The sequence below is a fragment of the Parasteatoda tepidariorum genome, chromosome 5 (genome assembly GCF_982258835.1).
Source record: "Parasteatoda tepidariorum strain Cologne lab strain chromosome 5, Ptep-v5.0, whole genome shotgun sequence".
NCBI lineage: Eukaryota > Metazoa > Arthropoda > Arachnida > Araneae > Theridiidae > Parasteatoda > Parasteatoda tepidariorum.
The window spans coordinates 25,652,333-25,754,247 of NC_141759.1; the positions used below are offsets into that span (position 1 = coordinate 25,652,333).

General features: G+C 28.1%; 3 protein-coding genes across 6 annotated transcripts; 1 reads left to right on the top strand and 2 right to left on the bottom strand.

Moving 5' to 3' along the window:
* Positions 1 to 1,713: 1,713 nt before the first annotated feature.
* On the bottom strand, positions 1,714 to 17,490 carry Dhdds (Dehydrodolichyl diphosphate synthase subunit). 4 transcript variants are annotated; one of them, XM_087163550.1, is made up of 7 exons: positions 17,370 to 17,490; positions 12,097 to 12,286; positions 9,889 to 10,031; positions 6,395 to 6,511; positions 5,500 to 5,601; positions 4,670 to 4,892; positions 1,714 to 2,994 (listed from the first exon to the last, which is right to left on the bottom strand). In XM_087163550.1, the coding sequence occupies exons 1-7, from the start codon at positions 17,402 to 17,404 to the stop codon at positions 2,725 to 2,727; spliced, it is 1,080 nt and encodes a 359-aa protein (XP_087019676.1). In that variant the 5' UTR covers positions 17,405 to 17,490; the 3' UTR covers positions 1,714 to 2,724. The 4 variants fall into 4 exon arrangements, with proteins under 4 accessions (XP_087019676.1, XP_087019678.1, XP_087019677.1 ...); XM_087163552.1 differs by lacking the exon at positions 17,370 to 17,490 and adding an exon at positions 16,689 to 16,818; XM_087163551.1 differs by lacking the exon at positions 17,370 to 17,490 and adding an exon at positions 16,549 to 16,569.
* BRWD3 (bromodomain and WD repeat-containing protein) lies at positions 16,814 to 67,755 on the top strand. The gene is made up of 34 exons (XM_087163549.1): positions 16,814 to 17,156; positions 17,240 to 17,298; positions 17,378 to 17,407; positions 17,554 to 17,613; positions 21,788 to 21,938; positions 23,614 to 23,718; positions 23,799 to 23,959; positions 24,889 to 25,110; positions 27,368 to 27,468; positions 27,558 to 27,628; positions 28,649 to 28,752; positions 28,880 to 29,019; positions 30,896 to 31,049; positions 32,165 to 32,299; positions 33,262 to 33,390; positions 35,144 to 35,369; positions 36,387 to 36,632; positions 38,444 to 38,682; positions 39,431 to 39,547; positions 40,567 to 40,661; positions 42,297 to 42,582; positions 43,359 to 43,565; positions 44,362 to 44,563; positions 45,775 to 45,948; positions 46,970 to 47,243; positions 48,942 to 49,067; positions 51,098 to 51,248; positions 52,495 to 52,650; positions 53,692 to 53,844; positions 53,978 to 54,102; positions 59,355 to 59,536; positions 60,168 to 60,254; positions 61,987 to 62,982; positions 65,809 to 67,755. Exons 1-34 carry the CDS (start codon positions 17,108 to 17,110, stop codon positions 67,314 to 67,316), a joined length of 7,221 nt encoding a protein of 2,406 aa, XP_087019675.1. The 5' UTR covers positions 16,814 to 17,107; the 3' UTR covers positions 67,317 to 67,755.
* A 1,317-nt stretch (positions 67,756 to 69,072) lies between these two features.
* Positions 69,073 to 73,048, bottom strand: LOC107449525 (transmembrane protein 267). The gene is made up of 2 exons (XM_016065080.4): positions 72,620 to 73,048; positions 69,073 to 69,567 (listed from the first exon to the last, which is right to left on the bottom strand). Exons 1-2 carry the CDS (start codon positions 72,905 to 72,907, stop codon positions 69,247 to 69,249), a joined length of 609 nt encoding a protein of 202 aa, XP_015920566.3. The 5' UTR covers positions 72,908 to 73,048; the 3' UTR covers positions 69,073 to 69,246.
* Between the last annotated feature and the right edge of the window lie 28,867 nt (positions 73,049 to 101,915).

Below are 101,915 nucleotides of genomic sequence, written 5' to 3' on the forward strand. Positions count from 1 at the left end.
CGTTTATCGCCATATCTCGAGATTTTTTAAGCCAGTTGAAAAATTTTTGCACACAATTATAAAATTCGTTTTTTTTTAAAGATAATTCCATAACAGAAATAAATTTTAATAAATATTTATTATTTTATTTAATAATAGTTAAAAAAAATTCTGAATTGTAAGGCATACAATTTTTTACACCATTTTAAAGTATGTATTTTTACGTAGTGTAAAATACATAATTTGGGTGAAATCGGTTGAATAGTTCCTGGGAAATAGAATTTTAAAGAAGTCAAAATATTTAAAACCGATTTCTCAGGAAATATTCAGCCGATTTAGCGTAAATTTTATATTTTGTCATGTAAAATTACATACTTTTAAATGGAATAAAAATCTGTATATCTTACAATTCAAAATTTTTTTTCTACTATTAATTAATAAAATAATAAGCATATACTAACACTTATTTCTTTCACGGATTTATCTTTGTAAAAACAAATTTTATAACTGTGGGCAAAAATTGTTCAATTCGCTTCAAATCTTCTCGATATATGGCGAAATACGCTAAAAGTAAAACTAACATTAAGGGGACCAAACTATGGGTATCATATTTCCCTGATTGCAACTACCCTCTTTATTTTGGGAGTCAGAAATCCGTAACTGTTGAGAAAAAAAAGGTATGTTTATTCATAGAAAGTACGTTTCTGTGTCTGATTTCGTAACTTAAAATATCGTCTGCACTAATTAAATAGTATATTTGAGGTCACACCCACAAACCATTAAGATTGAGTCCTAAAATGTGAAGATCAGATCATTAAATCAAAAGTTATACAGGGAGGTCCGTTTTTTTTTTAATCGCACTGTATACATTGAAAATGAAATACTCCTGGTCCCGTGAGCGTCTGATAATCAGAATTCGATTGCATATTATTCATCAATATTAACTTAAGGATCAAATTTAGGTATTGAAAAAGCAGAAATTGCTTTGGACTAAATAAATTAGTGAAAATTTTTCCTTTCTGCCAAATAGAATGCTAACACGTTTACATTGTGTGAAATTTAAAATCTGAGAGTATAAATAGAGAATGGCAATGCGCAAGATATAAAACAGTTCTGGCATGATTCATAGGCATGCAGAACAAAATAGACCAAACAATAATCCCCCCTCCCTTTTTAAATTTTACTTTTGCGCACATAATTTTTATTGCAAAATTGCTATTATTGCAAAATTGCTGGAAAATGGCCAAAAATTCGAATATTTTGAAGAATATAACATTTTTAAGTCTGAAACACTTCAATTTGTTTGGAGGCTGCTTTAAGTTGAAAACTTCTCATTGGGCTCTAAATACACAAATTACTAATTTGGGAGTACAGTTTGGATGAATTGAAGAAATTTTATGCCCAAATATGTATTCTAGAGAATTACACCATTAGTGTTTTGACCTTAGGTACCCACCATTTTACTTCGCTTTTAAAAAATGATAATAATTAACACTGTCACACATATAAAATAAAGTGTAAATAGCCACTATCTATTTTTTCCTTTCTTTGTAGTAAATTTCCAAATCATGATTTTTTTCTCCATTTAAATAGGCTTATATTAAAAAGTGTATTTCAAAAATATTTCGCAGTCATTAATATTTTTCATACTTAAAGTAATCAAATAAAACACTATTTATAAGCTGATCAGGATCCATGTCTTCCTTAAATTACAGCTAAGTAATTAATAATGAATAACAAGAATAAAAATTTATTTGTAACAGTATGAATAATTATTTACAATATTTTCAAAACACATTTTCTTAATACAAATTTACTAAACAGAATAAGTCCATATATATATTTTTTCTATCAAGAAATTAAACAAAACAATAATAATTATTATATTAATTAAAACCATCACATAAAAACCTGTAACAGAATGAACACAACAAAATTTTCGTTTTAATAAAAACTGATTGAATGTGGAGTTTCATGTCATAAAATACGAAAGACTATACAATGCATAATAAAAGGGAAAAGAAATATTACTAAATGTAAATAAAATTATTAAATGTAATTAAAAAGATGCTTATAAAGAGAAACCTCCAGAAAAGATCACTTTGTTTCGATATACCCATCTGGTGAGGCATTAAAATTTTGCCTTTATCTGACATGTATCTCAATTAAATATTTGTTTCTCTATTATTTTATTAATATTGAAGGTAATTACTGATTCGTTTAATGAAAAAAGGTATAAAAATAAGTAACTTTAGCCTTTCTGGAAAAAAGAAATTGCATTTAATTAAGTAAAAGCTAATTTAAATATGTATAAATAATGCCTCATAAAATAATCTGATCAAAGATTCAATTACTTTAACGTTTGATAATCATTCAATAATTAATTTTAGGAAAAATAATCTTATTTTTTTACACTTTGCAAACAAAATTGTCTGAAGAAACATACAAAATACAAGAATTAATCTACATTAACAAATTACATTATTATTATTTTAAGAAAAAATAATAGTTTGACATGACATTCTATGTTAACTTAGAAAAAAATATAAATGATAAAGATAAATATTGGAAAATGTTTTGCTATTAATAACAACTAAATCAGGTAACAACAGTGGAAGAAATCTGAAGTGAAACAATATAAATTAAAAAATAAATTAATTGGTTTTTAATAGTTAGTTGATAATCATTTTTTAATATATATATATATACTTTAGTCAATATCAATTAAAAATAACTTTTTTCTGGTTAAGAAAAATCTGGTACTCTTTGTTTAGTATTGCCCTTTTTTATTTCTATTAATGAATTATAGTGTTCATTTTCTAAATTAAGTAAGAAGTTTGTTTTTCGAATTTTAATTTCCTCGTGTAAAGCGTCAATATCAGAATCTGGTATATTGCTATGATTAGAACTTCCTTCAGATAGATTATGTATTTTTTCATATTGCTGTATGATGGCTCTCATTTCTTTCTCTCCTTCAACCTGTTTAGTTTTTAGATCTTGATTCTTTTCAATTTCCTAAAATGGTAAAAAAAAAAATCAATATTATATTAACTAAGTTATTTACGAAATGATATAAAACTTTATAACATTAGTTAAAATGATATGTATAACCAAAACTATTATACTCTGCATTTTTATATTTATTGATTTTAAATTTAAACAACAGAGTAAAGAAAGAGTTGAAGCAATAAAATAGCTGAGCAAATAATTTTTTCTTCTTTCTTTCAGCAGAATTATATTCTAAAGATACTTTTCTTGTTCATCAGAAAGGAAAGAAATATTCCTTATTTTTCTGCTCTCATTTCGGAATAAAAAAAAAAATTGCCAATGATTGGCTTGCTTCAGCTAGAATTCTAAATTGATAAAATAAAAATAAATAAATAATAATAATAATTCTGAAATCACAGAAGTTTAAAAGATACTTTGCTCTAAAAACAATCTTTTTTCTTTCATTTTTTGAAAGAACATCATAATTTTTAAAGAACACGATAAAAACTTTTGATATTTTTATAAAATATGACTCCGATTGGAGATTTTGTTACAAGTTCAGATATTCGGAACTCCATGTATTTGGGGGGGGGGGGGGAGAGATCCATTTTAAAAATAAAAATTTTCGGCTACCTTAATCCATGACTTTTTTTTAAAAAAATAGTTAAAATCATGACAAATTTTGTTCAATACCGAAATTCACGACTTCCCAGGTGCGCGGATACCATGTATTTTAAAATTAAATTTCAATAGACTTGCATAAATAAGAATAACAGGGTGGGGAGAAAAGGCGAAAAATCTAATATCTTGTAGTGATTGCATGGAGAAGTTGGCAACCAGAATCCATAAAAATGCTTACAACCCTGAATTGATATCTTCTGCCACATCATATAATTTTAACGTTGTGAAAATTAGACTAAAAATGCTTAAAATTCCAAAAAGTTATAGACATATCAAAACTGGAAGAAAATAGTATTGCAATACTATATCCTGAATAATAAAGTTTGATGAGAAATACTGATGCAATCATTTGTATATATTTATTTATTTGAGAAGTTTATTCAATATATTGTTATTGGAAAAAAATATTTTTTAAAATTCCTTTATTTATTTCTCATTGCAATTGTACATAAACAATTTCATAAAAATTACACTAATATTAATTAAATAATGGATTATTGGTTGGACTCAGCCCTATTAGAGGTTCCAAAAATCATTACTTGTTTAAAAAAAAAAATCCTCACAGAACCCAAGGGTTTCACAGAACACCATTTAGAAACCCCTGATCTAGTGCCTTAAAAAATGTAATGAAGATTTAGTTAAAAATCTAATAACATGAACTAATTTACTTTAAAAAAACTATCCGTTAAAAAAATCTGAGATTTAATTAATTTTTATAGCGGTTGTAATTTTAATATCAACTTTCATGGCTAAGTTACTGAGTGGAAAGATAAAATATACAAGAATGTTCATGTTACTAAATCAATGCAAAGTATTCAAAAGATGCAGTAAATATGTATAGAATCCTTAATTAAGTAACTTCAATTAAAAGTTAATGTTTGTAAACAAATACAAGAAAAATATAAAACAGCTTTAAATGAGCTGTAAAATTGGGTGTAGTGAACTAAAATATAAATTGCAATACATAGTTCAAAATTAAATATCTGTAAATAAAACTCATTCAAGAATACAAGATACTTACATGAAGTTTTTTGTAATTATATTGATAAGCCAATACAGCCAAGAAAAGATGCCAAATTCTGAAGTCTGGCCACAAAACTTTTAGAAATGATATAACTGAGTAAGAACTTTGCCACAAGAGAAAATCACTGAGACGCACTTCTCCAGAAGTCCTGATTACAACATCAGGGTTTGTACTGCGACCAGAATATAAAGTTTTGCTCAACAGATCTTCGGTCAAGTCACTAAATAAATATAGACACAAGTTTTATATACAATTTGAATGTTAGGTGAATAAAAGACTTAAAAATAATGTCAAACTTGTCAACTTAAAATTAACTAGCAGGAGATACATGCGTGACACTAGAATTACTTAAGTAAATAATTGGTAAGGATATTACTATTGTCTTGCAGCAAAAAATACATAAGTACATTACAAGTTTAGCTTTAGATACACAGGCTTATAAAACTAAAATAAAATTTAAATGTAGGCAAAATATGTCAAACATTAAATAATATGTAACAATTAAAGTTTTGTTAACAACTTCTAAAAACTCCCATATTTTTTGTTATTAAAATCACTTTTTTTACAAACATATTTTATAATAACAAAGAAATTTTTTAAATGCATTATAATAACATAATGGACAAATGTACAATATATATGCATATATAATTTTTAACATAATAATTAGTTAACATTTTAAGAAATATAAGAGATAAAGCATAAAATAAAAAATAAAATTATAATTAAAATTATTAATTATAATTCATAAAATAATTAATTTCAAAATTTTTATAAAAAGTCAAAATTAAAGTAATTTTGCCCTTAAAAAAAATGAAGATATTAACCTTTCTTCCAGTTGATTATTTGCAACAGCATGAGCTAAATCTTTTACAGCTGCAGTTATTTCTTGACGGGATGTATACGCTAAACACACATTCAAATAAAGACTAAAAGAAAAATTTATTATTAAAAAATTACATTTTTTTCACTACACATTAGTACATTATCATACGTGAAGTAATAAATAAAATTTAAAAGAATGGATAATGCTAGTAATTAAATACAAAAGTTTGAAAGCAAATCTAAAACAGGATTTCATATTCAAATGAAGAGAAGAAAATAATGAAGCAAAAAAAAAAAAATTTAAAAAAATACATATTTCAAGTAGTCTAAATAAAAAGAAAATAATTCTATTTTTTTCAGTTTAAATTGGAACACTCCAGTCACATGCAAAGTGTTCAAAATTTTGATTGTTGGGGTCTTATTTGACAGTAAAATGGTTCTTAAAAGTTTCTTATTTCTGATCTGATCATAGTGATAAGGAAAATATTGAAACTAATTTTGTAATTCAATACTGTCAAAAAGTTGACAGGCAGTAACAAATCAATGAATTTTGATTATTGTTGTTTGGAAACAATTGAAATTAGTAGTGTTACCTAGCACAAAACTTTAGTTAAACTTTGATCACTAGTTGGAAAGAGGCCAGAATTTTGCTTGACAATAAGTTCAATTTGGCTATATTAAAGATAAATTTTCATTGTAAAGGGCAGGAATGTTCCTAAAATCTGAATGCTGCCGTTATGAAGTTTAGAATTTCCTTTGAAAGGGTCACGGTGCTTAACTATTATTTCGAGTGACTGTTGTTATTCAAATGATTCCTTCAAACCTTTTTAAATAAAAAAAAAAGCTACAAAGTATTTACCCAGCATTATAAAACTATTAGTATTTAAACATGTTTACTTTGTGTTTTCATAAGTGAGCAAGACAGCCTCAGCAACTAGTTTTTGTAATTCAACAGGCAGCAATTTTATGTCACCAAATATCCTTACACATACTCCATGTTTCACAAGCTTTTCTCTGAAAAAGTAAACAAATTTTGAATGCATGCAATATTTAAGCACTATAATTTGCTTCATACTAATGAATTACATAGACTATCTTGACAAACATAATTAAATGCAGAAAAATTATAATTGCATTACCAGCCCATAGATAAGAAAATTACACATCGACAACAATGCTTGCCATAAGATATAGCACATTAATTTAATAGCTAACATGCACAGTAGGGAACCGATTATCCAGAACGATAGGGACCATCGCTATTCCGGATAACTGATTTTTCCGGTTTTCTGAATCGTTACAAAATGCCGTTTTTTTTATTGTAAAATCCAACTAAAAAAAAAAAATATTTGGAAATAATCTTAAAAAGAAGAAAAAAAGATGAAGTAATACACTAATGATTATTTCCAAAATGATGGTAAGGTAAACATCTTTCAAAAAAGAAAAAAAAATCATAAAATCTCATGAGGAAAAAAAAAAAAAAAATGGCGGGAAAATGTATCGAATTTCATTCCGGTTTTTTGGTTTTCCGGATAACGGGTTCTGTACTGTAATTTAAAGAACTAATACTTTAAGGAAGTATGATTTTCTAAAAAAGTATCTCTTTTCAAAGAATGGCAATATACTTTCATATAAACATATACTCTTTTCAGCTAACTGAATATACAGTTAAATTTTGAATATTTTTTTTTCTGTGATAATTTACGGTAGTGAAAATAAAGATATGTAATGGTGAAAAGTAATAAGTATCATAACACAACATAAAAAACACCTGAAGACAAATTTTAATAGATTCAGAAATTTAACGTGTATTATGTCACAGATAACTATAGATACATAGAGCCCTCAATATTCAAGGAAAACCTTTCAAAAGCAATTTTGTGTTAATTTGACACCAATAAGTCTTCTTTCTTGTTGATACTTTTGAAAATTGTTTAGGTAGCCAGACCACCACACAGAAAACATCGGAGATGAAGTACTAACCATTTTTCTGATGAAATGTAAAGTTCTTCTTGGCCATTGAGGGGGCAATTTTCAACAAACTCTTTAAATAGCAGGTGAGTGTTTTACTAAACGATGTAAAGGATGGGGAATAGAAGAGCTTTATAGCATAGAAGAGTTTTAGTATTAGACTAATTTATACAATATAAATAAATTCAAACAGTTTTACATAATTTAGTATTAAAAATGATAAGGGACATTTTGAGAACACAGAAATTTCTTTTCATTTAAGAGCCCTGTATAGTCTTTAAATGTAGAAGTATAGTCTTCAAATGTAAAAAACATTGCTCTGTCAAGTCTCCAAATGAGGTGATTTCTAATGAGAGATGACATGCGTGAATAGTGATTAGATGTGTAAATAGTTCCCCAAAATTATTGGAATATTCTACAGCATAGTTTCACAAATTAACTAAAATATCATTTAACATCTTTTCCTCTAAGCTCTTCCTGTAAGACTCCTTATAATTATCCTCCCATAATTATTTTCCACTAACTTCACTTTTGTTTTTCGCTTGCAATGTTTTGTTTTTTGTTCTTGCAATTATAAATCATTATATATTACAGACAAATTTGATAACATAAGCACTGTATTTAAATTAGTAACACATGATACAATGAATTTTATTTTTCAAGTAAAATATTTATAAAATAACTTAATATTTATTTTAAAAAACAGTTAAAGCTTTAAAAAGCATTTCAACTCTAAAAAAATATTAAAATCTAGTTCCACAATTTTTTTTTAACTAGTGTTTAATAGTTGTTGGCTGTAATTTCTGAATATTGGATTTTGATTATTGGATGCATTTCATTCGTGATCCTTCATTCACATTCTTTGAGAACATTAACCTTTTCCTTCTATTCAACTGATTTCCTTCTATTACTAATAGATGGAAATAAATTGCATTAATACTACAATTCAGCCGAGTATGAGGATAAGGATTACAACAATAGGACTATAATTGTTTGAAAGTTTTAAACATATCATGCATTAAACACCTTGATGAAATTTCTTAAATGTTTGAAATGTAATCTTTGTAACATGAATAGTCTAGTAGTAAAATTTATAACCTAGATGCATGCATATTATAAATATATAATCTAGACAATAATTTATTTCAATTTTAACCTAAATTTAGCTTTTAATTAATTTTGTTTTTGATTCAAACTAATTTTTGAAGAATTTATGTAATATTGCTTCGTACGTTTAAAAAAACAAAACAACAACTATTATATATTTCTGAATATAAGTTGTGTATAAACCACAGAGAACGATTTTTATTTGTAAATTTTCTCAAAATTCAAAACTCTTATACAAGCAGATATAAAAAAACAAACAAACTAAGGCTTGGAAATAAAAATTTATCCCGTCTCTTGTAGTAACGATTGTAAGAGGGTAAAAGAAGCATGGGCCTTCAACATTGTAATTAGATCTTTCAAAAAAAGGTTGCATTAATAACAGTATAGATGAGAGTGAAGACTTAGTCTAAGACACAAGAGAAGATGAAGGCATCACACATAAGTGAGAAATTTACATATTTATATTCAGTCATTCTGTTTTCAGATATTATTTGATATATTTTTATGTTTGGTATGCATGTTTTGCAATATTTACAAACAATTGTTAATGCTTTACAAAAGGAGAAGTATTTTTATTAGCAATGTTCGTCTGAAATTATGAAATTTTCTGAAGTTAGTGGATCTGAATATAAGTAAATTCTCACTTTAGTTTTTGAAATTTTTCGAAAAATTCTCAGCTTATATTGAGAAATATATCGTAATTAGTTGACAGAACATTATTAACCTTCCAAGTTATTGTATAAGCTATTGCATAATTCTAGACGATAGTCTTAGCATGTGTCAGAGAGGCACATAGTTCATTTAACATGTGGTCGTCAAATAAAATCTTATCATGAATTATACTAATTTAGATTTTAAAGATACAAAACATTTTGTTATTATTAAAAAATCCAACCACAATCATAACAATTAAATTTCCCGACACACTTTTAGATATCTATTAAGAATAATTCTGTGAACTTGAAGTAAAATAATTAACTAAATGATTAAAGTTAGGTAGGTACTTTACATATGCCGCAGAATGGGCAAAACATACCACCGCAGTTTTGATCCTCTGCAGAGGGGATGGCTTCCCTGCAGGGTGCGCAGCCAGATTTTTCAAGCACCTTTAAGCACTCAAAAAATACTTTTAATCACTTTCCAAAAAAAAAAAAAAAATCATAATTAGGATCGGTACAGTAAAAATTTTTTTTCTTCTTCTCTATCGTAAAAATTTCTTAATTTATAGACATAAAATCAATAAAATTCTTGTTTCAGTTTGATACATGACATGGAGTATATTGAACAAGACCATTTCAAAAGCGTATGCTTACTTTTCCTTGACAAGTTCTGTAAATTTCTCTATAGCTAAATTCATTAAACAATTTACTTCTTCTTTAGGACGCTTGAAATTTTCAATGCTAAAAACATAGATTGTAATTTCAGTAATACCCAATTCCAAGCACCATGAAAGGGTCTGTAATAAAATAAGGCTTATCATTAACATATTTATACACCACAACCTGAAACTTTCTTTAACCTGAAAAGTCAAAAACTAACAACATTTTCGGACATAAATCTTTTTACTCACAAATTTGAGTCTTTACATATTTTATACCTATATTTCTATGGTAATGCTATGAAGATATCATACAAGGTATTTGGATAAAACATTAAAAGTTATAAGCATTGAGATTTCAGATAGTTTGAAGACAAATGTGCAATTTTTAAATTCTGAAGTTTTATATAAAGGTATTTGCTTACAGCTGGTACAACATAAGTATATATTAAAAAAGAAAAAACAAACAAACATTGTATTTAAAAGGAAAATGGGTCAAATAAAGGATAATTTAGTCAATGTGTAAGGCTGAATTTAAAAAAAGATAACTTTACATTTGACTAAAAAAACTAAAAAAAGTTTGTAAAAAGGACACTCATCCAAACCTTAAAAATTTTTATTGAAGTAAAAAATTATAAATTACATGCACAATAAATATTTTCTGTATAAAAAAAGCTTAAAGCTCCTAGAAATATCGTATAAAAAAAGCTTAAAGGTCCCAAAAATATATTGAAAAAAAAAAAAAAACCTGTTTAAAAATAGTATGAAACAATAAAAAAAAAAGTTTTGTAAAAAACAGTTTGAAGTGTTGCTTTATTTAAAAAGTTTTTTGGTACTCAAACTACCAGCCTTTTGAAAACTTAAATATCATAATTAAAACGTCTATAAAAACATAACTTTTTTGAAAAAGAAAAAATTAGATAACATTGAGATTCTCACTTTCCTATGTTATTAGTTATCCGTCTTATCGTACAAGGAAAAAGTGACAATAAAAGAATTAAGTGCTATTAGAAAGGCTCCGTTAACATAAAAACCTGATTACATCAACAACGTAAGAAAAACGATGAAATTGACTTGCCTGAAAGTAATTTTTTTTTTTAAAAAAAGGAAAAAAAATTAGCATTACAAAACTCATGGTTCAGTTGTAATTCTTCAAATTTCGCTTTTCCATGTGTCTTTCAGGACACATGGAAAACAAATGTGAGTAAAAACTGTTTCAGATTGGGTATATTAAAAATATGATTTTAGACCATTCTTTATTAAATCTTTTAAAATTTCCTCGGAAAAAAACTTTGTTGACTATTTGGCCAACTGAATATTTGGCAAAAAGGTTGACACATTTGGCACATAGTGGTTGAATATTTGGTACATCACTACTACATATTAAGGATATTTTGGGAGTTTTCCGGAGGGAGAAATAAATACGAAATCTGAAAAAAAAGTCTTCTACAACCAATGAATGGTAAAAAATAAATAAATAATAATAATAAACCAATATTTAAAATGACAGGACAAATTTTCTTTATTAATAGCTTTCTTTTCAATGGGTACATGCCTGAACCAAGGGAAGCTAGAATTTTAAGGATAGAATCATGTATATTCCTTTTTCAATTACGTAAGTGAGAAGTGAGCAGAATTTTTAATATATCATTAATTTTTTGCTAAAGTAGTGCATTAAAAAAAATTCAAAATTTTCAAAAAAAAAATTTTTTTTTTAAAAAATAATTTGTAATTAAACTAAATAATTCTACTTTCTTCTCCAATGAAAGCGGCTTTAAATATAAAGAATTTGTGCACATTTAGTAAATTTAAAATCAAAAGATTAAAGTCAGTGAAGACATGTTCAGTTTTAAGTTCAACTATGGAAAATGGAGTTTTGAAAGACACACTTTTGACCATTTTTGTTAATCATTACAAGTTAAACAAAAATTCGATTATTTAAAAAATTTTCTTGGTCTTATTTTATGTTGTTAACGGTTAATCTTTTATAGAACAAAAATTACTACAAATCAGAGAAAGGCCTAACTTCAAAATAATTTCTTAGAAAATAATTTATGTTTTAATTCTGAAAGAAATTTATTAAAGTCATAAATAATGGAGCTAAAAATAACATATTAGCACCATAAATATTTTATATTTCAGATAATTAATTGCACTAGAATTTAAAAAAAAAATGTTTAACCAACCAAATAAAAAGTATAACCTCGGATAATTTAGAAAATCCCATTGAATGTCCTTCCAGCTTCTGCAGTCCATTTCTAGTAGCATATCTTCTATTTCCATCCATAATCAAAGCAATATGTTTTGGTATTGGCCCAGCTTTGAGAACACTAATACAAAATCTTTCTAGCCATGATAATTTCAATTCCTGAATCCAGGACATTTTAAAGAAACTAAAATTTAAGAGAAAAAAGATTAATATAAATAAATAATATTCAACATCAGAGGCATGTTTAGAATCGTAACACAGAAAACAATACTAAAAAAAAAAGCCTTGATACCCGTTTATTGAAGGGGCATTATCTGGACATTCAGAGAGAAAAATGCATACATTAACAGGGTGCGTAACCAGATTTTTTTTTTTTTTTTTAAAAAAAAAGCACTTTTTAAGCACCAAAAAAATATATTTAATCACTCCCCCCCCAAAAAAAAATCAGAATTAGGATATGTGCCGTAATAAAATGATTTTTTTCTATCGTTAAAAGTTCCTAAGCTAGGAACATAAAATCAATAAAATTCAAATAAAAGATTGCAGAGAAAATTGTGAAAATCAAGCATTTTTTATAATTTAGAACGACAATCGACACGACAAAGAAAAAATCTCTTTTTAAAAGATAGAAAATTAAGCACTTTTTACGAACCCCAAATAAAAAAAAAAAAACACCTTTAAGGGCTTTCAAAAAATGTAAATCAAAAATAAGCACCTTTAAGCACTTTTTTAAAAATGCCCAGATTAATGTAATAATATATTAGACACTCTTGTTCAATGATGACAGTCTGCACATGCTTGGAGAGACAGAATTTTTAAACCAGTTTCTGATAAGTGGCCATCGGAATTAATTTCCAGGCACTGATCAGTTAAATTGAGTGAAGGCAGTAATGATGGTTGATTTGGCTCACTACATTCTTATTCAACCAAAAAGTGTTCAATAAGATTCAGATTATGGCTATGTAAAGACCACCCCAGTTTTTGAACACCCAATTCTTTAAATCCTAGCTGCGAAAATGTCAACATGTGCATGGAACAATTATCCTGCTGGAACAGAAATGCATGAACCCTGAAATATTGGCACCATAAGTAGAATAAAAAATTGGGAGTGCAGAATTGTCCACTTATTTCTCAAAGTTCATGCTTCCAATCACAGGAACTAAGGAGCAGAGGTCAAACCATGAAAAACACCCCCACGTCATTACAATCACTGACCAGACCTACTTCTCCAGACGAGTGCCCGGCTAATTTTGGCCAGATTTCAAAATTATATCTGTTTAGTCTTTGAGAAATTGTCAGATATAGTTCAGTAACACACAAGTGGTTTATAACACAAAAAGTATGGTAAACCAAAGTCGCTCTCATTTTATTATGAAGTATTATTTTTATTTAAAATCAGTTTACTGAAATGATAAAAAAAAAAGAGCTATTCCTTCTTTGTACAGTACAGAACCCGTTAACGGAAATCAGAAAACCAAAAAACCGGAACAAAATTCGATAAATTTTCCCGCCATTTTCAAAATTTTTTTTTGTTTTTTCCTCATAAGATTTTTCTTTCTATTTTGAAAGATGTTTACCTTACCATCATTTTAGAAATATTCATTAGTGTATTACTTCATCGTTTTAAAATTATTTAAAATTTGTTCTTTTAGTTGGGTTTAACAATAAAAAAACGGCTTTTTGTAGCGATTCAGAAAACCGGAAAAATCAGTTCTCTGGAATAGCGATGGTCCCGATCGTTCCAGATAATCGGTTCCCTACTGTATATACTATTCTAAATCAGGACTTTCACTGCTGCACGTTAGTTCAGGACCACTTAAATCAGACTCAGACGATCATAAAATAATTAGGTGGTTCACTGAAATCGTAAGTACCATCAAAAGAGTATTAAAGGGATGGCAGGGGCTTTTGCTTTGTATTTCTGCCACAAAATAGCATATACTTCATCATAATTGTAAAAATTATACTTAATCTGTAATTTTTCACCGAAATTCACTCAAATAAATATTCTATTAAAACAGAATAAAATTGCGATTTATATAAAGTTTTAATTACAATGTACATTAACAATAACAAAAATAGCAATTTTATTGTGATATAAAATTGTTACAATAAAAATTTTATAATCGAACAATGAAAGTGTGTACAAACTATTGAAATTATTTAGTTACTAGCAGTCTTTGGCAACCAGCTTGGTCAACTATCAAAATTATTTTGTAGAAAATATCAACTTTAATTGTAACCAAGTTCAATACATAAAACTGTATTTAAATATTCCAATTCTTCAACTTCTCCTCCAAACTTAATACCTTAATTAGTGTTAAATAATATATTAAAAACCAAATTTTTTCAATGACAAAATTTTTCAATTTTTAACTATTCATTGATTTATTAATTTAAATAAATTTAAGCTATTTTCAATAGGTATCCGTGATACTGCCACAGTTCTTTATGTATTCAATTTTATTAATAATTTAAAATTTGTCTGGGAGCCATTAAATCACACAAACAATCAGAAGTATGAGTTTTTACATTTCAGCATAGTAGGCAGCAGATATGATCTCCTCTGCCATGAGAAAGGATGGAAAATTTATCCCACAGCTCTATTAAGTGCTGTACTACTTCCTCAAGCACCTCTCTAGCCATAACTTAAGTATTATATTAAGTTAAATACATATGTATACATATAGCACAATAAAGACAAAAAGGATAAAAAGAAAAAAAAGAGAATAACGAAAAAAATTAAGAAAAATAATAAGTTTTATTAACTGCGCATAAGCTGCAAGTATATAGAACTTATAAAATAAATTAAAAATATAATAAAGATTAAAGGAAAAAAGAAGAAAAAATATCAGTAAAATAAAATATTTTTAAAATTTTTCTTCTTTTTTTCAATTTATAGGATATATATATATATGGGGTAGTTGCGTTCAAGGTATGCAGATCGAGAACTAATTTTATTGACGGATTTTATGAAAATAACAAAATCCTTGAAAGGAATTGTATGTCGTGTTTCGAAATTTTTAAAAAATTGTGGGAAAGAATGGTAGATAAAATTACATACTTTTAATCATTTAGTTTTATTTAATAAGTTATTCCGGTTTCATTTCTAAGTAGCATAAATGGATAAAAATGTCTTCTGTTATCAATATTTTTTGCGATTATTTTTACTTTTAAAATTTAAAAAAAAAACATTCAAGGGGTATAATTTGTCACCTCTTGAAGATGATTTTTTTATTAATAACTGTGCCAAAATAAACTATTTTGGCAACTTCCAGGTAGAAGCAGGTGAAAAATTAAAAAAAAAAAAAAATCACATAGGGGAAAGAAGTTGTAGCTAGCCTTAAGCAAACCAGGGGACGTTTCCGTATCCTGATCTGTTGTGCTAACTACAATCGCCGGGGAGATTTCCGCATCGTGATCTGTGGCAGAAAAATTGCCAAGTCTAGGCAACTTCCGGGCAGCAGCCCGCGAAAAACTAAAAAAAAAAACATCATAGAAAGGGACCAACTTGAAAGGTATAACTCGTAACCACCCCTGGGCAAAACATCTAATTCAGAAATTTTTTTTTAAAAATTCGCAAGTTTAAAATCTATTTGGAACCTTGGCGATAGTAGTTGGCTAACAGATCACGATACGGAAATATGCCCCAATCGCGAAGGTGCCAAATAGATTTTAACTTTGCAAATTTAAAAAAAAAAAAAACCATATAGATGTTTGCTACGAGTTATACAGTACAAGGTGGCTACGAGTTATACAGTTCGAGTCGGTCCCTTTCTGTGATGTTTTTTTAGTTTCCCGCGTGCCGCTGCAGGAAGTTGCTAAGACTTGGTGATTATTCTCCCACAGATCAGGAAACGGAAACCACAACACACAATTTCAAAAAATAAAAAAAACTTTTACAAGTTAAAAAATATTTTGCAATTTCAGTTGATGCAAATAGACTATTATGGAAATACCTTCACTACATTTGTAGTTGAAAATCACCATAGACATTTTCTTTAACAGATAAATTATTTTCAATCACCTTACAAATTTTATAGAAATTTATAAGAGAGAAAATATCATCAAGTGAAAATTCCAACAGTAAAATATATTATGCATAAATTTCAATAAACATATAGTTCCAAGAAAATTGGTACCTATTTTCATTCGATTATAGAGAAAGTATTTAATTTTATTATAGAGAAAGTATAAATTAACTTAAAAGAAGTTCTGTGATTGAATATAAACATTGACGAACAGTCAATGTACATTTACTGAATGTAAGCAAAACAGAGTTTTTCGTATTTATACGTAAATAATTGTTTTTAATATGCAAAAATAAATTTAAAAAATGTAGCAATCGAATAATTAATTTAAATAATCACAATTGTGACAACCTATTAACATTTTCTATTGCGTAAAATATATGATAACAAATAAAAAAAATAAATTAAGACACACGTCATTGTTAATTTTTCTTTTTCATGCTTTGTTAGAAATTTAGGTAATATGACTTTTTAAAAATATTGATAAGCTAGAAAACACAACATTTATATTTTTACAATTTTAATTACAATAACTTGAGCATTAAAATATAATACCTTCAATATCTGAGATATTTTCATAAACAGAAGAAAAGCTCTTTATTCACCGGTCTCGCCAAATGTTAACGATGGCGCGCATGCGCAGTGAACTTTGATCGTCATTTCCAACTACGAGAGGTGGTGGAATCTGCACGTAAAAATAGGATCTGAATTTAGATATTTGATAGTAATTATGGCTTTTTATGTGTAATGAATCATTTATTAATGTGTTTTGTATAGTATAAACATGTGTTTTGACTTCGGCTGATTGAAATTATGTCATTTGTTGCTACACTACTGTACACAAAGGCTACGATTCAATGTCGTTGGAGGAAAACGCTAAGTATGATCTTAACAGTGTTTGTAATTGAAGCAACAAACAAATTTAATGGTGCTATTTAATTTAATTATCTAAGAAAGTGATTTTAGTGTTCACAATGCCTGCGGAAACTGAAAATAGTAGAAGAATTACGACATTAGAGTCGGGTAAGTGTTATTTACATGTGAAGCCTAAATCTGATTTGTCATATCAATACTTGATTTTGAGAAATATACCATGTTTGTTTCAGAACTTTACTTATTGATTGCTAAATTTCTAAAGACTGGGCCTTGTCAAGAGAGTGCTAAGGTATGTAAATTAACGAATTATGAGTTATATGTCGTTGGTATTTGAAAAAAAATTCAAGTAATTTTTCTTACCTTTGTAGATTTTGAGGGAAGAAATCGAGAAACATGAGGTAAGTTTCTGCATTAGTTTTATCGTTAAATAAACCTCGTGTGAAACCCACGTGGTGTTTAGTTTGACAGTTGGTTGTTTGTTTACGTTAATTTACATGTTTAGAATGACTAATTACTAAATTATGTAATTTTTTTGAAATTTCAGCTTTTACCAAAGCGCATCGATTGGCTTGGAAATGAGCATAATAGGACTTTTAATGAGTTCGTAAGTAATAATAATTAGTTTTTTACGAAATTAATTAAATTTTTTAATTAAGGGCTTAATTATCTTTTTTCTTAATGGATGTTTGTTACCTAGGCATTAATTATTCATTTATCAAATTTTGTGCCTAAAATCGTAAATATTTGCAAAATATTGTATTTTTTTTTACTTTTTGATATTGAATGCTATATTTTAATGCCCATTGTTGCGAGGGGGGAGAAAGTGGACCCACCTTATGACGTAAGCGATCGTTTTTATCCCGACCAATGAAATATCGTATCTTCTGGGCGTGTGACGTCATTTCGCCATAGGCTCCGTTTCCTCTTTTACGCGGAAACGGTGCAGTTGCTTTCAAGGTACGCAGATCGAGAACTCATTTTATTGACTGATTTTGTAAAAACAACAAAAACGTTAAAAGGAATTGTATGTCGTGTTTCGAAATTCTCTTAAAAATTGTGGGGGAAAAATAAAACAAATAAAATGACCCACTTTTAATCATTTAGTTTTATTTAATAAATTATTACGGTTTCTTTTCTAAGTTGCATAAATGTTAAATGTATAAAAATGCGTTCCATTATCAATATTTTTTTCGATTATCTTTGTTTTTAAAATTTAAAAAAAACTCTCTTCTATATATATATATATATATATATATATATATATATATATATATATATATATATATAAATCTTCACACTTATGCATATGAAACAAAAAGACACAAGGGGAAAAGAAAAAATTAGAAAGTGTTAATTATTAAAGAAAATGAACCAGAGTTATTATTTTTATTTTAGCCACCTGTAGCTAATAATTTTTTAATAGTTCATGAACTATTAATATAATACTATTATTAAACAATAAGATTTTATAGTTTTGTAATTGTCTTGTGTAAATGCAACAAATTAAAATGCATGGTATTAGAAGCTGTAATCTCCTTTTAAAAAAAGTAATGAAAATAGAAAAATAATAAGATAGTGCAAAGTTTGGGGAAAGTTTGAGTTTTGGGGAAAATTCAGGCAGTACTGCGGAACTTTTTTGGTTTAATTAAATAAAAAAAGGGAGATTTCTGTATCATAATCTGTGGCAGAATAATCGCTAAGTCTTGGCAACTTCCAGGCAATGGCCCATGAGAAACTAAAGTAAAAAACGTAACAGAAAGCGAACAACTTGAAAGATAACTTGTAGCCACCCCCTGGCAAACATCTGCTTTATTATTTTTTTATTAAAGTCTGATTGGTGTTTTGGCGTTTGTAGTTGGCACGCCAGATCCCAATACGGAAATTTCCCCTAATTCTTTGTCTTATCAAATTTCTTTCTGAAAAGATAAGAAAAATATTTTCTGTTGTATAACATGTCCAATTGTTTTTGTTTATTGGTTTGAATTCCTTAAGTCAGGGATGGCGAACTAATGGCATGCGACACAATATTCTAGGCACGCCACCGTTCACAAAGTTCACTATGAGGCATATTAATTAAATTAAAATTCGCAAAAAACAAAAAAAAATTTATTAACAAAAAAATTAACAATTAATGCTGAAAAAACAATTAATAACCATAAAAACCAAGCTAACAATAAATAATGAGCAAAAAAATTAATAGTCCTGCTTAAACTAACATCTTATAACCCAATATAAGTTATTTGCTAATCTGCAACAATAGAAGTCACACTGATGTTACTTTAAGTTGAATTATGCGTATAACAGACATTGAAATTTTTTTTTATAGTAAATAAAGAGCTTTGCGTTGATAGTATTTGGTATTGTTACTTTCTCAATAATTACGAAATCAAAATTATTTGACGGCATGTCTATGACCTCATTAAACAATTTTTTGAAAAAATGGCAATTAGGTGCATAAAGGTTCGCCACCCCTGCCCTAATTTTATGAGTGGGACCTTAAATTTATGTTTGTAAACTATTACTATTTCATTACATTTAGATTTTGTATTTTCAGCATATATTTCACTATTTTTAACATATATACTTTATTTGTAACATTATTTAAAGAATGCGTTAAATCAAATAATTTATTTTCAGTGTTAGAACAAAATTTATCAAAAGATTTTAACAATAAAAAACTTTACTATGTAAAAACATTATGAAAAAGTTATTGTAATTAAAAGGGAATAGTGGGCTACTAAGTTTTGGCGATGACAGTGGCCTGTGAGAAACTAAAAACACATCACAGAAAAGGGCCTACTCCAAGAATGTAGTAACACATCTCCACTGGGCAAAAACCACTGCCTGTTTTTTTATTTTATTTTTTTAAATTGTAAGTTTAGAATCTATTTGGTGGGACATATCAAATTACAGAAATATTCCTTTATAATTTTATTTTTTGTAGCCTTGCCATATTTTTTCAATGCACCAAGATCTCTATTTTATCTTTCATTTTCTATTTTATCAGAGAGAAAAGTTATTAAGAACTAATGAACTGTTTAGTATATTAAAAATAAAGTCTAAAGTGTATTAAGTTAGAGCAGAGCTCATTCTAGGCAGAAAAAAGGGCACAGTGCAGAAGTTTAAAAAAAGGGTATTATTATTCTAAAAAGGCAAAAATTTCTTTCTATGGGCTTTACACGTTCTATTAAAAAACATTGTCAATTAGTAAAAGCATTTTTTTTTTCACTTTACTAAAAGTATCAAAGCAATCATATTAATTACTAATTTTTATTAATAAATTAACATATATTGAGTTAATGAGCTAATTAGCTTAGTAATTTATCTAAAATGTATGTTTTTAAGTGTCTGTAGCTATGATTTAATAATTGAAGTGATAAATAATTATGATTTAATGATAGTGGAAGCAACTGCAAACTTTCAAAGACAAGTGCAACAAGGGGGTGTGATGGCTATTTTTCCTTTCCCATATAAATCTATGTATTGACAGCAATGACAAACTTAATAAAAAGAGTTGAAAATAACAAAAGTTTAAGAAATCCATAGTAGAGTTTGGGGAAAAAACAAAGAAGGGTTGAGGAAAGAAAGCGTAGAAAGGGTATGGAGTCTATTATATCAGGGCACTAATTTAATCCAGGGGCAACAGGGTGGATTCTTTTGACTAAAAGGGCAGCAGGGTGCTGCGCCCTGTTTACCCTACCTAGAATGAGCTCTGAGTTAGAGTATATTATTAGTAGTAGTATATTAAGACTATTGGTATTTTAAGTTTTTATCTTTTTGCATTTAAACTTTTTTTAAAATTTTTTCTTATGCATACATATAAAATTATGTAACTGGTTTGCTGTTTACAATTTAAGTTGTTAGGTTCTGTTTAAGCTGTTAGTTATTGAAAGTGCTGAAGATTCACTTTGCTTTTGTAAGTTTTTAGTTTAAAAAAAAAAAAAAAAGGAAAAAAGATGCGCTTCACCTTTTTTTGCCTATGCTTAATTTTTAAAATGCGAGAAAAAAATGTGAAGAATCAAAACTAGCTGGGGATATTTCCATATTGGCCCTTGTTTTTGTCAATTATCAACAAAATGTGACGTTTTTGTTCGTTCGAAAATTAAAAAAAGTATTTGTTTTCCTGGGAAAAGCAACATGTTGCACCCTTCAAGTTAGTTTCCTATGTAATGTTTTTGTTAGTTTCTCACTTGTCACTACAAGATAGTCGCCAAAATATTTACATTTTTTATACTAATCACCAAAATGAAAATTTTCCAAACTGAAATTCAAACTGAAATAGACGGTAATTATTATAATATAGCTGTAGGATTCATAATTTAATTGAATTTTTAATACTTAAGAAAGTATAAATAGTAATATTTAGTTAAAACTTAAATTTTAAACTGAACAATATAACTTTCTTGAATAATGAATCTATTTACTTTTTCCTCAGAATTCAAGATGATGAAAGGAATGTAGTAAAAGTTCAATAAATATGGTTTGATTTTAGCTTATTATTTACTCTCAGTTTTCTTTCTGTAACAGGGAAGATTTCAGTATCGGTCAACAAGTTAATTCTTAACCACATCTGGCTAAGGCCACAACATATTTTATTCCAATTTTTTGCTGTTACAACAACGTTTTGATGATTGTAGTAAACTTAAACTGGTTCTAATTTTGAAATTCTACCTGAGCATGAAAAAGAAAGATTTTAATTTTAAAAGTAATTATGAAGGACTTGATTATACATAGGTGGATTTTGTTATTGATTACTAATTTTTTAACATTGCTTGCAGGATAACATACTGTCAAGAATAGCTGATGACCATCTTTTGAAAATTTGTGAACGAATTGGACCAATTTTAGACAAAGAAATACCTCCCACTGTTCCTGGATTAACTTCTTTATTGGGAGTTGGAAGACAGTCATTTTTAAGAACCAAAGAAGGTATTTTTGATTTTCTAAATTATCTGTATTTTATTTTCCAGTAGACTACTGGATTTTGCCAGTTTCTCCTAGTCTACGGGTTTAATTTAAATTTTCCTGTTTTTTGTGCAATTAAAAAAATTTTCTAAAATTGAGTGAGTTTCCTAAAAAAAATCCTATCGAAATAGACTTTTTGTACAGATTATTGCTTGCTTGCTAGAATATTTAAATAAGTACAGTACGGAACCCGTTATCCGGAAAACCAAAAAACCGGAATGAAATTTGATAAATTTTCCCGCCATTTAAAAAAAAATTTTTTTTTTTCCCTCTTAAGATTTTAGGATTTTTCTTTCTTTTTTGAAAGATGTTCACCCTACCATCATTTTGGAAATAATCATTAGTGTATTACTTCATCGTTTTTTCTTCTTTTTAAGATTATTTCCAAAAAAAAATTTTTTTTTAGTTGGATTTAACAATAATAAAACGGCTTTCTGTAGCGATTCAGAAAACCGGAAGAATCAGCTATCCAGAATAGCGATGGTCTCGAACGTTCCGGATAATCGGTTCCCTACTGTATTACTAATACGTAATGAAGTTAACCTCATTTATAGAAATCAGTTCAAAACTTTAATTTTTGTTATAAAATGTTTAGTTTATTTTTATTCAGAACTCTCTTTTTAAATTAATAAAAAACATTTTTTAACTGTCTTTGATGAATTAAATGCCTATTAATATTCAAAATTATGAGTAAACATGATACATAAAATTTTAAGTTATGTTTAATATCAATTCATAACTGGAAAATGTTGCAGTTTTTTTATTTTGATGACTATTAAAATCCCTAAAAATATTTAGTACATTATGCAACAATTATCATGAAATAAATATTATTTCATAAAATCTACTGGATTTTTTTCTATCCATAATGGCAGCTATGAATTGGTATATATGTGTGTATTTTTGTGTGATTAAGATTAAGTTTCTATGTTAAATACCCTTTATTGATATTTTTTAAATTATGGCAGTGTTGATTAAAGTAACTTTTATGTTTGTGTCGAATTATATGTAGGGTTATAGTAAATATATGCGCATCCTTAGTAAAATTAAAGCACTTTAATTTAAGCAATATTTTTGCTTTAACTATTATGGTTAATTTATTTAAATTTTTTTTTTTTTTTTACATTAAAATATTACATGTATATCTGATTTCTGCTTATTAGAAATTGCTTTTATCTATCTATGCTGAAGAAAACATATAATACCAGTTACTTAAATAATCCAACTTTGAGGAAATTTATTAATGGTAGCTATCTTTCCATCTTACCTATAAAAATTAAATTTGGCAATAACAGAACCCTAATAGGGATATTTGTGTTTTGTGAATCAAATTGAATGTGCTAGATTATAAGAGATTTCTTATTTATTTTGATATAAACCATAATTTTTATCAATTGCATTGTAGTGTATGAAATTAATTCGAATGCACTTAGTATATTAAATTAATTTTAAATCACTTAGTACATTAAATTAATTCTAAATCACTTAGTATATTAAATTAATTACTAATGCACTTAGTATATTAAATTAATTCTAAATTACTTAGTATATTAAATTAATTCTAATGCACTTAGTATATTAAATTAATTCTAATACAGTTAGTATCTACTAGAAATATAATTAACTTTGTTTCTTTCAGATTTGCAGAAACCAAGATGTCAATCAAGCAATTTAATTGCTCGAAAAAATGGTATGCCTTTGCTTCCGTCGCAGGCAGCTCAGTCTACTTATCCACCCAACATTGGTAAAAAAATTAATAAATAGAAAACTATGTAAAACTTAGTTTTCTTTAAGTTACAAAACTTTATTATTCTTTTTTTACAGCTCAAGTTCTTATGTCGAGGGAATTAAGTGGCTCATTATCATGTGCTCATACATTTACACCAAAAGTATATGCTCGTCAACAAAATTATCGCAGATTGCTTGGCCATTTGTCTTCAGTATATTGTGTACTCTTTGATAGAACAGGAAAATATATATTTACGGTAGCTATTTTTTACGTATATTTTGCTTTAAATTCTTGTGAAGTTAGCATTCATTGCATAGTATCTGTTAATCAATAATGTATTAATTTTTGTATGATATCTAAATTTTATTATAAATAACCTGATTGCTTTTATGTATAACAAAGATTGCTCTTTTCATGATAAACCTTTGCTTATGGTGCTTAGCATGCTAAAGCCTGTTTTTTGGTTCTTGTGTTGAACTAGCTTTAAGAAAATGGTTTATGAATCAAAAGTAATACATCAAAAGTTTTCTTTAAACCGGAAAAGATACTTTAACTTTTGAGGAATTAAAAAGAAGAAAGCTGTATATATATTTTTTAAAATAATTATATTTTGCATAAATTGTAATTAAATACTATAAAACTTTTGTTAAAAGAAGTTGAACAATTTGCAAAAACTTTCTGAAGTAGTTATGTAATATTAGTTTTACTCATCACATCCCATGTTGTTCATTTTCTGACATGTTAATACTTCTTTCACTGCTTTTTGCTATTATTTTTTCACTACTGATGTGTTATTAATCTAAAATATGATTTTCACTCATATTTTTATTATAATTAATTCTTGAAGTTCCCTGTTTTTTTCATAATAAATTATTCTTCATTAATATTTTATATCATTGTTATAATTATATATTACATATCATTAATACACTACAATTTATATTCTTAATGTTTTTACTTATTACACTGTTGATGCACAACTTCCTTGTGTTAATGGTCTGAAAGAGGTCTTAAACTTTTTTCAAATGTTTATTTATTTTTACTCAAGTTAAAACTAATTTCAAAGTTAAAAGAACATTCCTTGATGAACGCTGAATGTTTCTGTAAGCTAAGTTTTCTATACCTTTTAAAAAAAAATTCTGTACTCTTTAGAAATGTTAAACTTCTGTTTCCTTATAATTCCAGGGTGCTGATGATCTTCTAGTGAAAATATGGTGTGCCACGGATGGTCGCTTATTAGCTACTTTACGTGGACATTCTGCAGAAATCACAGATATGGCAGTTAATTATGAAAATACATTACTTGCTGCTGGCAGCTGTGATAAAACCATAAGAGTATGGTGTCTTCGTACTACAGCTCCTGTAGCTGTATTGAATGCGCACACAGGAATGGTTACCTCACTACAGGTAAATATCAGTAGCGTTTTGTCACCTGTTTGTTGTGTGAATTGTAAATAATATTTATTAAGAGATAAAAAGGTTTTTCTATCAAAATTATAATGTCACTGCTATTATTTTACTTTTTTTTTTATCATAATGCAATTTTGGGAATTATAAAAACAACTGCAATAGGATTGGTTACCTCACTACAGCAGAGATGATTGTGCACCTGAAAAAATCTGGATTTTTCGGTAAATGCGATCAGGAAGTTTCCGGAAATCCGAGGTCCAAAAATTTCAAGAAATTATTGATCACATTTATGTATTAAAATTTTTTTTTTTTTTTTTTTTTTTTTTTTTAGAAATATTAGAACTCGAATTTATACTTGGCATCTCTTTCATATGCAGGGCTGATTGTGTTCCGGAAAAAGTTCAGATTTCTGGATTTTTCGCTAACTGTGATCAGGAAGTTTCCGGAGATCGGAGGTTCAGACGTTTAAAAAATTCATTGATCACAAAAGTTTCCGAAATCAAATTTTTATTTCGGTGGAACTTAAAAACACAGTTTATTTTATTTGTTTGTGAGGGAGAGCCTACTTTATAAGCTTATATTCAAGATTAATATTCATTTTTTATCAGTAAATATTTATTATAATCATAAACTCAAGAAAGAAAGACATGTTTGTAAATTTCAATTACTTCTCCAGGTCATCATAGGTATGTGTAAAATATTAAATATATTTTAAGTAAACTAAGAAATAGTGAGAAAAAGGAAAAAACCTTGTTCAAATTTTATTCTAATTTTAAACTTTTTTTTATTTTTTACTCAAGAAATTTTCTGGAATTTTGACTAGGGCTCACAATCACCCCTGCATATGTAAATATTTTTTCTAGTAGAATAATAAATGTGATTAGAGATAAAAGTAAACTTATGCATAATTATTCATTTAAATTATGCTGCATATAATTTATTTAGAATTTCATGTTTTGAAAATATCAATGATTTTAATTTATAAAGACGTTAATTTTTTGCAATATGTAATTAATGATTTTATTGGAGAAATTTTCAAGATTTTTGAGTTGGGGCTCGCAATCACCCCTGCTACAGGTAAATATCTGTAGCGTTTTGTCACCTGTTTGTTGTTTGAATTGTAGATAATATTTATTAAGATATCAAAAGGTTTTTCTATCAAAATTATAGTGTCAATGCTATTATTTTTCTTTTTCTTTTCTTAATATAATACAAATTTGGGAATTATAAAAACAACTGCAAAGGAAAGTTCATTCCATTGTAGAAAAACTTTTCTGCTACTGAATTTAATTTTTTTCTTCGCAGTTTGAAACTTTTTTAAAATTATTTATATCTTAAAATTATCTTTTACATCTATATTAATTGTTTTTTAATTATTTTTTTATTTTTATTTGCATATAAAGGCCTTCTGGTGTTAGTGTATTTATCGGTTTTAATGAATTATAAATGGTTGGGAGGTAATACAGTGCAGAACCTCTTATCCGGAAATCAGAAAACCGGAAAACCATATAACCGGAATGAAATTCGGAACCGGAAATTAATTTTCTTTCATTAAAAATATTTTTTTTTCCTGCAAGATTTTGAGCCCATTTTGTTATTTAGAGCGTACAGTGTATTGAGTTGACGAAAGAACTGATTTAGAGGACGGATCAAAAGCAGTTTGTAGACGAATCTCACATAAGCACAAATAGCTTACATATGTTATTAATGTTAATAATAACATTAATAACATATATAAGCCTGTATATAATTTTTATTTCATAATTTCTTTCCTTATTTAAACTTAAGTGTATTATTATTTATAATTTTTTATTATTTCTAAAACTGTTTCAAAATAATTTTTTAGTTTCGTTTTATAAACATTAAAAAAACGGCATTTTGTAGCGATTCAGAAAACCGGAAAAATCAGTTATCCGGAATCGCGATGGTCCCGATCGTTCCAGATAATCGGTTCTCTACTGTATAATATTCTGGGAGATAATGAAGCAGTCCTTGTCGCTCAATGATTACGAGCAAAAGAATGACAAATTTGTGAGTGAAAATAATATTAACTCAAAGCTTTTTTTAAATTTTTATTTTTTGATATATTTTACTAATTTATTTTATACTTGTGATGATGCTATCACAATACCCTCACTTTTACCACAATACCACCACCATACCTTTACTTTTAAAATATCTGCAATAATTTGAACCTTTAAATCTGTTACTTTTTGATTTAATTTATATTAATTTAGAGCATTTTTTTTTATAGTTTTGTCCTTACCCTAAGAAGGAAGATCATCTTTTGATATCAACTGGAAATGATGGCTGTGTGTGCTTTTGGCAATGGAATCCAAAAAATAACACATTCAAGTAATTATATATTTATATTTTCTTTCTATTTTTTAAAAAATCTTATTTTTTATTATTTAGGTAACTAAATAATTCATGTACTTTTCCAGCCCAAAGCCATTGAAATTTACTGAACGTAATAAACCTAATGCTCAAATGTTGTGTACCGCATTTAGCAAAGGTAAGCTTTTTTTAAAATCTATTTTATATTTATTGATATTGAAGTGTAGTATGAATAATGCTAATTTATCCAAGTAAATTAATTTAACATAAATAAGTTTTACTTTACTTCAATAATTGATAAATTTAAGTATTGTTTAAATGGCTTTTTATTGTGAAAAAATGCAAATGTTTTACAGTTGAATGCAAAAAGTAAATTTTTATGATTTTTGAAACAGCTTTTTTTTTTCCCCCTTTTAAATACCTAATTTATTTTTTTGAAGAAAAAAAATTATTAATCATTGCAATCTGAAAACATTTGTTTTTTAAAACTGTTCAAACAATCTTGTTCTTGTCACCTTTAATTTTTTTCAATCAAAGGAGACAGATTAAAATTGTATTTCAGTTATTAAGAAGTCTACTTGAAGTTTGTAAAATTTGACAACTTTTTTACCAAAGTATTCATTTATGTTATCTACTCCATTTTTTGTTATTGTATTTTATTTATCATCATTATTATTAGATAAAACAAATGTTTTAGTGAGCAGGCGATGAAGATTTAGCTCTGAGTGGAAAATTTTTATTTGTTAAATAAGTGTTCCATTAGCTGTTTTTCTTACATATGCTTTGTTATTAGTATTCTTATCACACTATGCAACTGATAATTATTTAATCCGTTAACTGGGTATAATTAGATATTTTGTCATGGACATATTTAATCGAATAATATTTTGAACTATTAGGTCTTATTCCCGGCTCTGCATTGTGCATGATGAAATTTTTTTGTCATGGAAATTACTTGAGGTGTGATGATATTACTTACAATTACGAAGAAAAAAAATTCCCCATTGTGATACGAGCTGAACAAAAGTTTGTTTGGTTAGCTGGCTAATAGCTTAGTTCATAATCTTGTAAAATGTAGTTTTATTAGAGTTAATTTTTGAAAGGAACTTTTGAATAATGCCAAGGTTGTGAATTATATAAATATACCTAATTTAGTATTTGAATAACTTATAAGATGTGGCTTGTTTTTCCTGCTTAGGTGGTTTATTTTTGGCAACTGGTAGTACTGATCATAATGTTAGAGTTTATAATATTGCTGGTTCCAATGGGCCTGAAAAGATTTTAGAAAGAGAAGCTCATACAGTGAGTATATATCTGAATGAAATTTATTTTCAGTTACTTCTTACAATTATGCATGTTAATGTGTGCTGTATGTAGTGCCAATAAGAATTACTTTATTATAATTCTTAAACGATTCCCTTTATTTTAGGATCGAGTTGATAGCTTGCAGTTTAGCAATTCTGATTGTCGGTTTATCACTGGCAGCAAAGATGGAACTGCATCTATATGGCAATATAAAAAACAGAACTGGACTAGTATTCAATTGAAAATGACCACTAAACTTCCTGGGTAAGCTTTAATATTTACTCAATTGAATTTTATTTTAATAAAGAATATTTGATTGCAATTGTTGCAAAACATGAAGATTTTTTTCACAATAGAAACATGAAGTAAATATGATTTTTTATAAAAATGAATCTCAATATTTTAAGTTTTTAAAAATAAGTTAGCTTTTACCTGTGTATCATTAGATAACTTTTATATGTTTATATTTACTTATATACCAATTAGTGCTTGTGTTATGCTCTGAAAATGTAGATAATGCCAAACCAGTTGATGAAATTAAAAATAAAAGTTACATTTTTGATGAAAATTTAAAACTCATAGAATCATTTTATTAAAAAAAAAAGAAGCTTATGAAAGAAATCATTTTACAAGCATGTGACAGATCAAGAAATTTAAAAAAAAAATAAACTTATCTTAACAACCTATAGTTATCTAAATTAAGCAGTTAAATGAAGTTATAAAGATATGAATTGGCTAATTTGATTTTCTTTTTATTTAAAATATTACAAATTAATTTTTATATGATGAAAAAGTTTGATTTTTTTATTAAATTTGTATGTACCTCTGATTAGGTAAATAAAATGTTTAAATTACAAATAATGGATTTATTAAAAACTAGATGTGTTTCGGTGCCATAGGGACCATTATCATCAATAGGATAAAACAGAAGAAATAGTAGAAAAAAGATTATACACATAGACAGATTAGGCTAATTTGTGACGCAACCTGTCAATTTGTATCATTTCTGTTTTTCATTATTCCTTCTGTTTTATGTAGCGTGCTACGTGGTGGCATCTAAACATGTCGAGGTTTTAATAAATACAGGGTATCTGCGCATCTGAAAAGTCATGAAAAATCATGGAAAGTCACGAATTTCGGTATTGAACAAAATTTGTCATGAAATGTCATGATTTTAACTATTTTTTAAAATGGAAACCCCCCCCCCCCAATTACATGGTGTTCTGAATATCTGAATTGTAACAAAATCCCCACTCAAAATCATATTTTACTAAAATATAAAATGTTTTTATCATGTTCTTTAAGAATTATGGTGTTCTTTCAAAGAATGAAAGATAAACCACCATTTCTAGAGTGAATTATCTTTTAAACTTCTGTGATTTCAGAATTACTATTATTTATTTTTTTTGTTTTATCAATTTAAAATTCTAGCTGAAGCAAGCCAGTCATTGGCAAATTTTTTATATTCCGAAATAAAAACAGTAAAAGCAGGAGTATTTCTTTCCTTTCTGATGAACAATAAGAAAAGTATCTTTAGAATATAATTCTGCAGAAAATTTTTTTTTTGCTCAGTTATTATTTTTCCAGCTATTTCATTGCTTCAACTCTTTCTTTACTCTGTTTTTTAAATTTAAAATCAATAAATATGAAGATGCAGAGTAAAACAGTTTTGGTTATACCTATCATTTAAATTAATGCTATTATAATGCTTTTTAAATTTATTATTCTGTAACTTCGTTAAGTCATGGAAAGTTCTTGGAATTTGTCATGGAAAGTCATGAATTTGAAAATCTAAAATGTAGCAGATACCCTGTAAAAATACTTTTTCTAATTTGAAATATTTTTGCATGATAATGTTATTACAAAAGATTTCTACTGTCATTTTCTTATTAAACTATGTTTGCCGAAAATCAGCATCTATTAAAGAAGTGTTCGAACTGCCACTTTCAAATTGACTTTTTTCTTTCACAAAAAAACAGAAAAACAGCTCTTAGTTAATGGGTTGAACTTCATTCCATTTATTTTGAGTTTCATTTTAGAAACAGAATTGGAACATATTTTTTAATAATTTTTGTGTATTTTTAATGTCCTAATACTTTGTATTCCAACTGTTTGAAATAATTGTATTTTTATGGTGCAGCACACAGTCGGATGAACCTGAAGATACTAAAGTTAAATTGAGAGTTACAATGGTCGGTTGGACACTTGATGATAGCAGAGTCATAACGGCCGTTAGTGACTTTACAATAAAAATCTGGGATTCTAATTCTGGAAATCTACGTTTTATTTTAAAAGTATGTTTATATGATTTTTACTTTTATAAATATGCTCATATAGATTACCAATTTACCATAACTAAGTATATTCCTGAGTTGAGAGCTTTTAAAAGGCTTTCAATAGATTTGTAGCAATATATATAAATAGTATTAATATTTATTTGTATATTGTGTGATAGTTTATTCAAGGCACTAAGATGAACAGTTAATTTTCTTAATTTTTTGTTCCTTCCCTCATTTTTAAATGTGTATCATTGATTTCACCAGGACTCCAAAATAATGTAAACTTAAAGTTTTGTTTGTTTTATATGAGTGATGAGAAATTTGTAATACTAATGAATAATTTGTAATTGAACTTGGGAATCCAAACACAAGGAATGGTTGTTTTTAAGTACTTTTAATTAGAGAATTAAGATAAAGCAAAAATGCTGATTAAAGGGAATTTTTCTGTTATCAAAGTAATGAATTAATATTAAAATTCGAACTAAATCATTTAAATAGTCATCTTTGAGGTATTTTGCTTTAATTTATGGATGTGATCATCTCATACAGGGCCCCCACAGGTCAGGGAGAACAGGGAAAACCTGGAATTGTCCGGAAATTTTATTTTGCCTCTTAAAAGTAGGGAATAGTCAAGGAAAATTGAAATTTTTAAAAAAAGCAGCAACTTGGAAAGCTCCTGCATCATACCTAGAAAATAACCAGTCTCAGAATTGTCAGTAACAGTAATCAGTTATTAAGATTTGAGAACTTTAAATAAATCCAACATTTATTAAAATTTTTTATAGTAAAAATTTCACATTTTAGTCAAACTTCCATGCTTCTATCCTCATTCAGTGATGTTTCTTTGCTCACAAAATCTAATATTTGATATTACAAATAAAAAATCAAAGTTGTCTGAAGAAAAATTATGTAGTATAGATAAAATATAGTTTTTCATTGAAATTATCCTGATAAAATAAGGAATTTTTTTCTTGGGAACCATGTCATGCTTACCTTAGTTTTCTAAATTCTAGTCCATTCCTAGTATCAACTCCTCAAAGAAAGAAAAATTAACTATGCTCCTATTAAATAAGTAACTTTTTATATTAAATATCAAAAATAGTATAACAATAAAATTCTTTATTTTAAAGGGACATGAAGATGAAGTATTTGTATTGGAACCTCATCCAATTGATCCAAGAATATTTTTGAGTAGCGGACACGATGGCCGAATCATACTGTGGGATCTAGTCACCGGCACAGTCATAAAAAATCATTTTAATTTAGTAAGTTACTTTTTATGATCTAATATTTTATTGCTGATAATCAAATTCTTTGAAATTCCAGTCCTTTTGCAAAGTTTTAATTCTCACCGATTAAAACATCAAAGATCGTTTAAAAATTTAAATTATAGAATCTAATGATTCGGAGTTTAAGTGATATTGTTAAGTTCTTTAGTGACTTATAACTTTGTATTAAGTAAAATAAAGTCAGTTATTCATGATTACAGGGTTACCACAAATGACTAAAATGCAACTATTTTTGGCATGAGGCGACTATGTCAACTTTTTTTGCTTGAAAAGGCTAAAAAAGCAACTATTTTCGGGAAAAGGAGACTATTGGGGGACTTTTCTGAACTCCTAGCGATGTTTTTATTTTTTTTTATTATTTTTTTTTTTTTTTTTTTTTTTTTTTTTTTTTTTTTAAAGTATAAATTGGGTGGAAAATCTGCACCCATAAGATAGTTTCTGAACATACTAAACTTTTTTCTTCTTAAAAAATAAAAAATTTTGAATTGCAAATTTGAGTTATCACTTTTTAATTTGTTCAATCGGCTCAAACTCCATTGTAAATCTATTTCATTTCTCGATCGCCTTTTCAATGATTATTGCTACGAAATTCTGCATAATTAAAAATAAATAAATAAATAAAATATATATACGATATTACGATGTGTGAATTTCAAATTTTAGTAAACACTTTTCATAAACATTTACGTTTATATAAAAATTATCATATTTGCCACCAACCTGACTGAATATCACTTGACTGAATATCATAGTATATGACAATTAAGTCATTAACAAAATTTTAGTCATATTTTTGTTCTTTTTTAGGCAACTATTTTCCTAGTTTTTGGCTACTGAAAGCAGCTATTTTGTTCATTTTTTTTTCTGTGGCAACCCTGTTATTATAATACTTCATACTATATTTTATGAAGAAAAAATAATTAAATTTTCATTTGTAGATTGAAGGACAGGGTCATGGAGCAGTTTTTGATTGTAAGTTTTCCCCTGATGGATTAATGTTTGCATCTACAGATTCACATGGTCATTTGAGTATTTTTGGATTTGGCTCAGCTGATCGTTACAAAAAAGTAAGTTTTTTTTCTGAAATTTTTCTCATTTTTCAATTTGTAGGAAAAAGAAATTTACTGAGTTGAAATCTATTTGATTTGATTTGATTTTAAATATGTAGCTTTAAGTTTGATTTAAATTTTATAAAGTATTCATTAAAATTCGTATTTTCAGTTCCCCTCCATATATTTCTTATGCTTATTGTAAAGTTATTTTTAACTCTTAATAAAGTTATATTCATAAATATGAATTAAAAAGATTAATTAGCTTCTTTTCTCATGGCAGAATTATATTAGAAATTAAAAAAAAGGAAAATAATTGTAAATGGCTACATTTTATCTTTATTTTCTTTGAATGTAGCCTTAAAAAAATAAATGTTTTTTGAAATATTTTTTGCTTTTAAATAATTCAGTACCATTTACTTCACAATACAGTTAAATATTAATTTGATTTTATTTCTTTATTCATATATTTTTTTTGCATGACAATATCTTTAATTAATTTTAAGTTAATTTTTTGGCTGTAAATTTTTATTTTTAACTCACTTTTTTTTTTCTTTTTTAAAAATTAATCTTTCATAGCTGGGGAGTGGAAAACAAATCCACAGCTAAGCATGTGACAATATCTTACTCTTTGACTCGCAATTTAAGCGCAAATTACTTTCCTATCAAATTTTATCAGGATTTCAAATAGCTAGTTAAATTTTCTTGAAAAATTTTTCTTTTCCAAAAACATTATTAAAAAAGATAGTGTCTAAAATTTCAAATACCATATTTTTATTTAAAAAAAATGCCGATATCAGGCAGTGATTGTGTTGAGGGGGTATCCTTGAATTCTGGGTTTTTCATATTGTCCTTCGGCATCTAAATATTAGGTGCAGGACATGTGATTTTTCTGCAAATGTCGCGGAATTCTGTGTTTTTCGAGACCGTTGGTTCTCAGATTTTAAGTAATCAAAAACTTATAATGCGAGATCATTTTCCCGGGATTCCGCAATTTAAAATTCAAATTTTGAATCTTTCGCTAATTCCCATTAAAGCAAGCTCTACGTACACATAAATCTTCCACCAATGGGTAGACATCCAATTTGATTCTTCTGGTTTGGTACATTTTCCCCATTTTGAATATTTCAAACTGCTGGAATACGCCAATTTCACGAATCGAATATCAAATGTGGATTTTGGTATTTACCTAATTTAAAAGCTATATGTTGCGATTCATATTCACGTGATATAAAAATCTAACTTCGCAATTTGTATTTACACGTTTTTCAGATCCAGTTGCTTGATTCGTACTCACGCGAATTTCTGGAACACAACTCGTATTCATGTGATTTCAAAGCCCGAAAGCGCGATTCATATTCTCACAATTAAAATCACGGTTTAAGATATTTCTAAAATTATTTACTTATTATAAAGTTGTGGTATTCTTCATTGGTAGGTGTTTTAATTAGAAATCTTACTTCAAAATGTTATGTTAAATACAAAACATGTATGTTATGTAAATTGATATCTTTATGTCGATTTTTTGCACATAAAAATTACCAGGGTTTGTGTTTCTATCTCCCCTGCTATATACTTTGTTTTTAATTTGTATGACATTGATATTGTTCCAATAACATGAAGGAATAATTTAATTATTATCTATGGATATAAATATTGAACTCATTATAGTAGCAAAATATTTCTTATGAAAAAGAATGTGCATGATATTTGAAATAATATCTTTCAGATCTATGTAGTTTCATAAGCATAATTTTAAATTTTTTTCTAGGTTCCTGAGGAACAGTTTTTTCATACAGACTATCGGCCTCTCATACGAGATATCCATCACCATGTTCTGGATGAGCAGACTCAAACAGCACCTCATTTGCTTCCACCTCCATTTTTAGTTGATATAGATGGAAACCCATACCCACCTCAATTTCAGCGTCTTGTTCCTGGTCGTGAATATTGTAATGATTCTCAACTTGTCCCTTATGTTGCTGTCTCTGCAAATGGTTTGTTAATATCAGTTTTATTAATTTAATTAATGATTATTTTCATAATTATATTAATAATAGTAATGCATAATTTCCTTTTTAAATAAATTTAATTATCTAGGAAAAGCTTATTGATTACTAAAATATAAACTTTTTAAGGAACTATGTTGTTAGCTGATTTCAGTTAAGGTGGTTCTAGCTTTGCAAAATTGCTGTTTGCCATGTTATTTTCATGGCAAAGAATTATAATTTTCAAAGATCATAATTTTGCTGTGGAAGTTTTGTTTCTTTAGTTATTCATTTCAATTACAAATTTATGAAAGAGAAGTTTTTTTTCTTAATTTTAATGATCTTTTAAAGAAATCTTTTTAATAAAAAATTAGAAATATCCTCATTAGTTTGTTGAGGTGAGGTTTTGCTATTATTGAATTTTGTAACTGTATTATTGCATTTATTTAAAGTTAAGTGTTTATAAATATTGCATGAAATGTTTCTTAAATGCATAAAGGAACAGTTTGAAAAAAAGGTGGAAAAAACTCTTTTGATCACATTCATCTATGTTTAGAGCAAAGAATTTGGGAGTACTACATTTGATGTTTAATTTTGAGGTTTAAGTGAACTGAAAGAATGATGTTTGATTGTCTGGGTTATGTGATAGGTAATAGTTCAAAAATGGTTTAAAGGGGTAATTTTCCTCTTTACTCAATCCTCCTAATTTATGTTTATCGCACTTAAAATCTTTCAGAAATCTGCTTTTTTTCAAAAAAAAAGTCAATTAAAAATATTAAAAGCAGGAATTTGTACAGCTATTAATTGTTATGATAAACTTCGATAAAACTTTTACTAGAATCTTTATAGTAGTTTTATTTGTTTCCCATTTTAAACTGTCAATTGCTCGATACAATTGTGACTTTTTTTCTATATTTTTAATTTTTAGCATTTTTAAATTTTTTTTATCACTTGGTTTATATTAGTTATTAAATATTTTCTATCTTAAGCATAGTTCTTAAAATCATGATTAATTTTCATTTATAGGTGAGGCTGAAATTCTAGAACCTGTTCGTTCTGCTAATGATATTCCTTCTAATAGACCAACAATTGATGATATGATTGAGCGACTCCAGCAAGAGCAGAATCAGAATAATCGAGATAATAGTAGTGAAAGTGGATCCAGGAGAGGCCCACCCGATTCACCTAATTCCAGTCGACGAGGACACAGCGAGAGTGAGCAAAATGGTGTTCCTGATCCATTTTCTCCACGTACACCTCGTTCTCAAGCAGGTAACTCTTTTGCAAATTAATTATCTTCTTATTACTGTTCTCTAAGATGTTTTTTCTTATGATGCTGCTTTGTTATTTTGGTTGATTTAAAAACTATTCATAGGCATCTTTAAAAATATCCTTTAGCCAATATCAGAATCCCCGAAAAATAATATAGAAACAAATATAAATCCGCGAAATTTTTTTTGATCTTTTCAAATGTAAGAATTACTAAGTTTTTATTTAATGAGTAGTGTTTTATTAAAAAATATATCTTTAGAAAAGTGATTCTGATATTTCATTGAATGATATTTGATAATTTTATTGTTAAGAATTTATAATTTTTTTTATTGAACTTATAATTTTATTGGTCTATGGATGCAGATTATTCTTAGTCTAATATTTCCCTAGAACATAGTTTTTACTTTGAAATTCCTCTTAATATTTTTTTTTTTGAAACACAAGAATTTTTTGAATTATTTTAGAAAGTAAATTTAGTATTTTGTTCAAATTTTCTGATAAAAATTTTTGAGAACAATATACATTGAAAAAATTTTGTGTCTTAAACATATATCTCAATACAGCAGAATAGTCGGCCTAACTTGGCCTTAAGAGCTAGAACTTGGCCTTAAGAGCTTAAGGCCATTAGACTTCAGACATTCTAAGCATATTCATACCAAAATCAAGTTTCTATAAAACTAATGCTTTGTGACTTTATTAGTTTAATTTTACATGCATACTAAATAAGGTAGTGAGAAATTAAAAAAATCCATGAAGAATACCTTGTTTTATGAAAGAAATAGTTCAGCGTGTTGCAGTGCAGAATTCTGATTTTGCATCTGTTATTACTCTGTTAATAACAAGCTCGCATTTATGCCAGTTAAATGAAAATATGCTGAAATTATTAAAAAAAGTTAGATTCAAAACATAATGAAAAAATGTTTTTGTGATACATAATGAAAAAATGTTTTCAGAAAGTACACTGTGGCAGAATTTTTTCAGAATTTCTGCGGCAAATTTCCCGAGCATTAATATTTATTTAACTTTGAATAAATTAATATTTATTTTAGCATTAATATTTATTTAACTATTAATAATTAAGATACTTTTAATTATAACAATTACTAATTTAAAGTAACAGAAACATTGTGTTTACGGAAGAAAGTATAGAATAAAACGTTTGAAAAATTTAATTGTAAGAGTAATATTTTAATTCTAATGTTATCGGCACTTTATCGCATTTTGTATTTGGAATTTTCTCGAATTTTGTAAATCATTACAAAAATTAAAATTCGTACAATCATAAAATCTGAGCAGTAACTAAAGATCGGCAACGAAATCGCACGAATAAAACTCTTTAAAAAAGAGATATTCAAATTAGAAAGAGAAAAAAAAAACGAAAGAAAAAACATTTTTAGAGCAAACTGTCTTTTAAACTTTTGCGATTTCTGAATTTTTTATTTTGAAATTCTAGCTGAAGCCAGTCATTTCAGACTTTTTTCAATCCAAAATGAGAATAGAAAAACTACGCTTATTTCTTTTCTCCTTTTTAATGCACAAGAAATAAATCTATGAAGAAAAAAAATTCTGCAGAAAAAAAAACATTTTTCGAGAAATTATGCAGAAAAGAAAACCAAAAATTTTCCCTCCCCAAATGAAAAATCTTTCTACAAAAACTCAGTAACTTTCAGCTACATTGTTGGCGTGTAGCCTCAATTTTGCCACAGGGTTGAAGTACATCTAATCTCTTGTCCTATGCCATTTGAAAAATATTTTTTAATGAAACTAGTTTTCAACAGTTATTGGTCTTATTGAGAAATTTTCTTTTGTAGCTCATAGCCGCGTCGGTTTGAGAAGAACCGGAGATGTTGAAGGTGTTCAGTCTGTGGGGAATTGGCAGTCTAGAGGAAACCAACCTGACATGCAGTGCACATCAAAGCGTTATGTTGTGAGACCAATAAAACAATCTATGGCTAATTCTCTAATGAAAACAAGAGTCACCCTTGCTGAGCATGAAATGAATCTTTACAACCAGGAACGGAAGTGGCGTCCACAGCCAGAGTCTAGCAGAGTACGTATTCGCTAATAAAATTGACATGTGGACTAGGATGGGGTTTAATTTATTTAGAGATTTCTTTTTAAGTGAGAATGGAAATATTTCACAAAATTTTCTAATTTTTAGACAAAAATATCCATTTTCTTTGCATGATTTCATTACATGAAAAGATAAAACAAAATGCATGCTGTGAAAAGTATTTTTTTGATTAAATAAATTTGAATTAAAATAATTTTTAATCACAGGTGCATATGACATATAGATTTTTTAATCTACAAAAAAATCCTATTATTTATATAGTCTTTTATTGATGTAAAATTAAAATGGAATGGAAATAATTGATACAATTGTCAAAAAATTTGTTTTCTTTTCTAAGATAACAAAAAAAAAAAAAAAAAAATTTAAACATTTGTAACCATGTGATAAATTTTCGCCTTCAAAAAGTTACTAATTTTACATAAGATTTATCTAATTTTTTGAAAACTTTTTTAAATTTGGATTTTTATCATTTTATTTTAACATTAAAAAAGACCAAGAAAAAAAAAAGCAAATGACTTGGAATTAAAAAATTAATTCATCACAACAATTGAAAATCTGTGTATTTACAACGTGTTGGAAATGTTTTTTACTTATTATTGTGGGCTATCAAAATTTTTTTTACCTTATTGAAAATAGTATAATAAAAATCTTATTTCTGTTTTTTTTTTTTTTATTATTTGCAAGCAATTTTCAGGAATTTAATCAGGCTGATTTATTGTTTTAGAAATCTCAAATGGAAGCTGACAATCTTTCCTGGTTGAAGCGCCCAGGCTTACGTGCTGGAACAAGAGCTCGAACTCAAGAGGATGCAATTAACAATGCCTTTGGAGAAGAATTTGAGGTAAGATTACTTCTTTTAACATTTAGCTGTGCTATTGCATACAAGAAAGAAAAGTATTTATATTTTTCTTTTTTTTTTTTTACCAATTTTAGTTTTATATGATAACCTCTGAATGTAGAGATGCCACCTCAATTTATTTTAAATAAGAAAGTCAGCTCAGTTCATTTTTTCTATTGTGTGTGCTTCCTAATTGCTAATTATTTTTAATGAAATAAAGATTATTTTACACTGTATCAAATCTAATAAAAATGTATACTTAAATAAAATAATTTAATGAATATATATTTTTTTTCTTAGAAAAAAAATCTTTTTTAAATTAAATAAAAAAAATTAAATTTTTTTTTTTAAAAATAAAATTTTTTTAAAAATATTTTTATAAATCGTTTGATAATTTTTCTTCTCTTTTCATTAATTTTTATTACATTATTTTCCATGTTTTATCTATATTTTTAACTTATATATAATTTTGTTAACTAATTTCAAGTGTTAATGCTAAAATAAAATGAAATGCAGGATAAGAACAAATGCTCTCAAAATTTAATTTTATGTATAGTAAAATGAGGAAACGTTTGGATGTTGTTAAGATTGCAAAGCATGTTACATTAGAAGGTTCTAAATGAATAACTTCTTTTTATGTTTTAGAAAAACAAATGTGGTTAAAAATAAAATGCTTTTAAATTGAGAAATATAGTGTTCAATTATGAGATTAAAAAAATGTTTCAAATTAAAAAAAAAAAGGTTTTAAATAAAAAAAAAAATTTAAACAATTTTTTTTAATGTATAAAAAAGTTTTTTTTCCAATCCAGTTTTCCACAATACTAATACAATAATGCACATAAATTCAACATCATATTTGCTACTAGCAGCTTGCTTTTATTTAAAAAATAAATAAATAAAAGCTTTTTTACTGTATTTATTCTGTAGTCTATTAAATCATGAAAAATTTTAAGAATTTTATATTTATAAATTTAAATTAAAATGTTTTTTTTTTGAGTAAATATATTTCTATTTGTTGGTAGAATCCAGAAAATGTACCCAGTTCTCCAGCAACAGAAACTGAGCAAGAGGAGGAGGAAGAAAAAGAAGACACTTTTACTGATAGTTCTAACGATAGGTAGGTATCTCTTAAATACTTTGTTTATAGATGATATTTGTTGCTATAAACTAATTTTAATTTGTGTAGTCTGTTATGTAAATTAACACTATGTAAAGCTTGTAGAAGATTTAAATATTTTATTGGGAGAACAAATAAATTTTCGTAAATTTCTTTCAAAAAACTGTTCAAAGTATTCTCCATTACTAGACACTACTTTTCCCCATCTTTCTGGGAGCATTCGGATACCACGTTGGATGAACTCTTCTTTCGAGGATGTTCATGAATCGACACATTGCTTGATTTCTTCTAATGATAATTTCTGCTCACCATGTGCCATAATCTGAAGGGGCAAGGTCTGACGATTGCGGCGGGTGTGTTAGCCTTCCCATTGAAGTGTTGCCAAATAGCAAAATCGACTTTCAATGTTTCTTAAGTTCAGTTTTGTATGGAACCCAACTTCCCTGTTTTTGGATCATTCCCAACGATTTTAAACAATGTGAAATTGCTTGCTGAGTCACTTGTAATGTAAGAGCAAGTTCATTTTGCGTTTGGTACAAATCTTCTTCCAATTCCTTGTCTTCGTACAATTTCGGCCTTCCACTGCATTCTTTATCATTGTGCTTCTCCAAACAATTGATGCGCCTCAGCTGCAGATTTCTTCAAATTGGAAGAGTAATTTAAAAGTTCCTTCAAATGAGGCTTATTTGGCATAAAACTTGACATATTTGCACAAAAACAATTACGTAATGCTAATACGGAATCACTAATACTTTAAGGTTATGTTGTTGCCAGAAGAACAAACTTACAATAAGACGTTTAACACCAGTCGATTTCTGCATAACCTTCTGGTAGTGCTATCTTGTGACGAACGGTCTATAACTTATTTGTACACCCAATAGCTGAATTAATTAGCTTTATGCAAAAAATTATAACAGTAAAAAATAAGACTTTGTTGCAAAATTTGAACAAAGGACAACAATACTTAAAGGAAGACAAAGGTTAAGTGATGTTATGCTAACATAAACTTACTCAAAAATGGTAACGGAAAAAAATAACCAACTTTATTTCTGAGTGGTATATTCCTAATTACAGTATATTACAAGTGATGTAGCATAAGGTCAAATTCTATTTGTAGTCAAACTGACATGTTCCCATCCTTATTCAATGATATAATTTTTTCGCATAATCTAATATATGGAATTACAAATAAAAAAAGATAAAAGTTTTCTGAAGAAAAATTGTATATTATCGATAAAATATGGTCTGAATTTTTATTAAAATTTATCTATCAATTCTGGAAAAGTTAGGGAATTTTTTTCTGAAATTGAGTGGGAACCCTGAAAAAGCGTAAAAGATAATAAAATTATACAAACCTGTAGTTTGACCTACAATATCTGTTAATCGATGTAATGTTGCAAAAGATGCATCTGATGGTAAGTGATTTCTTTCTGTTCGGTGAAGTAAAAAAAAAAGGGAAGTCATTGTAGTTTTTTTTAAAATTTCTATATGAAGTTTTCAGTAGGTGTTTGTATCAACTCTTAGAAAAGATTGATGAAGACTCATAGAAAGATCTCAATAATTATTTTGTAATTTGAATCCTCTCCCTTAAAATTAGTACATATTTATATATTTTTTGTGTAATTTTTCGTGCAGTGGATCAGGTGAATATTCAGATTGGGAAGCTGAATCATCAAAGAAGACAAAAAAATATGAAAGAACAGAACCTTCTGAAAATGAGCCTTCTTCTTCTGGGCTTTCTAGTAGAGCTAGATCTGCAAGAAGAAGGCGACGCCGTGCTCTTTCTGATGAAGAACATGGTGAATCTGAAGAGAATGATGATGATGACGACGATATGGATGATGATGAATCGTCAAAATCACCTCCCAAAACTCCTAGGAAAACCAAATCCAAAGTTTCTCATAAAGGAAAAATGCCAGCTGTAAGTTTGTTAATATTGTAAACTTATTAAAAATTTAAGCATTTTCTTGATTTAAATAATCTTTAACTGATTAGTAAATTTTTGGGTTATAATAAAAATGTCTTCTAAATAGTTTCTATTTTTTCAAACTAATATTAAATTATCTTCTTTATTGATTTGAGGGCTCGTTAGGCTTTCTTTAGGATCTTTTTTGTCTATTCTGTTATCTTTCCTACCATGTTTTTCCAGTTGTTCACTCTCAGTGTTTTAAAATCCTCATCAACGTTGTCTACCAAATTTAGCCTGAGATTGGTTTGGGTTCCTATCATTTTTAAAGTAAAGATTTTGAATGTTAAGGAGAAAGGGTTCCTTCAGCAGACGTGTTCATCAAATTTGATGTGGTTTACATTAATGTGTTAGATAATATCTACCTCTTTATACAATCTATAAATCTCATTATTGATTTTATGCCTCCATATACCATTGATATTCATCACACTTAAAAAATCCTTTTCAAAGCCTTTGTTTCATAGATAGTCTATTTTCATGTCATTTTGTCATAGCCCAGGACTCTAAACCGTGTGAGCACAGCTCTAATGGCGGTGTTATGTAACACGATTTTTGATTTCTTTTATACTAAGTTTGATTGTTGAAAGATATTAAATTATACTCTTGTTTAAAAATTTGAGGTCATTTTTTATTTGTTTAAGAGTTTTGAATTATTTGATACATGCTAAACTTAATTCATGTTATGATTTCTATTGTTTAAATAATTGCTTATTTTACTTATTTTTCAGACAAAAGGCAAGAAGCTTCCTGAACGTTTCCGCCCGCCTGAATGGTTAACAGATGTGATGCCACATAAAGCACCATACGTTCCTCAAATTGGAGATGAAATTATGTACTTTAGGCAAGGACATGAGTTGTATGTTCAGGCTGTAAAAAGAAATAGAGCTTATGACATATATATGCGCGATCAGCCTTGGAGAAAATATAACATAAGGGTAGGTAATCTGTACAATTTTTTAAATTTATTTTATCGTTTGTGCAGTTATGTAGTTATTCAGGGTGCGTAGCGTTGTTAAAAAGTGCTTAAAGGTGCTTATTTTCGATTTTAGTTTTTTAAAAATCCTTAAAGGTGCTTTTTTCCATGGGTGTTTTTAAAAGGTGCTTAATTTTCCCTTTTCCGAAATGTGATATTTTTCTTTTGTCACAAATTATGCAAAAAGGCATTGTCCTATTCAGCGTTTTCACTATTAATTCAACCCCAAACTATTTCGGCATACCGCCGGTCTTTAGTGTATGAAAACTCCAAATGGAAATGTTAATTTTCCTTGAAGCTGTTCATCAAGTTTCCTCTGTTTGAAAGTGAGGGAATAATTTATGGAAAAAAAGTAATTTAAAATAAAGACCAGAGAAATTACTTATAATAAAAGAGCACTATAATTAAAAATACCCAGGAAAATACTATTAACCCCTTAATGCACAAAGTTTTTGAAAAAAAACAGCCCCCCCCTCCAATTTTTTTTTTTTTAGATGTAAGAAAACTCACTTTATATTAAAAAACACATTGTTATTTTCAATTCTCGATTATATTCGCGCATGAAAAATTATAGCAGTATAAAATACAACGCTGCTCGAATTATCTAGAGTGTGTACAGTTTGGCCTGTTTAGCGCGCTCGACTTAACTCGAGCACACAAGTTAAGGGGTGCTTATCAAACTGTGAACATGCTTATCAAGATTTTAAAAAAAATGCAGAAAAGTTGATTCCTGGTTAACATTTTGTTTTTCTTTTTAGGACCAAGAAGTTGCTATAATTGAAGACATAACATTTGAAAACCACCCTCCTCGTCTTTGTTGCTTGAAATTGGCTTTGTCTAATCCTGCCACCAAATTAGCTGAAACATTTACTGTGAAGTATCATGATATGGAAGATGTTATAGAATTTATAATATTAAAACAAAACTATGATACAGCCATGTATTATGATTGGAAACCAGGTAAATATATGGAACCTCTCTTTAATGAGTTAACAGAAATGATAAAACTTTTTAAATTTAATTTTTTGGTATTTTTTTAAACTTTGTATAATATACTCAGTAAGTTTCATAAAATAGTGGGTTAAAAAAATATTCTTAAAAATTTTAATGTTCTCTTTACAAGTGACTGACAAAATTGAAAATTTAATAAAGTTCTTCAAAATTACAATAGTATAAAATTGTGAATCAAAGAAAATTATTAGTAAAATTGATAAGGAAAGGTTCATTCTGCCATATTTTTCAAAAATGGTACATCTGCATCCACGAATAATACAAAAGTGATTGATGTATATTACCTATTCTCACTCATTTGTTTCGGAATTTTTATGGCTCTTTGGTAATATTTTATTGAAAAATAAACTTGATAAGAAAAATGAGCTTGATTTTTCCTAATTTTCTTAAGGATAAATTATGGATCATACACTTATTTACTAATTTTAGAAGATGAAAGCAAATTTTGTTTGATTGGTATTGGTTGTTAAAAAATTTAAATTTATCACTTTGTAGAATTTATTTAAAATGATTCTAATCCTATTAACAATTCAATAAGCACAAAATTCTTAAAAATGATAATCTGAGGGGTCATTTGCATATTAAATTTTTAAATAAATGCTTTGCTGTGTTAAAAATTCAAAAAATATCCTTTTTCAAAACCTCATACTTTTAAATAAAAGAAAAAACTTTATACATAATATTAAATCTCTTCAGTAAGAAATGATACCTTTTGAGAGTTAAGTAATGATGTTTAGAAACAACTAGTAAGAGAGTCATTAAACTAAATTGAAATTACTGATTATGATTAAAAATCTGTTTAATTTAATTAAAAAAATAATTTATCTTACAGTTCTTTAAATTATCCTTATCTTTCAAGCATTACTTTATGTTACAGTTTAGTTTGTAATTTAAAAAATCTTGTTTCTAAAGTTCTAAATTACAGCTCTAATTTCAGCTTTTTTTTTCCAAAAATTTCTGTGGCATGAATAAAAATATTTTCTATTTGCTTTGAACAGTAATTTGCCTGAAGTATATTGTTTGCGTGTATTTATACTACATTAAAAAAAAGTTTGATCTTCTGAAAGAAATTTTCAAGCATTTGATGTATTGTATTCTGCCAGTGTTTTGAGTTTTAAAATTTTTACATATATTTAAAATTATATTTTTGTTGTTTTCAGGTGACAGGTTTCGTTCAGCTATAGACAAAGCTTGGTGGTTGGGAACTATCAAGGCTCAGAAACCCTTAAACCCACTGTTTCCTGATTCTATGTTTCAGTGTTTTCTTGTTAAATGGGACAATGGTGAAAGGGAACAAATGAGTCCATGGGATTTTGAAAGAATTGATGCTGAGCGTAAGTAGTGAAAACAATTCATGATAATTTTATTTGCATTGTAGAGTTGCAATAAGCTATTTATATTAGGGTTAGTTTTTGAAGATTATAAACGTAGGTGTTTAAGCGCGTGTATTAGTTTGCATTGTAGAGAGTTGTAATCAGTTATTTATGTTCATTGTTAGTTCTTGAATGTTACCAAAGTTGGTGTTTTTAGGCTCATCTGAGTTTTTTTGCATTGTAGTGTTGCGATAAGTTATATATATATATTCGAGTTAGTTTTTGAAGATAACAAGCATAAGCGTTTAGACACATCTGCTATTTGCATTGTAGAGTTGCAATAAGCTATTTATATTTGGGGTAATTCTTGAAGATAATACACATAAGTGTTTAGGCACATGTGTCAGTTATTTGCACCTATGCCCCACAAGAGGCATCTCAAAAACATCAGTTATTTGCTATTTAGAATTGTAATAAGTTATTTATATTAGGGTTAGTTTTTGAAGATAAGAAACATGTTTTAGGCACATGTATCAGTTATTTACATTGTAGAGTTGCAATAAGTTATTTATATTAGACTATGAACAGTTAACAAACATAAACATTTTAGGCAAATGTATAAATTAATCTTGAGCAAAATTTATTCATAATAAAAAAACATATGTTTACAAACAAATCTTGGTTGATTCTTACAACATCTTACAGTCTTATTAATAGAAGAAATTCGTTTGCCAAATAAATGTGATATGACACCTATAATATTTGACTGTAGAACTTTGAAAAATTACTCGCGGGCATGAATTTCAAAATTCAAATACATTTTGGATTGCTTGAAAATGTAATAAGGATTTTCAGTATAGTACAATGCTGTAGGTCAATAATTTTGATTTGGATTTCTGATGGCTAACACTCAGTAATTATTTGAGTAATTAAAGAGAATATTGTTTTTTTCCCAATTTTTTATGTTTTTCAATTAATTTCTGTTTTTATACAATTAAAAGTCTGTTGTCAATAATTTATATATTATTTTTGGTTGTTGTAGGTCTACCTGCTGTTGAAGGGGGAAGTGTTGACATAACTCCAGAGGAGAGACTTAATATGATGTATATAGCGGAGCCTCACGAGTGGTCAGCGTTTGGACGTGATTATGATAATGACAGACTTGCCAGTGGCTTCACACGCATAATGGAGCTTTCTATTGCTGAACCTTTTACGACTCCAGTAGACCTCAATGTTTATCCTGCCTATGCAATTGTTGTGGAATATCCTATGGATCTGGGTACAATCAAAGCTAGGCTACAAAATCGTTTTTACAGGTACATTTTGCATAATTTTTTTAAATTTAAATCTTTGGTTTAGGATGGTATTCTGTTATCTTTAATAAATATAGGGTTAAATTATGCAAATAGTTAAATTATATTTGGTGAAAATATTATATATGTTACCAGCTAAGTTTGAAATCCGGCATTCTATAGAATGCTTAAAACTAGCCGGCAATGTATGAAACGATGCCAAGTGAGAAACTGGCAAAGTATAAAATCTTCTGTGGCCATGTTAGTAAATGTGATGAAATGAGTATTTTGTGCAATATTTGTTTCTAAACTGAAAATAATTGTGACATAAATGTGAATTTTTTATATGAACATTTTGTTTCCCATAATAAGAAAGACATAAATTATGTTTTGTACAACTTTCATTTTTCTTTACGCATTTTGAATAAATTTTTTAAAGGCACTCTAATTATTTTTTCGGAATAACTTTTTTATTTTTGAGAAATGCACATTATTTACATAATAACCTCATCAGTATGTTTTTTTCATACTTTGCCTAAATAGCGTTTGTCATTCTATAGAATGCCTAGGTATTTTATGCAATGCCTAGGGAAAGTATGTAATACTTCTCACATTTCATACTTTGCCTAAAAACATCCGACATTATATACAATTCCTAGGCATTCTATACAATGCCGACATTTCATACTTTGCCGGTAACATATATGTTACAAAGATGTTTATAGTTTTATTTTTGGATATTTTGAATTAAATAAAATGAAATAATAAAATATCCTAAAATAACATGGTGTTGGGAGATCAGATAAGACTTTTATTTGTTAATACCTCAGTTTTGAGTATGTAAGATGTTTAACTTTAAATATGAAGATTTTGTGGTAACTATTTTCAAAATATCTTTCTATTTTGTGTTTTAAGCATTCTTATTTTATAATCACTTTTACTTATTTATTATCAATACTGTATGACTATTTAGGTAAGATAAATTTTGGAAACTGTGGACTCTGAGGATTCTCATCTTTTATTTATTTTATTTAAAGCATGTCCCATTTAAAAATAGTTCCTTCCTTCCTTTGTTTTAAGATTGGTATGAAGAATGAATGTTTTATTTTCTGATTTTTTATGTATTATTTTTACTTCAAATTAGATTTGAAAACCCCTAAATTTTTCATAAAATGCAATTTTATTTGAGAAAAGTGAATTTGCAATTTAAACAATGTTTTAAACATAAAGAAATGGGTGGAGATAGTCTCCAAGATTTTTTTAAATAAAAGATGCTCATGCTCTTGCAGACAGTAAATTTCCCACCTCTTTATTTATTTTATCAATGGCATATTTATAGGCATTATGACAATGAAAGAAAAAGTCTATAGGAAACACTCCATTAAAATGCTGCACTATAATTATACCCGTTGATTGACAAAAACAAAGTTATATTTGAAGAATCAAGACTTCACTAATCAACACTTGCTATAAATATATGCAAAAATTTATTTTTTCTCTTTGATGTTAATACGGAAATAATTTTTTATTTATTTTTACAATTAAAGAATTTTTTTTTTTCTCCTTGGAGCACAGAAAAAACAAACATTTAAGGTGTTTTTGAATTTTGTATGGTATTAGATAAAGGCTGTAATAGAGTATATTCTGGTTAAAATTTTTTTTTTAAATTTTAAAGTACTTGTTTATTTCTATAAATATTCTGATTTTGTTTGTTTTTGTTAGGAGGCTTGCTGCTCTCAAGTTTGATGTTCAGTATATTGGGATTAATGCGCTCAAATTTAATGAACCCACTAGTCGCATTGTGAAACAAGCAAAATGTGTTGTTGAACTATGCCTTAAATTTATTGGGTATGTTTTTTGAATATCTGATATGTATTTATTGTATATGAAATTTGTGTTATTAAAACAATATGCCATTACTTTTAAGAAAGCCAATTTAGCTGAATTTATAAATAATTAGAAAATAAGTTTTACATTTATTTTAAAGTTAAAACTGTTGGGGAGTGCCAGGTACCCCCGCCCACTGTCAATTTCATATGTATAGAATATTTTTTCAAGTCAATGGGCCATCGGACATTAATTGTTATATTAAAAAAAGATTATTTTCAAAGTTTCAAGTATTTATGCAGCTGGTAACATGGTAAACAATAGTTTACCATGTTATATAAATATAAATATGTAATAAATAAAATAATTTTGTGATAAAAATGATAAATGAGGTTTATCTATTGTCAATACATTAGTCATTTTCATTTCCACCTGAAAAAACAGTCAAAAAACATAATTTTTGTAACTGGGCGGGGCTACCCCTTGTTTTGAAAAGAGCTGAAAAACCTGTTTTTTTTTAAATTTTTTAAATTTCTATTTTTTTAAAATTAAGCTATTCTTTTTTTGGTTTATTCTTTTTGCATTAGTTAATTAGATGATAAAACAATAGAAACATACAAAAATATTGATTATTACTCAATATTATACAGAAATATAAGCAATACTCCGTAAGTTGGCGGGGCTACCCGATTCTCCCCTACTGTATTTGTTATTTTGAAAAGTAGATATAAAGAGTACGATATTAAATAATTGCTTCTGCAGATAAATTTATATCATTTGAAGACTCTATCCCTGAATGCTCTGCTCACCAACCCCCATAGTTAATTCTCATTCATCGTTATTTTTTCAATATTTTCCACGAAAACACTGAACATTTTGTTTTCCAAATACACAGTTGTTTTAGCTTTATGTACAAACATTTTGTTAATATTTTAATCGTAATGAAATGAATGAATAGCTAGATATAAAAAATAATAATCTATACTTCAATAAAAAATAACCTAAAGAATACAGATTGTGTGACTCAATAATGAAAAGTAATTTTATTCATTTCCAAGACTTATAACTTCAAATAGGAAACTGTTTTGAACACTCTTTATTTAAGTTTTTTTATTTCTAAAATTTTCAATATTTATGTAAAATTTACATCTATATGCATGTTATCCATCTTATTTTTGCTACGTTTGATCAACATCTACTTGAGTGCTAACTTATAAATTAAATAACTTAAGATTTTGTGAGGAAAAAGTGAATTTTCTACAACAATGGATTAATAGTCTCCATTGTTTTTAAAAAAGATTGTTGTTTTGTTTCGACTTGTGAACAAATTAGAATTTTGAAACTAAATTCGTGCTAAGATCACATATGAAAATGTTTTTTTTTTTTCCAGACTTTAAATTTTTACTCCATAGTTGCATTTATCAGGTTAATGATCAATCAAACATAGTATTTTTCCTACAAGTTTAAAATTTGATAGTTTTGGAGCAACAAAACAAAGTGTAATTTTTTAAAAAAAAAGTGAGGAAAAATTTGTAAAAAAAGCCTTAAAATTGCCAATTTGAATTTTTATAAAAGTTCATGTTCAAAAAGAAGGAAAAAAAAATTCCTTTTTTCGGCAAAGCATTTGAAATTCCAACTAAATAGTTATTCTTATGGTCCAACTAAATAGTTATTCATGTTCCAACTAATAGTTATTCCTACAGAGCAGCCTGTTTGGTATTTCTTACATCAAGTTTAGTTAATAATTCTCATACTAATTATGGAATAGTGATATTTTTTATTTCATCATACTCTTCGAGCATTTTTCTGCATTCCTTCTTAATTTCATTTTTCTGAGTCCTATAGTTTTTGCGCACTGTGAGGTTAAATAAATACCGAAAGCGTTAGTGGCTCTTATTTTTTAACATAGAGAGAAAATGTATAAAAACCAACTAAGTTAAATTTTAGATCTTTCAATTTGTATAATGACTTCTATATCTTTCTTGCTGTAAAAACAGAAGACTTGAAAACACTTTTTTTCTGCTGTTTTTTAAATATTTAATGTATTTCAGACTGCCAAACTGTCATGATCCAATGATTATTTATCATGAGATGATGGAAGCCAAACAATCACGGTCTCAAGATTCACAGAGTGAATTAGATGTTTTGTGTAGTGAATCCGATAGTGATGGAGAGCATAATGCTAAAATCAAAAGAAGGAAAGTAAGTGAACTCTTCTTTTTAGGGTGGTATTATTTTGTTTTATACTTATTTCTTCTGATTTTAAGGTGATAAGTCTTTTTTTTTTTCCCTTGAAAAAAGCTATTAATTTTAATATATCCATCCTGGGAAACAAATACATGCGTGCAAAATTTTTGTAAGTATTCAATGTAATGTTGGTTGAGTACATGCAATGTTTTGGCAATAAATTTAAAGTACTGAGGATAAATGACGTAACCTATATCAGCAGATATATGTGTTTAACAAATGAGGTAATAAATTTGTTAATAAAAATTTTTTGCATTTATCTTGTTAAAATATATATTAAAAAAAGAAATTTTAGCACTAATGTGAATCAAATTTACCTTATAAAAAAAAGAAGTTTTTCTGCACCATTAAAGTGGATTTTCATTAGTTTAAACAAAAACTAAAATACATTTTGAAACATCAAAATACAGGCAAACATATCAATATTTAAAATACTAGTTGCAAAATTTTATTGCTTTTTATTTTATATTAAGATGATTGTCTGAAAATTCTAAAAGTTCTCATGTGCAATTTTGCCTATCAAATATCATTATTTCGTACAATTTCTTAAAAAATATACATTCTCTCTCTTTTTCTTTTTGGAAAAAAAAACAAAGTTTAAAGTTAAAACTGAAAGTTTAAAGTTAAAACTGAAAGTTTAAAGTTAAAACTGAAAGTTAAGTTAAAACTGAAAGTTAAGTTAAAACTGAAAGTTAAGTTAAAACTGAAAGTTAAGTTAAAACTGAAAGTTAAGTTAAACCTGAGAGTTTAAAGTTAAAACTGAAAGTTTAAAGTTAAAACTGAAAGCTTAAAGTTAAAACTGAAAGCTTAAAGTTAAAACTGAAAGCTTAAAGTTAAAACTGAAAGCTTAAAGTTAAAACTGAAAGTTAAGTTAAAACTGAAAGTTAAGTTAAAACTGAAAGTTTAAAGTTAAAACTGAAAGTTTAAAGTTAAAACTGAAAGTTTAAAGTTAAAACTGAAAGTTTAAAGTTAAAACTGAAAGCTTAAAGTTAAAACTGAAAGCTTAAAGTTAAAACTGAAAGCTTAAAGTTAAAAACTGAAGTGAATCTTTAAGTGGGAGGGAAAGGGTTTTAAAAAGAAGAAAAATTGTATTTTCAGTAGGATTTTCATTTAATCCTGTTAAATAAAGACGATTGTGTTAGTTTAGGAAGATTACTTTTCGATCTCAATAATTGCAATAACATATTAATTGTGTTTTTAGCGGAATGCCATGCAATCAAGCACACAGATGCATAAAAGTAATCAAAAGTATACCTCTAGTAGCTGGAGAGAGCAGTGCATGTCTTTATTGAACACTATGTTTGAATGGAATGATTCTACACCATTTCGATATCCTGTGAATTTGAACGATTATCCGGTAAGTTTTTATTTTATTTTCATTGCTATCTAATTCTTTCAAATGTTAGAGTGCTTCTTTAAAGAATGATTAATTTTATAATGGTTATAAAGCTTCTACTTAATTACTCTGAACTCCATATTAATTTACTCTCAACTACTACTATATCTTGTTTGTCCCCTCAATCTACAGGTGGATCAATTGGACCTCGAAACAGCATTATTATAATGGCAAAAACTTTTGATTTTTTATAAAATTATTAAAGAAGAAAAAGCTTGTTTATTCCTAAAAGGGGGAGAGTAACTTTAACTTGGACTGATCATTAATATAAAAAAACAAAAACTTTTGTATCTTGAAAATGAACTATTTTTCTTTCAATGTCATATATTGCCCAATATAATGGTTTCTTAAATTGCAAAAAAGACATAAATTGTTTAACATTTTCCACTACGCTGAAATTTGGAACATGCGGTGTCTAACTTATGCACTCAAATCTTTGCGAAAAGAGCCTAATACAAGGGAAACAGACAGAGGATTAGATATTAGTAGACAAAATATAAAATACCTGTTCATATAAAGAAGAGATAAGAGTCCATTCAGACGCTCTTGTTTAGTCCGAGATTAATACCACGAGTATGGCTCGTGATATTCATGTTTGGCCTGGAAAGCCAATTACGAGCCAGATTCGTGATGTTCACATTTGACATGAAATTAAACAAGGAGCCTGACTCGGGATATTCAAGTTTAGCCTAAAATTTTCATCACGAATCAGACTGGTGAAAATAGTGCAAGGGGTTAAAATATTATAAAAAAATCTAAATAGATATTTTATATTGCATATTAAAAAGAAATGTTATAATGACTAAATCCTTCGCACCATATGTTCAATTTTATTTAGTGTAAGTGTGTTGTAAATGGTGATTGAGATGAGGAAATTAATTATTTCTTTATGGAAAAGAAACTATATGTTATAATTTAAATCCTATACATTTTATTTTTTCAGTTGGGTTTATTTGTTTATATATTTTTATTCATTTACTAATAAGGTATTCATTTTTGCAGAATTATAGGGATATAATAGACTGTCCAATGGATTTATCTACTGTAAGAGATAGACTGAGTAACAACTATTATAGCAGTCCTACTGGTCTGTGTAAAGATGTGAGGCTTATATTCCAGAATTCACGTACTTACAACATCAATAAAAAATCTAGAGTGAGTATAAAAGTTCTAAAAACTAAAATTTTATATCTGCTTATTTTAGATTTTCTTGATAGTGTTTTTTCTTAAAATTGCTGGATAATGAATTGTGGAGTTTATTTAAAATGCATTTAAAATTTTATTTTAGATTTATTCAATGACTATTCGATTATCAGCTATGTTTGAAGAACATATTAGAGGTATTGTAAGTGATTGGAAATCTGCTGTTAAATATGAAGAAAAAATTCGTAACAACCAATATGTTAGCAGTCGGTAAGTTTTTTTTTTTATGAAGATAATTGTGCTTTATTAAGAATAATAATTTTTTAATATGATTTAAGTGTATTTTTGCCTTAGGAAGATAATTTTTTTCCCTCCAGATATAATTTCCCTCAGTTTAGATCAAGTTTATTTCTCCTATAGCTGTATTTTATCTTTTAGTAGCTTGAATCACTGTTTTGATATCTTACTAGGTACAACGAACACACTAATTTTGGTTTACATCTGTATATGATAGGGTATCTGCTCACCTGGAAAGTTATGAGAAATCATGGAAAGTCATGAATTTCAGTATTGAGCAAAATTAGTCATGAAATGTCATGATTTTTACTATTTTTAAAAAAAATCATGGAAAATCATGGATTTAGGTTTCCGAAAAATGTAATTTTTAAAATGGAATCCCCCCCCCCCCAATTTCAGCCTGTTCTAAATATCTGAATTCCTAACAAAATCACTACTCAGTCATATTTTAATAGAATATAAAATGATTTTATCATGTTGTTTAAAAAATTATGGTGTTCTTTCAAAAAATGAAAGAAAAGCCATCATTTCTAGAGTGAATCTTTTAAACTCTCTCTCCTGTGATTTAAGAATTTTTATTATCAATTTTTTTTAATTATATAAATTTAAAATTCTAGTTGAAGCAAACCAGTCAGTGAAAAATTTTTTAAATTCCGAAATGAGAACAGAAAAATCGCAAGTATTTCTTTCCTTTCTGATGAACAAGAAAAGTATCTTTGGAATATAATTCTGCAGAAAAAAAATTAGTTGCTTTTGTATTTTTTCAGCTATTTTATTGTTTCAACTCTTTCTTTACTCTGTTTTTTTAAATTTAAAATCTATAAATATGAAGATGCAGAGTATAACAGTTTTGATTATACCTATCATTTCGAATAATGTTATTATATTGCTTTTTAAAATTTATTGTTGCATTTTTGTTCGAGAAGATAGTAACTTCGTTAAGTCATGAAAAATTCTTGGAAAATCATGAAAAGTCATGAATTTGAAAATCTAAAATGTAGCAGATACCCTGTATGAGGTTATGTTTGTTTCATTATTTTATTAATGTTAGATTTTTTTAAAATTAAAATTCAGTAATCTATACCTTAAGGTTGCTTTATAAACAGATACTGTGTAATTTTTTTAAGAGTCTGTTTTAACATGGAGTGCAAAAGTAAGCATTTTTTACTCATTTTCATAAAGACGAAAAAGCGGCTGAGGCTCACAAAGAAATATGTGAAGCTTATGTTGTTGATTGTTTAACAGAATATTTATGCCAGAATTGGCTTAAAAAATTTTGTTCTATGGATTATTCTCTGTAACATGAGAGATGTTTTGGTCGACCTTTTGAAGTTGTTGTTGACAGTATCAGGGATGCTACGCCTGCGCCATTTGCGACAAACTGAGACAAAACGGCATAACTGCGCCATTTTGCGACATTCAGCTCAGTTTCTGCCAAAGCTGCGCCATTCTGAGACAAAACGTCCAAAATTTGGCAAACCTGAATTCAGTTTCAAATATTAATCCGCATTGCCGTGAGTCATTGGAGATCATTTTGCCGTTCACGTCTCCAAGGGATGAAAGACTTCCACGAAAAAGCGGAAATCCGCTTTTTTCTCCCAATTTTTAAAATTTTCGACCATGTTCCAAAAACAAAAATTTTTAGGGAGTCCAATTAGAGAAACCCAAGCCGCCGGAACGATAGTCGGATTCCCGCGACTTCCGCTATAGAGTGGAAAGGAGTCTAAGTGTTTCGTTTCGACCACCGATATATGATTTTTTTTTTTTGTTTGGCTGATTTTCGGAATTTTAAATATTAGGAATTGCGCTGGAATATGCTAAAATCGCGATTTTTAATCAGACGATTTTAATATCAATCATCGATTTTCGTATTTAACTTATTTAAAACTTATGTGTTGCGACTTTTTTTACGCCGTTTAAAAATCGTACTAGCAATTCCTATTCACTCAATTTAAAAATTCAATATCGCGATCTGTATTCCCGCGAGTTTAAAATCCAACGTCGCGATTCGTATTCACGCATTTTTAAATCCAATATTGCGATTCGTTATCACGCAGTTGTAATATCAGATCCCGTTTTTCGTATTTGTACGCTATTTAAAAATTACTCATTGCGATTCGTATTCACGTGATCTAAAAATTATTCATCGTGATTCTTATTTACGCAATTTAAAAATTCAATATCGCTATTTGTATTTTCGCGTTTTTAAAATCCAACAGCGCTATTCTTATTCACGTGATTTTAAAATTCAATATCGTGATTCATATTCACGCGATTTTAAAATCCGAAATAGTGATTCATATTGACGCGATTTTAAAATCCAATATCGTGATTTGTGTTTTTTAAATCCAGCTGCGCGATTTATATTCACGTGATTCATATTCACGCGATTTTAAAATCCAATATCGTGATTTGTATTTTCGTGTTTTTAAAATCCGACAGCGTGATTCATATTCACATGATTTTATAATCCAAAATCGCGATTCATATTCACGCGATTTTAAAATCCAACCGCACGATTCATATTCACGTGATTTTAAAATCAAAAATCGCGATTCATGTTCACTCGATTTTAAAATCCAATATCGTGATTCATATTCACACGATTTTGAAATCCAATATCGCGATTCATATTCACACGATTTTGTAATTCAATATCGCGATTCATATTCACGCGATTTTAAAACCCAAAATCGCAATTCATATTCACGCAATTTTAAAATCCAGTTTCACGATTCTAGAAAGAAGTAGAATTAAGTTTTTTCTTGAATTAGTTACTGTAAAGATGTGATATATTTTTCTACAGTTGTTGCATTTAAACAATTACTAAGTGCATTCATAATCACATTTTATGATTGTATATTTAGCTATACAAATTAAAAGAACATAGTCAACTAACTAATCTTGTGAATGCAAGAAAGTACAATCTACTAGTCAATGCCAATAAACTAAAAAGTTTACTTTTATACTCAATAAAGGATGCAAGTCATTTTAGAAAGAAAATTATATTTATATGTGTCTTTTTAAATTGTTTATAATAGTTTTTAAATATTTCTGTTTTGATATAAAAATGTATATATGCTAATTTTTGGCTATTAAGTGCTCCCTAAAATTTTCTTGAAAAATTCCGACTTAAAATATTTCAAAATTTCACTGCACCTCCTGAATTCTATCAAAGAGTGTTTTTTTTGTGTTATTTGCATTTTCTTAAACTCTCATTATTTAATTGCTGAATTTCTCTTTTAATTATTGAAATCTGTAGACATTTCATTGTAACTGAATAGTTATATATTTTGAGATGAAATTTGAGCTCAAAATGAAATGGGTATTTTCCCTTTTGAATTACTGAAACTAAATAGATATTTCTTTTTAGAAAGTTAACACCATTATATTTTAAAAAATAAGAAAGTTAAAATTTACTTTGTAAAATTCTGGAACAGATACTATTCATTGGCATAAATGATAAATGCAATATATATGAAAACAACAGAGTCCATAAAACAATTTTGTGGACTCTTATAATCAATCATATGCAGGTTTTTTAAAATCCTAGCAATAGTGTATAATTGTAGTACTCCTAGTATGCTATTAATGGTTTTATGGATCCTGAAAATTATCTTTATATTGTTATCAAACTGATTAATAATCATTTTAGCTGAGATAAACTGAGTGAAAAAAATAATTTTAGCTGAGACAAACTGAGCCAAAAAGAGATTTTAACTGAGACGAAATGCAATTTCTGGTGAGACAATTTGATATTTTGCGAGTAGCATCCCTGCAGTATGGAAGCCATAATTGAATTGAATCGATCGTTTAACTGTGCGAGAGACTGTAAACCACCTAAATGTATCACCTGCAATAATTGAGAATCATTTAAGACATCTTGGACTTATTAAGAAACTGGGTAATTGGGCTCAGTACAAACATGAAGGAAAATCACCTATATTGATTCACCACAATGAATCACTATAATTTGGCCCTGTTTATGAAATAAATTATTACAGTCAATGAAAAATAGATTGTCTACAATAATGTTAATATGAAAAGATCGTGGTTTAAACCTCCTGATGAACCAGCACAAATCATATTGAAAGCTGAATTGCATTAGAAAAAGATCATACTGTAAATTTCGGGGTGTTGCGTATTTTTAGCTGCTTCCAAACAATTGAGCGATCGACTATGCAATTAGAGGAAGTAATCAGAGAAAAGAGCAGCTTTGGCAATAGAATCTTGTTTCACTATGGCAACGAAAGAGCTCTCACATCTTTAGTTGCATGAGTGAAATTATCTGAGCTTGTTTAAGACGAGAGTTTGCATCCACCATATCGTCCCTGTCTTACATTATCTGGGAATTTCTCCCACCTCATTTAGGGCATCCATATTCGAGCTCTATGGCAAAATTGCCCATAAGCAATGGTGCGCTGCTGACAGTCAGAGACAAGCTAGGGAGCTAAATCGTGACTGTCCTAGTGTACGTCAAAAAGAGCTTTTAAAGCTTAATAGAAACAGTTTAAGGAAAATCATTGGTCTTCTTACTGGACACTGCATCCTCAGGAGACACCTATACATATTGGGAATAGAATCCAATTCTCTTTGTAGGGGTTGTCATCTTGAAGAAGAGACATCACAACACATACTCTGTGATTGTGAGGTCTATTCTGCTCAAAGATTTGAGCATTTAGGGCAGCATTGCGTCAATGCCTGAGAACTGCAAGATGTTCCTGTAAGGTGTCTGCTGAATTTTATTTCAGCTATAGGGCTTTCATGTTAATCATGATTTAGGGTTTGGGTACAATAGACCTCTGGTCGATGTGCCCTGCTCCTTAGAGCTGCCCAATCTCTAAGTCTAATCTTACATTATTATTTATTTCAAATCTTACAAATCTTTTTAAGTGGTCAAAGTTTCAGTATAACGATGACTGTAACCAGAAAGATGACAAAAGGTCATTAATGGTATATATTTAACTGATAAAAGTTCAGTTTTTTTTAGTTTCTGGTGTTTTTTTTTCCAATTTTCTAATAAACCAGTAGCATGTAACCAGTAACCAGCAAGATTTCAATAGATTCAAATTAACTTTTCAATTTGACGTGAACTAACTAGTAAATCTAGTATGGACTAATTAAATCTTTTGGTTTCTGGTCCAAGGGCAGAAAATGTTCTTAATTTTTTACATTTGTAATGTATTTATAGCAAGTAACCTTATTTTTTATCTAATTTTTTTTAGACGAAAACCTCTGCCTGTTCAAGATGCTAATGTTAATGTAGGGGCTTCTACATCGAGAGGTTTTACATCAAATTTACCATCTACCTCTAGAGCAGATAACTACAAGACATCAATTAACCGCATTTTGAATGCAGCTTATTCTGAGCCCAGTAGTTCTAGGAGTAAAATGAAAAATGGAATAGGTTAGCATTTTTGATCATTTTTGCACATAATAAATTCATTTTTTTTGTTAAGAGTTTATGAAATTTTGCTATGCATCTTGTTGCTGCTTATTCAGTTTATTTCTGATAAAGACATATCGCGCATTTTAAAACGCTTGATGGTTCATTTGGTTTGGCACAATTTTAAAGCAATTGAAAGGTCTTCAAATGTTTTAACAGGTGAATATAAAGTTTTTATTTTGTTTGCCTGAGCAGGATCGGAAAATGATAAAAATACCCTTTAAAAACAATTAATAAATATCAATTATAAAAATTATGTAATTTCAGTAATTACATGGCATTCATATAATTTTATCAGAACATATAGCTTATGTTTCTGAACTATTTTTTTTGCTCTTCAATATAAAGCTTGACAATTTAAAAGTTATCTTTTTGCACCGTTGTTATCATTAAAATTCTTTAAAGACTAGGCATTTTAAATTATATGTATTAGGATAAAAGATCACCATATAGAGTAAACAAAATGTTTTTTTTTATTTATTCCAATGTTTAGCTTGCTTTACTTGCCATGAAATTGCAAACAATTTTTTGCACTCTTAACATAAACTTATTTTATTTGCCCTACTAATATCAAATTTCAATAAATTTGTAGGCCTCAAAAAGAAAAGCAGTCCAGAAGTTACACCTACTAAACAATCAACTGCAGGTGTGAAAAAGAAAGTTTTGAAAACTTCATTAGGTAATTTGATAATTACTTTCAAGCTACTTAGTTAAGAATTATTTTTATTTTCAAATTCTTTTGTACAATTTTCATATATATTATTACCTATATTATTGTTCTCTTTTCCTTGATTTTTGTGCTTTTTTAATAATTGCTTGTTCCCTCTTATAAAAATGGTAAAAATAAATAAAGGTACATATTAGTTAACACTACCATAATTATAAATTTTGTAAAAACTTTTTGAGTTCACTGAAAAGTAATGAAAAGCTAATTTGAAATATATATTAATATTTCAAATGCACAAAATTTTTTAATAAAATGCATAAAAAACAACCGTAAAATCTCAATGCAACAAATACAGTGTATTTCGAGAAGCCCATTGTTACAAGTTCCCGAGTCATCTTCAAAATACTAATGTTTAAAAGTGCAAAATATGTGTTTATAATAAGTTAAAAACTACTAGCCTTCTGCTATTATGAAAATTTTTTGTGACAAAAATTTTTTTTTTTTGCTGCTAAAGTGCGCATTATTATAAACACTATGGACCAAATGGAATTTTTATTTTATTTATTTCTAATAGCATTAAAAGTAAAGTGAAAAACTAACATCTGACTTTTCCTTCTTAAACTTTAACCCTTTATGTTTATAAATGCAGGGTATCCGCACGCCTGGAAAGTCATGAATTTCGTTATTGAACAAAACTTGTCATGAATGTCATGATTTTAACTATTTTTTAAAAGAAAAAATCACGAAAGTCATGGATTTAGACAGCCGGAAAATTTTATTTTTAAAATGGATTCCCCCCCCCCCCCAATTTCATGGTGTTCCAAATATCTGAATTTGTAACAAAATCCCTTCTCAGAGTAATTTTTTATTAAAATATAAAATGTTTTTATCATGTTCTTTAAAAATTATGGTGTTCTTTCATAAAATGAAAGAAAAAACATTTCTAGAGCTAAGTATCACTTAAACTGATTTCAGAATTTTTTTTATTTTATAAATTTAAAATTCTAGCTGAAGCAAGCCAGTCATTGGCAAATTTTTTTAAATTCCGAAATGAGAACAGAAAAATCCGGAGTATTTCTTTTCTTTCTGATAAACAAGAAAAGTATCTTTTGGATATAATTCTGCAAAAAAAAGAAAAAAAATTATTTGCTCAGCTGTTATTTTTTCAACTATTTTATTGCTTTAACTCTTTCTTTACTGTTTTTTAATTTTAAAATCAGTAAATAAGAAGATGCCGAGTGTAACAGTTTCGGATTTACCTATCATTTCAATTAATGTTATTATAATGCTTTTTAAATTTATTATTCTGTTTTTGTCAGAGAAAATAGTAACTTCGTTAAGTCATGAAAAGTTCTTGGAATTAGTCACGGAAAGTCATGAATTTGAAAATCTAAAATGTAGCAGATGTTAGTAAATGTTTTTTACATTTATGAATGAGATTGTATGAGAAAGTCAATTATAAATTTTTCTATTTGTTTTTGTGAATAAGAAATTATTATTGGTTTAAAGTCTCAGAAATCACACACAGGGAACAGGTGGAAGGTTTTTTTTTTTCAATTTAGTTTCTATAGCTAATCCATTGCTCCACCTACATGCACATCAATGTGATATAAGTTGTTTATTAACTGTGTATGTTGTAAATTTTTGTGACAAACCTTTAAAAAATTGTTTTTTTTTTTAAATATCTGTTAAAAGCATAAAAGATTCATATGATAAAAATAATGTATTTTTTATTAAAATTTAGGCACTTTAACAAATGGAGTTGCAAAGAAAAAATTTACTCATACCTCAAAACGAACTTTTGTAAATAAATCTTTAAGAAGACGCACAGAGAATGTTCACAAAAAAGAACATTCATCCTTTGAAGGAAGTCGTTCAGATTCTGAAGCCGGTAACGAGTCAAACAAATCTTCAGACAGTGATAGTGATGATTCTGAATGGGGCAACAATCGCTCTAAAAAACGTCCAAAAGATAATAGTGAGAGTGAAGAATCTGTCTTCAGGAACAGGTCTAAGAGGCCACGTAAAGCTCAGATTCTTCACACTAAAAGAACATTTAGAAACAGAATTATCAAGAAGCATCTGCGTCACACTCGATCTACTAGGTCCTCTGCTCATCTCAAATCCCCCGTTTTCTCATCTCGTATTTCTAAAACTCTCAATTCTGCTCCCGATTCATCGAGGTCCATAACTCCAGAAAGAACTAAAAAATCATTCGTAAAATCCAAACGTAGGGACATCCCATGTCCTTTGCAGTCACCTCTCGCATCGAAACGGTTGCAGTTGCGATCTAAAAACAACAGTCCTCCATCGAAACGTGCTCACCTGAGGAGGGTAACGGTCCAGCCCAGACGCTACGTTAATTCCGGCACCACTTCGGAAAGTGACGCATCAGAATTGCAAAGCAACAAAGACGATAGTACCTCAAACAGTCAAACTGCGTCAAATAGCAGGGACAGTTCAAGTAAATTATCATCAGCACGCAATACTTCGACTAACAGTGCAGCTGTTGATGAGATGCATTATTCTTCGAGTTCCGAAACTGAAGAGCAAACTAAAACTGCACGGCAGTTACCAAAGAGAATTAGTCGGCGTGCCTTACTTTTACCTAGCCCGAGGCAGACGAGAAACCGAGGCCAAAGAACTGTACAGTATGGGGAAGATAGTAATGATGATAATGTCAGTGATGATTCTGGAAATTCACAGCCACTGCTGTCTCTAAGCAGCAGAGGCCGTCTACGTAAGTTAACTCATCACGTTCGGGCCTTTTTTCGTGAATAATGGTGTTTATTTCTTTAACTAATCATTTTTTAAAAATAAATTTGTGTTAATTTATTTTCATCTTTTTGTGGCTCATTAATGCAGGGTTATATTTTTATTCATCTCTGCAATTTTGTTAAATAAAAAAACATCAAATTACATTTCCACTGTATATAAATATTAAAATCACCAGTTGCATTGAAATTGTTTTTACAGTGATACATGTAAATAGTTTGTTATCGAGAGGTTAAAGCATTTATTAATGTTCATTTTTAAACTTCATCCTACATATTTCATGCTGTAAATATATTAAGTCTTTTTCTATCTGAATTGTGAAAATGACAAATGAGGTCAAATTTACAAGTACAAAAATTATAAACTCTTTTCACTTCTTTTATTATCAAACACCATTGTTCACTCATTTAATATTTAATGCCAAAAGAATAGTTTTTTATATTCAAATGTTTTAGTGTCTGTGTTGTTTATCTACTTCTTTATTTTTTTTTGTATAGTTCAAATTTATCCAATCAAATACTCAAGATTAGAAAATGATAATAAGTTCCTGTTTATTTTTTGAATTATTATTTTTGAACCTGATGCAGGTTAATTGTATTTTAAATGTTATGTGATATCTGGAAGGTACTTTAAAACTCTAAGTAAACTAAAATTAATGTGATATTGATGTTAGTTAATCATAACTTTTTAAAAAATATGTTGTAGTTATTAATTTTAAACGCCCTTTTTTATAAAATATTAAGTGAAATAAAATCAAGCTATTTTAGTTCAATGATTTTAATTCCACTTTATACTACATAAATTTTTTTTTAAAACCATGTTTTTACAAAAAAACAAAAATACATCTAAATTTGTGCTATAATTATAATTTTTTTAAATTTTATAGGGTAGTAGATAGTATATTGTGAATAAATATGATGTAAAAATTTATTGATAGTTTGTCGCACACTCCGCAATTAAAACATTTTACATTTATATTACTATTTATAAAAATCTAAAATAGTTTATATAAAGTAATAGTAAAAACAAAACATTTTCTAAACACAGTTTATCCATTATTTTTATAAATAATTACTATTAATTCATAATTGAAAACTCAATAAAGAAAGTATATTTTCTACCTCTGGTCTAGTGTTATTAAATATGATTCTTATTTACAAAACTTCTTAAATGCTTATTAATTATATACTTCTAATTAATTATTTACATCTACATTATTTATAGATTTTCATTTAGAAACTTTTATTTTATTGTTTTTTGGTAAAAATTAAATTTGTAGTTGATGTATTTTTAATATTTTTTTTTTTTAATTTAAAGGGAAATAGAAAACATATTTTAGTATTTTGATTATCATGCTAGTTTACAGCTAAATATATTAAGTGTTTTAATTAAGAAATCATCTAACACATTCTGTACCAAACTTAACAAATGAAATTATTTTTTCCACATAGCAGCTATATTAAAAAGAATTAAATGCAAGGACTAAGTGCTATTTTATTATTAAGTCCAAACACTCTTATCATAAAGAAAATCAAATCCTTAATTTGTTTGAATTATTTTTAATTGTTCAAAAATTTTAAAATTATGTTTCTTCACAAAGTTCATTTAAATTACAAAACAGACCTGAAATTTATTTAAAAAAAAAAATGTTTTTGATCTTATAGAATTATTTGTACTTTTTCCCTTTTTTAATTTTATGAATATTTGCATCTAGATTTTGGTTTATGATGAAATGTTTGTATGTTTAACCAAAATATCTAAATTCCAGTGATGACATGTATTAACTTTATTTTTAAAACTTCAATTTATTTTTAAAAATTAAAGTAATTGTTGAATAAAAAGTTTTATTTTTGGTACCAGCTAAGGTGTTGTGTATTTTTTTGTTTAAAAATCGAAGTAATTAATTCTTTACTTGTATTGGAATTTTAATACCAGCACACATAATATATAGCTTCGGAGAAAAACGCGAAAGGAGCTTCTGATGCTTATATTATAATATAGCACATTTTCCCTGATTGTGATGAGTTGCTGATAAGGTATATTATTTATTTTTAATTTAATATGTTTACAATTTAGTTTATTACTTTGTGCCATTATAATACAATATACAAAAATTATTATTTATCTCATATTTTAAGCTCATTTTTTTATTATTATTAAGATATCAATTATTTATTGGTTAAGATGAAATAGGTTTTAGAATTTTAAATATGTGTGCAAATGGCAGCTATTTATTATACATGTATATATTATTATATATGTATAACATTAAGGAAAGACTGTTAAAATCTGTATTTAAGCAAAAAATGTTATTTCACTTTAATTTAATAATTTATTATGCAGTAGAAGTAATTCGGTTTTCAACGTTTTCTTCGGTTATGTAAGTTATAAACTGAAAAAAATAATGGTAAAGGTATTAAAATAATTAGTATTTTGTGAAAGATTATTTACGAACATCTTTCTAAACTTATTATATTGAATAACTTGATAGATCCATTTAGCATGCTTAAATTAAAATTAAGGTAAAGTATAACTACCATCCATAAAGTTTTAACATTTTCAATTCAGTCCAAAGTAAAATAAAACAACTTTGCATGAAATTTATTTCTGTGTGAAAAGATAGATTAATAATCTTACAATATTTAAAAAATAAAATATTCTGACAAATATACTGTCATTTTGAGAAGAAGAAAAAATAAGGATCGTTTATAAAATGTAATACACAGATATTGAATACTTAAAATTTTGGTTCTGTAATCTTTGAATGTAACAATTTACCCCTTTGTTTTAGGTTCAGATCTTACAAAAGACAAAAATATAGCTAAACCTGTGATGACAAAGAAAGTACATGAAAAAACACCAGTAAAGGAATGCACAAAGAGAAGTATTTTAATAACTCAAAAGCAATGCAAGGATTCCGAACTAAGTTCCAAATTGAGGACTCAAAATGTTAGTAAATTGAAATCTCGTGTTACAAACACATTTCAAAAACGGAGAAGTTCTGCATTGCTAAGTCATAAATTTGATTCACATTCCTCATTGCGTTCCAGATCTTCTACCTCTCTAGATGTGAATAAAATATATAAAGCTAAGTCTACTCCTACGTCTTCAAAAACTATAGTTCAGCCCGTTGAATCCAAGCTGTATCAGAAAGCTTTAAAAATCTGTGATAAAAGAAAAATTAGTAAAAGTCTGAATGCCAATAATGGAGAACAGTTTGCATTTAATGGACCAATACAGAAGAAAATATCTAATGCTAGCACTATTTTGAGAAAAAGTAGTAACATTAAAATCGATCGTGATAAAAGATTGACTCGTTCGTCTTTATCTTCCAATAATACAGACAAGTCAGATACAGCATCTAAAGTACGTTTGAAAAATAATGAAGCATCTTTCAATGCCATAAATAACTTAAACAAAAATAGTAAAACTAGTGAAGATAAGCCTAGTTCTACTGAGGAAGGTGCTAATAAGATTGGTGATATTCCGGGTAAAATAAATAATCCAAAGAAAGTTCAACTTGTTATTAAAAGGAAACCTCCCTTATTGAAACATAGAAAAAGTGGTTTAATTGCTAAAAAGCTTTCTAAAACCTTAGCATCTGAATCAATATCTTCATATACTAGATCTGCTGTACATAAAGAGGCATCGCCTGCATCAAAAAGCGAGACTAGTAGTTCAACTTCTGACTTAAGAAAAACCAAAGATGAAGATGTTGTTTACCCTAGCACTTCTAAAAAAATAGACGAATCTGAATGTAGTAACCAAAGCAAAGAAAATTCCAGCTCAGCAGCTACCAAGCGCAAATGGTATCAGAAAAAAATTCGCTCAGCTGCTAGAATCAGCACGAGGGTTAATAGAAACTCCAGCTCTACGAGTAAAAATGTAATTAATAAACGGGAAACCAGGTACAGTGGAAGAAGGACAGTGATATATACAGAAGACATAGATAGCCCCTATCTAATGGAGATGTTAGAAAATGAAGAACATTACGAGTCTGATATTAGCCAGAATAAAGACATTTCGACCTCAACCATCAGTGTGCCATTATCAAAGCCAGCTTTATCTAATCCTAGACAACGCCAATCTTATGTTCGAGTTAGGCATAAGCCTAATAACTTCAAAAGATATTCTCTAAGGGCCCCAGAGGAAGCTAAAAAGCCATTAAAGCAACTGTCGAATGGAATCGAGACTAGAAATCGTGGTGAAAGAACAATGTTATATAACGACGATAGTGAATTTTCTGATGAATTTGAAAATTTAGAGCCAGTTGTGTTCAACAGGAGTAGCTGCTGTTGAACATTTTTTTCTTTTCCTTTTCCAGCTATTATTTGGTTGAGTAAGCATTTTAAGTGCAGTTGTTAATCATATTTTTATATAAGGCAAGTTTTTGAAGTATATTCCTTACTCTTCTCTTTCATGTAAAGCATTTCGTGATAATGTTCTAACAATTTTAATACTTCACTTCTAAAGCTTTGAAACCTACCTGGTGATGGTCTTTGTATTGTCTGACTAGTTGAGTTAATGTTTCTAAGAAACTTGATATAATTGTTTTATTTCTTGATGGACAAAGAGAATGTGCATTTTAGAAATATTGACTTATTTTGAGTACTGTTGAAATTGATAAGAGTAATCTCTATTTGTTTTGTTTGTAAATGTATTTCCCAATCCAGTGAAGTGCATTTTCTTAATTTTATACGTTATATGTCGTAAATATAATAAATAAATTTACATTCTAGGTGTTTTTAATTTCTTTTTATAAGACAGTGTTGTAATTTATTATTTTAACTGAAAACACAATGTTAACATTTGAATATAAACAAATTCAAAACTACTAAATGCTTTGTTTACAATTTGTTAAAAAGAAACCAGGTAGTTCGAATCAACTGAATAAATTAGCTTTGAAACTTGTATGTAAAATCTTTAGTAAAATACTTTACAGTTTGCCAAGAAATAAGATTTTTAATTAGTTTTAGGCTGATAGTTGGTTTTTTGAAATCTAAATCAGGATTAACAGCTTTTTAGAAATTTCAATTTTAAAACTGCAGATGTTTAATGATGCAGATGTTTAAATTTAAAGTTATTAAAATGCTAGTTTTTGTTATGCTATGTAAAATGTACGTAATGCTACGTAAAATGCGAATTTTTTTCTAGATAAAATTTTATACTGAATAAAAAATACACAGCGTGCTAACTGAATATATTGACATCTTTAATGCATGTAATTAATAAAATGTGACATTCTGCCACAGAAATTTATTTTGATAAGCTTTACAAAACAGGAAGAAAAAAAATTTCTTGAGAGTGTAAGCCTAACTCTTTCTGATTATAACTCTTCCTGAACTCAGTTCTTGATTTGCCGTTAAAGAGTTAATCTAAAAAGATCATGCCTTTGCAAACAAGTTTAAAAGTTAAACCAATTAAACTTAATTGAACTTAGGCTAACATTGCAATAAAAATTTTAAAATATTTAAGTTGAATGTAACAAATAAAATAAAAAACTGAACACTATATCAATTAAGGGATGAATGAAAAAAGAAGGTAAGGGAAATATTGCTGTTAGCCAGTTTAATGAAACTGATAACAATACTGATGAAGCCTTACTACTATTGCATAAAACTTGCTATATACATATTGAATTCCAGATTATCTGCATTCTGGTTCCAGGTTGAAATTTTGTGCATATGAAAAAAACATTTTCTCACTACCAGAAACATCCTATCAATTGTATTTTTGGTGGTGAGAAAATTTAGACATTTATAAAATGTCAAAAAATGCAGATATCGATATAAAATTCAAATAATAAGTTATTCATATAAATGGAACAACAATTATTCAATTTAAAAATGCTTAAATACAAAGATATTTGTAGAAGTATTTCTTTTTGCCAATTTAAGCTTATCCAACAGTGTCACATCTAATTTGGTACATAATCAAGAATTAAGTAACGAAGACTAGACGAAGAAACTTATTTTGATACTTGATAAAATTTCTTCAATTCTTTGGTGTGTTTCTTAAATTATTGGGAGCACTGATAGTGAAATTCAAATAAAAATACAAAAAAATTCATTTATTTATATGACTAGTATTTCATATAAAATGCACAAAGTAATAAATATACTTAGTAAAAATAACAAAAAATGCAACATTTTTATATCACATGTCTGCATTACACAGAAATTTCGAGAAAAATCTCTATGGTGCTGGTCGACCTGGTTACATTACTTTACTATACTTCAAATGCAGTTTTTTCTTTTGGTACAGGATGATCTATTATTTTAATCAATGCACCAACTCCCAAAGAAAATAAATAGCTTATAATAACAGAGTCACAGAAACCTAAAGGTTTCGTCTCAAACGGCCATAGCCAGAGTCCTCTACGCATAGCATCACGCAAATGATGGGAGACAACTGCTACTAACATAAACCATCCTATTTTTTCTGCTGGTTTTTGTTCTATGTTATGCATGAGAATGATAAAACATGTTACTATTGAAACTAATAATGTTGTATTGTGAAAGGGTGGTCTTGAAGGCAGGCTTACTGCATCCTGAAATAAAGAAGGATGTTTATCAGAAAAGTTATCTCTTGCAAAAATTCAGATTATTTAAAATCTAAAAATTTTTTAGCTAAGCAATATATATTTAGTGAGTAAGAATCTGGATATATCTTTCGTTGCTTCCACAACATGAAAAATACAGGGCAAACTTGCTCCGAACAGCAAATATATATTTTAAAGTGGTAGTTTATCAATTGTGATTCTTGGTTTAATAAATTCAATTTAGTAGATTTTTATCCACCATTATTTCTAAATAATTCATAGGTTTACTTAATTCACCACTTTATAGTACTTATGCCATGCTATACCTCTTAAAAAGCAAGCAAAAATAGTAAAATATTTGCGAAACTTACTTAGTAGTTATATACCGTTTTTTAAAATTATTTTGGCGTGTCTGGAGCAATTGGCATCTCTGGGCATGTAGTTTCAATTCTAAAGATACTAGTTGGGTTAAAATTTTGCATTCATGAAAAGTTAGAACAATTTTTAAAATTAAAACAGTTGTAGTATAGAAAGAACTTTATGGTGACTGAAAGCATAAAAGAATGTAGAAACTTAAAAAAAAAATCGAATATTTATTGCAATATAATTAGATTAAATCAAAATAAGTTAATCTTAAGGCTTCCATCTATTCAAAAGCAATGGTTAGATAATAAAAAGTGAGTGCACCATTTTTTTATTTTAAATAGAGGATAAATGCTACCATTTGATAAGCATACTTCGTTTTATAACTGTCGTTGAACAGTTGACCCAATTTTTAGGTTTACAACTACTAATGTTCTACTCCGTAGCCATGTAATTTTGGATCCAATCCAGAAGACAAGGGAACTCTTGGTTTAAGTATGGGGTTAAATTTGCTTTCGTAAAGGACTAACGTAAGCCTGACATAAAAGGACTTGACGGAACTAACCTGCATTTGTGTTACATGGAGAGGAAAACCTTCCACGGTTAGCCTGACAGCTGGGGAACTTTAACTCATGATCCGTCTACCACTAAGGATATTTTACGTCAGCACTGTGGTCTGCGCGAGTAGGCAATGAAATTCGTATAGACCCGTCATTGCTGGTATTCGAACCTAGTTCACCTCATTGGAAGGCGAATACTCTATCCCCTGAGCCGTGACGGCTCCAGCATATTTAGTTTAGTCTAAAACTTGATTTTTTAAAAAAATATTTGATCATCAATAATGAGTGAGAATTTCTCACCCTGTATATGTTTACTACAATATGCTACATACAGATAATTAGAAAAATATGCTACTATATTTCATTAAAAACAATAAAAAATCACAAATGGTAAAATTTATATTTAAACCATTGGCACATAGGATGTCAGATAGCATTAGTACACTATCAATAGGATAAATGGCAGGAGATAGTAACACAGGATTTAATCCGATAGAGGTTATGCTTCATTAAAGAGATAAATGTACAATTAAAGGTAGAATTAAAAATTGACAGTAAATTATTAAATGTTAAAAAATCACAAATTCATCATTTGTGATTTTTAGATGTTTTTAATTGCATTTTATATTCTGAGAAAGAATTACTCTTGTAATTTCAATATGTGCTACTAGATGTTCAGAATAAAGTGTACCATTTATCTTGTTTTTTATAACTAATATGAAAATGTTAGGTCAAGACATGGTTTAGTGTAAATATTGATAACATGAAAAATTTAAGACTTAATGTTAACTTTGATTATTCATATTATAATTTTTTTAAAATTTTTTATAAAACACTAAACATGTATTTAAGCGATACTAAACTAGATGCAATTAAATCTATCTTGGATATGGATTAAGCTCAAGCAGTTTAAATTTTAAAGGTATTGAAATAGTGGGATACGGAGGAAAAATTTCGTATTATAGTATTTTTTTTATTTTTGCAGTACATTTAAATTTATGGAAGAAATAATATGACTGAAAATAAGAAAAATGTAGAGTTGATTTGAAACCTATAAAAATTTATATTTACATTAAAAATAAAATGTTAGTTTTGAATGACTTTTATAATCAACTGTTCTAAATGAAGTAAAATAATAGATATTTTCATTTAAAAAAAAAAAAAAAAAAAAAAAACAGCTCGTGTGAAGATACGGAAACTTTCCTGAACAGCAAATGAATGTGCTATCAAACTTGAAGTTTTATAAGAAAACAATTGTGCCGATTTATTTCTGAAGACAATTTTATTTCTAAAGTAGTAATTGTATTCCATAACAATTTTACTTCTAAGGTAATAAATATTTAGTCAATCTATTAGTTTACACAAATATCAAACTAGGTTTAAAAATACAAAACTAAGGCAAATAATGTTATAGAGCACCAAAATATTTATAAAATACAGACAGCTGTTTCGGATGCTCAAAGGGCAACCTTCATCAGTGCAACACTGCCCTGATGAAAGTTGCCCTTTGAGCATCCAAAACAGCTGTCTGTATTCCATAAATATTTTTGTCAGGGCCGTCTTAATAGCATGCAGGGCCCCAGAGCACAGAAATGTTTTGGGCCCCTATAACGGGTCATACTACTTAAAATCGAACTAAAAAACTTCAGATATATAAAATTATGCATTTTTATTATATTTTTTTAATTAAATATATTTTGCAAATTTAAATATATTTTGATTTCCCCAAAAAACTGAATCCACATAAACTTCATTAGAACGTAGAAAAATTTATTTCGGTTGCCTTTCTAAGTATTCTTGGTGATAAACTACTCAAATTATTGTTGTTTGCAATATAATCAATCACTATTTGTAGAAAGAAAAACAAAATACACACTTTATACAACAGAATATAATTATTTAAAAAAATATATAATGCAATTTTGTTAATTCTTAGTGTTTTTAAATACAATTTATAAAAAGTAAGATTCTCCAGGGCACCCCTGAGTGCCTGGAGCCCTCGGGCACTGCCCGGGTGTGCCTATGCATAAAGACGGTACTGATTTTTGTGCTCTTTAACGTTGCTTGCCTTAGTTTTGTATTTTAGCACAAAGGTCACCCACTTGTGTGTTTAGGTTTAAAATTGTTTTTCAACTAACTTTTAAATGTAGTGATTTCGCCATCAAAAAATGATCTACATCAATAATTCCGGCAAAGAAACCGCATAAAAGGCTTTGCAGTAAATGCGACAAACTGATCTTGTCATAACTTATGACAATTAACCAGCTAATTATTCCGATAGCAATATGTGTTAGATTATCTATAAAGCAATGCAAAGTGAGGTTTTTTTGGATCATTTCCATCTGGGACAAACTATCTCCGGATTTTGAGATAGAGAATAAAATAGCAATGAAAATAAATTGCTTACAGATGAAGTTAATGTACATTTTATAAAAATTTTAAAAACTCATATGCATATTAATGGTAAGAATAAAGGCATAAATCGATTATGCCGTATAAAATACAAATGAAAATATAAATGCATCACGATAATATATGCTAGAAGTTTTTGTTTTGGTGTACTTTACGTCATGCATGTTGTTGATATCGAAATTTAGTTTAGTTTATAGCTTCCTTTGCGCTCATGTTAGAGATTGTTCCTTACTGGTACAATCGATCCCAACGATTGAGTACGCCATCTGGGGTTGAAAGCGGTTCCATGTCTTGATCTTCCCCTTTCCTCAATCTTCTCTTCAGTTTTTCTTTTCTTAATATTTTTTATATTTAACTCTATCAAAATTTTTAAAATTTCTTTCCTTTAAGAACTATGTTAAATGTGGTTTTCAGTTACTTACAGTTTTTTAACTTGAAAGTTTTTAGTCTATTTGAAAATTGAAACAAAAACTAAGTTCATCTTCCAATATGTACACTAATTGACACCGAAGTAAAATAGTAATATGACCACAGTTAATTTCAGTTCTGAGTTTTAGGCAGTTTTATAAAATAAAGCAAAAAATTGTGTGCAGGCGTTAGGATTAGCTTCAGTGTTTCTTACAAGGTTTTAAATTTAGTTGATTAAAAGTAAAACTTCTACCACACATAAGTTTTTTTTTTTTTAAGATCAAAATAAGAAGTTAAAGCAAACAAGTAAAAACAACTGAGTTTTAAGCAAAATCGGTTACAAAAGAAAAAAAAAAGCGAAATATCATAAACAAAATTTTGAATAGTATTTTTCCAGATTTATCATCAATAATAGTTTTTGTTTATTTCTGCATATTTCTCCAAATTAAAAATTAAATGTTCGTTTTAAAATGTATCCACAAAATCAGTAAGTTTTATATTTAAATATTCAACAAAATCAAGGAAAAAATAAATATTTATTCAGAACAATTTCTATTGTTTTATTTTCAAACATACTAGTATCATAATTTATTTATTTACTTTTTTACAAAATAAATCGCTATACTTCTAACAATGAAATAATATTAAATAATCTGTTGTAGAAGAATCGCATTTTATTTGCATTAAGAAAAAAAAAATCCATTTAAATCACCAAGAAATGAAAATATTGCGGATTTAACTCAATATCAATTGGGCTCTTTTATTTAGTTTTTAGATTATGAATTTGCAATTTTGATATCATTCTGACTGAAAGTTACATTAAATACATAAAAAAAAAGACGCACTTAAATAAACTATTTTTATATTAAATAATCAATGGTGAAGGGGCAGTTTTAAATACTTGCTAAAACGAAAAAAACGAAACTTACCCCCCACATTGCACAAGTTTTCTTTTAATAAACATATTACTATTACTTTATGTTCTAGAATTTTAGGAAATTAATGAAATATTATTATCAACATACAGAAAGTGGTGCATAAATATTTCAAATGATTAATTTGTTGAAAAATAATAAACATTCCAAGAATTTTGATTGGATAACAATTTTTTAAAACTTCTTCAATTTAACTCCTGAAAATATTTTATAAAAATTATTACATTTTTTTAAAATGTTGCACACGTAAGAAGCATTAAAACAATAGCTATTTTTAAAACTCATTATTCAGAGTCCAACAGCAATTGGAATTCAATGCATCTTTTTTTTCTCTTGATTGTTATAATCAAACATATACAATGCATTATTTATAAATTAATTATTAAATTAATTTTAAATCTATAATAAACTTATCTTTATTATAAGTTTCTTCCCGAGGGCAAATTTGTGTCTTACTGTAATAAGGTTTTTTTAACTTGAAAGCATCTATAGTACATGAGATGGCACCTTCGAAAAATCTCCCTTAGTTAGCCAAACAGATATGAAAATCTAACATATAGTCTATTTATTTCAGAATATATCTAAGAGAAAGCATTAATACCAATGGCAAACAATCAGAATAAATTTTGATTGCTTGAATTTAGAAAAAATAATTGCAGTTGCTACTTTGATAGAGATGGTATATAGTGTTAGGTTTATTAGCAAATGGGCTTTAAATATATAGTAAATGAATTTTTATAAATTTTTATATGGGGAGGAAAACCATGAAAATATCTCAAGGTCAGCCTGACGGTAAAAGGATTCTAAACAATGACCCATTTACAACTGAGGATGTTTTACGCCAGCACTGAGGTTAATGGCAGTAGTAGGAAGAATTCGTATCAAACAGCCACTGCTGGGACTCGAACCTGGATAACTTCATTGGTAGGCTAACGCTCTATCCCCATAGCCACCACGGTTCAGCATAGGCCCATTGGTAGAATTCATAGACCCACTAAATCAGATCGATTCCTAATTATACTATATCGACTCCTTGGGTTTGATACAGCCTGATTAGTGAGAAAAAATGTTTTAAACTATTCCAAAATACACTGATAAACAGATAATCTCTCAATCTACATTATTTTTAAAGTGATGAGCGATATTGGAGACAAAAACCCAGTGGTTATTCCTGCAGAAATAAAATTTTAAAGTGATTTTTGATTATAGATGATTTTTTCAGGGCCCTAATTGGGGCCCGTGGCAAAAACTTCCTTGGGAGGCCCCCTCTGCTTCATTACTACAGCAATGAAGAACTAAACTTTATGGAGGTATTTAAATTTTTCACCTCATTATACATATATAACAAGAAAATTGACTTGAACCTAAAATAGCTGTAAAGTTCCCCTCACTCCAATGGTCAGTCGAAATATCGTTCTGTCCATTTTATTAATTTTCTGACAATTCTCCATCCATGCCGAATGCAATTTTCTGATTGTTAATTTTGTCATCTAGAAGCGAAAAACCCATATCCTTACTGACATTAGGGCGAAATTTAGCTAAATTTTCGCAATTACGATGGCTCAATTAGGCCAATCAAAAGCCTGTATTTTTGTAAACATATCGCATTTTGGGATACGTAAAAATACAGGCTTTTGATTGACCAAATTTATCCATCGTAATTGCGAAAGTTTAGCTAAATTCCGCCCTAGAAAGCCATGGATTTACGAAATACAGATTTTTTGTGTTCATGCAATAAGAAGCTAACGTAAAACTGACGAATTTTACACTGTACTGATATTTTGTTTAAAAAAAGTTCGTTACAAAAGGAAACCTAAAATAAACTTTCTATTCGAATTGGGGCCCCCTCTGACGTGGGGTCCGGGGCAACTGCCCCGTATGCCCCTGCCTTAGTCAGGCTCTGGATTTATTGACGTTTTTTTGTTATTTGAATCCCTGAAAGTTTTTTTCTAATAATGATTAAGTTTAGAATTAAACTTTTTTCTTCCAGCCAGCATTATATACTTACATGCACTGAATATGCATTCGAAAAGTCATTAACATTTTTACAGCCTGTTTTATCAATGTGTTCCATATTTTTTAAAATTTTTCGTTGGTGTTGCACATAACTATTCATAGAAAATCAAATATTATACGCATTTGAATATTTTTCAAAATAATAAACAATAAAAATAGCTTAAATTTTTTTAAAATTTTTTGTTGTTGTGGCTGTTTTTAATGACATTTGGAGAAGCGAAGCTCGCCAAGCCTTGAGAAGAGGTGAAAGTTCGTTTTAGTTCAGAACCTTATGGATAGATGGCAGCACCACTCACTCGAGAGGTTACTTCCTCAACTAGTCATAGATCTGAAGGGAAAGGAAATTTTATCCAGATTCCCGTCTCCAGGGTATTGTTCAGCGACCGACCATAAGACTTTCTATTCCACAGATTTTACGAGCTCGTATACATCCAGCCACTCCGGATCGGAGTTTGACTCACTAGCCACTGGGCTATCACGGCGCATTTCAATATAAAAAAAAAGAAGAAAAAACGTGAGCAATTTTGTTAATTTTCGAAAATTAATCATTATTTGTCAAGTAAGTGTGTGCGTATGTTATTGTGGGTACATGATTTCTTGCAACCGAGTTTAATTTTAGTCAACATAATTTCCGTAGTGCGAAAATGTCACTTGTGCTGACGTCATGAAAACCGGATCGATAAAAAAAATTTAGCGACAATAAAAGTGATCTCTCTCTCTCTCTTTATGTATATATATATATATATATATATATATATATATATATATATATATATATATATATATATATATATATATATATATATATATATATATATATATATATATATATATATATACATTTAGAGTTTCAGCGTCATAGTGTAACATCTCGTCATATTACGTCACTCTCCATCATGCAATACTTTAAGAGATTTCATCATCCTTTTACTCATTGAGATAAGCCAGCGAGTCCCGATGAGGAAGTCCCGAATTTATAATTAACTCTGAATTTCTTCGATAGAACAATTTAATTCCTTATACACATGCATTTTGGCGATATTGAGAGAGGGCAGCTCTCACCAACCATGTCACCTCTAAATTGAAATGTATTTCCTTTTATTTCCATTAAATGTTAAGTTTCTTATTAAATTATCGTCGTTATTTGAGCTAATGCTGCACAAACTCCTACAGGGGGAAAGAAAAATAATAATAAAAAAATAACAAACAACTGGGGGCAGAAAAAAAAGGGATACATTTTTTTAATATAAAATCCGGAAAATAAAAGATATAATCTTTTCATCAGCCCACACTATTATATCCGCAAAAAGGAGTGCTTTCTGATATTGTATCAATATAGCCAAAGCAAAATATATCAATACAATAGTGTGAGGAGCACTCAAACTATTGCTGATGGAAAGATTATATCTTTTATTTTCCGGATTTTTTAAAATTTTTTATCCCTTTATTTCCCCAGTTGTTTGTTATTTTTTTATTATTATTTTTCTCTCCCCCCTTTTTTCATATGTCTGTAATTTTCCTTTGCTTTATCTTCATTTTGAACTTAACTTATGAGTTCTGTTTACTTGCAGCTTATGCGCAATAAATGAAACTAATTGTTTTTCTTAATTTTCTTCGTGTTTTTTTTGTATTTATTTATTTTGCTCTCTCTCTCTTTATATATAATATATTGTGTGTACTACATGCGTGTTTGATATTTTAATAATAAAAGTTTTTTTTCAGTAAATGAAAAAGCAAAAAATCAAGTATTTATTTATTTATTTAGTTTAGATTAAATAATATATATGTGCGTGCAATTTATAAGTTGCTTAATTTTAAATTATTCATCCCTTAAGACAGCTTGGTTATTAAAAATTTTTCAAATTATAATTTATTGAGAACAATGTGATTGAATCGGTAGCTATGTTACATGGTCACCAGTTAAAAAAAAAGAATTTGCGAAAATTTTGTTTTGCAATTTTTGTGTGGTTATAATTAGATTTTTTAATTTTTAGAGGATATAAAGTAAAGAAAAATGTTATCTATCCCCGAAAATTTTCTGTGTACCCCACTTCGGAAATCACTGCTTTAATGATATGATCAGACATTAGATTAGTTCACCCTTTTTTTTAAAAGGATATTTATCATACATGACCTGTCAGCACTTGATTTGCTCACCCCACAAATTGAATATTTTCCAACTTTTTGTTATTGAAAAATATAAGAAATACCATTAAGAAGTAATAGGCGAATCGAATTTGAGGACAAGTCTCTGGTTATTACTTGAGGACCACCGCTGTAGGTTGTTTTAAAAGACTTGAAATACTTAGGAGTTGATGATCTTCCCCTTTGCTGGGAGGGAGGATAAATGGATCGTCCAAATACCACAAAAAAAATCATTATTATCAGCATATTTTCCGTAATGGCACCTGTTATTATAGATGTCTGCATTAGTTTTAAATGCCGGATAATTGTGGAGTTCGCAAAGTAGTCTTTCACGTGTTTGACTTGCTGAAAGGAACTATATATTTAGTTTTGGGGTTTCCTAAAACTGTTTGACCCGGTAATCTTTTAATGTGCACAAAATACTTTGCAATCTTGAAGTTAAGGAATATATATTTTAAATAAGTTTCCTAAGGTTACTTATACAAAACCTACAATTTGAAATGTATTAAAGGGGAATAATATTATGATTCTATTTATGACGCCAATGATGCTTAATTAATTTCGGTAATAAACTCTAAATAAAATAAAACTATCTACTAAATGTCTAACTAAAATCTTTTTTTTCGTATACAGACCGACGAGACCGAAAGTAAATTAACGAAAATGAAACTAAAATGTTTTTTTTTTTATTGTTACCTTTGAGTATCTAATCCTTATTTATTAGAATAAACTATATATTCAAGACAAATAAAATTCATTTTCAAATTGTTAATTTTTTTTGTTGTCAGAATTTTCTCACGTTTCAGAATTTTCTTGCATTTTAAATGCATTTTCTGAAAAACGTTGATTTTCATAAAATTTCTTTACACTAAGACACATTACAAAAGTTTAATATAGAAATCTTTGAAATTTTGAATGTAGATTTTGTATAATGTTAGCGATACTTTGAACAAAAAGCTAAGCTCTAAGTTTGAATTTGCTATTTTTATCAAGCTAATAATATTTAGTATCTTCCTTTAAAAATTCGATTTTTAACAATGTATTTAGTTCTATTAAAATTATTGTTTTGAATTTTTTCAAAACACAGATATTTACGTTATTGATCTAGAAAAAAATTTATTTTGAAATTCATGCATTACAATTTGTTGCAGATTTGTTGCGGTGAAAAAATTGCAGTTTTTAAACTCAAATTTGCCTTTATTTTGTAAAATAATTTACATAGTTTAAAACTATACTTTAAATATAGAATTTTAGAATCTTGCTTACCAAGCATAAAACAAATATTTCAATTGAGCCTAATTTTATATACAAAATTTTGTCGAAAACAACCTTGACCTAGAAAAGACTCATTGGGAAAAAACTAAATCAGCAATTTACACAATGTTACAGTTTTTATGTAAATAGGATAAAAAACTGGAATAGGATTATCAAGCCAAATATTTTCAGGAAAGAAATTGATATTTATTATGTAGAGATTTTTCTTAAAAATTATTTTAAGGTAGTACTATTTATTATAAGGAGAAATTTTAAAATTTTGCCATTGGTCAGTGGCTACTTGTAGCATTTCTAACAGGGGCCACTTCATAAAAGATGTGGTGGTTTTTTAAAAGACTGAAAATTTTAAACGACTTCGATGAAAAACTTAAAAACTGTTGTTATTAAAAATTTTCTTTTCAGACATTTCTTTTTAGTGTATTTTTTTTATAACCGTCGTTGAAAATCCTGCCCCATTTTCCTTTCTTTTGAGATTACAACTACTAATGTTTAACTCCATAGCCTTGCAATTTTGAACCCAGAAGACAAGGAAATTCCCGGATCAAGTACTGGGAGGCATTTCTTTGGAAACATTTCTCAAAATATGATAAACATTACAAGGTTGTTTTCTCAAATGAAGAAAAAGATGGTAGTTAATAATAGATAGGATAGATAGCTAATAATAATCGAAAATAGTAACTTTGTTTCATCACAGATGTACTGACATTTTTAAATTTTTTATTTATTTATAAAAAGGAATTCTTCTTGTCAGTACAAAATGTTGTATTTACGATACTTCCGTAGGGCATTGATTAAAAAAGGAAATATTAAAATAAATTTTTGCCTTATAAAATATGAAATCTTGTTTTCACATCTTGTAGCATTATGCAGGGCTGCAAACTACCACGCCTCTTGCAAAATAATTTTTAGTGTGTTAATCTATTAAAAACTAAAACTTTAAGAATTTCGAGTAATTTGACATGATTCTTGAGTGCTTGTAAAAAGTGTCGTTTCATATATGAACTTTTAAATCGTTTACATGTTGTGGTGTAGAAAATAATTTAAATTAAATTAAAATTATTGTGGCGTTTTATAAGAATTATTGAATCATTTACATGTAATGGTGAATAAAATAGCTTTAAATTAAGTTTAAAAAACATAGTGGTACCTCATACGAACTTTTGAATAGTTTACATGCCAGGTGTAGAAAATAACTTTAAATTAAATTTTAGAAACATAGCGTTTCATAAGAACTTTTGATTCGTTTACATGTAGTGGTGTAGAAAATAACTTTAAATTAAATTTGCAAAACATAGTATAGTTTCATAAGAACTTTCGAATAGTTTACAAACAGTGGTGTAGAAAATAACTTTAGATTATATTAAGAAAACATAGTGGAGTTTCATAAGAGCTTTTGAATCGCTTACATGTAGTGGTATAGAAAATAAATTTTGATTAAATTAAGAAATTATAGTGGCGTTTCATAAGAACTTTTGAATAGTTTACATGTAGTCGTGTAGAAAATAAACTTAAATTAAATTTTGAAAACATAGTGTTTCATAAGAACTTTTGATTCGCTTGCGTGTAGTGGCGTATAAAATAACTTTAAATTAAATTTGCAAAACATAGTGGTGTTCCATATAAGATCTTTTGAATATTTTACATGCAATGGTGTAGAAAATAACTTTAGATTAAATTAACAGAAATATAGTGGCTTATCATAAGAATTTTTAAATTGTTTGCATGTAGTGGTGCAAAAAATAACTTTAAATTAAAATTGCACAACATAGTGGTGTTTCATATGAACTTTTGAATTGTTTGTATGTAGTGGTGTAGAAAACAAATTTAGATTAAATTAAGAAAACATAGTGGCGTTTCATAAAAAACTTTTGAATCGTTTACATGTAGTGGCATAGAAAATAACTTTAGATTAAATTTAAAAACATAGTGGCATTTCATAAGAACTTTTGAATCGTTTACATGTAGTGGTGTAAAAAATAACTCCAAATTAACAAAACAAAGAATCATACATTAATACATAAACTTATCTGCCACTTGAAGAAATTCGACGAAAAAGCGTAGAAAGCTGACATCCCTGCATTATGTGAATAGTTTTATCAGACTCCTATGGAATAATTCTTTTTTATTACCTTAAGAACATTATTTGTGAGCTGAATATATCTAGTCCATGATAATAATAATAGGTTACAAAAAATAAAAAAAAGAATGCTACAAATAACTCACCTTAGAAATGAGATTGAATTCTAGTAATTATTTTTCTCCTTCCGCTTTCCATGGAATTTACAGTAGCCAATCCAGTAGCTTTTTTAGAAACGCCCCATCGATTAAGCAGACGATAAAATATGACATGCTGAAAAGAGCCATTTAAAAGAAAAAAGCACCAGCTAAGGATAAATTATTTTATGATCAATGCTAACTATCATTACCTGACTCTTTGTTTGCATTTCGTTTGCATTAAAAAAATATTAATAACTGATAATTATAGAAAAATTATCCTTCGCTGGTTGTTAGCGCGTTGACCAAATAATATTGACGCGTGTTTTCGTCGCAGTATAATTGCCGATGATAAATGCGATATGGCTGAATTATTTATACAATAATCATTAGATTAATGTTAAGACCTCAAGTCCTGCTAATATTTACAGATTACAATTAACAAGAAAAGTAACTTATGCACCTGATGTAATTTACATACTGGCTGTATACGAACGTAATAACTTTATTCTCGTTTGCTTCCAGTAATAATATTTTCAAGGCAGCTTAGAGATAGATAAACATTCCAATTATGACCTTACAGTGAGTGGAATAATCTTACATTTTTTTTTCAACGTTTGTTTTGTAATAGATGCTAATAACAGTATGAATTGTAGATGACACTTTGAAGGTTCTGTAAAAATATTGCTAGTTAATATAGTTATTAGTTGTTATCGTTAGTGATATCGTGAATTGGTATGCACGTGGATTAGAAAAAAAAAAGAGCAAAAAACAACCTATCGAAACTAGTTCTAATAAAAAAAAAGAATATTAAATGACTCAGGAAATAGAGCGATCTTTTCCAATGTCGATCCCCACATTACCCAATAATAGCCCCATTTTTATTTAGAGTTCTATCTTTTAACGTCCGTGGTAGGAATGCCACATTATTTTGATCCTGGTTAGACGTCGAGGACAGCGCCTGAGCTGATACCTCTTTCTCCAAACTTCCACACCAAAATAAAAAGATTACTTTCGCCCTCGACAGATTTAAAGAGCTCATTGCTGCGTTATACACGCTGGTTGTTTTGTCGGCTGCCAGGATTGAACTCACTACCTTCGACTCTCCATACTGCAGTGTGAGCAACACCTCAACCGATGAGCTCATGAGGTGATCTAGGTTCAAATCCCGTCAGTGACTAGTAGATTCGTATACAGCTTGCGATTCGCGTGAACCACAGAGCTGGTGATTCCTTGTAGCAGACGGATCAAAGATTATCGAGTTTCTTAGTTACCGGGTTATCAGCAGTAGGGGTTCACTCAAACCCATTCACTCAAACAATCTTTTACTCTCCTTTAAGTACATCAAAATCAACAATTATAGAATTGGATATGAGTCAATCAAATTGTATATTATGTTTTCTAACGGCAGCAACACATTGTTTATTTAAATAAACTTATTGTAAAATTTAAATAGTTGCGAAAATAAGAAAATTTAACTTTGATTTAATCATTATAAAATACTACTCTTCAATTTTATTTATATTTTAATACAACCACCTGTACTCGGCTGGTATTTAACGTGTTAAGAGTCAGATATGTTTGGATGCTTGAAATTTTTGATTTCATTTTTTAATGCAAAAGAAAAAAAAAAAAAAAAAAAAAAAAAAAAAAACTAAACACATGTTTTTTTTTAATTTTGCGAATTTTTTTCTCAGGTGTTTGGGGCTCAAAACAGAAAATCCTATGAAATTTGGCGAATAACCCATCTTTTATTCCATAATATTTTTTTTGAAATGAGGGAACCACGGCATTGACTATTATTTTGTGTTCTACTACTTACACACTAATTACTAAGGGCTAAATACCGTGTCGGTCACAGGGGACCGTTGCATCGAAGGTCAAAGGTCATTCAAATATCTTCGAAATAAGGTCATTTTCTTAGACTTTGACCACCAAAACAACAGTGAACTACAAAAGCATATTTTTCTGTGAATGCATACTAATAAGAAGTTAAAAAAAAATATAAATAAAAATATAAATAACGTATGTGTGGTGCACATTTGGTGTGTCCTTAAAATTGTTCATAAAATAGCAAGAGATTTACATTTTGCACAACTTTCAAGGTCCTTAACTGCGTTCACCACAACTAGACAAGCGTGAAATTTGCTTCAAAAGAAGCCTTAATTATATCAGAAACAAAATCCATTCACTGATGGTGACTGGTTCAACTTTTCCATATTGAGGCTATATGGAAAGATGGAAAACCTCAATATATGGCCATAATATTGAGGCTAGTACTAGATTCATTGAAAGGCTGTAAATTGCTTTTAAAAAATGTGATTTTGGCCCAATATGAATATCTGAATTTATCACCCTTTCCCGAATTATGGAAAAGCTCTGAATTGCCTTTAACAATTGTTTTTAACATGGAAAAGCTGCAAATTGTTTTTAAAAAATGTGATTTTGCCCAATATGAATATCTGAATTTATCACCCTTTCCCGAATTATGGAAAAGCTATAAATTGTCTTTAACAATTGTTTTTGAGCTTGAAAAGCCGTAAATTGTTTTTAAAAAATGTGATTTTGGCCCAATATGAATATCTGAATTTATCACCCTTTCCCGAATGATCTCTATCTAGCAGTTACTGAAGAGGAGGAGGTAAAATATTTTGCAAAAGGCTTAATATTAAGATAAAGCATATTATTAATAATTAAGTCTTCAATTTTAATTAACTGGTTTGAAGTTTCTTCCCCATATCCATTTCTTACCATCTGATAAAAGCAAAAAATTAATGTTTTATTTATATATTTTATAGTGAGATCTTAAGCAAATTTGAATCTTTAATACGGTAATCGAGTTCAAAATAATCTATAGAATCTTCCTTTTATCGATGTACAAACAGTCCACAAATACTTAAAGTACAAAATATGATACTCATTTATTTTGACTGTTCCAAAAATACTCCATAAAACAGCCTAAACTTAGCAAATTACCTCCACAAAAGAAAGAAAATCGATCTATCGGATCACTTTGGGGAAGAAAAAGTATTTTCTTTGGGAACATTACTTTGCCACAAAAGATATTCTTACTTGAAGAAAGCATAAAAAACGAAGCAATTAAAGAGTTGAGGTAATTATTTTTCTCCTTTTTTGCATCTTTCACTGCCACATTAAGTACCTAATTACAAGGACTCATTTCAACCTCCCGCCATTTTTTTTCTAACATTGTTCTTGGGTGGCCGTTTCAGAACACAATACAAGTGATCAAATTTTGTTATACGGGACGCACCAAGCTTTTGTTAGCTGCACTTAAGGGAGAATTTGTATTAATTACTGCGTTGTTGTTAGATTTTGGGTCTTATTTATAGAGCGGTGAAAGCTAAATGAGGGATCGAATACTCAGTGCCATTTTCTTTTTTATCGAAATCTGATTGGAAAAACAGTTCCTTTACGTTGGTTTCAGAGTTTTAATGACTTAAAATATGACACTGTTTTTGAAGTTAATTTCTTGTTTTTACTCGTAATAGCAGCTGATTTTCTTAGGAAATCGGTAGAAGAGATGGATTTTAAACATAGTATTATATCCTTTAAGTTTTTTTAGTTGTGGAATTTGTGTTTTTATCATTTCTCTCAGCAGTAGAAAAATCACGAAGCAACTTCGTTTCTTCTTTTAATTTAGTTAAGCAGTCGATACTCCTGGGGCCGGGATAGCCTGTTTTATTTTATAACAGTCGTCGAACAGCTGACCCAATTTTATGGGTTTATGACTACTAATGTTCAACTCCGTAGCCTTGTAATTTTGAACCCTATCCAGAAGACAAGGGACCGAGTATTTGGAGAAATTTGCCTTCGTGGAGGACTTTTTGATGGAGCTAACCCACATTTGCGTTACATAGAGAGTTACATAAGTCCACGAGAACCTCCCACTGTTAGCCTGACTGCAAGGGGACTCTAACCCATGAGCCGTCTACCACTGAGGATATTTCACGTCATCACTGTGTCCGTTGCAAGCCGGATGCGGAATTCGTATCGACTGGGATTCGAACCCGGTTCACCGCATTGGAAGACGAACGCTCTATCCCCTGAGTCATCGCAGTTCGGGATAGCCTGTTTGGTAGGGTGCTGGACTCACGTTTGTGAGAGCGGGAGCTCGAATCCAAGCTACCGAAGACTCCTCGTGAAGTAAATGGTGACTAGTGCACGTTAAATCTGTCGGGTCATAAAGTCCCCCATGTTCCCATAACAAATTATACCTCTGGAGGTACTAAATTGGAGATTGATCGTTCTTTGGTTCGGGTCAAAATTACTATCTGAGGATGAATAAATGGATGTATGAATGGGTCCTTCCTATAAATATCAGTGTCTGACAGAAGTCGAATTCCTGGATATAGATGGCACCACTGGAAAACAAGAACAATCGCATGGCTGACTTAATGGCTGACGACAACAACAACAGTACATACTCCAAATTTTTTCCTTCATTGTGAACACTGTCTCTCGAGTGTTCTGTAGAAAATCACTCCAAAAAAATACATTACAAAGCATCAGAATGGCAACGATAACATATAAGTACAGATACAACAATCATAAAGTGGTAATAAAATCAATTAAATCTGAATTAAATGAAATAACATAGCAGATAAGCAAGTAGAGGTTAAAGTTAAAAACCAAAATAGCAAAATCGGAAATCACAAATATAATTCAAATTCAAATCAAGGTTTAAGGTAAAAAGTTTCAAAAGTTAAGAGTTCAAGATAAAATTTAGGAGTTTAAAATACGAAGAATATCTAAGTCATATTGATAATTAAAAGCCTGAATATCATTAACGTTTTTTAAAAAACGTTTTAATTCAAAAGTTTAACTAGAAAAAGTATTTTCTAAGAATATTAGGACACCCCTGACCCCCGCCTATTGTATAAATGCCAACTTTTCTCGATTAAACGGGAGATTTTTGATATTTAAAAAGGAAGTAAATATTACAATTTTACGATGTATAACTAATTTTTGGTATAATAAATTAGATTTACAATGATATTGGTCATCACTATACGTAAATAATTTAAACAAATATATAAGACCTATGAATAAGGTGTGGAAATTTGTAAGCGCTTGTAAATTTTATTTCGAGTGTCACTCTAAACATAGTGAGGTGACAGGACTTCTGGGTTGGAATCTATGTTAATATTAACAAATTAATGCTGAAGTTGCAATTTTATAATAATATTTTGTAAATTAATATTAAATGTCCGGATACCAACTGAAAAATAATCTCATTGAAAACTTATACATTTTACTGAAAAAGTTGAAAAAAAAATCCGAAATTTAGGTACACTACTCAAAACTTAAAATTAGGTTAAATTCCAATTTAAAATTTACCTGAAATTGTACTTCTAAAAGTATTAACTAATAATTATTTGTGAAAAAAAAACTAGTCGGTAAATTAGCAAATTTATTTCTTATTATCATAGAGAAAAATTGCTTGTTTATAGAACTTCGAAAAAAAAGGCTGCATTTTGAATTAAACGCTTAATACAGGTTATAATTAAAAAAATTTTAAAAAATAATTAAAAACAATTCCACAGAATCCAATTGTTGACTTAATTGTTCAGGCTTACAGTTCCATCAACTGAATAATGGTAATACTTGCATTAGGAAAGAAAACCCCAAAAAACAATCGAATAATTACATAAGTTGTTACTTTAAATAACTGTATAGAGTAAATATTTATGAAGATATTGATATTTTAAAAGAAATTTTTTTTTGTCTTTCTTTTTTTGCTATAATTTTATAAATATTCAATGGAATAAAACAATATCTTTGGAGCAATATAAAATTAATTGCAAAATTATTTATTTAAAACTTTTAAAAAAATCGTTGAAATTTGCTCGAGATATAAGTATTTAAGGTAGTTTTTCTTTAATTGCGAAATTTTGAAATTTGTTAAATAAACTTTCAATATTAAACAAAAATCTTTTGCTTTCATTCAACTTGTGAACAAATGTTTTTTGTTGTTTTCTCATTTTCTAAAATGCTTTCTCTTTTACGTTACTTTTATTTTTTATTTCCTTTTACAGTTTATTAGAAAAATTACATTTGCTATTTTGTTCCGATAAAACATGACATTTGCCCTAAGAATTCCGAGCAAATTTCTGCAATGAATTTCTCCGTACATCATCACGTCTGCGAGATAAAAAAAAAAGTATTTCCCACCAGATGTCGGTACAATCGCTTTGATAGCTGGCACAAGTTTGTGCTCTATCTCTCCGCCGAGTGTCCGTCATCAGTATCTCATTTGCAATAAATCGCTTCCTGAGAGTAGCTTCCAACTCTCTTGGGTATTTTCTCTTCTTCTCAGAGACAGGATATATTATTCCTGTAATCTGTTTTAGTTGGAATCATTTCAAAATGTCTTTCAGAGATCAACAGTGAGAAAAAGGGTTATGTCATTTGCAGTCATTTATGCCACAGTTTTTTTTCTTCTTCTTTTTTGTTGATACTGTTCCATCTTGCTTGAGATGAAACTCCTGGTTAGAAAAGATCTTAAGGTCTTTCCGGCATCGCTGAAAGTTTAAGCAAACTTACTGACAATGTGAATTATAATTTGGCGACATGGTTGGCGACCGGATGTTGTTTGGAATTCGTTTATAACTTTATGAGGACTGACAGCGATGGAATTAATTAAAAGTGTGCAAATCAACAAATAAATTTAAAGCCTTGGGCCCTTGGAAACTTAATTATTTAGAAAAGGAGTTTTAATTAACTAAGTAAATAAACAAATTTAAAGAAAAATAATTAGATTTTATCGCGGTTATGTAACTGCATGGTTACTTGTGCCGTCGTTAAGGAAGATTTGAGAGACTGAAGAAATTTTCTTAAAATTAAGATACTTCCCCAAAATTTTAAAGCAAAGTTGCGTGTTTGGTGCAGTTCTTATCAGTTTCAGGGCTGAAAGCCTATTTATACTAAGACGTAAAAGAGCAAAAACTGGTACGAAAGACATATTTCGTTCTAGAATTTTTTTTTTCGAGAAAAAAAAATTTTCTGCAATTACTGAGATTTTTTTTACAATTATAGCATATATATAAAACTGCATATTTCTTAAGAAAAAGTAGACATTATGTCTACTATGTCACACAGCTGAACAGTTTAAAAAAGAGAATAGACTCATCCCGAAAACTGGTTGAAACTGAAATGGATTTACTACCAGTTTTTCCTCTTTTCCGTTTCGTTTTCTCCCAGGATAAGTTTGAATTTTTGAGCAGTCACGATGGGCAAAACAATTTGTTCCGTATCTTCATAACCGAGATTTATATGCTTTATCGTAAAGGTTACTAACTCTTAGAAATATTTTTCTCAACAAGCTTAAAAGTTGGAGAAGTGAGTTGGTGTATTGACAGTTGGAGCATGGCTGAAAGCCCTTATATAGCAAGACGGAAAAGAGCAAAGACATTTCTTTAAAGCATTTTTTTCGAGAAAAATAAAATATCTGTAACCATCAAGATTTCTTTTATAATTTTAGCATATATATGAAACTGCTTCTTTTCCTAGATAAAGTAGATATAGATAAATAGTTTAAGAAAAGAATAAGTAAACTCCTCCTGAAAACTAGCTATAACTGAAATGGTTTTACTACCAGCCTTTATGTAAATGGTTTTACTCTTTTCCGTCTCGCTTTCACCCCTGAGTTGGAGATGCTATGGGTTCATATGTTTAACCGTTTAACCTAACTGTCTACCGTTGACGAGAATCTCAAAAATAAATCTCTTTTAATGAATTTGTTAAATACCACTCCTGTAAATATAAAAAAAGTGTTATACATTTATATCTAATTCAATTGGTGAAATTAGTTGAAATAAGTAAAATTTTCAAGCATCCGGACAAATTGGCAACGGAATAATAAACATAGTTGGTAAGGCCAAATACCTTTAACTTATTTACAACAGAATGTTCAATTGGTATGATCACATCAAAACCATATCTAGCAAAGCACAAGATGCATGCAGTAAACTCCAGGTAGTACTCTACCAATCAAATATAAGACATTAAAACTCAAAAGATTGCTCTCTGATACCACCTATCCTTTATGCCTCACCAGTTTGAACGAATAAAACTCAACGAAACTAATTAGTCTGTCAAATTAAAATACTTTTTATTTTATATTATACCCGTCGTTGAACAGCCGACACAATTTTTAGGTTTACGTCTACTAATGCTCAATTTGTAATGTTTATTTGTGAAGGGAGTTAAACTCATTCGTAATTACATTTATAAATTTGCAAATGGGAAGGGAAATTAAAAGTTTTGATCTCTGTTTAAAGTTAATCTTTCGTAAAATCTTGGAAGAATTGACTGTGTGAAAATGCAGGTTTCAAAAAAAAAAATATATATATATATATATATATATATATATATTTACTTTATAAAATATTATGTAGTGGTGGCCCTTTCCTGCATAGTGTGGTCAATCTGACTACACTTATTTCAAAAATATTGCGAACCACTAAAAATATAAAACTATTTTCTTCTAAAGTTCCACCGATTATTAGAAACTACAATTATTACTCTCAAGCTTAAAAATATCCGTTTACTAAGAATTTATGATTTAACGTGGCTCGCACGCTCTTGGATAAAATTAACAACAGTTAACAATTTTGAAATAGAAAAGATGAAAATTTCATATTATTACCTTACACTATCGAATTAAAATACAATATCTATCACCTTCCCATTTAAATATTTTTATTCTTATTAAAAAATGTTCTGGTAGCTACAAATATAACAATATAAAAATATTTATATTAATATTACCACTTATAAATTTTTTTCCAGGTGCGTATGAACCTTGTCTGAGGTCGCAGTGGTCAATAAGCAGCTTGACTAAATGATCTACTTATTGTTACCACTTTAAAATTTTTTCTTACACCTGTGGGAGGTCGGAACGCATATATCAATGCACTACATTTACACTATGCATATACACTACACCAGCTACTCCCAATTTTTTTCGGCTATGAAATCTTAAATGATTAAATCTCAATTCAGCGGAACCCCTTAATCTGAACATATTAACCCTTTCGCACCGACTGTCACAAATACGTGACAGCATAAAACCGTATCAATCAGGGTAAAAAGATAAAACTGGTAATCAAAGTATTTCTTTAGCAGTTTATTTGTGGGCGGAGTCATAGTTGTTTGATTTATTTAATTCACCATTACTTTGTTCAAAATAAAACTATTTAGTTATACTTTGAATTAACATTGATTATATATATGATTAAACTAACAATAATTAAAGTAAAAGCAAAGTAAGTCTGTCAGATTAGCAACAACTACATTTAAGTTACCGTTTTTTATTTAATTACATCTTGATTCTGATTTTGTACGAATGCTTTTCTGAGTCACCCGTCCCCAAGGGGTTAATCCTCCCAAAAAAGACTGGCAAATTTAAAAAAAAATTTAATGGAAAATAATGAATTTTGTTTTATTGCTTTCTCAACACGAGTCTTAAAACTAGGTTAGGTCTTATTAAACAGTTGAAATCTCAGATATGTAGCTGTACTTAGTGGTCTGTAGCGGTATTAATTTTTTTTTGTAAGTGGAAAATAAACTGAATTATAAAGCATAGACATAAGTTATCTGATAAGTAAATTTCTTTAGCGTTGAATTTATTTATTTATTTATTTTTCATGTGAAAAGTTTGATGGGAAATACATAATGATGCTCTTTTTCATAAATCCATATCCTTTTCTTCATAATTTATACAACATTCAATAGGTAGAAAATAAAAAAAAAATTATTGTAATTTTTTTTCTGGCATTTTATTTAATTTCATAACCAGTTATAAAAGGCGTTGACTACGCATATGAATAAGTCTTGAGAAAAATTAAAAAATAGGCATAACTGAAAAGAGATATTTGCATATTTATTTCATTTCAATGATTAATTGAAAGCAAAACAATCACTGAATTGTTTCCATTTCTTGTAAGTTTTCTCATCTTTAGGAACTGCATCATTACTTCATCAATCTTAACTATATTCATAAAAATGATCCATTTGAACTATTTTCATAATTCATCTCCGGTAAAAATTTCAAGTTACAAAAAGAAGTGTTTTGTAACTATATTTAAAACTACCACTGAAGGCGTAGATTTCTATTTTTCAGTACGTTAAAAAAAATAAATATAAGTAATGATATATCGACAATTGAAGAGATAAATAACCCCAAGTTTTTCTAGGAAAAAAAATGGCTATTAGGAGCCGCTGCTGAAAATAGAACGAAAATCTTCAAACAGTTCATTACAAATGTCAATCGAAATGGAGTTGGGCGAGAAATTGAACAACTGTTTATCATCTGGAGAAAAAAATAATAATAAAAAGTTGTAAAAATTACGGTGTAACATTATCCGTTTTCAAGGCACAGACTTTTAATTATTGTTACGTCAAAGATGACAAATTTATGTTCTTTTGCCGACTCTAATGTTACTACAATTTTAGTGCCTCTAATTGCTTTTCGTAAAAATAAGCCAGTAAGGAAAATTAAAGAGGCACAATTTGATGAATATAATTATCTTTGCTTTAAAGATGAAAAATTAAAACGTTAAATATAATTTTCTAATTTATCATTATTTTGTTTTTGATAAAATGAAAGACGATGAAATGTTATTTAACTTTGAAAGATCAATTGATTTACGACTTTTAATAATATTATAAATTAAATTTAACCTAATTGCAAAAGAATAAAAAATTAAAATGAGATTTTTTCAAGAAAATGTTTATTTGTGCTTCACTTATACTGTTACGAAATAATCTAATATAAATAAAAATTATTTTTTTTGTAATTTGAAAAGGGATACTTTGTATTACTTTATTTACGCTTTTCTGTATAGATAACATTTTTAAGAATTTTTCATATGCATCGAAGGGTGAAATAATTTTAAATCAAGTTCACTAAGATAACAGGGATTCTGCTGGCTACTAAAAATGTAACAATTGGAGAGCCTAATGAAAAGCAAAAAAACCTATTAAAAGAACATTAAAATTAGAAACTTTTCTAGCACATTTCTTTTAATTTTCTATTGAATTATGCATATATATATATATATATATATATATATATATATAAATTTTTTATTATATACGCATATATATATATATATATATATATATATATATATATATATATATATATATATATATATATATATATATATATATATATATATATATATATATCTGTGTGTGTGTGTGTGTGTGTACGAGAGCTTTCTATGCTCTCTGGGGAAAATTTTGCCATCGGTTTTTATAATTTTTAGTAATTTAAAATTGAGGAAACTGGGACTTATTATTATTTAGTTATAGACTCATTAATCCTCAATAAATATTTTGAATACAATGGGATACCTGCAAGTGACCTGCAAGCAAGAATTTTTAATATGCAGCGAAGGGTGAAATAATTTTAAATCAAGTTCACTAAGATAACAGGGATTCTGCTGGCTACTAAAAATGTAACAATTGGAGAGCCTAATGAAAAGCAAAAAAACCTATTAAAAGAACATTAAAATTAGAAACTTTTCTAGCACATTTCTTTTAATTTTCTATTGAATTATGCATATATATATATATATATATATATATATATATATATATATATATATATATATATATATATATATATATATATATATATATATATATATATATATATATATATATATATATATATATATATATATATATATATATACATTTTTTATTATATACGCATATATATATATATATATATATATATATATATATATATATATATATATATATATATATATATATATATATATATATATGTATATATATATATATATATATATATATATATATATATATATATATATATATATCTGTGTGTGTGTGTGTGTGTGTACGAGAGCTTTCTATGCTTTCTGGGGAAAATTTTGCCATCGGTTTTTATAATTTTTAGTAATTTAAAATTGAGGAAACTGGGACTTATTATTATTTAGTTATAGACTCATTAATCCTCAATAAATATTTTGAATACAATGGGATACCTGCAAGTGACCTGCAAGCAAGAATTTTTAATATGCAGCGAAGGGTGAAATAATTTTAAATCAAGTTCACTAAGATAACAGGGATTCTGCTGGCTACTAAAAATGTAACAATTGGAGAGCCTAATGAAAAGCAAAAAAAAACCTATTAAAAGAACATTAAAATTAGAAACTTTTCTAGCACATTTCTTTTAATATACTATTGAATTATGCATCGAATAAACAGTTTCATTTTATATATATATATATGTGTGCGTGTGTACAAGAGCTTTCTATGCTTTCTAGGGAAAATTTTGCCATCGGTTTTTATAATTTTTAGTAATTTAAAATTGAGGAAACTGGGGCTTATTATTATTTAGTTATAGACTCATTAATCCTCAATAAATATTTTGAATACAATGGGATACCTGCAAGTGACGTAATGTGGGTATCTTGATCCTGATTGGTTGTTGAAACGTGGCATTTGTTAATGTCTGCAACTGTTCTTTCTATGATATTTCGAGTAAGCCAGGCCAGTCAAGTATCAATTCTCTTAAGTGGCACATTCTATATTCTTTCACAAAGATTCTTTCTCAAAGATTTCGATTCTTTGGTTGTATATTTACGCAGAGATTTAACACAAAGACAGGCACGAAGCCATGAGAAACATGAATAAACAAATTATACATCGAAGTAGCCAGGTACGCAAAAAAAATATCACGGTTACAATAAAATACGTAAACAAATAATAAATCTAAGTTAAGTAAAAAAATAGACGAGACATAATTATATTTTAATTAATCCCATGTGCTCTGTATTTTGTTAATTAACTTATCATTAATTAGCATTCTAACGTATGTAGAGAAACTTATCTCAACTTTAATACGCTATTTTGCGGATAAATATTAGCTGGCGCTGATGTTATAGTTCACATAGGTATGGGAGGAGTAAGTGCTAGTACCTAATTACAATATTATTTGCTGTATTGTGCCAGAATATCGGGAATTGATTGAAAGGATATCATGCTCGCACGGGATCATCAGTGAACGTGTAGAATTCTGAAGAAATTTGAAGATGATTGAAAAAAATATTGGAATATTCAGCATTTTTAAAACTTGCAGCTAAAATGATAAAGATAGACTTTCAATTTCCTAATTCACTTCATAACACAGAAGGATATGATATAGTTCTATGTGCTTTAGCATTTCAAGGGGTATCAGTTTAATTTGTCAAAACTTTCATCCGATAATTAATGATTATATTATTCACAATTAAAACATTTTTCTAAATATCACTCGAAAATTTCATTTAGCAATCTCTTTAATGAATTCTGCTTCTAATATAAAATGTTAAGGTATGTTTTTAATCACACACATTTTCTTATACAATTATTTTCACACACCTGCTACTCAAAATAAATAATTAATCACTAATGAAATAAAACAAAATAAAGCAAAACATGTTAAAAAGATTCAAGCTCTGATAACCCTATCAAGAAAAAGCTGTAGAGGCGTGACAGCCATTTAAGTGTTGAAAACAAGGACCTAAAATTAATGACCACAACTTCAACTTCAAGAAAGCAGCAGCGCCATCTAGTTGATCACAGAAAAACCGCTCTGTAAGCTGAATCATTAGTTAAAATGACGTTGGGTTGTTCGATTAATAACACGATATGGAATTCATAACGAATACTGTAGGAGAGAGAGTTATGGAAACAACGACACGGGGCGTTCATTTATTAAAGAAGTGTCGATTTCATAATATGTAATACTTAATTGAGTTACAACTTTGGTTTTGTGATATAAATACAGATAAGATTTTGCGATAAATTGAATCCATGTGTCGCTGGGTGTCAAAAATTTATTAGAATCTAATGAATAAGTCATTAAAAGATTGATAAAACGTTCTAGTTGATTAACAACCTCTATAAAAAATGTATTAAAAAGTGATATATGGTTTCTGGTATACAATATAAGGAAGTTATTCTATTAAATATATGTTTTTTCTTCTGCGCTAAAAAAATAAGGAAATGTCTCTAATTATAACTATCTCTGAGAAAGAATGTATCAACGCTTTACTGGCATAAAAACAATGTATTTGTTTATTTATAAGCCCTATTTTTGCTGCGCATTATTTGTCATTTGTTTGGCATTTTAAATTGCAAAAATATTTCATGCGTTCAGTAAATGTCAATGACTTTTCAATGTATTTTATTTTATACAGAGAAACAATCTGCAAAAAAGTAAAATCACTTGAATAGACATGTTTCGAAAATAAGCAATTAGACGTTTAGTGAAAATAGGAAATTATAAATCAAAGGTCCAAAAAGACACGCATAACTGTATTTTATAGATAAAATAGAGCGTAACATATAAAATTAACTAGAAACTATTTTTGAATTAATTTCATCAACTAAAAATTACTATATTTCGCATCAAATGATTAACATTATTCTTAAATTAATAAATACTTTAAGAATAACTACTTATAGACTAACAATATGTAAAAAAGTAAAAGCACTTAAACATGCGCTTTTTGAAAATAAGCAATTGTAAATCAAAGGTCCAAAAAGACACGCTTAACTGCATCTTTTAGATAAAATAGAACGTAACACATAAAATCAACTAGAAACTATTTTTGAATTATTTTGTTTCATCTAATAATGATTATATTTTACATTAAATGATTAACATTATTCCTAAATTAATAAATACTTTAATAATAACCCCTTTATAGACAAACAATCTGTAAAAAAGAAAAAGCGCTTGAACAGATGTTTTTTGAAAATAAGAAATTATAAATCAAAGGTCCAAAAAGATACTCTTAACGATTATAATGATTCTTTTACGCATTGAATGATTAATGTTAGTCCGAAATTAATTAATACTTTAATAATAATAAACACTTACAATATTTTGGGAAAATCTTTTCCAAGGAGTGGAAGAATTCAATTAACTTTGTATTGTATTGTAACTGCATTGCATGTATTTGTATTGTAACTAAACTAAGATGTTCAGTAAGAAAGACAAACAAAGAAAATTCATCAGATAGTCATTTTAGGCAACAGTATATATTTATTAAATATGTTTGTGTGTTTTTAAACATTTCAGTAATAAATATTGGCAGAAATATTCATACAGGAAGGCAAAAGAAAACATAGTGAAATTTTAGGGAACAGCAAATATTAATTTATCAGGATGCATTTTTTTAAAAAATCTTACAACAGAATTTTTAACAGTTTTTTATTGTTCAAAATTCTGCTATAATGTTTAATAAGAACACTAAATTTGTCTGCGCAGTCCTCCCCCCCCCCTACTCAACGTGCTGAAAAATGATTCTTAAATTCAGGGATCTCGCAGACGACTACTTATGTCAAAAGCGGTAGAGACTCAATTCACTTTTATTTCTTTATTAACTCCGAAATTATTCCATCGTATCTACCACTATGACTTATATTTCTTATTATTCATATAGTACAAACATTGTTGGCATGTGCCTCAAATTACATACTTCTAACTTTTAATTTTATTGAGGATGATTTTCCTCATTGGTAGTAAAATGGAATTTAACACTGTCACGCCAGGGTGACTCACCGATGGGTCACGCTGGATTGTCTCATCTTGGCAGCGCACCGGAGTAAAAACTGATAACAATAAATTTCATTTTTTAGTTTTTTTCCGGGAATAATAAAAATCCATAACTACCAATTGTTTTTAACGGATGCAATTTTTATATAGAATTGTTTCTTCGCCGTGATAAATTTCCTTACAGCGAATTGTTATTGTTGAGAATAGATTAACTCCTCCCGAATATTATCTAATATTGAAATAGTTCTTCTACCAGTATTTTCTCCTTTCCCGTACCAGTATTTTCACTTTTCCCGGCGTGAACGTGTTAAATATAGAAATAAATTTTTAAGCCAAATGCGTAAAAGTTGGTAGGCATGCAATATAACTAAGAAGCCTGACTAAATGTACGAACTTAAGTCTGCAAGAGCTTACCCTATTTTTTTTGTTGCTATGACCACTATTAACGACAGTATCTCAGTTGCCTAAGGACACTAATCCAGATGAAGTGATATTTTTAATTTTTATAGTAAGCACTTTATGCAATTTTAGTCACCCGTGGCAACCTTGTAAACGGATAAAATCCAATGTAGGTAGATTTTCGTGTTTTCTCCTCCGCGTAACGCAAAAGCCAGTTAGTCTCACTAAAAAAGTTCTGATTCTTTCTGATACTTAATACAAAATTTTACCAGTCTTTTGAATAGTGTTCATAAGTCTTAGAATATTATAGTTGGAATAAACACGCAGTTAACTGCACAAATTGATTGGACATAAGTAAAAGAACGGAGAACGCGATTAAATATTTTGCATTGGTTTAAAAAAACAACAACATCAGAATATATAAATTTAATCAAAAAATTTGTAGTTCAGAAGTGTTATCCTTAATTGTTTTGGAGATTTGTTACAAATACAAAGAGCTACGACTCAACCAAGTGCTTTGAAACCTAGATTTAATATTTTTCACGAACTGGAAATAATCGATCTGCGCTGTGAACGAATCATATTGCGAAAAATCCCCTATTAAAATAAACGACTGTGATACAATAAGAAAAACCAAATAATTTTTATTGTGGTAGAAAATATTTCTTCCGCAAATACATTGCGCCTTAACTAAATAAAGCCGCCTTGATTTTTCGCCATAGCTGCAAACAAAGAAAATCAATGATAACTAAATATATATATTATGACAATTTTATTTATTATTATATCAATATTCTAAAATATTTCCTATTATCAGCAGCATTCAACAAAAAAATCTTGAAATAAGTAAGTAATAAAGTAATTAAAATCTAAAATTGATTATAAATAATTCAATTAAAAAGAGTAAGTGAAAAAAATGATGTTTAAATATATCCATTCCTAGAAAACATTTAAATTGTTTAAAGACAATAAACTATAGTGTTTCATTCAGTAGCAAAATTTTACTTATTATTACATCAATATTCTAAAACATTTCCAAGTCGTTGCAAATTTAAACAAAAAAACCTTGAAAGTAAGTAAGTAATAAAAATCTAAAATTGAATATAAATAATTCAATTAAAAAGAGTAAGTGAAAAAAATGATGTTTAAATATATCCATTCCTAGAAAACATTTAAATTGTTTAAAGACAATAAACTATGGTGTTTCATTCAGTAGCAAAATTTTTCTTATTATTACATCAATATTCTAAAACATTTCCAAGTCGTTGCAAATTTAAACAAAAAAACCTTGAAAGTAAGTAAGTAATAAAAATCTAAATTTGAATATAAATAATTCAATTAAAAAGAGTAAGTGAAAAAAATGATGTTTATATATATCCATTCCTAGAAAACATTTAAATTGTTTAAAGACAATAAACTATAGTGTTTCCTTCAATAGAAAAATTTTATTTATTATTACATCAATATTCTAAAACATTTCCAAGCAGTAGCAAAATTAAACAAAAAAAACCTTGAAAGTAAGTGAGTAATAAAGTAATTAAAGTCTAAAATTGAATATGCTAAATAATTCAATTAAAAAGAGTACATGAAAAAAATGATGTTTATATATATCCATTCCTAGAAAACATTTAAATTGTTTAAAGACAATAAACTATAGTGTTTCATTCAATAGCAAAATTTTACTTATTATTACATCAATATTCTAAAACATTTCCAAGTCGTAGCAAGATTAAACAAAAAAACCTTGAAAGTAAGTAAGTAATAAAGTAATTAAATCTAAAATTGAATATGCTACAATTGAATATGCAGCCCCAACCTAAATTTAGCCTTACCTATTGAAACGCAGAGCTATAAGCGATAAGCAGAGAGCTCGCCGCACTTAACTATACTCAATACTCAATATGGCTCTTTGAAAACGAAAAAGCATAGATTTTCTTACAAAATGACTGATAACTAAAAACCTAATCCAAATTTTTGAAAAAGAAAAAAAAAATACTTCTTCATTATGTCAAAACACAATTATGTGCTGAGTTTCGTGCCTGGGCGAGGCTTCTGGGGCGATATATTGTGATTACAGACAGAAAGACAAACAGACGCACACACAGCTGCGTTTATTATTATGTATAGATTACATCAATATTCTAAAACATTTCCAAGTAGTAGCAAATTTAAATAAAAAAAACCTTGAAAGTAAGTAATAAAGTAATTAAAATCTAAAATTTAATATGCTAAATAATTCAACTAAAAAGAGTACATGAAAAAAATGATGTTTAAATATATCCATTCCTACAAAACATTTAAATTGTTTAAAGACAATAAACTATAGTATTTCATTCAAAAGCAAAATTTTATTTATTATTACATCAATATTCTAAAACATTTCCAAGTAGTAGCAAAATTAAACAAAAACCTTGAAAGTAAGTATCTTTTTAAAATTTTAGCATAAATTTTTCATGTTTGAACATGAAACACTGGTGAACAATGTTTCTAGTTTGTTTTCTGTTACATGAGATTTTCGAACGAATCTTGGGCATTTTCGTGTCGCTTATTTCACATCCGCGATCTTTTTCTCTCTACAAGTAGCAGTTTTCATGCTATTTCACTATATATTCCTAACCAGGATTTATTTAAAAAGCATTCTAGTGAATACTAACTGTCCTCACTTCTCTGCTACGTAGGGAGTGGTAGGAAGAAGACGATAGTACGTTTTAGTTTATGACGTTAAGGTCATGTATTTTCTGTCCAAAGTATTATTTTCAAGTGGGTAGACAAGAGTGTATGTATGCATCTAAAACTATAAGTTTTTTATTAACTTGAACGTTTAGACAAAAAAAATCTAAATTAAAAATATAATTTTGAAAAAAGTCTGTAACTTTTTGATTAAAAGTTATTTCGTATTTGAAATCATCACACCCGAATTAGGTAAGGTCAAGTACTTATATAAATACAACAGAAATTTACTCGTTATTAATATGTTATTGCGGTCAATTTTTTACTTATGATTATGTGGTTTACGTATGATTAAATAGTTTCTGTAACTATATGAACTATGAAATTGTAGTGCGCAAAAAAATAAACGAAACACCCTGAATACTGTTTGATCTATTAATCAGATTATCATGCACTAAGACTCAACTTCAAGGGGGTGACCTCAAATATGCTAATTAACTAGAGTAAACAATATTTTAAGCTAAAAAATTAGATACAAAACCGTATTTTCTCAGAATAAACACACGTTTTGTTTTACGCGATCGGAATTCTGACCCACAAAATTTCGGGGGTAGATGCAATCTGAGATGTATGGTTCAGAAAGTTTTGGCCACGGCATCTGTCCAAAGATTAGACCCCTTAACCCTCCGCGTACGGCTCCCGCGATTTGAGCGGGGTATCTGTTTTGTCCCCCACTACGGGTCACGTGAAAATCGCGGGCCAAGAAATTTTTCCCCTGAATTCCATACGGATCCCGCCATTTCCCCGTGTACGACAATCATCCAAAACCATCATCTGGTGCTTACTTTCGCTACTAGGTGGCACTAGAGGGTTCGGGAATTTCGCAAATTATATAGAAAAATTCGCTGAAGGAAGATAGTAACGCCTACTTTTTAATATAGTAACCAGTAGATGGAAGCAATAACGTTGCATTTCATATCATACTTATAATTTTTGATATTTAGTGGTGAAAATATTACTTAAAATGAAAAATACTAAACTAAAAGTAACTTAAAAACTAAACTAAAAGTAACTTAAGTATTTCAGGACCGAAAAGTACGCGGACGCCGAACGCGGAGGGTTAATGTGAATTTTACTTTTTGCATATTTAAGCGAATTATAAAAGTTTTGAATCCTATTGCATACCTGCCAACTTTTAATCCCTTCCATTTTTCCCAGTGGTATTAAAATGGAATTAAAACTTCAATTTTGAGTAAACAAATACGCAGAGATGCCAACTGCTCCGGACACGCCAAATTAATTAAAAAAACGGTAAATAACTGCAAAGTAAATTTTGAAAATACTTGACTATTT

Coding starts and splice junctions, on each gene's coding strand:
- BRWD3 (XM_087163549.1), top strand. CDS start 17,108: ATGCCTGCGGAAACTGAAAATAGTAGAAGAATTACGACATTAGAGTCG. Junction 36,633..38,443: donor TACACCTCGTTCTCAAGCAG/GTAACTCTTTTG, acceptor TTTCTTTTGTAG/CTCATAGCCGCGTCGGTTTG. Junction 53,845..53,977: donor ACATCAATAAAAAATCTAGA/GTGAGTATAAAA, acceptor ATTTTATTTTAG/ATTTATTCAATGACTATTCG.
- Dhdds (XM_087163550.1), bottom strand. CDS start 17,404: ATGTTTCTCGATTTCTTCCCTCAAAATCTACAAAG. Junction 12,287..17,369: donor TTCCCTCAAAATCTACAAAG/GTAAGAAAAATT, acceptor CTTAAATTTTAG/TTTCTTTAAAATGTCCTGGA. Junction 4,893..5,499: donor AATAATCAACTGGAAGAAAG/GTTAATATCTTC, acceptor ATATTTATTTAG/TGACTTGACCGAAGATCTGT.
- LOC107449525 (XM_016065080.4), bottom strand. CDS start 72,907: ATGTACATTAACTTCATCTGTAAGCAATTTATTTTCATTGCTATTTTA. Junction 69,568..72,619: donor CGAAATCACTACATTTAAAA/GTTAGTTGAAAA, acceptor TCTTTATTTCAG/GATGCAGTAAGCCTGCCTTC.